Here is a 144,179-nt window from a genome sequence, read left to right as displayed (position 1 = left end):
CATTTGAAACAGCATGGATGAACCTGGATGACATTATATTAAGTGAAATAAACCAGGCTACAGAAAGACAAATGCCATATGACCTCACTCACGTCTAATGTAAGAAAAGTGTTGAACTCATAGAAACAGGAAGTGAAATGGGGTTACCAGAGACTAGGGACTGGGAGGATTGGGAAAATATTGGTCTAAGGACATGAAGTTTCAGTGAGACAGCAAGAACAAGTTGAAGAGATCTATTTTACAATACGGTGAGTATAGTTAATAGCAATATATTGTATATTTGAAAACTGCTGAAAGAGTAGATTTTAAGTGTTCTCACCACAAAAAGCAAGTGTGTGAGACAAAGCCTATGTTAAATAGCTTGACTTAGACATTCCACAATGTATACAAACACCAGAACATCATGCTATACATCATAAAGTTTACTTATCAATTAAAAAAATAAATTTAAAAAGGATTTCAATTCCTTGTATCTGTTGAATCCTCCAATAGGTCTACGAAGTATGGTGGGCTCTAGAATGTAGTTGTTTAAGCACCCAAGTGATGACGCCAGACTGAGTTTGAATCCCATCTCTCAGTAGCTATGAAACCCGGGGCCACCCACATAACCTCCCTGTGCCTTAGTTTTCTTTGCCCATAAGTGGGGTGATGATAGTACTTACCTCGGAGGGCTGCTATGATTAAATAAACTGCTGATATAAGTGATTGGAACAATGTCTAGCATGCAGCAAGTGATATGTAAACATTAGCAATTATCATTATCCTATTTTATAGGTGTGGGAAACTGAGGCTCAGAGAGGTGAAGTGACTTACTCCAGGTCACACCACCAGTTGATGGCAGAATGAAGATTTAACCTCTGCCATTTGGTCTTCCAACTTGAAGCCTGATGATCACAATGAGGAAAGCTCTCCCTCTTCTTCTACCCTCGCAAAGCAGTGATAATCATTGTGAAGACCCTTTCTTTTAAATATGACAAAAAAATTGCCTGGCAGAGAGGACTTAAAAAGCAGGTGATGAAGCCCCAAGGAGAAGGGAGAGCAATGCTTATTAACATTCTGCTATCTGCTGGACTATTAGATGATGAGTTGGAAAACCTTTTTCTGTAAATGGCCAAACAGTAAATATTTTAGTCTTTGTGGGCCATCTGGTCTCTGTCAAAACCACTCAATTCTGCCATTGTAGTTCACAAACAACCATGAGCAATATGTAAATCAATGGGCATGGCTATGTCCCAGTAACTCTTTATTATGGATACTGAATTAGGTAGAATTCTATTTCATGTATGGTGAAATATTTCTCTTCTTTTGATTCTTTCCAGCCATTTAAAAATGAAAAAGCAATTCTGTGCTTGAGGGGCGTACAAAAGCAAGCAGCAAGACAGATACCAGGGGGCTGTGGTTGGCTGACCCCTGATGCAGAGGCTGAGATTAACTTACTCCTGCCAGCACTGCTGAGACTCATTTTGTGCATGAGTAAACTGAGGCTCAGGGGCTTCCATCACCAGCTTACAAGGTAGACTAGTGAGGAGCAGAGCTAGGATTCAGTTCCTCTTTCCATCTCCTCTGTGATGCCCTTGGACCTAGTTGTTCCTTCTGCGTTTGTCACCACTGTGTGAAGAGGTTGCAAGACCCTTTGTTATAGGACAGGGGAAACTGTCCTAATGGACATGCCTCTTCAATGTGTGATGATGGCATTTGCCATACTCAAGTCTTTTAAGGAAACAACGTCAATCAGTTGATGTTCAGGACATGTCGCTTCAGGAAATAGCAGATCCCAGCCACAGCATGGGGAAGGTGCCTAGTACTCATTTGGTATGTGGCATAGGGCAATGGTTCTGTCATTGCCCCAGCGCTGTGGTACTGGTGAAAAGACTCTTGATTCTCTGGCTTGTGGTGAGCAAGAAGAAGGTTGGGAGGTTCCCGCATGACAGATCACCTTCATGAGATAACACAGAAAGGTGCATTGGTCTCAAGGGCTTTGGATCATACTGGACAAGCAGCAGCAAAATAAGAAAGGTACATGTCTGAAAGATAAAACTGGGCTAGGATGTTTCCTGAAGGGTGTAGCCTGGGACTGGGAGATTTTCCGAGAGCCGACTAGGCTTTATCTCCCTCTTCCTCACATCCCGCATCTCAGACCTCAGACTTGGCCTCTTTCCCCACCTGCCAGACACACTCTCAGCTGAGCCAGCTGTGAGACTGGGGTCCAGCATCCAGCCTTTCCTCCCTGGTGCACATTGAAGACCCAGGAGTGCCTGCACTGAAGCTGCTGTTCCCAGACTGCAGCAAAACCACAGCTGTGGCTGCCTGCAGGTCTGAGCTTGTTTAGGCTTCACCGGAAAGAAAAATGCCCCCGCCTTGTGCAATGGGTGCAGTCTGTCCTGGGAGCTGTGGCAAGCCAAGCCTGTCTGAGTGAGGGCGACTGGGGACCCTGACACTTGCCTACTTACTTTATATCCTTTTAAAATTGTTGTTTCAGAAATAAACACTCTCGAAGTAGAAAATTTAGAAAATATGCATGACAAAAGAAAAAATGAAGATGACCCATAATCCTGCTTCCTAAAAGTAACTGTTTTTCTTCTCTTTCCAGTCTTTTTTTCTATGCATGTGTGCTCCCTATCCAAATGGAATCATAGGATAAATGCTGCTTGGGGAATTTGTTTCTTTTTTATTTAACACTGTAGAGTGAACATCTTTCCATGCCAAAGCGTACTTTTCTTTGCCGTTATTTTTGCCTATCATCTGTTTTTGGCAAGTCCTCTTCCAAAGGTGTGTGGAACTTGGAGAGGATTTCTGTGTATTGGGGTCCTAGGCTCCAACTGGATCACCAGATCCAGTCCTTTTTAGGATCACCGGATCCAGCCCTTTTTAGGTAAGAGTGCGGGGGCAGCTCTGTGGCTTTGAGTAATAAAAAAAAGCCCTAGGCTCATTGTTTGCACAAGAGTTCCTGCCCCAGCCCTGCTCTGACTCATGGTGCCATCTTAGACTTGTCACTTCATCCCTCTGGGCCTCAGTTTCTTTACCTATAAAATGGGATGGTTGGATTGAGGGCTTTGCCAGCTCTAATGTCCATGACTAAGCACTTGTATACTGAGGAAGATTCCAGAAGCCTCTGGGAGCATTGGCTGCTGGGAGGAAGTTGTCTCTTCCCAGTCAGTAAGCTGGCATCCAGCTCAAGGCTAACCAAGGAGATAGGGCTCTTGGCCTGGATGATCTGAAACCTCTCTGGGGTAGCCAGCACCCTATGCTGTGATCCCCAGGGCTTCACAAATCACTGGGTTCTCCCTACCTTCCTGTTCCCTGCCTCTGGAGAAAGGGAAGCAATTGTCCTGTGCCAGCACTGAGCTCACAACTCCACTGCTTCTTGGTCATGGTATTAACAGTCAGAACCTGCAGCAGCCAATAGCTACTGGTCACTCTCTGAAATGCAAACCAGGTGACTGGGCAGAGAGTGCCATCTCAGGCAGTGCCAGGGCCAGTGTCTGGGGGGCTGGGCATGTGGTAGAGCTGGGGCTTCTGGGAGCTGCAAAGGGCTTAGGAAAAGGGCCTTGGGTGGACAGGCTTTCCTCACCTCTGTTTTCCCTTCCTCCTGTGGTCCAGGAACAGCAGCTGGCTTTTCTTAATCTGATGTGAAGAGTCCTGCCAAGAAACTTGGAGGCTGAGGCAGCTGCTGTGTGAAGGTTTTGAGGAATGGGAGCATCACAAAATATAAACAACAGAATCTTTTTTTTTGTGGCACTTGGGTTGTTTGTCTTCCATACTCTTTTATAGAAATTACAACAACAACAACAACAAAAACAGCAACAACAATAATAGCAATACAGCTACCATGTAATAAGCTTTTGCTGTCTTCTAGGCAATGAGCCCAATGCTTTACTTTCTTCACCTTATTTGAGATGAGCTGTTGCTGGTATTATCTCTATTTTACAGCTGGGGAAATAAAGGTTCCAAGAGGTTAAGCTGTTTGCCTAAGGCTCCCCAGCAATGAGTTGCTAGGCTACAATTTGGACTCAGAACGTCTGTTCTTAAGCTTGGCCTCTTACCCACCTGGCCCTGCTACCTCCTCAAAGTTTCATGCTTCAGTTGGGCAGGAACCTCCCACTGTAGTTTCAGTTTTTACTTATATGCAGAGATTGCCAGAGGCTTAGAAATTCTATCAGTTCCAGGCATCTGTGTGCTAGGTCCCATACTCATCAACAGCGTACCCAAAATGTGTAAGCTTTGGTCTTCAAGTGCTGGCAGTTTAACATTTCATTGATGAGGTGAGTGATAACAGATCCTGAGGTCCTAGGGGGCATTTATATTTTTCATGGCATCGTGGAGTATGTGTTTTGAGCTATGCCTTCTGCAGTGTGAATCCCAGCTCTGCCACTTACCTGTGACTCTGGGCAAGTCTCTTATCCTCTCTGTGCCTCAGAATCCTCCTCTCTTAAACAGGGGGAATGCTATACACTTTATAGAGATGACTCTTAAGGATTAAAGAGAAGGTATATAAAGTACCGTCACTTAGTAGGTGCTTTATGAATGTTAGCTCTTATTATAAAGACTAAAAGAATGGTATCCTGAGTCAGATACCTGAGTTTTATTCTAACTTAACTACTTAGCAGTTGGGTGACTTTGGATAGCTCACTTTTGTCACTCTGTGCCTCAGTTAATAGGATTGTTGTAAGGAGTAAATGTGTATCTTCTATGTATATAAGTATACAAATACACACACATACCTCAGAGCAACACATGTTTACTAAGTATCTATTATGTCCCTGGCACATACTAACTGTTCTGGTTTTTATTTTCCATTATTATTATTCCTCTACTATCAGCATAATTTTATATTTATTACCATGACTATTAGTCATGCATCTGATTTATGGATTCAAAACCACCTCACTCACTCCTCTAGATGACCATATTCGTATTCATGGCATTGCACATTTAAGTCATCAAAATTTGTAACTTTGGAATTATTTAAAATTTTCCTTTCCCCCTCCACAATCACCCTGTCAGTACTGTCTGGGACTGTTTCTTCCATCAACACCCTCCTCTCCATTCCCACTGGCAGTCATTTAGAGTTGGTGTAGGTGAGTGTTGCAGCTCCTTCCCTGCGAGCCACTTTTGATGAGAAGAAGCCAGGAAGGGAGGGGGTACGTGGTTCTTCCACATCCACTCTCCTATGGTTGGTCGTTTCTCATCAAGGCATCCAAAGAATTATTCCTTGAACTCAATTCTGTTTACTTCTCTCCTGAAAAACAATCAATACCCCTCCCACGCCCCCCCCCCCCCCCCCCCCCCCCCCGCCCCACCGCCCCGCCTTCTATTTTTCACAAAGATTCTTGAGTCTGGGATTCAAGGCTTTCCACAGTCTGGTCCAAGCATTTTACAGGAATCACCATGGATGATGCCTGACCTTGCATTTCGCTCATGTAGTTTGTTTGTACCATTCATGGTAGGTCGCTAGTCAGTGATGGGTTCAGGAATGGGCAGTCCTAAGCTACTTCATGTCCGTGGGATCTGAGGAGAAGTTTGCTTGGGGCTTCTGGGAATGATAAACTATTTTCTTTTTCCCTCTCTGCTTTTCAATGCAAACACCTTTTGCCCCAGGTGCAGCTGACAGCCAGCTTGCAACCACAAGGATGGCCACCATGAAGTCAAAGGAGAACTGAGAGAAGAACCAAGAAACAGACCAGGAACCCTGACTGAACTGCTCTGAAAAGCCGCTGCTTCTGGACTCCAGTGTGTAAAATACATTTCCTTATTGCCTAAGCCTGGTCAAGACATACTTTTGTTACTTGCAGCTCGAAGAATCCCAATGGATACACTCATCTTTCCAGCTTTATCTCCAGCCATACAGGATAACTTGTTTGTCTTGAAATTTCCCCTCGGAGTCCTACCTTGGTGTCTTCTCTCATTCTTGTCTTCACCTGGAATGCTCTGCCCAAATTATATTGTTAAGGTCTTATACACTCTTCAAAGTCCAGATTCAAAGGCACCAACCTATCCTCTCATTCAGAAGGACTCTCTGCCCTCCTGAGTCTCCAAGATGCTTTGTGTACACCTGATAGCACTAAAACATCCAGCTCTACAGCACGCTCCTCTGCCTCCTTCACGGGATGGCATATTCCAGGGAGGCTGTTTCTCTTTATCATTTTGAATCCCCTAGCTTGGAACAAAGTGTGCTTAGGAGATACGTGTTGCATTAAGATGTGGAATTCAATACAAATGATAACCAAATGTCAAATGATGGTAACAAAAACAATCAGTGTTAAGTAAGACAGAAAGGGATGGGATCTCTCTGGGCTGGAGCAGTGAAGAAATGATACTTATGTCTTGAAGGTGGGAACTGTGGCTCATGTCTTGTAATCCCAGCACTTCGAGAGGCTGAGGTTGAAGGATTGCTTGAGCCCAGGAGTTTGACACCAGACTGGGCAACACAGCAAGACCCTGCCGCTGCAAAAAAATTAAAAAATTAGCTAGGTATGGTAGCATGCAACTGTAGTCCCAGCTACTCAGGAGGTTGAGGTGGGAGAGTCACTTGGGGCCAGAAGTCTGAGGCTGTACTCCAGCCTGGGTAACAGAGTGAGACTCTGTCAAAAAGAAAAAAAAATAAGAAGAAAGAAAGGAAGTAAAGAAGAAATAAGTGCTACTTATGTCTTGGGATGTGCTCCAACTAGCAGGTAGAATTTGGATAGGTTGACTTGGGGGGAATTCCTCCGTGGAGAGGACTAAGCAGATGCAGGGATCTGTTTCTCATTCCTCTACTCATTGTAGTATGTTTGAAGGGTTCTTTGTAATTGTTGGGAAATGTGGTCTCCGTAATAAAATTCTGGTGGGTGGAAGAGGAGAAAAGTTGATTTCGTCCAAGTGGAAATGAATTCTTCATTTTTTCTATGATTATAAAATGAATAAAACACAAGTGGTAGTTGGGGATGGGCTGGGAGCATCTCAGGATGGTTTTTATAATCCCAACAAAGTATGACTGTGAGACAGAGGGGATGTTGAACTCATCACCGTGTTCCTCCAGGTATCCAGAGATTCCTTCCGTTTCAGGGGCTTATGTGTTCAGGCTGTTATAAAGAGTGTTGTCCATCCATATAAGGTACTATGGTGGACACATTATGTGTTCTTATTATCTCATTTTCTTCATGATCTCACGAGAAGACTACAAGTGCTGCCATGTGACTGGGTCTTTCCAGTGGAATATAGGTGGTAATAATGTACTACTCTACTTCCAAGTCTAGCCCCTAAAATGGCCCATGCAATCTTTCATGGTCTCTCTCTCTCTCTCTCATTGTCTGGTTGAATCTACAGGTTCCAATGGAAGACTCTGAGGAGGACTTAGACAAGGCAAACCCACCAGATGAAGGAAGGCTGAATCCCAGAGTTTCACTGCTTGGAGAAAAACAGCTCAAGAGAGCTGCTTGACCAAGAACACCTGCATTGAACCTCGTATGAGAAAGAAATAAAATTCTACTACTACATTAACACCTAAAATGTTGAGTCTGTTTGTTAGCTAGCCTACCCCGATTAATATGGATGTCAAAGAGATGGCTTAGCAACATCTGAGGGCATGCGTAAATGCAGTCCTATGAAGATGATCAGCACGTGATAGGTAGGAGCCTTTTACCTGATGGTCATGAGAAGGAGAGGTAATACAGACCCTCAGTACTGGAAAGATTCAGTGTTTGCTCCACTGGCAAGGGATAGTTTGCTTTAAACTTCCTAATGCTGGCTGCAAACGGCACCTGCGGGGCAGAGGCTGGGCAGTCTCTGGACACTGATTTCAGTGCTGTTCATGAGGTCCTGCCTGCTCCTATTATTTGACAGCTCTTCTTTTAAGCCCTGTGGACTTCCTCTTCGATAACACTCCTCTGATTTTCCTCCTTCCTCTACCTTTAATTTTGAGAGATATTGCCAAACCACTATCCACAAAGAAAGCCCATTTAAAGTGCCATTATATGTTTGTGGGGTGGACATGAATGCCTGTTTCCCTACTTACTATCCAGTACTGCATGTTATCAAACTTTTAAAAGTTTATTTCATTACAAAGAAATTATTGTGGTAAAAACATGACACAGAATTTACCGTCTTAAGCATTTTAAGAGTACAGTTCAGTAGTGTTACGTGTGTCCACATTGCTGTACAAGCAATCTCCAGAAGTTTTTAATCTTGCAAAACTTCGACTCTATGTCCATTAAACAACAACGCCTCATTTCCTCCTCCCCCATCCCCTGGAAACCACCATTCTACTTTCTGTTCCGATGAATTTGACTACTCTAGATACCTCATGTAAATAGAATCTTGCAGTATTTGTCTTTTTGGATTGACTTATTTCCTTTAGCATATTGTCCTCAAAATTCCTCCATGTTGCAACATGTGTTAGAATTTCCTTCCTTTTTAAGGCTAATATTCCATTGTGTGTGTGTGTATATATTTTGTTTACAACACAAATTTTGTTTATCCATTCATCCATTGATGGGCACTTGCACCTCTTGGCTATTATGAATAGCGCTGTTATGAACATGGATATACAAATATCTTTTTGAGATTCTGTTTTCGTTCCTTTGGGAGATAAATATACTCAGAAATGGAATTTTTAAATCACGTGGTACCTCTATTTTTAATTTTTTGGGAACCTCCACACTGTTTTCCATAGTGACTATACCATTTCATATTCCCACCAGCAATGCACAGGGTTCCAATTTCCCCACATCCTCGCCAACAGGTATTACTTTCTGCTTTGTTTCAGGGTTTTCTTGACAGTAGACAGCCTAATGGTTGTGAGATGGTATCTCCTTGTGGTTTTAATCATTTTTGCATGTTCACCTAACATGCTTTAAATTTTAATTCACATTTTTTGTTATATATAGAGGTCAGAAGAACCCATCCTAGTGATGAGATGTTTCTGGTTTCCAGTCTTATAAGAACTACACCAACTTTGCAAACAACAACTAGTGTCTGGAGTGAGTTATGCCTTGGCAGTAGTAGAGAAACTCATATTCCTCAGATGCAAGGTTTACACAGCACTTTGTAGTTTATACACATTATCTCACTTGATTATCACAGCAGCCTGACAAGGTGCAGAAGGCAGATGAGGAAATTGAGGTTCAGAGATGAGAAAAGAGAGAAAGAAGGAGACCGGCTCTTTAAAATCATAACCACAGAAGCAAATGCCTAGTGATGCGCAACAGATACTGCTTTCTGCCTGTCCAACATCGGTTCTCCCCTTTTCCTTTCGTCAGGGTCCCAGTTTTGTTAGAGTATCCACCCTATGTATTCATAACTCCCATAATGGTAGTTCTATCTCCTTGCTTAGAGATTGGTTTACCAGTGGTCAGTACAGTGTGAAAGGGATTTTATGAAAGATTTCTTCATTTTTTTTTTTTAAAAACAACTTTAGAAAAAAGGTGGAATTTTCTCCCTTCCTCTGGATGATGTGGTTCCCGGATGGGATGCCAGGAATTGTAGCATCTATCTTAGGACCACAGGGGGAACCAGTCTTAGGATGAAGCCAGGGGCATATGACAGAACAGAGTAATAGAAAGCACCTGGGTCCAATATCACAGAGTTGTCAATAATAACACACTATGTTTTTTTCTTACTTCTTGTGGTGTGAAATAGTACATTTCTTTCCTGATTGAGCCAATCTGAATTGAGATTTTTTAGGGGTGTTTGGCAGCTGAAATAATCCTATTAAATGGTGGATGAAATTATAAAGTGACAAGAAAGTGGTGTGAAAACATGATTCAAGCACGTAAATGTCACATCCCTGCATCCCCATGTTGGGTAGTAGGTCAATACCGTTCCAGAGGTGTAATGAGGAAAGCCAGGAGAGAGGGAAAGACAGTGGGTCTAACCATGGCTGCCAGAAACCGCCAAAGGTCCAAATGGTGAGAATGAACCTGTTGTCATCATATCCAGCAGGTCAGCACGAGATCAAATATTGGGTCCCAAAAGCAACCTGTTGTACACCGGCCTGATATTCTCATTTTGAGGAACTTCAGCTGCAAACGCTCCTGGTCTCTCTGACCATCCTTTGCTCCCTTCTCCCCACAAAAGGAGGAGGAAATTCTCTCTGTTGGTGAGTTTGGAGATAAACTGGACATTTTCCACCTGGCACCTCCGTTTCCCTCTCAGATATGCCACCCGCAGTGAGGATCCATTCTCGGCTGCTATCCACTCTGTGGCAAGTGAGGAAAGCTAGAAATTTTATGAGATGTGCTGCAAGTTCATTTCAGGGGACAGGATTAGGGACTCTGCTGTGGCTACATATTTAAGCTGTATTCTTTTCTTCAGCTTTTCCTGGTCATAAAGCTCAGATTCTGATCTCCATCTATCTGATTCCTATATAATTCCTTCCATATCTCTTCCTGAGTTCAGAACCAAATAAGAAAAATATTTGGAAGGCATTATTCACTGGACCCTTAGACTCTAACTCAAACCATGAAATCAAAATTGGTTAGTTTTAATAAAACTAAAAATAAAGGTATGAATAACGGTGTGAGGGTAAAACCTCACATCCCATCTACTAGCATACTGCTTTTATGTGGTCTGTTGCTCCAATGTAACTATATTTTCTGCAGAATGTGAGGGATATTTTCATATCCTGGTGAGAGCTGGGATGTTGTTTCCAAAATTTAAAAAGCTGGGATTCTAAAAGGCCTTTAAAAAACCTTAGAAGGGATGATAAAAGAACTGAGTTCGGAATAGAGTTTCTGAGCTAGGATGGGTGGGATGAGTGAGTGGCGTAAGTGGCTCTAAAATCATTTGACCTGTTGGATTATTGCAAATCAGGCTGCGTTTGGCTCTAGGAAACATTCTGGGTTTCAGCCGCATAGTGTTGAGCCAGCTGAAGGTAAAAGAATAGAAATACAGTGTTAGTAGTAGTCATAGCAGCAGTAGTATTAGCACCAACTAAAGTATGCTGGATATGTGCTATTTTATTTTATCATTTTATTAAGTCCTCACTATGACTCTTTGAATTAAGTATTACATTAGCCTTGTTTTACATTTGAGAAAATTGAGGCTTAGAAAGATTAAGTAGTTTGTCTAAGGTCACACAGCTAGAAGTACCAAACCTGGATTTTAACCTGGCCACTGGGACTCCACTCTAGATACTAACTCCATATTGCAATCAAACTGTTTATAACCATTCCAATTTCCGATCAGTTTTCTGAAGGGATAATGCCACAGAAGCAAAAAGCTACATGTGTAAAATTTTCCATTAGAATGTTTTATATCACTGTGATCCAAGGAAGTGACTTGAATGCACACCAGCATGGAACTATATTAATAAATTATGTTACATCCAATCAATAGAATGCTAGATGTAATTTTAAAATAGTAATTCCAGAATTTACATTAAAAATGAGCATTATATTCTATAAAGACACATGCACATGTATATTTATTGCAGCACAATTTATGATAGCAAAGACATGGAACGAACTCAAATGCCCATCAATGATAGACTGGATAAAGAAAATGTGGTACATATACACCATGGAATACTATGAAGCCATGAAAAGGAATGAGGTCACGTCCTTTGCAGGGACATGGATGAAGCTGGAAGGCATCATCCTCAGCAAGCTAACACAAGAACAGAAAACCAAACACCAATGTTCTCACTCATAAGTGGGAGTTGAACAATGAGAACACCTGGACACAGGGAGGGGAACAACACACATCAAGGCCTGTTGGAGGGTAGGGGGTGAGGGGAGGAGGAGCATCAGGACAAATACCTAAGGCATGCAGGGCTTAAAATTATATGATGGTCACTTGGACATAGGAAGGGGAACATCACACACCGGGGGCTATTGTCAGGGGGAAGGGGGGAGGAATAGCATTAGGAGATATACCTAATGTAAATGATGAGTTAATGGGTGCAGCACCACCATATACATAACCGCCAATACATAACTGCCAATACATAACACTGGTGTTATATATATGCCAATATACATAACACCAATACATAGCTGCCATATGTATTACATATGGCACATGTATACATATGTAACAAACCTGCACGTTGTGCACATGTACCCTAGAACTTAAAGTAAAATTAAAAAAAAAAAAAGAAAACTGAGAAAAAAACATTATATGATGGGTTGATAGGTGCAGCAAACTACCATGGCACATGTGTACCTACATAACTAACCTTTATGTATGGTGTATACTTTATGTATGTATGTACACTTTCTCTACGTGTATCCCGGAACTTAAAGTAAAATTTAAAAATAAAGTTTTTGAATTTGTCCAGTAAATAATAAATAAGTATAAAGCTGAAAATAAATGAGTTCCTTAGTAAGGCTAAGGAACAAAGCTGAGGAGAAAATGGCATGTATGCCCAGATGGCAACAGTCTAAAAAAAGCAGGCCCACCTGCGATCCAAAACTGAAAGGAAATATGCACAAACAAAAATAACAACGTTTAATAAGAAGTGGGATCTAGGTGAATATTTTTCTTTTAGCTAAAGTTGTTTCTAACATTGCAGAGGCCCTATTTTGTAGAGAAAAGCAGAACATATCGGTAGGGGATACTGCAGGCAGAATCACGTGTATGTGTGTACACTGGCTAGTTCATTGGTGGGGAGCAGGGCCACTGGGCACACTTGCAGAGGGCTTTCTCCCTGCTGAAATGTGGCTCAGCCTCATCTGACCTGCAGATATTAGCCTGACCTTCAAGAAGGCTGCAGCCAGGTGAGATTCTTCTCCTCTCGAGTCTCTTTAAACTTTCAGCAGACGCTGAAGTCATAAGTGCAGTTTCCTATAATCATCCCACAGAAAAGGAAAACTCTGTCTCCAGACAGCTTGTATCCTGAGGTATTCAGGAGCCTACCCAAGATGCTGGTGACACCACTGAGACGTGGGAGAGAAGCACATGGGGCAGGACAGGGCAGAGGGAAAGACAACACAGCAAAAACTTTTCTAGAGGAAATAAGATGCAAATGAGCAAAGGGCATGAAGAGAGAAACACATGTTAAGGCGTTGGATGGTAAGTGACTTTCTCAGAAGGTTAAGACAGAAAAAGGTAATATGATTGATTAGTCGGTTTCCTCCATCTACAGAGGCCCTTACTGCAATGCAATGAAAGGGGCTTTGGTGTGAGACCAGGTTCCATCTGCTTCCTGGCTGTGTGAGTGTGGGCAAATGGCTTAACCTCTCTGATCCTCAGATTCTTTAAGTGGTAATAGCCATTTCTCCAGCACAGCAGTGAGTGAGATGTTCTGAGAAAGCCCTTCTCCCAGTGCCTGTCTGATGACATAGGTGGCACTTCAGTTATTGTCTACTTCTTTCCCCTTGGAGATGGGGCTTTCTGAAACCATCCACAGTACAGGCATAGACCCAGGCTCTGCCCCAGACAGCAAAGCATTTCCTGTGCCCTCCAAGTCCATCCCATGGGACAGCTCCCTGGCATTCTCCCTTCCTCTCCAACTGGGTACTAGAAAAGCCTGCCACTGCTTACCAGAGGGAAGGGACAGGTGACCTGAGGGCTGCCCCCGAGCATCTGCTCTGCTCTGCAAGTGAGTTTCCTGATTGCGTGTGATGAGAACGGAAACAAAAGCTGCAATCACTTTTGCACCAACCTAATATAAAAGGTCTGAATCAGGCCACCAGGAGCTGATACTCTGTGGGTGGGGGAAGAAAAAGGGACAAACCCAGGCTGAGGAAGTGGCAGGCTGTAGCAAGACCAAGGTGGGTTGAAGAAAGAGTGAAATTAAACCAAAAAACTCCCCAAAACAGTCATATATGTGACTGGTGGGAGGGGAACCAGGGCAAGAGATAGGAATGAAGGGAAAATAAGGAGAGGATGCAAAATGAGAAAGTGAGGGAGACAGGGAAAAAGAGAAGGGGAGAAAAAGCGGGAGTGGGAGAAAAACAGAAATTAAAAGAAGACAAAAAGAATGGGGAGCTTGAGAAAGGTTAAAAATGTCTGGGAAATTGGTAGAATCGCCATCATTCCTCTGCAACCTGGAGAAAGCAAGAGGCACCTACTGAATGCGATGATTTATGGAGCAGGTAATGTTCACTGGATGAGGAGTGGCTTCTCCGTGGGGTGAAGCAATGGAAATGTTGTTGTTGGTTCGTCTGTGGAGACATGACTACCCCATGCTGGATGTCCCCTGACCCACAACACCAGGTGAGAATAGAGGAAGTTTTCCATCCATGAAAACGGCAAGCAATGACTTGGACAGTACTAACAACCACCATTGGTACAGCTCCATCTGGACTGGGACAGAGGACATTGGTTACTTCTGAGAAAGTCAGACTTAGGCGTAACTTGGGCTAAAGTCCAAGCCAAGGGAGTTTCTGGGTTTTCCCTTGTTTTTTTCTGAGTGCTCAGAGTTCTCATGCCCTCACCCACATCTACGACCCTGGGTCAAACACCCTGATGAGGAAAGATCATCTAAACTCATTGACCCAAAGGCAAAAGGGACTGATAAGACTTTAAATGCTCAGATGGTAGACTTTGGGGCATCTGCTGGCTGGCAGACGAGGGGCCAGAAGGATCTTCTCTGAAGGACACCATAGGGTGCTTTGCCTCCTGCTTTCTCATCTTTGTCAGTGTCACTCAGAGGTCCCCCGATGGGACTATTCACTACACTTGTGCTGTGGGCTGGATGTAAGATTGGGCCAGATCCCCAGCTCCCATTTCCCACAGAATTGGTGTGAGCATGGGAGGCTTCCTTTTCACTTCCACTGCAGACAGATCAAGTCCACCTAGCATGTGATGGAGACTGTCCTCAAGACAAGGGTGTTTCCATAGAGGTGATGTCAGAGTCACTCAATGTGTGTGTGTGTGTGTGTGTGTGTGTGTGATGTTTACTGAATCTTAATATGTTTTTAGAATAATATTGCTCGATTCAAAAGTAATATACATATTTTTATACTACATGTACAAAATCACTAGTAGAAAGAGTTTAAAATTACCAATAATGTAATAATAGTATTGTGGTTAGATAAGGGTTTAAAAGTCCTTATCTTTTGTGGATACATACTGAATATTTACAGACAAGTGTATGATGTTTGGAATTTGTTTCAAAATAATCCAGCAGTTGGGAAGGAGGTAGGAGGTACAGACAGATAACATGGGCTATGAGTGGGTAATTGTAGAAGCTGGGTAATGGCTGTGTGGAAATTCATTATAATTTTGTCTTTACCTGTATATATTTATGATTGAAATTTTCCATAATTAAAGGTTGTTTTTGGCCGTACGCAGTTGCTCACGCCTGTAATCCCAGCACTTTGGGAAGCCGGGGCGGGAGGATCTCCTGAGGTTGGGAGTTTGAGACCAGCCTGACCAAAATGGAGAAACCCCATCTCTATTAAAAATACAAAAAATTAGCCAGGTGTGGTGGTGTATGTCTGTAATCTCAGCTACTCAGGAGACTGAGGCAGGAAAATCGCTTGAACCCAGGAGGTGGAGGTTGCGGTGAGCCAAGATCATGCCATTGCACTCCAGCCTGGGCAACAAGACCGAAACTCCAACTCAAAAAAAAAAAGAATTTTATCTTCCTTTTGTGCCAAATGTATCTTTCCATTAAACTTTCACTTATTTGAGAAAAAAAATCACCAATGGTCCCACCTCACGTCAGTCCTTTTCCTATTCATAGGTAAACACAGAGATGTTGAAAACAAGACCTTATTGATTTGGTCAGTTTTAATGTTTTGCACAGTCTATTTCAGAGTACAATGAACACGAACTCTTCGAAGGTGGAGGCATGCTCAGTGAGTGAGGCTCACCCAGGTGTCTCCATTCTTATCATTGTGGCATGGTAGGTGTCGTGGACCTAGGAAATAAGTGAAGAAATGAGTACAGACCAAGACATCAACAAGCATAACCCCCCATTAGAAGAAGAAACAGGAGAAAAGACTCAGAGGAGGAGCAAGGGATGGAGAGAGAAATGTAGCAAAGACAACAGCTTCCTGGACTCCACGTTCTTCTCTTTCCTCTGGACTCACAGCTGGACCACAAAACCTTTCCAGCTTTCCTTGCAGTTAGGTGAGGCTACACGACCGGGTTCTGGCCAATGGAATGAGGGTGGAAGTGAAGGTCCCACTATCAGATCTAGCCCATAAAAACCTCACAAACAATTCTCCTCCATACTCTTTTTCCTTCCACCAACTGAATGGACATGACCTCAGTGAACTTGGAAGTCATGTATTGAAAACTGCTGAGTCTCTAACAGCCTGAATTGTTTATCCCTCTTCACCATCCTATCTACCCAGAAACCCTTACAAGTATTAGGTAACCGCAGGATAAATGTGTATGTGTTTAAGCCATTCTACCTCATAGCTGAAATTGGACCAAAAACACAGAACGATAAATTCATCTGAAAGGTAGAATGAAAGATAGGCTATAGCCGTATCTATAAAGACAAGGGAAAATAAAATTTTAAGGAAGGTGAGTCAATAATAACAAAGACTGTTTTTTAGACCCTGCTATATTCTAAACTCTTGATAAGTTGAATAGATGCATGATTACATTATATATTTTAAGTTTCATAATAATTATATCAAGCATTAAATGAGGATCTTAAGCTCAAAGAGGTTGAGTACATTGCCCAAAATTCCACAGCAAATAAATAATGCTCTTCAACACCATATGATCTTACATCCAAAATAATAAGTCTAAAGAGCCAGTTAAAGTGACTTGCAGAATAGTGGACAGGATTGAGCCAGGGAAAGGAAGGGGGGCGTTTATTGGGCATGGGATGGTGAGGATTGAGTAACAGGACACTGCTCATCCATCAAGATCTGGTTCAGGCACCCTTCTTCTCTATAGAGCCTTTTTGAGCTACACTTGTCAGTATCACCACTCTGAATTTCTTTCTTTTCTTTCTTTCTTTTTTTATTTTTTGAGACAGAGTCTGACACTGTTGCCCAGCCTGGAGTGCAGTAGTGTGATCTCCGCTCACTGCAAGCTCCGCCTCACAGGTTTATGCCATTCTCCTGCCTCAGCCTCCGAAGTAGCTGGGACTACATGGACTCACCACCATGCCCGGCTAAGTTTTTTTGTATTTTTAGTAGAGATGGGGTTTCATCGTGTTAGCCAGGATAGTCTCAATCTCCTGACCTCGTGATCTGTCCGCCTTGGCCTCCCAAAGTGCTGAGATTACAGGCGTGAGCCACCATGCCCGGCCTCTGAATTTCTTTATTATTTACTACTCCTTATGCAGTGCATTACAAACTTCCTTAGAGTATTACTGGACTTGCTCTCAGGTCAATTTATATGCTAGATTTTTACTGCTTACTCACATTAGGTTCTTCTCTACCTTTAGGCAAATGAAAGGATTACCCTTTCCCAGTCGTCTTGCACTTAAGTGGGATCATGTGACTAGCTCTAGCTAATGGGCTGGGAAAAGAAGTGACATCTATTATTTCTGAGACAAAGCATTTAATCACTGGCATGAGACCTTCTACTATTCTTTTTCCCTGCTGCAGCAATTGTGTTATGAGACAGAGGTAGCACAAGATCAGTGAGCAACTGCACGGAAGACGGTTGTTTTTAGAGAGTTTCCTGAACCCACAGCCAACTTAGCATGGCAAGAAGTCACCTGGGTAATTGTGTTAAACCAATGAGACTTTGCTGATGTTGTTACTGCAGCACAACTCAGAGTATTTTGACAAATACAATTTAATCTTCCATCACGATCAGAGATGTCAAATATTAATCATCAGTGTTACCACTGCCTCATGCTACAGACATGATGTATATTATTAATCCATCAATGGACTTTTATCCATTGAACTGTAAAACCTTAGAATCTTTCTCATCATGGTAAACTAAGCAGTCATTATTAATTGATTACTTGTGAAAATTAGGGGAAACCCACTAAAGTCATTCCATTCCATTCGGCATAAAATCCAAACTTCTTACTGGGGCCTGAAAAGGGGCACAAGAGCTAGCCTTACCTTCCTCTTCAATCTCATTTCCTACTATTTGCTTCCTCATCACTCTGCTCCATCCACATTAACCTTTTTGGTTCCTCAAACACACTAAGAACACTCCCATCTCAAAGCCTTTACATTTGCTATGCACTTTTTTTTTTTTTTTTTTTGGTGCAAATTTGCCTGAAATGTCACCTCTTTGCCCAGACCTTCCTAGTCTCCCTTATTAAAATTGCCTGCACCCTCCACCCACTTCCTCAATGATAATAAAATGCCAGTCGTCTTTTTGTGCTGTTGTATTCTTGGTATTTAGAGTAGTGCCTGGAATATAGAGGTACATACAAAATAGTTCTTAAACTAATGAAGGCAACTGATCCACCAACCCTGATCTAGATCATAATCTCTGAAGAGAGAGGGCAGGTCCTTCTTATCTGTGGCTTGTCCTCTGTGGTGAATCCATGTAGTGCATACAGAAGGTGTCCATTAAATCCCCATTGGATGATTAGAAGACTTTTATTTTCCATTGCATCATCATGGAGTCACATCTGTGTCTTTTTGCCTCTTTCACCTTCATAGGCTCTCTCAAGACGTCTCTTCCTTTCTCTCTGCCTAGCCTGCTCTCCCCACATCCTCTCCCATTAAAGTTCAGTTCAATAAGTCTCTTTCTCACCCACACCATGCCTTCTAGAGCAGCATTCTTCTGTGGCTGGGAAACAGTAGCCAGCAATAAAATGCGTTTTGGCCTGGACTCACATCCATGTTCTGTACCTATTCCTTTTCTACAGGATTTGATGCTAAGCCCAGTCAGGAGTTGGCAGGAGCCTTATGCCTGTACATTACAGCCCAGAATTTCTACCCTTTGGGTGTTTTAAAGAGAAGCAGCTGTTACCATCTGCCAGATGAAAGGCTTTGCCTTTGAAAATAGACTGTGAGGCATGTTCAGGCAGAAAGGGACTCTCTGGAGATCTGAGAGGATAGGACTCAGAAGACCTGCCACTCATTTGGATTGCCATACAACTGTAGGCAAAGTATCAGAGATGTCTAGTTTCTATCACAGTGAAGGAGAGAGAATTATGTTCTTTGGGTAGGATGGAATGATGTGGGGAGGGATTGTAGGTGAGGCCAAGTGGTGAAAAGGGCACAGACCTCAGAATCGGAAGACTTGAGGTTTAGAGTCAAAGTCCTGAATTCAAGACCCAATGGTAGCGGCATCCGCCAGCCACCTGAGCCGCTATTTACCCTTTTGTAAAATGGTGTGATGCTCTCCTACATTCATCAAGTCTTTTTGGTTGCATGAAACAGAAACCAGCTTATGCTAATGTAAACAGAATAAAAGGAATTTATTGGCAGGATCTGACTGCATTCTTGCCATTGGTTTCTGTAAGGCACGTGTGTCAAGAATGGACTAGAAAAAGAAACCCGAAAAGTGTTAGACCTCAAGAAGTATTTCCTGCATTTCTGTGAGCTTCTGCTTTATTCTTATTTCCCCTGCTTCTCTGTCCTCATGGAGGTGTACTGCTGCCCCACAGCTTCCAAGTTTGCATCTTAAACCTTCAGCCATGCTCTAATCCCAAATGTCAGGAACAAAGACTGATTGATTGGGATTGCTTTAGATGTCTACTATGGGGTCGAATCAGTCCTGGGCATGGGAAGTGAGAGTCACATAGTAAAACTGTGGCTGCCAGAAGCTGCTTTTCACACTCTGGATGAAATATTTAGAGAAGGAACTATAACTTGTGGGTTGGGCCAACAATCCAAAAAGGGTCTTGTGGGTATAATCATTATTGAATAAACTCTCAGGTGCTGTAAAGAGAAAATGGTGTTATTTCTAGTCAGAATATACAACCATCCCACAACGATACTATAAGGAATCAAGGCATAGTCCTGTGCAAATCTAAAATTTTCCATTGACTAGCCAAGGTCTGAGTCTACACATTTAAAGTTGTCTTATTCTAGGATTCTAGTGTTTCAGAGGGCTGTGAGAGTCAGCATTCTCCATCCTCTACCTTAGCAATACTCTTTTCACCTCCTCCACTTCAACAAAAGCTTCCAAAGGAAATCTTTCTTCTTAAAAAAAAAAAAAAAAAAAAACTGACTTCCATGATTCAGAATAAAATTTGGTAAAGACTAATGAATTAGGACTCCATTAATTTAGCATTTTTGCTACGTCAAGAATCAGAAAGGGATTAAACTGCTGTATCCCCATATCTCTTAAAGCCAGGAAAGATTTGCTAAGTGAAATAAAAATGTGACTTTGGACAAGTTTTGTAACCTTTCTAAGACTTTGTTTCCTTATCCATAAAATAGAAATTAACTTTTCATAGGATTGTTGTGACAATTAAATGACATTAGGCTTGACATGTAGAAAGTACTGGCTATTAGCTACGATGTTGAAGATAATGGTGGTTGTAGTGATGGTAGTGATAACTCTAGTGGTGATGGTGGATAATGGTAGTGGTGGTGGTGATGGTGGTGGTTATGATAGTGGCAGTGGTGATGGTGGAGGTGGTGTTAGTCTTCAAGGTAGTCATGGTGGTTGTGGTAGTGTGATGATGGCAATAGTGGCAGTGAAGGAGTGGTGATGATTAATTATGACAACTAAGAATGTATAAATTGTTCTCAGCACATAGTAGTCATATACTGAATGAGTGCAGAGAACAAGCCTTTTTCAGACAATTACAAGGCTCTTAGTTACCATTTACATATCAACCATGGATATGTCCAAAACAAATCATGCTTAAATGTTCATTAAAACAGATTCCTAAAGCCTTCCAATAGATGTTTAACCACTTTGTATGAAGTGAAGAGGAATAAATATGAATTTTAGTTACTACATGAACATAAAAGAAATATAATTAAAAATAAATATAATTACATTTCCCTTAAATAGTAGTGCATAAAATATAGACTGTTTCACTCGTCTTTCTTCCAGACAGCTTGCTACATAAAGTCACATACCATTAATTCAAATCTCATCCTCAAAAACTCACATTTCTAAATTTATTATCATCCAAGTCTAGGATTTGTCCTATCTGCATACTATTTTAACCTCCAAAGGTCTGTGTAAAACCTATTTTGTGGCTAACATGGACCTATCTAAAAAAATCCAGATGCATCTGTCCCCTTGGCACTTCCAGGGTGCAGCAACTACACCAATTTCTTTATCTGCCATAATTTGAAAGCCTTATTAATCCCAAAGGCTCAGCTCTGTAATCAGACTTGGTTAGCTTGAGACTAATCCTTGGAGGTCATTTATTTTTCATGAAGTTTGCTTCCCAGCTACTGGTTTATTTAGACTTTACTAATAATTATTTCACAAGAGCTTTTTTCACCACTGCTCATTTGTATATGTAGAATTCACACTGTGAATATGAACTAAGTATGAATTTTTTTAACAGTTAAAGTTCAACTGGAATGTCACTTTTTCTTTACTGTGCCAGATCATTCCTTTTCTGGGAAGCAATCCCATGAAATAATTAAATATTGTTCCTTTAAAAGTCTGTGACCTGCTGCATTTGTAATCCTTGAATTCCACGATTCGGTCCAAGGTCTCCCAGCTTTGCATTTCACACTCCTGCTCACATTTGGTTTAGATTTGGTTTTTCGTTGCTTGAGAGGAGCAGGATTTATTACTACCAGTCAGAAGCCATCAGGCCCCAATATTTCAGCAAAGAACACTAGTCTGCCAGAGTGAGTAATGCTCTGGCTACACTCAAGTGTCCCTGAACCAGTCACCCCAAATAGGATGTCATTGCTTGCATTTATTTAGAAACTGTCAAGTTGTCTACGTGTTTCCACCCACTAGTTCATGTGATTCCTGAAACACCCCTATGTGCTTTGATGGGAGGAAAAAAAATAACAGTCCCTCATGCATTTATGTAATGCTTATTTATGGAGCACAGTGTATATGTTAGGGACTGAGAGCTGAGTATGTGCTAGTGCCCCAGAAGGACATGTCCCTGTTCTCAGGTATCTTAGAGGTCACTGAGTCGCACCACGTGGCAGGCACCCCAGGAAATGGTCTTGATGTCTTCTTTCACTGACTACTCATAATAAACTATGGGAAAGGTCTGATTACCCTTGTTTTGTGGCTGGGATTGCCGAAACTCCCAGAGGTTAAGTCATCCTCTGATAAGGGGGAAAGACAATGCTCAGACCTGGGCTTTCTCAGTCCAAGGCTGCTGATTGCATTCTGGATTTTTTCCAAATAGTGCGACCTCATGTCAACTCAAATCAATTCAAGTTTCCTTTCCAGTTTCCCACATCCCATGGTTTGGCTTAGAAAGAAAGGTGGTGCAACACACAATAGGTATCAAGCATCTAAGAGTTTGGAAGGATTTGTGTGACCACTGAAGTAGGCAAGGTGTATTTGGAATGGAAAGTGGATGACAGGGGAGCTCAAAGAGGTGATCCAGGAATTCCCAAAGGTGGGCCTTGACTCAGTAAGTCACCGGGTCTGTTATTTGAAATGAGTCATTTGTGGTATGGGGGCAAATGACTTCAGTCCCTCACCAAACTATCGGGAAGAAGGCAAACAAAATACTCCCCGCTGCTGGGGAGAAGAATCCTAATTACAGCCCCTAGAATTTGCATGCCCTTCTACAGTTTGCAAAGCACTTTCAGACCTGTTTATTCCTTGGTGGAATTGTTTACTGCACTAATGGAGAAGGGACCAGGACTTGATATGGCCTAGTTTGGTAGATTTATATATTTTTAAAGAATAATCCTCTGTCAAAATGTAATTTCATGCAGTAGTCTGGTATATAAAACTGACGCAGGTGGAACTTCTGTGGTTGGGATGGGGCCTGGGGAGGGAGAGGCACAGCTTACTCTTAAGCTTTTACTCTGACCACTATGTCTGCTTCTGAGGGGTCTCTAAAGAACCTCCAGTTTCCATGAAACACAGTAAGACAGACATTGCTCCTAGTGACTCCCCATGTCACTTCACTTTCTTCCTCCAAGAAAAGGAAGCTGAAATCCCTGGAGGTTGCATGAGGTGAGCAAAGCTGCTCATTGTCCTGTATTCTTGTGCATGGAACCTCCCAGGGCTGGTTTCTCACACCGGTAGGGCCTGAAGTCTTATCTGGGAGTCAGTTTGCCCCCAGTTGTTTCAAGAAATAAAGTGTCCTCTTGGTCGCAGACAGCAGCAGCAACAACTTTTTCCTGCGGACTGGCAGCATTTTCCAAGCACCGGCTCTTCAGGTGGGAGTTTCGGGGCACTGTCTTCATTCCAGACTGGCAGCTCTTTGAGTCCTGGCATGCCAGCTTCTGAGTGGCTGAGGACTAGATCCAGACAAGGATTTTTCAGTCCCAAACACTCTTCCTGAAAATGCAAGAGGAGTAGTCTTTAGTCAAACAGAAAAGTTTGCACTGGACTAGACAATGGTGGTGGTTGCACAATACTGTTAAGGTACTACATGCCACGGATATATACGCTTCTAAAAGGGGGAAACGGTAAATTTTATCTTATGCATATTTTAACATAATAATGATAATAATTTTAACTATGTACACTGGCTCCTTATTTCCTACAGGATCAAGTTCAAACTCCCTGGCATAGCTTACACCCTGTACTCCCCACACCTGTAACCTCATGTCTGCTATCTTCCCCCAGCCCCTTCATCTGATCTATGTTCAGATCAGCTGACATTGTTCTGCATTCTCTGGACAAGCCATGTTCTTTCACTTTTCTATGCTCAAACATAATTTTGCTTTTAGTAATGACAGCAAACACTTATTTAAAGTGCTTACTGCATGCATATATAGACATAAATCTAGTGCTTAATACATGCAGGGCTTTTGAGTCATTTAATCCTCATCAATTCTATGGAGTACATAGATACTATTATTAAGCCCATTTTATACTTGAGAAAATTGAGCTAATTGCGTTAGTCAATGTCACACGACTAAGAAGCAGTCAAAATACGGTTTGGATCTAGGTGTTCTGACTCCTGAATCCAGGCTGTTCATCATTACACAGTACCACCTATGAATGACTTGTCCCTGTAGTTTCATCTGAAGAATTCCTCCTCCTCCTTTGAGGTCTGCCTCAAATATCACTTCCCCTGTGAAGACTGGTGTTCTCCAGGAGACAGGTGACTCCCTTCTCTAGGAACGGTAGCACCCTGAACACACATATTTTGCAACATATTTCACCTTGCATGGTAAAGGCCTGCTTGTGAGTTAGTTTCCCTACCAGAGGGTAAAGGCCCTGGAGATAGCGCCAGGTCTCGTTTACCTTGATACCCCACAACACTCATTACATGTTTGACGAATGAATGCATAGGTGGATAGTTGGGTGCATTTCTCTCAACTTTTCAATTTCTTGAAATAAATAACAAAATCTTACCTTCCCTCAGAAGTTCTGGCATGGTTCCTTCAGTCTTGCCACAGCCACTGATAATGACTTTCATTTTCTGTGCAACTCACCAGGCAAGAAGTCCTTGCAGATTTACTTTTAGTAGTTCACATGAAAAATAAATACTGTGTTTGATTTCCAAACATTAAACCATAGTGTATTATAGGTAGATATAGAGTTATCATTCAAAGTATGATATTTCAATCTCAAAAGGCTTCCCCTGAAGAATATTACAATCTCTTCCTCTCTTTAAGATCTGCTGGGTAGAAGAGGTGGGAGAAAATGAATTAATGTTTACACAGAAAGGAGGATAATGGGGGCAAAAAATAATAGATGAATGTATGGGTGGATGAGAGAATGGATAAAATGACAGGTGGATATGTTGATCATGGACAGATGGGAAATGAGTGGATATATCAATAAACAGATATGTGGGTGGATGGGTGGAGAAGAGGATGGTGGATGGTTGTGGGTTTATGAAGAGATGTGAAAAAGGAAGTGTGGAATGATGATTGAGAAGTTGTATGGGAAGATGAATAGAAGAATAGGTGTATGAACAAATTAAAAGATGTGTGGCTGGAAGAATTAATGAATGAATGGGATGATGGATGGACCTAAGTGGTTAGTGGATGGACAAGAGGATGCATGGATGCGAGAGTCCTGGAAAGACATAAGGAAAGATGGGTGGATAGATGGATGGGTGGATGGAAGGGTATTTAGGAAGATGAATGAGCATGTGTGTGGAGAGAGGTGCCCACACCCACTGGCTTGAACACATGGGTTAGCCGAGCCAAATGCCAGCCCTATGACCGGCCATCAGTAGCTTTCCCTGAGCCGTTCTGCCAAGAAGCAAAAACTTATTCAAGCCATGTGGACTTCACTTGTTTTTGAGGGGGAAAAGAATGAGCTCTCCCTCTTTCCACCTGGAAGATTCACCAACTCCCCACCCCTCACTCCCCACTGTGGGCATGGAGGCACTGCGCCACCCAGGGCAAGACCTCGCCCTGTCTCCAGCTCCTCTCCCAGGATATCCAACTACCTGTGTAACACAGAGATCTTTCTCCAGCCGGATTCAAGAGAAATTTAGCGGGAAAAGAGAGGCTAAAGGCTGAACCCAACGGTGCAAGCTTTTATAATGCAGTCATCCTCTGTCCTGATGTCCCGGGGCCAGCGGGAGAAGAAAGCCAGTGCGTCCCGGGTCGCAGGGGCCGGTGGGGTTCGGAGGCACAAGCACCCCGCGACACTCCAGGTTCCCCGACCCACGTCCACGGAAGCCCCGATTATTTACAACCTCAGCAGAGCACGGGGCGGAGGCAGAGGGGCCCGCCCAGGAGGGCTGCTACTTCTTTAAACCTCTGCCGGCTGCTTAGTCACAGCCCCCCTCGCTTGGGTGTGTCCTTCGCTCGCTCCCTCCCTCCGTCTTAGGTCACTGTTTAAACCTCGAATAAAAACTGCAGCCAACTTCCGAGGCAGCCTCATTGCCCAGCGGACCCCAGCCTCTGCCAGGTTCGGTCCGCCATCCTCGTCCCGTCCTCCACCGGCCCCTGCCCCGCGCTCAGGGATCCTCCAGCCCCTTTCCCTCGCGCCCTCCGTTCTCTCTGGACACCATGGACAAGTTTTGGTGGCACGCAGCCCGGGTACTCTGCCTCTTGCAGCTGAGCCTGGCGCAGATCGGTGAGTGCCCGCCGCATCCTGGGCAGCAAGATGGGTGCGGGGTGCGCAGCGCGGACCCGGAGGTAGCCCCTCCGGCTGAGTCGGCCCTGGGGGACTGGAGTCAAGTGAGTTGCCTGCGAAGTGCATTGGGCTCCGGAAAGCAGGGCTGGGATTGCGCTAAACCGTTGGAGAATGTGTCTGTGGAAGCACCGTTTGGTTGAAAGAAAAAGAGAAAGAGAAGAAAGTTTGTTGGGCAGGCTGCCGGCACGCAGTTTTGGGCGAGGTCGCTAGAGCTGGAGCACATGGCAGAAAGTAACCGTTCTCCTGGATGCGCGCAGTCAGTGTCTGGACTAACAGGCTCCTGTGCCCAAGGGCTCGTCAAGCCCCACCGGGCTGTGTCTAGGCAGGGCAGAGCTAGGCGGGGCAGGAACTGGGGCTAGAAAAGGGCGAATGGCTGTTACCAAGGTGGTCACAGAAGGGGTCACAATTGCAAGTGTGAGACTGGCTGGCAGTGGGTTTTCCAGAAAGGGGTCCTAGGTTCTCCCAACTACCCACTGAGCATTGTTCCAAAGCTTACAGTCCGCACTGCCACTGCCACCTTAGCGCTGTGGAAGCCTGAACCAGCTCTGCGGTGAAGTCTTGGGTCTCCATGAGATTCCAGCCTGGGACAGGGAGCATGAATAGGAGAGGCAACCACTGGACCAGCTGCTTGGTCCTTGCTACCTCCTGCTTCTGCCAATCAGTGTGGGGGAAATCTCAACAGTAAGGTGGCTCATATTCCCTGCCTGGCAGCCTCAGAGCAGAGAGAAGAGCCTTGATACCAGGGCGACATCAGGGACACTGGGGCTAGGACTCCAATATCTCATCCCAACAGGGTCAGTGCTACGAAGGGGAGGGGCTGCGTGTAAGGTATATTCTAGCACGGCTCAATTCCAAGCATTCTCTTTCTTTGTCTATATATGTACAGATAATTACACGGCCAATTCGCTTATCGCTGGCCAAAATTAATTTTTCTCTTAAGAAGTGCCAGCTGGGTCATTAAGACAGCTCAACCTGCATGCAGTAAATTCTACTCAGCAAATATTTATTAACCCAGTTCCACGGGGGTACTGAGAAAGTGAAACGCAGTCCCACCTGGTTACTTTAGATTGAGTACCCAGTATAACTTATCTTGAATTACTTTCTGCTTTCTGTATCTTCCTACTTTCGGCGGTAGGAAGAAAGTGACCCTAGGTAGAGGCTAGGCAGGATGAGTTCTTTGTGCACATGCATCTCCCTTTCTGTGTGAGTAGGAGGTCATTACTAGGTGGGGATTTGGGGATCTAGGATTTATACTGCTGAAGCTGAAATAGTAATAATAATGACAGCAATAACACAGCTGGTCATAGTGGCTCATGCCTCTAATTCCGGGACTTTGGGAGGCTGAGGCAGCAAATTTCCTGAGGTCAGGAGTTCGAGACCAGCCTTGGCCAACATGGTGAAACCCCATCTTACAAAAAATACAAAAATTAGCAGGGTGTGGTGGTGCAAACCTGTAGTCCCAGCTCCTTGGGACGCTGAGGCAGGAGAATTGCTTGAACCCAGGAGGCTAAGGTTGCAGTGAGCCAAGATTATGCCATTGCACTCCAGCCTGGGTGACAGAGCATGACTCTGTTAAAAAAAGCAATACAGCACTAGCTACCATGTACTGTATATTTTCACTGTGCCAGGCATTATGTTAAATCCTTTCCATGTGTTATCTCATTCTCCCCTCACAATGGCCTAGTAAGAAGTTTCCTGTTATCAGGCCTGTTTGACAGGAGGAAAACTGATGCTTAGAGAGGTTAAGTGACTTGCTGGCATTCACATAGCCAGGAGCAGTGCTGGATGGAAACCCAGCTCCACTGAGCTCCAAAGCCTAGGCTTAGAATATGTTAGACTGTATAAGATGGACAAACTTGGAAAAGATTCAAGGAGGAAAGGATTTTGGTGGACTCTAGGCCTTAGGGAAAGTTCCAAAAGGGACTGGAGTTCAAATAAGCCCTTGAAAAGTGGAAACACTCAGGATGGGAGAGAAGAGTCAAGTTGGAGATCAGGGAGAGCCCTGGGCCTGGCCTCAGAGAAGAGGGCCCTGGTGGTTTCCCTATGGCCTCTAGGGAAGTTTATTTGTATGTTACCTACCAGTGCCATCTTCTGCTTTGTCTTTGGGCATTCTGACTCCTGACTCCTTCCAACTTGTCTCCCTGATTCTTCTAAAGGGCCCCACCTCCAAATATTTGGCACATCCTAACCCTTGAGGTTCTCCCAGAGACCGGCAGGCTCCCTCCTGCCCCGAGTTTCCACGGCCCCTTTGTGCAGCATCATTTAGAGGAAGCACAATGAAGTGCCAGTAGCAATAACTGCCCCGGCCCTCACTTTCATGTGCTTGTAAAGTTGTTTGGCAGGAACTGAGACTTGGAAAGGAGACATGACTTTGTCACAGGGCTTGGGGCTGGGCATGGGGTGGGTGGCGGGAGGGAGAAGGAGGAAGGGGGAAGGAAAGGAGCTTTTGTTGCCCCATTCTGGGGAGTGGTGGACTCTGGACAACCAAGAGGAAACTTTGGAAAGGAGCAAGGCTTTCGGGAAGAGAAGGGGATCCAGTCTTTGTATGGGAAAGCAAAAAGTGGAGAAATGGCCAAATGTAGTTAAGTGACATTGGACCCAGAAACTCTGAGTTGGGGAACAGATATCTTGAATTAGGGGTCCTGTGTAGGAGGAAGAAAGTGACCCTTGGTGGAGGCCAGCAGGGATGAGTCCTTCATTCACACGCATCTCCTTTTCTCTGTGGGCGAGGGGCTCTTTGCTTGGGAATTGCATGCCTGGTGTTGAGAAAGAGGTGAACGTCTGAGAGTCCTGGGGCTTGGGGCTGGCACATACCTTTCTGCTCTTTTCTCTCTAATTGAGCATTAGAGACTCCGCCCCTTGCGGGGAGTTAGAACTTTGGCTGTGTTTTCCCATGTGAAGAAGCAAAGAGGCAAAGCTTCATCTCTGTTGCGGCTAGCATTGATTAATTGAGGTATTCCCCATTCACACATTGGACATCTACTTCCTGCAAAGGCATGGTGACAAGTCCATGTGTGGGAGGCTGGCAGCCAGAAGGAAAATGTTCTGTTTGTTTTTTCCCAAATTGCCCCACAAAGGAGGGGATGCTGGACAGCATGGAATTCTTAGTTTATGACAGATTCCCTTCCATTCATTCAGGAACTATTTCCTGACTCATTGTCATAGACTCAGAGATGGGAACTCTAAGGATCATTTAGAAAACCTGAAAGAGAGGGACTAGTGACTTTCCCTCTCTGAGACTTGTTAAGATATTAGGGCAGGGCATTTTTCACTGGTCTCTCATATATCTCTATCATGAGGACTGTGGGAGCCTCAACCCCAACCCCTGCACTGGGCGGGGAGGGTGTGATCTACTGGGGTAACAACATTTGTTTCACGCCTTAAATACTACCTTACACAGTCATTACAATTTTATATATTACTCTACAATATACCCAATTTGAATTTAATGCAATAATCATGACATATATTTTTGACCATATAGCAGCGTTGGTGTTTGAGAAAGATTCTCTGTATTGTCCTGGGGCTTCTAGCACCTCCTGGAACATCACTAGATGGTTAGGAGCACCGAAGTTTCAAAAGCCTGACACTCTGCTATGGTACCATATGGTCCTATGTAAACCAGGGACCTAAGTCCTGAGTCCCTAGGAAATACCACTCAGGGAGCACTGACTCTATGCTAGACATGAAGCCAGGGGGTAGCACAGGATATCTTATCTAAGCCTCCCAACAGCCCTATACACCTAGCACTCTCTTAACTACATTTTCTAGATAAAGAGATCGAGACTTGTGGAGATGGCATGACTTGCCCCAGGGTCCAGTGGTGGAGTTGGGATTTCCCTGCCATCTAACATCCTCCTATGTTAGACTCCAGTGCTTATGCTCCTTCAATTCATTACGTGTCTGGAGGACTTTGAAAACTGTGCGTGGCTCTCCCACACTCCCTGTCTCCTGTGGCTAGCATAAGTAAAGCGTTGCATGGGTGGCTTCTCTCTCCACCCCCGGCAGGCTGTGGACTCTTGGCGGTCCTGCCCTGGCCTGTCTCCCCAGGTTTGGCCACAGATATCAGAGATGCCAACCAAGTTATTTGTAACTAAAATAAGTCATTTCCCTTATCAGAGTCCAGCTGCCCTCCCAGACATGCTCTCATTTGCAGGCTTGGAATAAAGGGAGAGGTGGTTGCTTGTCTACGAGACAAGTTAGGGCAATGCCCTCTGCCTGAATATTAGGAAAGCAGCACTACAGGAGCTCTCACTCTGACCTGGCAAGCATTTCACATGCACTGACCCAGAGACCCACTCCTCACATCTCATTAGTAGGTTGTGTGACCCCTGGCAGGAAGCTGACATGGGTCTTGAACTGAAACCCAGTGTGTGGCTCTAGGTGACACATGGCCACCCAAGTGAGGTTTTGGATCCACCTGCAGTGTCAGATGCTTCAAGACTGGGGTCCACTGATGGAGAGGAGGTGGTTGGAGATCACCTGGGCCTCCCCAGCACTGCCTCCTGGCTGGGGCTGGGGCTGGGGCTGGGGATAAGAGAGTAACTGCACTTGTGTTTCCCCAGCACCTTCACTTTAGCTCACTCCAGCCAAGAGCCTGAAAGGGAAGTGGTTCTTGTGAAAGAATGAGCTGAAGCACGTGGCAGATGCTACCAGGCACTGTGTAGTTTTCAAAGGGGATCTTTTTCTGCCTCAGAGAGAAATTCTGGGGTTTGAACAGCAAGAAGCCGATGACTCAACTTCCTTTGTGTCCCTGCTTTAATGGGAAGGTTGCAGGCATTCTTTAGAATGGCAGGGTAGGTTGATACCTTCTACCTTAAATTTGAATCCCACTTTTCACTCACTTAGCAGGTTGAATTTTTTTAAGTGTAGCCCCCATGACTGCCCAGCTGGGTTTGGAAGGCAAGCCCAATTTGCCAGAGTAAACCAGAAGGGGTGCTTTCTAAAGTCTGTGGTTCTGGAGTCTGGTCTGGCATGGATACAGTCATTGTGTGTTCCAGATTTTCCAGGAGAGTCAGGATCTCAAATATGCAAACACTCTACCAATTGATGTATAGTGTATATTTTGACTAAATGTTTATATATTTTTCCACAAATAAATACATGACTTCATGTAATTGAAAGTCAAACACTTTTAAAAAAAATGCTTTTTGCATAAAGAAATTCACATCTTTACAACTCCTTAACTAGGATGGTGTCAATTAAATTAATGTTTGATCCAGGACATGTGTACTTTGGAGATAAGTCTTTCATATTCCTCCTCTCTCCATTGCTCAGTCACCCCACTGTGTGACGTACCAAGATAAGCCACATGTTTGATTCTTGTTTGCTGGATGTGGACATATATACATCACAGGTGTGCCTGTAAGTACGTGCCTGATGGATCTATGTGTGTGGTGGGAATTGGTGATGCCAAAGAATGCTAAAGACTTTCATGCCCCTTAAAGGGGAAAATAACCACAAGAAAACAAATTCCAATGTATCTTCTCCTGTCCGTCTTCTGCAGCACTGGGGGAGTCCCCAGATAACAAGGATCATGTCACATTCATTTTTGTGGGCCCAGATCCCAGTAGTATTGACACATAACTGTTGAACTTCAATGAATGTCTAGAATATAAGTCATGCTATCTATATATATGGAAGCATGCTGTCAGTATGGCTAAGGTGCAAATACATTTATGTGTAAGTGAGAACCGTAGTGACGGCTGTGTTGCTTGGGACAGGGCTGAGGAGGGCGCTTGGCTGACTGACTGCCCACCACAGGCCTCATGTTTGGTCTACCCCAAACAGTGAGCTCACTCATCTGTTTGTTTGTGGCTTTGGTGGCTGCCTGCTGTGACCGCTGGGGACATCTGGCTAAAGACAGGGTTACTAGATAGTTGGACTGAGAAGGGAGTGGGAGCCAATGAGATGAAGACACCAACCCCAAATTTAAGCCTCAAAACAAGAACACACCCCAGCAGCAGCCAGATTGGAGTTCTAGTTATTTTGGAGATACTGATATGAGGTTAAGATCCTTGGGTGAGAGGCCCACACTCCTCCAGCCCCAACACCTGCTTCTGGAAGGTGGTGGCAGAGGACAGAAGTAGAAGTACTACACAGGAGATTCTTGCCTTCTCTGTTGGTCTCTTTGGGCAATTATCAAGCTGTTGTCTGGCTGGATACTACTGTAGCTTCTTCAGGGGCAAATCCATAGGGAATCCTGACATCCAACAGGGAGCCACTTTGGCAATGGCAAACCATGTCTCCTCTCTACAGAGCTTGTGATGTCAGAAATTACCCATAACTGGGGCAGGTTTTGTTTTCCTGAAGATTGTCTGCCCAACTAGACTTGAGAGACAGGGAGACAAACACAGAATGAGGGGGTGGGTCTTGTGGGGGTGGGGAACAATGGAAACTCGCAGAGCCAGATCTCCCCGAGTTTGAGGTGCACTGGCTGCCTGGGTGTGTCCTCCTGAGGCAAGTGTCCCTGCTAAGTGCAAGTGTGGGCAGACAGATCTCAGGTGGGTGGGGAGGGACTGAGTCACCAAGGAGGTGATTTGCAAAACTCAGGTCCCAAAAACTTTCAGGTCTTCAGCTTTTAAAAGTAAAGGTTAATTGCAAAACTCTGGAGTTTAGGGAAGAGATTATTCATATACACCAGTCATTTTGAGCATCTGCTGTTGTGGCATTGCAAGTCTCCTTTGGCAGTGCCTGAAAATTCATTTGTTTTTGAGAGCTCTTATGCTTTTTCTGCTTGCATCTTTGCATAAGTTCTATGTTTCTGAGAACTCTCACCACTATTAGTAATAATAGCAAACACAGAGTGTTGATCATGTACCAGCGCCATTCTAATTGTTTCCTATATACTGCCTTGTTTAATCCAAACACTGATCTCATGAAGTTGGTGCTGATATTATCTTTTACATATCAGGAAACTGAGGCACAGATAATTGAAGTAACTTGCCCAAGGCCGTGCAGCTGATAAGTGATGGCGCTGGGATTCAAACTCACGTCTGGCTACAGAGTTTATGCTCTTTGTCACTACATTAGAGTGCTTCTCTTCGTATATTAAGATGTCGAGGCACCCCAGAAATCCAGACGATTGTACCTGGAAGTACTGTAGTTGTTTTCAAAAACTTCATTTGGGAATCTAGTTGTGGGTGAGGTCATAACATCCACAGAGCTTTTAAATATGATGTCAGAGAAAGGCGCTAGAACTGCAAAAATGAAGGAGGAGGAAGTTGTAACGGAAATTTCTTCCAATGCATATTCTGAGTTGACTCATTCATTCCGATCTCTGAACAGAAGCTCCACTCACTTCTATGTGATGGAAAGTTGAGGATAGGGTAGGACTGACAGGGATGTGAATTCAGTTGTTTGTTCATTAGGATAAGGTAGGGCTGAAAGGGATGTGAATTGAGTTGTTTGTTCATTATCACTTCATTATTTGTCACCTGGATGAAAGGTGAAGGTGGCTGATTAGTGGTTCTCCATCATCTAGAACTTTGACTGGGAAATGAGCTAATCAAATAGCAGCAAAATATTTGCCCTCAGCCTACAGGCCCTTGGTTCCAGGGTCTTCTCTCTACTGGCTAGAATGGATGAGGGAGGGAGGGAAACTCTGAGAAAAGAGACTGTTAAGAGTAGGGTTGTACATATCCAGGGCACAAGGAATTTGGCAAAAGCTGGAAGTGTGCTATAGCCCTTCTCTCCAGCCCTAGCCTAAACCAGACAACCAGGCTTCTATTTGGCCCAGCATGTGACCATCCCATCAGGGAGCAAGAGAGTTTCCTCCGGGTACCCCTCACTGAGAAAAAAGCCACCCAGGAAGGGAGGAGGCAAGGCCCCCTGGGAACATCTAGTTCAGTCCACTGGAAGGGACGCAGGCCTTTTCCTGGGAATGGGGACTCATCCCAGATTCCAGTCCCCTTCCCCCAACTTTTGAATTTTTTTTTTTTTCAATTTTAATGTATCTCTTTACACTTAAACAGGCCTGCAGTGACTTCTCGGAGGACCCACACACCAATCATGGGACTAGGCAGCATCTTTTTCCACTTCCTTTCCAAGATAGTAGCACGGTAACAGTAAAGCCCCTTTGTAAGTGTTCACCATTATGCACATTAAGATGCCAGGGAGAGGGCCAGGCATGGTGGCTCATGCCTGTAACCCCAGCACTTTGGGAGGCTGAGGCGGGCTGATCACCTGAGGTCGGGAGTTTGAGACCAGCCTGACCATCAAGGAGAAACCCCATCTCTACTAAAAATACAAAAAAATTAACTGGGCATGGTGGCACATGCCTGTAATCTCAGCTACTCGGGAGGCTGAGGCAGGAGAATCACTTGAACCCAGGAGGCGGAGGTTGCGGTGAGCCAAGATCACGCCGTTGCACTCCAGCCTGGGCAACAAGAGCGAAATTCAGTCTAAAAAGAAAAGAAAAAAAAAGATGGCAGGGAAATAAACAATTCCATGCATCCAACACCTGGTCTGCTGCCTGTGGCTTAGAAGGGCATTTCTGCCCAAGCCTCTAGCCCCAGTCTTTGCACGCTCTAAATGAGTACCTACTATATGCCAATCAGAGATGTTGCCTCTGCTGAATGTGTACAGTCCAAAAACCAGAATCCAACAGAGCTAACTAAGCACCATCTTGCAGGAAACCAGCTGATGTCAGCTCAGCAGCCACCAGTGAGTTGCTGGGCCCACATTAGCCTGCAAGAGGGGGAGGGGAATTCAGGTAACCCACAAGAGTGCTGCTCACACAGAGGGGATAAAAGTTTGGGGAATAAATCTCCTGTTAAGGAGTTTGTTTTTGCAGTGGATCCTCTGTGGTGAGACTAGTTGTCTTTACAATATCATTAGAGGTCAGGTACATTCCTGTAGACTCCCTTAAGTGACTTACTTTCTCCTATTGTTCCCCCTGAAAATTCATTAAAACCTCACAAACACATCTCCATTTAAAAAGAGAAAGTTTAAGGGATGGCTATAATGGCTATCTCTTCTCTTTTGTCAGTGAGCATAAAAGCTCCTTAGGGAAAAGCCCAAACGCTCTACACATTTTCATATTCATAATAGCCCTGAGCAGTCAGCACAGTTCCCCAATTATAGTGAGTACTCAGTAAACACTTGGATGGCTTACTGAATTAATAACGTTTCTAGACTTGGCTAGCAAAGCCATCTCTGTTACTTATTTTCCGTGATTTTTATAGCTTCTGTCTAATTCTTTTTCTTCATTTTTTTTTCTTTCTGGTCTATACAAATCTTCTTTCATTTTTCTCCATTGCTGCTTGTAGCAATCCTCAACCCCCTTCCTCCCTTGAAATTTCTGTTCTCTGCACTCTCTTCAGTCTAAAGAGTTCTTTCTTGAGGTTTGAAATGTAACACAAGGCAGGGAAAGTTTACAGCTCATTGTATTTTGTCCAGTAGAATAGGGATCTGGATTTCCTATAGGTCTGACTGCCTCTTTGTCTACACCTTTACTTCCAAATCTGGCCTCGTGTATAAAAAGACCCCAAACCTTAAAGTCATGTTCTCAACAGTCCTCAGAGAAAAAAAATTGTTGACTTTTTGGTCACCATGCCAGAGGAATAAAAGGGCAGTTGTTTCTTTCAGTCAATGGTTTGTAAACCTCCCAGACTAAAAATCACCTCCATATAATCAGATGCTTGGTGTGGTATAATGAAAATGAGGAGGTCTGGCTTTGAGGAGAGTCATTTAGAAGGTATAAAGACAATGGAACAAGACAGGGGGACTCACACACCAGTTGATTCCACTCTTGCCACTTAACAGCAGCATGAGCTTGGGCAGTTGCACTTGTTAAGTGTCTGGAACAATACTTAGCACATAATGTCTAAAGCTAAATGTTTATTTCATAGAAGGTACCCCAAGAATAGAAATGATTATTATATCTTAGCTTCTTTTTATTACTGATTCACTATGTGCTGCTAAGCAAAGTATTTCACTCCTATTTACCTCTATTTTTCCACGTGTAAAATGAGAGTTGGATTTTAGTTGATCTGTGAAGTCCTTTCCAGACTCATGTTCTATAAATTCGTCACTCTGTGGGCTTACTAACACCTAAGCCTCATAAAACCTAATGGAAAGAGTAACATAAAACCACCATAATGCAGTGTCAAAAAAAAATTGATGCCTGATTTGTATTAAATGTCAAAAGTGAATTATTAATCCATGCCAGAAATAAACATATGGACCCAATTACACTTTAACTCCAATCGGCAAGAGTGACTCGTAGGGAGAAAGTGCTTTGCCCATAGTACTCTATAGAATCCTCTAGACCATGTGGAAGGCGAGCAGATGAAGAAGCTCTGGCCAGAGAAGTTAGCAACATGTCCCAGTCACACAACTGAAACTGCAGGAAGTCAGTCCTGGGATTACCTGCAGGATCTGAACACTGTACTCTTTATATTGTACTTTAAAAAACATTGCTTCACATGGCCAGAAAAACCAACCTCCAAAGGAGAGAAAAATTGTTCCCTTCACTCTCAGAGTTTCATGAGCACCTTGGACTTGCCAGCTTTCCGCAAGCAATCCCTGCAACTTGTTGGTACAAAATTAATCACAATATTCAGACAAAGCAGTACTTACAGGGTGAGCACTAGTATCCTATGCAACTAGGGTAGCCTGAGAATCTAGGGGAAAAAAAGCAAGACAAAACAAAAGATTATATATAATCTTCTCCCAAATCAAGGCACTGAGCAAGGTAGGCCTGTGAGATGGTGAATTTCTGCTTCTTCTGAGAGTCCTCCAGACCCCAGTAAAAATTTCTTTTCATCTTAAAACCAGATAAATTCTTGGTCAGGAAAAAGAAAGAAAAAATGGAAATCATAGAGATTGCATGACTTAGGAGTTTGTCAAAGTGTGTCAGAGGCTATCATATAAGGCTAGTTTCTGGCATTCTATCTGTCACTGAATGTCCTTGGTCAGATCATAGCTCCTTCTTCTTGTGCTCACTTTATACCCATCTGGAATCTACTGACCATTAGTTGAAATAAAATCACAGATGTGCTCAGTTCTCACATCCTGTGCAATGCCCTCGATTATTGCAGATACGGTTCAGTCATCTGTCTCTCCAGCTAATCATACAGACACAGTATTCTAGAAGTGAGAATCCACTCATAGCCAGGAGAGGTTCTCCCTCTTAGTCACAGGGTGACTGTGGGCAAGGTCCTTCCCTTGTTAGTTGCCTCTGTCTCTCCAGTTATAAGATGGTGACAAACTGACCAATTTAAAATTTCCTTAAAATGTATTAGCACTGTGGACAGAAATGAGGAAAGCGGAACACCTAGTTTCTGTCCTCAGGGAGCTTACCGTTTGGTGGAAGTAAAGTTAATCAGGTGAAAGAATTATGCAAGAGAGCATAACCAAGTGTCAGAAGATCAGGAAAAACAGACGTCTCGACTGTATGTGAAGGCTTCAAGGAATTTGAGGATGAGTTGAACGTGGAAAAGAAGATGGACAGAGAGAGGGGAGAAGAGAGAAACCCAGAAAAGAGCAAAACATGAGCCAGGAGTTTTAAGTGGGGAGTAAGAATGGCTTGACTGGGGCCGGGGGAGGGGTCAGCCTGCTTGGATAAGAGAATTCATGTTAAGAACAGTGAGAGATGAGGTTGGACAGATTCCAGGCAATCAAGTAACAGTGGCACTGTCCACTGGCAGAAGACCCAATTTTTCTGCCCCAGAAACTCAGAAGTTCTCATCAATCACCCTCTCAGACAGTGCTAGACAGAGTTCAGAAGCAGGCCAGCTCCAACAGTGAGAAAGAACTTTGGCAACTTTGCCTGGGTTAGAGAGTGGCAATTTAAATGAATGCCAAACAAGACCTACTGTGGCAATAACAAATAGATTTTAGCTCAAGGAACATTTCTCATTGACTGCCTAGAGGCCTCCTAAAATGCTGTGCTAAGAAGTCAAACCTTGGCTCAGGTATAGAGAGTGCTGTGATCCATTAGTGATGTCTGCTATGGGCACAGTATGAAGGATTTGACCCCCATGCATCACATGGACATCACCGTAGAAGAACAGCAGACTTTCTTTGTTAATGTTTCTGAGAGTTGTGCGTATAGTCCTCTGGGAGTTTAGCCATTCTAGAATCTGGCCAGCTAGCCATACTATAGACTCTATCTCCTTCTAGAACAGTAGAAAAGCAGTCTATTGCCCAGAGGGCAGAGTTTAGTCACTTGAGCCTTTTGTTAGCATTCATTCCCATTCTGTCTTCCCATTTACCCACTTTAAGTTAGATGCTGGGATCCAGATATCTCCTGTGTTTGAACAAGGGCCAGACTTCCTGGCAAAGGGTCCCTTCTCCCCATCAGTTTCTTCAGCTGCAGACTGAGAAGACAAAAGTGATGCCTCACTCGTGGTGGCGACAGGAGGAATAACTAGCTAATGTGAAGAAAGCCTTTGAAGATGAAAGGGTGGTATGTGCACGTTAATTACAACGTTTATCAGCCCTGGAGCCTCTGCATTCTCAGCTGCCACTGGAAGCTCTTCTGTGCCTCCCAAATGCAAACAGCAGCCGCATTCCACGAACTGACCTCACTGAGTCCTGCTTAGAGCATCCAAATCAAGAAGGCTGGATTTTGAGCTCAGGCTGGCCAGCTAGCTCACTCTGGGCCACTCAAGTTTCCCACTACTCATCCCCAAGGGAAAAAGTAGGCTAGCTACCTGGGCAGGTAAGATAAGATAGAACCAAGGTATAAACAAAAGGCTCCATCAAAAGTCTACCAGAAATAGCCCCCGGGTAAGATTAGGACACTCTGCTCTAATTCCCACCCTGTGAAAGCCTAATTGTTTGACCTTGGGCTATTGGCTTTATCTGTCTAATGGTTCAATATACTGTGTGAACCATTTGGGGATAATAATCCCTCTGCCTCCCCTAGACCTCTCCACCTTTGCCTGCTGGTGTGAAAGTGTTTTGTGCTAGTAGGCAGAAGCACGTGATACAAAACTACAAGGTCCTATTATTACCTAGGATAACTTTCGCCTGTATCGACGTCTCCTGTTGCTGGTTGACCCCAATCATTGAAACTGTATTCTTTGGAATGCTCAGCAGTCTCCTCCAAGCTGCCATCCCCTCCTTATCTAGGTGGGCCCAGTATTGGCTCAGGGTTCTTGGTTGTGCCATTTCCTAAAGCTTGCAAATTCATTCAGCCTGCCAGGGTGGCTCTCAGTGCCCTTGCTGGGATAATTCAATAAAGGGCTAGAGGTGGGAATGGGATAATCATCAGATGCTTTGCTAAGGCTGATGGGACAGCTTAGAAGGTACAAGCCGAGCTGAGCCCATGCAGCAGCACCAAAATATGGGTTCCAAGAGGAAGAAGAGGAGAAAGAGAGAAAGGACCCTACATGGGAAGTTATCATGGGCTGATGACAAAAAAGCCAAAGATGACGGCATGTCAGAATGGGAAAGGGTGCCAAGAATTTTGTAGCCCACTTGTTTGATTGGAAAGATAAGGAAGGCTCAAGGGCTGCAAGTGACTTTCCCAAGGTCACAAAACTAGTTAGTGGCAAAACCATGGTCTTCTGACTTGTCCAGTTTCCTTTTCATTTTATCCTTTGAGATGCTAAAAGAGAGGACACTAACAAAACAAGCAGACAATGATCTGATCAGGACAATAAGACTTGGAATGCAAAACAAGAAGAAGATAAAAGTGTAATGGATGTTTTAGTGCCACAATGGGAAATGGAGTAGGTGTTTGCACTGCACTGGGGCCCTCACTGGGCTTGGAACTGGTTCCTTGCGCACTGTCTTGCGCATCCATATTTGGTATACTTTTTATCCTTTTTGACTTAATGAGCATTTGGAAACCATAAGGCCCAGAGCAACCTGACCTTTGCCTTGCCCAGACTCTCTGAGCAATTTTGTGAGTTGAGTCAATAATCAATGGTTTTCAAATTATTCAATTGTTCACTCAATGCACACTAGTTGAACACCAATATCTGTGCTCTGCTAGGCACTGGGGATACCACTGTAGACAACAGAGGCATAGTCTCTTCTCTCCTGGAACTTACGGTCTATCTGGAAGACAGACAGTAAACAAGTAATGATACTTTTGTTTAATTACACTTGTGGTAAGTGCTATGAAGGAGAAACACTGGATCTTGTGAGAGCATAATAGAGAGATATCATCTGATTTAAAGCACCAGGGAAAGCCTCCCAAGACCTGTTGGATCTATAGCAGTAACTGTGTCTCCAGGATCCCCACAATTCCTTGAGGAACCCCCTTGCCAGACTTCGCAGAGCTGCACCAACCCTCTCACTGTCTCACCATTGGGTCTTCTGAGTAAGAGAACAAGAAAAAAAAATTTTACTCCTCAAAATTCTGAAAGCAAGTGGTTTATCTTGTCTGCCCTGTAATAGACAGTGGTGAGAAAATCATGGGAACCTCTAATCTGACTCAGGATTTTAGAAGCACACATTTGAGGAGAAGGGAAACAAAAATTCTGAAGAAGCAAAAAGTGCCATATGGTATAGATGTTATTTTAAGCTACTGGGAAAAAGTCATAATTTACTTAGGGATCTTGAGTGACAAGCATTGGTTTAGAGTCAAATCTTATCCATTTCATTGGAAGTTCCTTGATCTTGTGGCTGAAGCTTGGGCCTAGGGTTTTATTAGTGTGTATGTAGGGGATGGTTTACAGGGTGTCTTCCAAGGTCATTCAGGTGCCTCTTTTGGGGTCATGCGGGAGGAATAGAACAAATTCTGGGATATGGATGTACGACCATTTGGCTCCTAGGGCCTCACTCCTTTAGCTCCTTGCTGGTGACTTCTTGGAGATGACAAGAGTAGACTCTTTCAGAGCAGTGAGATAGTTGTGCTGACAAAACAAAAACAAAAACATCATTTAAGATGCCTTCAGATGCAAGCACATGTAATAACAGAAATATTTAAAAATTAGTAGAGTATAGGTACTAGCTAATTCAAATACTTTGTTGTGAACAACTATGTCTTGTAAATGAGAATAGATCAAAGTTTATTCTCCCAATGACGATGATAATATCTTTCTCACTCATTTTTACTCAAATTGGCTTTATTGGGCAGGAGAGACAGGGATGGAGTTATAGCTATCATGACTGAACTTAAGCTACAACCCATCTATGCATCAAACCATCACGTGTCTCATGTGTGATTGTTACCTGTTGTGTATCCCTATCCGTACATACCAGCTGAATATTTCTGTAAATAACAGGACAATCAACCCTCATAAAATATTACCTCCCAGGGCAAGAAGTCTGGGATGATTCCAGAAAGTCAATGATATTATCAAGACTCAGGTTTATTTTTTGCAACTTTCAATTCTGCCACTCCCAGTGTCTTCCTGCAATTTAGCACCCCTCATATTCCTAAACTAAATCCCACAGTTCCAGGCATTCTATGAAAAAAAAAATCAATATTTAGCAGCAGAAGAAAGAGTGCATATTAACAAACATCTCTTCTTAAATTGGAGGAATGGCTTTTCGGGAAGTCTGTAATTGACTTCTCCTTATTTTTCATTGGATAAATGGGGTCACATGCCCACACCTAACCAATCACTGGCAAGGAGAGCTTGGACCACAGTGTTTGACTTAGACCAATCATGATCCACCCACTGGAGCTGGGATTTGAGGTCTCACCTCTCCTGTAGCACAAGTTCAGGGTTTCTGAATAAAATTGCACTTCAGGTAGAATAATTCTTTTTCATTGGTAACAATGTGGGCTACAATGAGTGAGGGAGTCCATCTACCTTCTAGAGTTGTGGTTTGAGACTCTATTTGGGCTAAGGAAAGAAGGCAAAACTAAGTTTTTGTGTTTCTATGCCACACCCTCAACCTTTTTCTAAGAAGCCATGCCTCATGGGTAGAGCTCACATGGGGAACACACTGCAGTTTGAGGCTTAGATGGTCTGTGGCTTATACTCAATAATAGCTATAACTTTATCCTTTCCTCTCTTCCACAAAAGAGAATTATGTTAGGGAATAATCTTAAATCTGTTATAATTTACAAGAAATAGCCAGTCTTTTGCACACTTGAGTACTTTATTATTAGAAACTCATTACTTGCAACCCACCTCAGCACTGCTGGAGCTACACCATGTGTGAGGACCACTGCTCTAGAGTGATCCATTAAAAAAGAATTACTACGGCCTTGAGTGAGCATCTCTTTCTCTAAATTATGAGATGATGACCCTCAAAGGAAATGCCCGTCTTCCCTTTTCTACTGCACTCTTAGCGTGTATTAATGTGTGTGAAGTGTTTTCAGTTCCATTATCTAAAGCAGTCCTCATATTAAAGTCGTGGTTGGCATTATTGTCCTCCTGTATGGGATGAAAGTTTAATGACTTCTGCAAGGTTATGAAAGGTCAAGGTCACAGCTAATTGGTGCAAATTCAGGATCTGAATCCTAGTTTCTACTCCAGAGCTGATGTCCATGTCACCATGGACTTCATTTGCTCCCATTATACCTGATTTACTTTCAAGGGGTCTGGAATCGACTATTGGATTTTATATTAAAAATTGCTCTTTCATAGGCAGGAAAAGTCCTTCCTAATAATTTGAGTCCAAAGCTTAAGGGTCTAGCATCTCAACCTTTTAATAAACCCAAAAATGAACAGGAGGGCTTTCTGAGCCAGTTCCCTGCCTCCACAGAGTTAGCTCGTGAATCCAACATCATGGGAGAAGTCTTCAGGATTTTGTTTACCTTTCCTTTTGTATCACCTAATATAGTTAAAGGATTTGTGAAGACTGCATCCAGAGATGTTTAAAGATGGACCTGAAGGATGTGATTGTGTCTTAGGCAGAGAGGGGGCTGGTTCTTTTCAGTATCTAATGATGAATGATCTAAAAGAAATGGATTCTAAACCATTTGATTCTAAACCAAAATGGTGTATGCTTTCTTTTGAGGGTGAATTTCCTGATCTTGAGCCTTGTTGAGCATTAGACTGGCCAGCTGGTTCCTAATCCATCCTTCAGTTCTCAGCTGCAATGACATTTCCTCAGAGAGACAGATCTCCTTTGGGTACAGCACAGTCCTTCTTAGAGGAAAGGCTTCCCTTTCCACTGAGCTTGGCTCCTACTACACCTTATGTGTGTGTTACGTTTATTGTGCTGTGTTGTCAACTTGTTTAATGTCTGTCAGTGGCTCATGCCTGTAATCCAGCACCTTGGGAGCCTGAGGCAAAAGACTTACTTTGACAGCAGAGGTTTGCAGCCAGCCTGGGCAACATAGTGAGACCCTGTCTCTACAAAAATATATTTTTAATTGGCTGTGCATGGTGGCACACACTTGTAGTCCCAGCTGCTCAGGAGGCTGAGGTGGGAGTAGTGCTTGGGCCCAAGAGTTTGAGGTTACAGTGAGCTAGGATTGTGCTACTGCACTCCAGCCTGGGTGACAGAGCCAGACCCTGTGTCCATTAAAATTAAAAAAAATAATAAATAACCTGTCTACTCTATTGGTCCATAACCTCTATCGAGACAGTGACTTTGTCTGCTTTATTCAATGCCTGGATCTTTCCTGGCTCCTAGCACAGTGCCCAGCACATGGAGACACTGAATTGGGGTTCTCGTTTTTGAAGGCCCCATATCCACTTCAGTATTGGGGTGATTTTGGTGGGATTGTGGCTTACCATGGTGGATGCAGCCTGTGAGTTCCAAATTCAACTTCTTAAAAAACCTTGTTTATCTATCAGCTATCCATCTATCTATCTGTCTGTCTGTCTGTCTGTCTATCTATCTATCTATCTATCTATCTATCTATCTATCTATCTTCTATCTATGCTCCATCTATCATCTGTCATATATCTATCTCTATTATCTCTATCTTTATGTCTATCATCTATCTGCCATATATCTATCTCTATCTCTTAATTATCTCTATCTTTACCTATTTATATCTATCATCTATCTATATCTATCATCTTTTAACCTACCTATTTCTATTGGAATAAGAGACAAGTGCTTGGAAAGCAGAGGAGAGTCGATACGCAGGCCACATCTTCTCTCACTCCTTCCTTCCTCCTCATGGCTGTGAGTCACCCCAGTCCCTGTACCCACCTATTTGGCTGGCATCATCTAAGAGATCATCTCTTCCACAGTTTCCTGCACGGTTATCACCCCAAGGGAAGCTGAACACATGCAACATTTGCCCACTCAGGATGAGTGTGAGGGATAAGGAGGAAACATTTTTCCTCTAGAGACAGGGCAGTTGGGGCAAGGGATGGGGAAGCAAGACATGGATACTCCAGGCTAGTTCTTGCTGGGGCTGAGGGGTCTGCTCAGTGTGGCTCCCCTCTGGGACATGTTTGGGGCGGCTCTCTCGCCTCTGAAACAAGCCTCATCAGATCATCCCCAGGCTTCCTTCCGCATAGTTTCTGATGATATAGGAAAGGAGCCTGATTATCTATTTGAACTTCCTGTTCTTTGTATTGTTTGGAAGGCTAAAGTCAACAGCCACTTCTATATTCTGCATTGTTTGCATTGTTAAAAACTCTGGAAAACTCATCTGGTTTCTTCTCCAAAAGTAGCTTCCCAGAGCCCTGGGAGACATTCAGAAATAAGATCCTTTTCAAATAGTCCAGCAGGGACCAGGGTCTCTCAGAACCAGCTCTCCTATCTTCTTCCAAAGGCCGGAATTGAGAAGGCTTACTCCAGCCCACATAATTGAGTCTCTGGGCTGTCAAGGATGCATTAGGGGGATTTGCCTCTGGTGTGCTGGGTGCTCAGAAAACTGTGTGAGTTGCAGAGATAGAGCTGGGTTCCAGTTCTGCCAGTCACCAATTATGTGGCCTTAAGCAGTTTACTTAACTTTTCTGAGCCTCGATTTTCTCTTCTCTAAAATAGAGTTGTAATATAACCATGGCTTAGAGTTGTGTAAGGACTGATGCGATCACAGACTTGAAACCCTTGATAGAACAACTGGCATGGAGTAAGCATTCAACAGTTATAATTAAGATCATTGTGATGATTGCACTTGGGGCCTCTCCATCCACCATTCTGCCCCAACTGTGTTCCTGCTGCACTTGAAAATGATCCAGCTGCCTCTGGAAGATTTTCATCCCGTTTCTGGGCAAAACATTAGCCAATAAACTCTCATTGAATTTGGCAGGGCAGGCACACCAGCGAGCTGACACTATGTGCATACGGGCTTCCTGGAACAACTGTTGCTGAGCCAATGAAGCAGCATGGAACGTTCCGGGAAGCAGGGGTATTGCTGTAGCTGGTAAAAGTGAACTGGGAAATGCACTCCAGGTCCTGTCTTTACTTGCACAATTACAGTCAGTCTCCCAGGCTGCTTGTCTCAGCAGGATCAGCCTCTTCCTGCCTTCTGTCCCGGCAGTGGCAGTGGGTGGTGGGGCTGGAGGAAGAAATGGTACTTTCCTCTCTCTCAAATGCAATTGTTTCTTTACAGTGTTGTTCTCTGGCCTCAGAGAACAGAAGGGCCTTTTCTAGAGGCAGTTTACCAGAGTAGCTTCCTTTTCACTCCGAGAAGTTTGGAGTTTCCCAGAGCCCACTTCCTCCCCAGAAGCGCAAGCTTGGAATTTCTTGGTTGCTGATGAGGGGCCAGCTTCTGAGTGCATAAAGTGTGTCCATCGTTTTTAATCAATTCTCTCATCTCCAAAAATATCTTTAATTGCCTTTAGCTGCTTAGTTCTGCTCTCCTCTAAAGAAAGGAAGATCTGGCCCCTCCCAGCCACACCTTAGAAGTGAGTAAGGCTTTTGCACCTTTTAATGGGAGTATTTACATGTGTGTCAGTTTCTCATCCGCTTTTAATTTCGTGAGAGTGTGATTTTGGACTGTTGCTTGAGATGAAAGAGCAGATTATCAAAGTGCAAATGATTTTTTCATGGTGCAAACACATCATAAATTAGAACCTACGAGACCCCTTTGCAGTGGGGAAGACTGGGGCCAGTCATCCAGGGTTTCCTCTTCCTGTAGGAGCAGGGAAAAAAACGGACATTTATTAAGCATCTGGTATGATCCAGACTCTCTACTGGTGCTTTTTGTATATTTATTCTCTAACTCCCATCAGCCTCTCTTTGAGAGAGGCAGCAAATGACAACTGAATAAATGAATGGCTGAATTTCATCAGAGCCAGTTTACAGGCAGAGAAACTGAGGCTCATAAAGCTGACGTAACCCGCCAGAGATGTCTCAGCTCTTATGCGGTGGGGCTGGAATTCAATTCAGAGCTCCTTCTCCCGTTTAACACTACACTGCAAGTTTCCGTTCAGCTTCATGGGATTAATCCTGTTCTTCTGTCCCTAGAATGGAGCCTTGAAAGTTCAACACATCTCCTTTTCCTAAGAAATTGGATTTTTCTGGCTCCTTGAGAATTAAGGAGCTCAAAACAATTCAGAACTCTTGGGAGGCATCGTCAGGAAAGGAGGTGGTGGAAACTTCCCTCTCCCCACTCTCCCCAGGAGCAATGGGGCCCCCAAGACCACCAAAGATCAGGGCGCCAGGTGGGGGATGCCTCTCGGCTCCCCATTCATTGTTCAACTGGGGGCCACTCAGCAGCTCCTAAGGCACGGATTGTCTCAGAACTGAAGAATGGTTCAAATTGGCCCAAGATGCTGAAATTTATTGCAGGGAATATTGGGCCAGTGTGTAGCAATTTAGGAGCCTTCTCTGTGAGGGAATCGGTAACTGCTGCATTTCTGTTAATTGAGACCTTTCCCTCCAGCTTCCATGGGGCAGGTTCTCATATCTGTGTGCTGAAAGGCATTTGTTTGGTGTAATCTGAGAGCAGGATGCTGGCAACACTTTCTTTTGTGTTTTGCCAATTGTTTCTTTTTTACTGGCCAGTCCACCCTGTCTGACGCATTCGTTATACCATAACCACCTTGACACCAGAGTGAAATGCCATTTCTCTGCAGGCAGGAGGGAGTCACGCAGATTCCTTGAGTGTTTGTAGAGTAAGTGAGAAAGATATGTAGCCTTCTCCTAGAGGCAGAGGGGTGGGTTGGCTAGGACCTAGAGATTTTCAAATCCAACTCCATCCTTGTCTGATAAAGTAAACGAGGGCTCAGAAGGTAAAGTGACTTCTCTAAGTTCTCACAGCTTATCAGTGAGAAGCCTGATATTAAAACTCCAGGTCACTAGACCTTCAACCTAATGTTCTTTCCACTAAACCAAGTTAACGTTTATTGTGCCCTATACTAAATGGCAGACACTGGGGACACAAAGATGAATAAGCCATGGTCCCAGTGGAATCCACTTTGGTTATATGGGTTAGGACACTTAGGATCCTCCTTAGAATGGTGTTTTATAAAGTCTCTCTCTCTCTCTCATCTATCTCCAATCTATCCTGTCTATCAAGAGAAAACCATATAATGTAGAGTAAGAGCCCATGTACTGGATAATTAGGCTTCTGGCTCCTAATTATCAGGAAGCCTGGAGGTCTTGAGAGGTTGTAACCAAGGATACTGAAAGTGGTTGACCAATCAATGAAGAATTAAGTTAGAGTAAGAGGCACTTTACTTTTAAGCTGCCTTTTATACACTTTAATCTTTGAGATGATTGGCTAATATCTGTTAAGTACCAGGCTCTTTGCAGAGAGTCAGGTTCTTTGCTAAATGATTTAGGTATATTTCTTCATCTAATACTCAAAAAGCACCCCATAAGGAAGGTATTACTTTTACTTTACTGATGAAGAAACTGAGGCTTAAAGGTTAAGAAAACACAGCATGCATAACATCCCACAAGAACTCAAGTCAGGACTTGGACCCAAGTCTTTCTTGGATCTTTCTGATCCAAGCCACATTTGGAGTATGGTTACTACAATCTTACAATACAATGAGGGTAAATCCCTGCAATCACCAGTCACCAGCAACTGTGAAATAATGGATGGCATAGATGTCAGGGGGTCAGGAGAGCCTTGTAAGCATTCAGAGGGCTTGGGAGTGGACACATCACAGTTGCACTCTGCTGGGCCGCTCTGTAAATCTCTGGTTGGATCTTGCCTTGAATTTTTTCTGGTCAAGACTCAGAAAGGATAGATGTAGCTTCACTAACACCAATTCTACCCAGCTTGTGACCCAAATGGAACTCTTATCCCTTAAGCCAGGTCATTCAGTTGTTGTAGCCTTTGCCTTCCAAGTTTCCCTTGTCTACCCTACTGAGTTTGAATTCTAAGGACATCTCCTTATGGACTGTGGAAGGCAAAGATGAATTCCAAATCTTATTTAATCTGTGTGTTGGGGGGAGGAGGAATGTATTTCCTTTTGCCAGGTATCTGAGCCTACAAAAAGGCCTGTAATAAATAAGTAAAATATGTCCATGAGTCCATTAAAGAGTGAGCCTTAGACATACAGACCACCTGTCAAAAGAGGCCTGTCATTCTCTATTATGATATCCTCTTTTATTTTCCGTGTAACACTATCAGTATCTGAAATTACCATATCCATGTATTAATCATTTACCTGTATACTATCTCCTCACTCTAGAGGTAAGTTCTTTGAGGGCACAGATTGTGTCTGACTCTCCGGCACCCAAGATTATATCTGGCTCGTATCATCCATATCATAGGGAAGGTGCTGTGAATTGACACCTTGCACCATGCCTTATGGGAACTAATGGTGCTCTGAGAGGCACAGATTTCATAGAAAGAGGCCCACTTGTTCCCATCCTGATGGTTCTAGAGTTGCTCTCCAATGTCTATGGTGAAAGAATGTGTTTTTGCTAGGTATGGTCTCATGTCACGTTTGAGGGTCATTTATTTAAGGGAAAACCAAGACCTTATTTTCTTTGACAACTGCACACAAGGGTCATTTGTAAAGTCCTTCATTTCCAAGCCTCTGGATCTTTGCATGGATCATGCTCCTTAAAAGAAGGAAGTTACGTTTGGCCTGCTTCAACTGAGCATGGAATGGTAAAGATTTTGGTCCAAACCCTGTGGCTTGAGTTGGATTTAAAAGCTTGTCAGAAATGAGTTCTCTGGAGCTTGGCATTTGAGACTGGCATCTGTTTTTCCAGATGAGATTTCACAGATTGAAACCTCAGGAAGAGGTGTGAATTACAAGCAATTAGTTCACAGGGCAGTTGGAACTGTAGTAATCCTGGAAATCTTTTGGCCCGGATTTTAAAAATATCCCCACAATACAGCTTCTCCCTCTGTAGCGCTTCTGCTTGGAGAGGTTTATGTAACTCCCCAAAACATCTAAAGAGTGACTAGCAGTAGGGTTCTTGGACTGCAACGGAGACCCTGCTTCTTGTGTGCATGCTCTTGTGTGCACAGACAGAAACAGACACACACGTGCACACACACACACAGACACATACACCCATGTTCGCTTTAGCATCCGATAGAAAAAGAAGAGCATGAGGAAAGACAGAGATTGAGTCATTAACATGTGACCAGGTGATTTCTGAGTCCTCTGACTTTGCAATCAGTGGAAACCTAGAGCTCTACTTTGTCACTTGTAATGCTTTGTTGTTGCAAATAAATATTTTTGCAACTGCATCACTTCATTGCTAATATATTTGAAGAAGGCAAGATAACTTAAAGGCATGAATCTTGTTCTGTCTTAATCCACCTATAGGTCAGTGTTGGTTGCAAGGTAAATTGTAAGTAAGGGCTATTGGCCACTAAGTGCCAGGGTTATGAATGATTTACCTTTTTATTTTTTTCTAAACTGAAACAAACTCATGGTTGTTCTTAGAAAAGCATGCACCCTCGCTTGCATTTGGATAAGCTTCTTTGAGTAACAGAGAAGAGGCCACTGGGATTACAAGGCACTTAGTGCCCATTGCAGTGTGACTGGCATTGTGCACCCTGTGAATTATAGTGGTGGTATGGGGAAAGGAGTTAAAAAGCATCAATCTATGGAGTATGCAAACCGGATGGCATCTGTCCTGGGAAGAACAGACGTCCCTCATAGGAGAGTTAGAGGACTATACCAGTCAGGCAGAAATCCAGTCCATTCGTCAAGCTTTTCCTCTTGCTGTGGTCCCTACAGGGTCAGCCCTGTTTAGGCTCGGGCCTCCAAAATCCCAGTGCAAGACCAATTTCTCTATGAAATTCTCCCTATCTCCTTTAGTCTCATAGCTACTTCCTGGGAGGAGAAAGTAGTAATCGGCTCCCACCCCCCAGCTAAATTTGCATGGTATTAGCAAATTCTAACCCAAGATGTTAAAACTATCTGAGAAGAGGCATGACTCTGCTCTTGTCTGTACTCTCCTAAAGATGCAGCAAGGAGAGAAACATTTGCATGTGGCCCCTGAGAAAGAAGAGATTTGTCTGTCTCACCCCCTACTGGTGCAAACTTGCACCTCTCTCAGCCTCAGTTTTATTATGTGTATAAAGTTTCAATGATCGAAATAGTACTTATCTCATGTGACTATTATGGAATGGAAACGAGATAGTTCATGTGAGGAACCGAGCACAGAGCCTGGCACACAGTAGGTGCTCTATTAGTATTAATATCACTGGAAAGCCCAGCTGGGGCTCAGCAGTAGAAGCTACCGGAGCCTTAGTGTTACAGCCACATCCTTTACCCCACCATTCACATGCATTTCATGCCCCAGCGTGAGAATCCACATATTCCAAGCAGAGAACCACAGCTTTGATAAACTGAGTCTTAGCTCACTCGTGTTAGAGACCAGGTGTTATCCTGGGGTTTGACTCCTGGCTCTTGCCACATTCATAGCAGGATGCTGAGTGGATTGTACTCTGAGCTTCACTTGTTGCATCTGTAAAATGGGGGTGATTATTTGACTTCTCAAAGTATAGCATCTGTTAAGGCACATAGACTACAATCTGACACAAAGTAGCAGCTCCATACATTGCAGAATCTTTTCTTTTTCACTTAAGGAGATGTTAAAAGAGGCAAGAGGAAAGAAAATCAAATTTGGAGATGCCCTGGGTGGTGTGTTGAAGTTGGGCTCTGGTGGAATTAGTGGTGGCCTTTTTCTTCTCTCCACTTGGATGGCTGCATCTTCAAGGACAAGTCTTACTGCAGTTTTTGATAGTATAAATCTGGCCAAGTCCACTACTTACCCAGCCCCAGTCTCCTTAGAGTAGGATTGGAAACTTGGACTTTGCTATCTCTTCTGCAGAGTGAACTAGAGACAATCTTTATGAAAAATTTTAAGTTGCAAGATACTTGTATTCTTGTTACTGAGGGGAAAAATACAAAAATGATAATACTAAGCCTGGCTGATGGATAGCATTTTTGTACAATGTATTTCATTTGGGCTGCACCTTTGAGCTGTGCTAATTGCTCTGAGCATCTGTTTTTATGTCTGTTGCACGGGGTGATTTACCCTCCTAGATTTCCAAATGCTTTGGAGCCCCTGGTTCATTGCAGGACTTACTAAGTGGTGGCCATCAGCATTTTGATTGGCCCCTACCACAGTATTTTCCAGACTTTTCCACTGAGGCCCCTAGGGCTTTGTGGCAGGTGCCAGGACAATTGATGGGGTAGGGTGGGTGCTGGATGAGAATGAGCAGCTGGTAGGTTGAGTCTCTGGGTCTGCCCTTCCACCCTCACTCCAGTCCCCATTAGCTCAGCTCGATTTTTAACCACTTGAAATATTGTGGTTGTGCCCAAGACATCATGGCAGGGAGAGGAAGAAACGTCTGAAAACCATCAATCTTTTCTCTGTGTGCTGCCACTGGTCCCATGGGCCTGTTGACAACCCAAGTTGAAAAAGCAGCACCACTGGGGAATGGGGAAAATTAACAGAACTGGAAAATCTGAGTTGAGATCTGGGTTTACCAAACTCTCCGTAAGACTTTGAGTCTGTGAAACTTATGTCCATTAGTTTCCTCATCTTTTAAATGGGTCTGTAGTACCTACCCTCTGGGCCTCACAAGGCTGCTTTTGGATGTGAAAATGCTTTATAATTGGTGAAGGAAACTCCTACATGGCAAGAATAGCAAAGCCTGATGTACTTTAATCCATTCTGTTCTGCTGAGGGTGGAACCCCAATGTGTCTTAATTCATATGAGGTTTTTGAGAAGCTTTCTGAGATTTTAATACTGTCCCAGGTATGCACATCAACTCTCTCACTTTTATCCCCCAAGCTCCAAAAGTTTCATAACTTTTTATTTCATCTTGGGTGGTAGGAAGGCAAGGTGTGCCTGGGGGAGCTACAGTGAGTTATTCAAGGTCACATAATTAGCTTATAATTAACAGAGTTTAAGCTAGAACCAGTGCATCCTACTCCCAGATGGGGGCCCCTGGCTCATCTCAACATGTCAGCAACCATTAATCACCCCTGAAATACAGATATTACCTGTTAGTAACAGTTTTTCAGCCTACCTCAACTGTTGTGAGAGTCTTCCCTCAAACTAAAGCTAAGCAGTTCCACAAAATGCCAGCTGTAGACATTAGCAGAAACTGTCTACTGATTAGGTGATGTATCAGTCATTGTAACTACGCATAAAAATAAAATCCAATGACAAAACCAAGTGGACCAACCTTATTTTCTACTTGCAAGAGGAAAAACCCTATCTGGGCCCCAAGATGCTTTTTAAATTTCATTTACCACATCCTGGGTTTGTGCTAGTCAATCTGCTAAATCAATAAGATCTGAAAAAGCAGAAAACAAAGATCGTGAGGCCAGAGGATTTCCTGATCACCATGGCAACACACAGGGGTAGGCACTGTGGTTTCTCTCCCTGAAGACGCACTCGTCAAAGACTACTTGGTGTTACAGAATTCTAGTGCAGTGAAGCAACAGTTCTGGGACACATACTTTCTTTTGCCAGAAAGACTCTGTCGGATCCAGGATCAGGAGTTGGGGGTTAAACAGTTCTCCATACTCTCACCTCCAAGTCCCCATCATCCCATCAGGAGGCAGGGACAGGACTGCTCTCCAAACTCTCAAAACAACCCCAGAGCTTTCTAGACTGTGCATTGGGTTGGTCATTTGGTGGCTTTGGCTGAAGGGCCAGGGTAACAGCTAAGAGAAGCCTGGAGATTCTTCTCCAATGTGACAGGACCCTGTGGGTTCTGCATTGGCTGCCATGACAGGCTCCATGCTCCACAGAAAAAAGGCAGAGAAATCAGGGGGTCCAGCCAGGCACCAAGACGCTGGGGTGCCGTGCCTTTCTAAGTGCCAAGTGATGAATAGCTCAGTTGAAAGCAACCCAGGGCACATTCTGGAGGAAATTCTCTGGGTATGATTGTGCATGACTGTTTTCTCTGCTCATTAAACCCTCATCTGCCTCCAGGGCAATTCCGGGAGAGACTGAGTCACTCAAGACTCATGGTCTGCACTGGGCAGCCAAAGGCGATTCGGCCCCTAAGTGTGATTCTGGCCTCTTTCAGAAGTGGATGCTAAACAATACACCCTTTCACAAGGAGCCCATCACATGGGCGTCAGGAGATGGGGGCGAGTGATGTGGGGGCAGAGGGAAGGCTGTCGGCCCTCTAGACTGGCAGGCCTGCGGGGCAGCAGAGGGCATAATAGCTAGAAAGACTCCCAGATGAAAAACTTCTGGGCTTTGAAACCTTTGAACAAATGAAGAAGAAAATGACTTCTTCGTGTCCTATTAAGACAGTGAGTTGTGGCTTTTTTGAGAACAGCTTGCTTGGACCTCTTATGAAAGATAGATCAGTAGCAAGAGCACTAGTGTAGGAGTCAGGAATCTGCAATTATGAACCCCTGAGGGTTTTTTTTTGTTTTTTGTTTGTTTGTTTGTTTGTTTTTTGACGTGCTGGAGGACCATGCTCGGCTATTCTTGATTTTACTTTCTCCTGTGTCACAAGAGAAATTGATTAGAAGCTTCCCATTGTGCCTCCTGGCTTTAAAAGTAGATAATCCAATTAGCAATAATGCTTTAAAACAACAAAACATTGTCCTTTTCCCTTCCTACTTCTGATCAGAACCAGCTCAGTAAGATTTATTAGTTGTGCAATCTGTTTTGGACATGAGCTCAGCAAATCAGAGGACAGAAATAGAATCCTGGCTTTTTAATGATAAACACTGTAAAAATAAAAAATTTGGAGAGCTTACCAGTGCTTCTGACTGCGCAAGTGGTTTGTGTGTGGCTGACTCCCAGGAGCTCAATAACTTTGGGTACAGTCCACCCAAAGAGTCATGTTCCAGCTACATCAACCTGGAGCCTTAGCTTGGTCAGTCTAGATTTTTAGGTTTGACTGCAGACATCTCCAGATGTCACAAGGACAGCCTATGTCCTTGGTGACCCAACCCTGGGCCAACCCTGAGTCCTGGAGTCCTCTCCTAAGAGCCCTGCCTAATTGTAGAGAGAGCATTCAGGCTGTAAAGGGCAGGAGGCCTGGGAGTTATGACTAGGTTTGGGCTTTCTAAATTCCCAAGGCTGTGAAGACCAACAGGTAGAATCAGAGAAAGCAGTCAACCCACTGTTGGGGAAAGCCAGTCAAGGTCAAGACTTCAGAATCTCCTCTCTGGGGAGAGAGTGAAAATTCCATTAGTGAAGTTTATTCCACTGAAGCCTAATCAGGCCTTGGTAAAGGCCCCTATCTTGTGGTCCAGAATCAAGGGATTTCTGATCTTAAAATAATATTCAATAAGCTCAAATTCTTCTCTCTAGGGCTCTCTTCATGATAACCTCTCTACACTTTATTAAAAAAATCACATGAAGGGTAAGTGGGCCTCCTGTCATTTCAGTGTCTGACCTGTGCATAAGTTGGAATTTAACACTGGAAAATGATCAGCCAGATTGCCCAGTCTGAAACCCAGGTCCCACAGTGACTCGCACAAGTTACTTACATCTTCTCAATGAATCAGTTCCTCTTGTGTAAAATGGGGATAATAAAAATGCCTACCACATAAGATTGTTAGGAAAATTAAGTGAAATATTAGGTGTAAAGTTCTGAATACCTTGAACCCAGACTAGGCACTCAGTGTGCACTCACTGTGGTTATCACGGACCACGAGCTGCAGGAATTGAGTAGTAGGAACCGGTTTTATTCTCATCTTCATGATGAAGCAACTTCTCCTTACATATAGCTTAATCTGGAACTAAAAATCTAATTCTGTCTCATCCCTCCTGAGGAGATGACAAATAGGGATCAGGCACAACTGGGTGGCTCAAGTTAGAAAACAAATTAACTCATTTTGCAGAATCTGGAGACGTCTGGTCTGGAGAACTAACAGTGCCCTCTCTTTGGGCATAGTACAATTGTAAGTTGTCTTCGGGTGGTCTTCATATGGAACGTACTGTGTTTGCCATGTTCCCTAGGAGATTTGGCCTCAGAAATGGCCCTGTGATGGTATGTGAACATACTGTTCTGTTACTGAGATGATGGCTTGCACATTCAGACAGATAAAGCCAGTTACAAAACTAAAAGTTGGTCTCTGAAACATTTGCTTTCTGGGAAAATAGCAAATGTTCACAGAAGCAGAGTTCTGGGTTAAAGACATTTTAGGTGTCCAATAAGGAATTCTCAGCAAACACCAGCTGGTGATTCTTCAGATATGATGTGGGAAAGGAACCTGATAGGTGATCTTTTTGCACTCTATAAGACTGAAGCCTGTCGGGGGTTGGGGGCAGAAAGAGAGCATTTATTAATTCAATATTTCATTCAAAATTTGCCTACCATGGGTGGCTGTACTAGGTACTGGGGATATAATTGTGAAGAAGGGAGACACCATTTCTGTTGTCACGAAGCCCACAGGGAAGTTCCAAAATTTCAGAATGCTGGAATTTCTGGTTACTGAAGCGACCTTGGAGATAATAATTTCTTGCAATTCTTTACCTGGTTGTGTCACAGACTTTAAGAACCAATGAAAACCAGAGATGTTGCCCCACCTAAACACACACACACACACACACACACACACACACACACGCATCCATACACACAATCTTGCATATAATCTCACAGGTCCATGGACGTGTTGAAGACCAGCTCCTGGATCCCATATTGAAAATCCCTTGCAGCCTAGCTCCAACACTAGCTACTGCATGAACCAGCCCACTCACCTCTCAGGAAAGTTTGGGAAGATGTAGATAATGGCAATGTGGGTGAAAATTACACAGTGCTGTCTTCCCAGCACATGTTGTGATTTTCTACAACTTCAGAAATAACTGGGCTGGACCAAGAAGCTATTATTCCTTGCAGGCCCTACAATCTAGGCAAAGCTTTGAAATGTGCTGGGACAATTTTATTAGAGATCTATTTTCCTTGATCTGAGGCTTAGGGGACAGTATAGATGAGATTAACGGCATTTGGGGTCAGCGATGGTTTATCCAGGAGAGAATGCATAGTACCGGTAACCAGGAGCCTGGATAGTAGGCAAGACAGCACAGAGGTTAGAACTCTGACTCTCCTGCTTGGATGACATTGGGCAAAGGACTTCACCACTTTGTTCCTCAGTTTCCTCATCTGTAAAATGGGTTTACATAGCATTTTTATGAGAGTTAAATTAGCTGAAGGACATAAGGCACCTAATAAGTGTGCAATGCTCATTGGCTCTGATTATTAAGTGTCAAACACCATATCAAGTGTTTGACATACCTTATTTCATTTAATAGTCCCATAAACCCTGACAGATTAGCATTGTCATCCCATCAAGGAGGAGGTGGAGAGTCAAAGAGGTTAAGTAACTAACAACCTGTGTCACCTGAAGCGAGTGGCAGGGTCAGGAATTAAAGCAGGTTTGAGGAGGTCCTAACTAGGTTGAACTACCAACCTTCACAAAAGTTTGGCACTAGAGACTAGCTTTATAGGACAAAGAAACCTTCTTTCAGAGCTCCTTTGTCTCACTTTCCTGACAGCCCCCTAGCAGACCTCTTCCCATGTAGGTGGGGAGATAGGGTTCCTAGACACTGAGACACTGGTCTCCATGACCCCTCTGTGCTGCCCACAGCCCTGTAGTAATGAGCATTCTAAAGGCCTGGTGGCATTTCTCCCATGGGAAGTCTCCTCTCTGAATCCAAAAGTGGCCTCAAACAGTCAGTGTTTTCTGTTGAGCCCATTTATCTCTCAGAGGGAGCCACTTGGGACACTTTATTCATTACATGATACAGGAGATTTATTGGAGACCAGAGGGCTCAACGGAAAACATTCTTGATTTATTTCCAGCCGGAAAGGCTTGTTTGAGAGATGCAATCAGCCATTTAGTATTAGCCTCTTGAGTCAAAGTGGATCCTGAATCACAGAGGTCTCTGTTTCTCAGGAGAGACACACAGACATCTGAGGAGTCTTGCCTCTCTATAGTGGTTGCAGCATGGCTAGCACCATTGCCAGAGACACTGGCGCTCTGTCAAGCAATATTCTGTGGTCCATGACTATTCACGTCTTAACTTTACCTTAACTCTACTTCATTGTGAATTTGGGCATGTTTCTTTATTTCTTCCCCTCTCTGTGTATTAGTTTCTCCATCTGGAAAATGAGGATACTAATATTAACCCACTTCATAGGGATGTTTTAAGGATAAAATAAGTAAATAATTCTAAAGTGCCTAAAAGAGAGCCTGGTATATACATAATGAATGCACAATAAATATTAGCCACTGCTCTTGCTGTTGGCATTATTAATATCCTGCAGGGTAATAATTTGGGTTTGCATTTGTATCAAGGAAACCTATTGAAATGTCTTCATAAATTATCAGGGTATGAATGACACACAGCCTTGAAAATGTTGTCTCCTTTTAAGTCAAGAGGGACCTTGAGGAGAAGGATTGTGAACACTCACAGGATAGTTGACCAGAAGTGAAGTATTGACACCATTCTTGCAACTCCTAAGTGGCTAAATAGCATCAGGGTTAGGAGTTGGACTTTCTCATGAGATCAAGATAAATGTAAGCTGTGGAATTTTTACTTTGCATAGCATTTCTTCATCCAATCAGTAGCCCTTTGCAAATACCTACAATGTTTCAGGACCTGCTTAAACCTTCACATCAAAGAAGGCTAAAGGTTGAGTTTATCTGTTTCATCCTGTCTTGGCTCATCACATGCACATACAACCACACACTCACTTGCATACACACTTATGAGTATGAGGAGAATTCAAAATGTTCATGGAAAAATGAGATTAAAAGAGAAAAGTTTAAAGATGTAAGTTTTTCTTATCACCATAAGTGCCATCACGTTCAAGATACTGTTATAAGCTATGATAGCAGCCATTTAGTCCATCCCTTAAGAACTGAGGGTCCTGGGAATTTAATCATGTTAATGCAGTCTTTCTTACATTGTTAACTAAAGAAAAATGGGTGCCCTTTAAAGATTTTTAAAGATTAAGTAACAAAAAAAAGTCAGAAGGAGTCAAATTTGGAGTGTAAGGTGGATGTCTAATGGCTTCTCCTTAGGAATTCTCAAAAAATTGCCTTTGTTTGATGAGAGTAATGAGCAGAAGCATTGTCATGGTGGAGGACGACTCTCTAGTAAAGCTTTTTCATACATTTTTTTTCTTCAAAAGCTTTGGCTAACTTTCTGAAAACACTCTCATAATTACCAGATGTTATCATTCTTTGACCTTCCAGAAAGTTAACAAACAAAATGCCTTGAGCATCTCAGACAACCGCTGTCATGACCTTAGCTCTGGACTGGTCCACCTGCTTTGACTGGTACACTTTTGCTTTGACTGGACCACTTCCACCTCTTGGTAGCTATTCCTTTGATTGTGCTTTGTCTTCAGGATCACACTCGTAAGGCCATGTTTCATCTCCTGTTAACAGTTCTCAAAGAAATGCTACAGGATCTTGATCCCACTTGTTTAAAATTTCCATTGAAAGCTCAGCTCTTGGCTGCAGCTGCTGATCTGGGCGCAATGGTTTTGGCAACCACTGAGTGGAAAGTTTGCTCAACTTTAAATTTTCAGTCAGATTTGTGTAAGCTGAACCAGTTGAGATGCCTATGATGTTGGCCATTGTTTCTGCTGTTAATCATTGGTCCTCTTCATTTAAGTCACAAATAAGATTAATTTTGTTCTCCCAAATTGATGTGGATGGTATATCACTGCAGGCTTCATCTTCAGCAACATCTTGTCCCTTCTTCAAACAAGTTATCTGTTTGTAAGCTGCTGATTTCTTTGGGGCATTGTCCTGATGAACTTTTCATAAAGCATCAATGATTTTGCCATTCTTCCACCTAAGCTTCACCAAAAATTTTGGTGTGTGGTTCTTGCTTCAATTTTAACAGAATTCATGTTGCTCTGAGAGAGCATCTTTTCAAATATGTCTTATCCTTGTTAGTGCCTCAAACTAGTTCCTGTTCAGACATATCAAGTTAGTGAGAGTTGATTTTGGTACAAAAAAATTGAAATCCATGTATAATTTTTTTCATAACACATATTTTTTATGAACTTTTGGAAGACCCGTCATACAGACACACTCACACAATGCATGCATATATTGTCAATGAAGTTATGTTGGCTTCTGAAACTCAAGGGATTTTACTGAAACTCATGAAACTCAAAGGATTTTACTGAAAAGTCTCAGCCTTAATTGGTTCCTCTTACATTTGCATATTCTGTCTGTCAGGTGGCAAGGTAGAATTGACTGTAATAAGAAAGAAACTACCATTTAGCTCCAATTATTGTCCATGCCTCAGAGTTGATTTTTAACCTGAGAGTGACAGCAGCCACCTGGGCCAGGGGCAGACAGGTAGTTTGCCTTTCCTGGAATCAGAGGCTCCCCTATTAGCCTTATCTTCAAGAAGCTGATAGGAATGCTTTGTTTTCCTTTTGTGTGCTGGAGAAGGAGAGGTCCCGGAAGATCTGTCATGCAGATTGACAGTTTCCCTTTGTAAGACTGGCCAACTGAGGCCAAAGTTGAAAATGTCAGTAAAAACAAATAGTATTGCAAAAGGGCCTTATGCATTTCCTTCTCTATCCTTTCATTGCCCCATCAGCCAAGTGTTGCATGAGTGGCTTAAGAGAACACCACTAGGCTTGAAAAAGAGTGAACTGCAAAAACACATTTTCTCCATTTCACCTAGTTGGTATTTTCCCCCCATGTGCCAATGACGCAAACAAAAGAAAATGAAAATAATAGACATTGGCTTATGTATTTTCAAGTTCCATTTCTTGTTTCTTCTTTTACTATTTTCAGAATCAAGGAAGATAATATAGAATTTTAACAGTTTTCTTATCTCATTTTCATGTGTTAGACATTGTTTCCTAGTGGTTGAGACCTGCTTCCTGCTCAGGAAAGAGAAAGCAGTGGTTGCCCATACAATTCAATAATAATGACTCTATCTTTGTCATTATTTAACGATTGTTTAGGTGTGCCCATAAATAATACATACATACACAAAACTCACCTTTCAGGGTTCTGGTGAAGATGATACAACACAGAATCTCAAAGGTACTGGGTACCCAGGGACACTGCAGTAATAGGTCCCTTCTCCCATTGCTGTCAGCTCAGAAATACAGAACAGAGCACCTGGGATTCAGGAAGGAGACTACAGGCTCTAGATAGAAGTAATCACTCACTTCCTTGGGCAACTCACTTCCCTGAGCCTCAACTTTCTTGTTGGTAAATAAGTGGAATCTTCCTACCCACCTCTAGACCTGTGTAAGAAAGGGATGGAGCTGGTTAATGCCAGTTCTGTCTGATTCCAGACTGGGTTCTTATCTAACAACAAGGAGTAGTGCCTGGCCAGGCACCTGGGTCATTGTCCCAAGATGATGTCAACATGTCTCCTTAGAGAAGGACTATCATTGAGGCCTAAGGAAGTGTTCAGGAGGAATCAAGCTTCACCAGGAGAGTTTCAATGTCTTAACCCTTTGCATGCAGTTTCCTCAAGTATAAACTGGGGATCATATAGTCCCAGGAGTTTTCAATTACAGCCTTTGAAGTCTTTTGAGATTGTTACACAGGATCAAGAAGAATAGGATGATTTCTAGCTCTCTATTGGAATTTCAGATTAATGTCTACAAATTTCACTAAAGTCCTTGTATTGAATAATTCTTTACCCAATTGATAGCAGTTAGGCTTCATTTTCAATGCCATTAACTCCGAGAGCAAACGACAGGCTTTGAGTCTGCCAAAATATTAAAAGTGTATTTCTGAGGAAATTTCAGTGAGTCATTCGTTTATATAACAAATACTTGTTGAGCGTCTATTTTCTATTGGGTACTGTTGTAGGGGTTAGAGATAACAGCTGCAAGCAAGTAAAAGGCCCTTGCTTTCTCAGAGCTTTCATTCCAGGAAGGAGAGAAAGAGAGTAACCACACACAACAATAGATGACCATGCTGTTGTGAAGACACAAAAGCCAAATGAGTTGAGGGAGAGACTGGGGGTTAGATGAGGGTGTTTAGGGAAGCACTCTAAAGTGAGGTGATGTGGAGTTAAAATTCTGAATGACAAAATAATGAACCACCTATGTGACCATTAATGAACCACCTATGTGACCATTTGAGGATGGAACATTCCAGACAGAGAAGATGGCAGATATAAATGTTCTAGGATGCGAAGGAGCTCAGAGTGTCTGAGAGAATTGAAGAGAAGATTTGTGTTTAGAGCAGAGCAAGCTACTTTGAGGTTAGAGAGGGAGCCAGGAGCCAGATTATGTTGGTTTTAGCCATAATAAGAACACATATACTGGGTGTGAACATAAACTGTCGGAGGTTGTAAGCCAGGGAGAGAGATCACTTGATTGTGGAAAAATGCTCATAAGATTAAGTGGAAAATTGACTCTCAAATCTAGAACTGTATGTACAGTACCATTTCAATTATGCAAGCATAAGTGTATGTATATGTGTGTATGTGTATATAGATACATACTTTATGTATATATGCATAAAGTACGTGTGTGCGTGTGTGCACGTGTGAATGTGTGTATTCAGTAAACAAACTGGAAGAAGATAAAGAAAAGTGTTTGCTGTACTTTTTGTAGTGGTGGATTTATTTTCCTTCATTGCTTTCCTGTGTTTTGTAAGTTTTCCGTAAGTTTATATGACATCAGTAATCAAAATTAAATCATTTGCTTTTTAAAAACTTCGTTGCAGAGCAATCAACGGAGAGAATGTAAGAGTGACACTATTTTACTGTGTCTTACCTCAGATTTGAGCTTAATATCATGGTGCTTTGGAATGCTGGAGTGAATTTTGAAGGCTCTGGCTAGCAGAGAAGTTTATTTGGCTTTGGCTTTTGGTTTGTTCTTTTTTTTTTTTTTTTTTTTGAGATGGAGTCTCGCTCTATCACCCGGGCTGGAACGTAGTGGCATGATCTCAGCTCACTGTAACCTCTGCCTCCTGGGTTCAAGTGATTCTCCTGCCTCAGCCTCCCGAGTAACTGGGATTATAGGTGTGTGCCACCACACCCAGCTAAATTTTGTATTTTTTGGAGAGACGGGGTTTCGCCATGTTGACTAAGCTGGTCTCAAACTCCTGTCCTCAGATGATCCACCTCCCTCGGCCTCCCAAAGTGTTGGTATTACAGGCGTGAGCCACTGCACCCGGCCTTATTTGGCTTTTTAAGGAGTCTGTCCTAAAGTGAACTTCTTACTGTCTCCAAATTATGCAAAAGAATCTAACATTTCTATTTCTTCTCATAGATTTGAATATAACCTGCCGCTTTGCGGGTGTATTCCACGTGGAGAAAAATGGTCGCTACAGCATCTCTCGGACGGAGGCTGCTGACCTCTGCAAGGCTTTCAATAGCACCTTGCCCACAATGGCCCAGATGGAGAAAGCTCTGAGCATCGGATTTGAGACCTGCAGGTAACATACCAGCACCCGACCACTGGCGAAAGCTGGCGGCCTGGGACCAGGGAGCTAGGCTTAGAACTGGAAGGCTCCTCTTCCACAGCTGAATGGACTATTGCCTAAAGAGTCAACCCCACCTATTAATTTGGCCAAGTCAATTTGGAACCTGTATGACAACTGGAGTTTAAAGTCAGCTAAAGACACCTTTGTGAATCATAGAGCGGGAACCCAGAGGAAGCCATTAGAGCTCTCCTGGCTTTGAAGAAGCTGCAATATCATTGTCAGAACCACAAGGAAACATAAACCAAATAACAGTGTTTAAAATAAATATGTGGCTGGTAGAGTCTTGGCCCTGCAGACTTGGCTCAAAGCAGACTTTTCAAATTACTCTACCTTGCTCTCTCTTCAAAAAAAATTTTGTTGGTTTCTCTTCTATGTTTCTCTGGTTTGAAAAAGTAAATAAAAAGGCATGAAAGCTATTAAGCTATATTATATCAAGTTATATTATTATTGGGAGCCCTGAGAGGGCTCCTACCAGGTATTCTAGAGCTCCATAGAGCCTTCCTCAAACTATGGCTCCAAGCAAGATAATCACAACAAGCAAGGACTTTATTTTTTGAATTTCCAATGGTCTTGTGTTAAGCAGTGCACAAGAAGAGCAAGCCATGATGGCAATCACAGTGAATTGTTTTGGTTCGGTTTGTTTTCTTTAGAAGAGGACTGAGTAACCTCTACAACTGCTCTAAGCTTCTACCCCAGCCTGCAGGTGTGCTTTTGCAGTGTCTTTAGGTGATACGATTTCCCTTTCTCTGCAACACACACTCACATGCACACAGACTGCTTTTGAAAAGTCAAGCTGCAGAACTCTTTATGGAAACCATGAAGTTTAAGTTAAGTGCTTCTATCCTCCCACACTGATTATAGTCATGCACCCACATTATGAGTGATGGCTGAGACTGTTGCTGAAAGGGAAAAGGAAAATCTTTTGCCTAAAATTGCCCTGTCTGATATGGTAGCCACTAGCCACATGTGGTGACTTACACTTAAATTAATTAAAATACTAAAATTAAAAACTTTAGTTCTTCACTAGCACTAATGACATTTTAAGGGCTCGGTTAGCCACCAATGGCCAGTGGCTACTGTACTGGATGACCCAGGTTAGAGAACATTTCCATCGTTGTAGAAAGTTCTATTGAGCAGCACCACTCTAAAATAAAGAGCAGATGTACATAGACATCTGTATGTGTTCAGAGCTAGGTCTGGGAGAATATGAAAGGAGCAGAGAGAGGGAGAAGCTCTGGTGGCTACTGAACTTATCCTGTAGGATGCAATAAGGAAAGGCCAGTTAGCAAATCCATTATTCTATTCCCAAGGCTAATTGTTTAATTATGGCCCTGACTAGGCCACTGGCCTAAAAAAGTGACTTTAGTAAGCTGAACTTCGATTGTGAAATACAAACAAGGCATACTTGCAAAATATAGAAATGCTCCCATATGCTGAGGACCAGGGGAGTTCTTACAACTGCCACTGGCCAATCATCAAGCACTTAGATGCTGGGAGCCCTACTGCCCACCTGGCCAAACCCTCACTTAATTCTCAAACTGCACTGTTGATCAATATTATCACCTCATTTTATGGATGAAGCAACTGAGGCTTAGAGAAGTTACACACACAGTCTGCCCAAAGAGGAGCTGGGATTCTGGTTCTGCTTAGCCTGAGCCCAGGACAGGAGTTTAATGACCAAGCCCTCCTCAGGGGCTTAAAAGGGGAGGAAAGTATGCTGTCTGGATTTGCTAAATATTCTTTCCTCCTTGTGAACAGTCACTTACTCGTGCCACATACACACATACAAACTTTAATATCCCCAATTTACAGTTAGCATGACACATAAAACCGGCAGGCAACATGAGGTGGCAAAAACTCAGTATTAGCTTACAAAGAGAATGCAATAGATTCTAGAATGTCGTTGTTATCCATACTTGATGGCATGATGTGATGGGGGTGAGTTGGCAGGTAGGTTCACCAAGAAGTATTATTTAGAAAAAGAAAAACTGTGCCAAAGAAATCTATCATTTCACCCATAACTGGTATTAAGGATTGCAAAACTTATTTCCATAATTTCACTCCAGTAGCTATGAATCAGCGTTCTGCCATAGGACAGATGGCAGAGTCTCATGGGTTAGGAAAAAACCTTAGCAGCTACTCTCTTTTGTCTACCCCACCCTGATTGGTAGCAACTCTTAGATATATGAAAACTCATTTTGATTTAATTGTGCCTGTATCCCCTGCCAAGCTAAAGAGGCTTTGGGGAAACCAGTTTGTCTGTTTAGATGAGAAATTAGTCATGCGAGCTACAATTGCCACATAGATAGGAGTTCTGTGTGCTTGGGAACTGCAGACTCAGAGACATTTCCATGGGTCTTGCAGGGTGATGCACTCCATGCTGTTGCCCCTGGCAGGAAAGATGAAAAGCAACAATGTGCATTTTAGCCAGAATTGAATTTTGAAAAACCTGCTGGATTTAGCTTCCTCCTCTCTGCCCTCCTGCTGCACCACAGCTTCTCTTGCACATGGCATTTTCTCAGCCCACATCTCATTTTTTTGAGGCATTTTATATTCAGAAAAATTTGTGTTTTTAGCACAATTAAAAAGTAAGCAACTTTTTAGCCATCAGGATGCTGCTAGAAGAGGCTGGGCTGTGTATGTTGTATCTGAAAGGGCCTCCAGCTGTAACACACTCTCAGAGATACCTTGGCGGAGAGAGAGGGGCTATGCGTTTCTCTGGCTGTGCTGCTTCTGGAAAGTTCCTGAGCTACATGAGCCATTGCTATCTGCTTACTTAATTGCTATGACTCCTATTGTAATGATGGTTAATTTATTCCCACTGGCAATAGAATTATGCCTGCAATGCTCAGGAGGCCATGTGCTGTGCTGTGTACTTGGCATATGAACAAGGCTTTGTGTTTAGGATAATGGAGTATGCAGTCAGGGGACTCGCAAGAAAAGTTGTGGCTGAGAAAGAAGCAGGGGAATGGGACATGAGACAGGTTTGAAATATGTGCACTGAAATGAAGAAGCACCCCTTCCTATCTATGGAAGCTGGCCATTTTGTGTATTTTCTGGAAAACATGAAAGTAATCCAGAGCCAGGATGAATTTCACATCAAAACTTCTCTCTTCTGTGACTCACGCTTCCTTCTGTTTGTTCAGATAGACTCAACACTGCTGAACACAAATTTTATTTGAAACTAATTATTCCTTTCATGATTTTTTTTTTAAAGCTCTTTATAGGTCTCTAAATAAAATCACTTTGTTTCTATTAGTCTTGTTGATCTCTTTCCCTCTCTATGCTGTTATTTTTGGATTTCACATAACTCAGTTGTTGAAACCTCCGATACCCCTAGAGGTGAATTGAGTGAAGAGTTGCACGGCATTAAATGTCATTCAATGGGATATTATGAAATTCCCATCTTAACCTTTTAGGTCAATATCCTCTTGTTTTTCTCTTACAGGTACGGGTTCATAGAAGGGCACGTGGTGATTCCCCGGATTCAGCCCAACTCCATCTGCGCAGCAAACCACACAGGGGTGTACATCCTCACGTCCAACACCTCCCAGTATGACACATACTGCTTCAATGCTTCAGGTTGGTTCTCGGGGGGGTGTCTGTTGGCATGAGAGGCTTTGGGAGCCTGGTCTTTGGAGCTCAGCTCAAGTGGGGATTCTCATAGCCTCCATTTACATAACAAATGCTCACTCAATATCTGTACAGCAGAGTCAACACTCCTGTCTCCATGGAACTTACATGCTAAACTGGGGAGGCAAACAATAAACAAATAAATATTAGATACCCTTCAGGGGTGTCCAGTCTTTTGACTTCCCTGGGCCACACTGGGAGAAGAATTGTCTTGGGCCCCACATAAATTACACTAAAACTAACAGTAGCTGATAAGCTAAAAAACAAACAAAAATCACACACAAAAAAATCTCATAATGTTTTAAGAAAGTTTACGGATTTGTGTTGGACCACATTCAAAGTCATCCTGGAACACCCATGGCCTGTGAGCCGCTGGTTGGACAAGCTTGCCATGTATGAAGTCAGAAAGTGATACAAGTGTTGTAAAAAAGAGAGCAGAGTACAAGGCTAACTAGTGTCAGGGATGCTTTTATTTTCTGAGAAGGTGGTCAGGAAAAGTGCCCCCTGGCCTGTTGTGAGAATATCAGTGCTCAGAGGGGAGAATGCCGAGGAACAACATCAGAGAGCTAAGCAAGGGCCCGCTAACAGGGGGTGATTCATTCTCAGTGTGATGGGAAGTCATTACAGGTTTTGAATAAGGGAGTGACATGAATCTAATGATAGCTTTGGGGTGTAAGTCAAATGTCTTAGCTGAGAGCTATTTATTATATGAGAGGGCTGGAAAAAATTCTTGGAGAGCATATGGTATGCCTTTGACCTTCTTAAATATCCCTTACCCAACAGTTGAGAGAACCAGAGGAGAAGAAACCTAAGTTAAGATGTAGATGCTAGGACACAGGCCAGCCTTTCTCTATGTCTTTGTGACTTTCTCCCAACCATTAACCTAGAAACTCAGGCTTATGAGCCTTATTCAAGTCCTAGCAAAATTAAATAGTTCTATGCATCATGAATTTTCAGAATTTTTTGAGAAGAATCAAAATTATAAATGTCAAATATCTGGATGCCACCTGTCAAAAGTCTTACCTCTTAAACTGGGTCTTCTGTTCCCATGGAAAGTTTGAAGTTGTGTGAAGGGAAAGATGAAGCCTTGAGGTAAACTTGGTATATCTTGTTGGAGTGTCAGTTTTCCTCAAAGATGGGAAGGAGATGTTAAATTAGCTGGAAAGGGACTTAAGGCATTAACAGCCTGAGACAAACACATATAAATATATGTATAAAATCAAGATATCACAGATATATATATATACCATATATATCACGTATACCATATATATACCATATAGATCACATATACCATATATATACCATATATATTTATGGTAGTAAAATATAAAAATCTGCATGGATTTTTAAGCTATAAAAAGAACATCAACTTAATTATGAGATCTTCTACCTACTAATAAAAAAAACAAAAATTAAAATTAATTGTGAAATGACATCAGTGGCTTTAATCTACACCACCCACCCTTTGTTGTGTGAACAGTAGGTATCAGAGTGGAAATTCAGAGAAGAAATCTAGAGTTTAGGACAAAGTATCAGGGCTGGCTAGTTGAAATGGAGTGTGTGAAGCCAGTAGATTTTGACAAAAATTTACAGGTCATTAAACCTATGGAGAGACACACAAAACAGGAACAGAAAACTGTATAATGTTGACTCCTCCCTGTTATATGAGTGAAGAACACAAACGGAGTTTGATAAAGGGAAGGGAGTCCACTTAACGCTAAATAGTACACGACTCATACATACTAAGTTCCCATACCCATGTCTAGCATGTCACTCTAATGATATTATAATGAGAAAACCACATATAAAAAAGCAAGAAATAGACATAGAGCAACATGTGGTCTAGCTAGCTCCATCTCGGTGCAACAGGTCAGAGGGAGACGTTGGGAAAAGTTTGTGTTTTAGACGAAGAGGTTGGCTCAGTGGGAAAGGGCTGGCCTGAAGTTGTACACTCCTGAGTCTCTGGGCACTGCTTATTGCATCTCCCATTGAGTCTTACTGAATGAATGCATGCAATAAGTTATGTAGTTGCATACCCACATTGTCTTACCTGTTTTGCAAGTTGGTTTCACTTGCCAAAAGGAACCTCAACTCAAATAGGTAGAAGCTCACACTGTTTTATTGCCTGGCATCGAAGCCATCTAAGCAGGCTGCTACTGAGACTTGTTTCTATTCTTAATTTTGTTCATGAGGTTGGGTCCATCCCTGGAGTTGGGAGCAAGAGCATTGATTAATTTTCTTCTCCTTGGAGGGTTAGTTCAGTTGAAAAGTTTGAGAAGTACAGGGGGTATGTTCCTTACTAAAATGGATGAATTAAATAATAAAGCTAGAAGTACTGTTTTTCCTTTTGTCTATTTTCCAAATTGACTCAATATTGATAGCTACTTTTGTAAGTTTTTATTTAAGTTTAAAGGGAATATATATTGATCACCTCTATGTGCTCAGTACTGCACTAGGCACGGATGGGGTAAGAAGGAACTGGAGGCTACATTTCTTGTCTTAAAGGAGTTAACAATCTCGTTGAAGCAATGAGACAAAAAAAAAATAAAGAAACTGGAGAAGAGGATAAATGTGTTTAAGGATACATAAATTCTAAATGTCTTGAATTAGAGTCAGATGATAGGGGTATTAAGTGAGCTAAAGATTTTGATAAACTGCTGTATGCAAAGGATTTCATTGCAAGGATCCCTGAATCTAATTTAGCCTGAAAGCTGCTAGTAGGTGGTCCTGTCCCAGTGCTGTGATCCCCCCATAAAACAGCTATAGGGACAAAAGTCAGCTTGATCTTAGTAGATAGCTTCCATAAGCTTAAAGTTTTAGCAATATTTTTAGAAAACATGGCCTGTGGCTAACAAATGAAAATAAGGCAGAACTTGAAAAGACCTTTGTGGTTTTTTTCCCCTCATTCTCAGTGGCTGAGGACCAATGTGAGCCTGGTGACTTCTGTGTGAACACAGAACTGACTTGAATTGATTCATTTAAGCTTGCTTTCAGTCAAGTGCCTCATTTTATTCTGAAGGTAGAATTAAAGGGAAGATTCTACATGTATTTGTTTATTCATTTCCTCCTTTATTCAACAACTATTTGAGAATATTTCTGAGATAACTAAAATGTATCCAGCATTGAAGAGGGTGCTTTTCTATCTGGAGATTAGTGGCTAGACTGAATAATTAATGTTTCTCTTGGTTATTTTGGTGTGTTGAAGCCAAGGTTTATGAGAATACCCACCTCAGAGAATTTCTAACAAGTCCTCAGATTCAGGAATACCTCACCAGGTCTAGCTTTCCAAGCAGTACAGAGCTCATTAAATGGAAAGAAAGGCTATCTAATGAGGCCCTGGAATCCGACATGAGAGCATGAGTGTGTTAATTGCACATTTGGGTCACCATCCACTAAGCGTATTTGCCAGATTTGATGTTCTTTATAAAAGTTAAGGTGAATTGGAGCATGAAGGGGGTCCATGTGAACGAATGCTCTAACAATTTACAAAACTGTCTTAGGGTTTTTGACATCATGCTCCATTCTATTACAACTTGCTGCCTGGAAATTCCCAGTGTACTGTTACTTGCAGTTATATTTGAAGTTGGGGGAGGTTGCTGCATCCCTGGCGTTAAGAAGCCATAATCCAAAGCCTGGTTCCAGGTATGCACAACATACAAATATCAGAAACATCTCATAGGTTGGGTCAGTTTCTGCTGATATTTCCATGAGAAACAAGATAGATACTCCACCAAATCTCCCAGGTTGGTTATATGCCCTTATTTTCAAGTGCAATAATTTTGGAAAATATTTTTGAAAACTGTAAAAAGCTAAATTAGTATTAATTATTACTGTCCCCGATGACCTTGTGAATTTCTCACAAGCAGGGACAGAAGCATGCTCATCTTCTTTTCTCCTTTTATATGGTCTGGCATATAAGTGTTGAGTAGATGCTTAAAAGTAATAAATGAAGAGTTATAGATGTAACTTCCTTTAATTATTTCTTATGGCATTATCATTTAGGGATAATCTAAATGCTTGACCTGTACATATTTGGAGACCCATTTTGGGGGGTTAACATCTTAGGTGCGTTTACTGGAAGAATAGACCCTTGGGAAATTATATTGGTACTTTTTTCTTTTTTCATCTATTTAACACATTTTTATTGCATGTTTATCTGTCCCCATCACACATAAACGTTCTGGCCAAGACAGATAAAGTTATTACTCATCTGTGGAACTTATATATTTCTAGGGAGGGAGGCAGGTAGCAGGAAGCAGTGATTGAGAGATGTGCCATTAACAGCCATCAAGTAAGATGAACAAGATAAGTTTATATAGTGGTAAACATCAAGAAGAAATGAGAGCAAGATGCTATGTGATGGTGACAGGTGTGGGGGAGTGATGAAGCAGTTTAGATTGGATGGTAAGGAATGGCCTCGCCAAGGAGGTGATATTTCTTTTTTAAAAAATCTGAGAAATCTTTTAGAACAGCTTTGCAAGAATGGCTTTTCCTAAAACTTTGTTTTTTCCAATCGAATGTATAAAACTGACAGTTAGTTTCACTATGAGGCCAAAGAAATGGGCAGGTTAAGGTTATCCTCTTTTATCTGTGGGAAAAGATGCTCGCATGTATAGGAAGCAAACAAAACCTGTTTTGTTCAACTTGTGTTTCTATTCACTTTTATGCGCATGCAAAAATTATAGCAGGACACTTAAAATACTTGTGATAGCAGTCTGTCTGCCTGCCTCTCTTCCTCCCTCCCTCTCTCTATCCATCTATCCGTCTCCACCCATCCATCTCCTTCTTCCTCTTTGCCAGGAGCAATTCTGGGAGAAACTAACCTAACAAATAAATTTCCATTTTACATTTACATATGCACACACACAGTACAAAAACTGTAATGCACAAATGGACTTAACCTTTCTACAGCAGCAAAACCAGTTTAAAGCTCTCTGAGGCTTTAGAACTCAATTCAAGGTCTAGTCACAGAATAAAGCACTTTGGCATGAATGGAAGGTTGCTTCAGCTACTCTGCAGTCTGCTTTTAAGACACAAGGAATGAAATGCAGGGTGGAAGTTTCAGGGCCTGTTGTCAGGGGGCTTGAGACAGTGCTGCTCAGAGGGCTACCAGTAACATCTGTGGATGATCAGTCAGGTCCAAGATTCAGGCAGAAATCTTTATTCCTAAAGAAAGGGATGAAAGAGCAGAGGATAAATGGAGAACAAGAGGAAAAAATCCAGAAATACCAATAATGAGATATGCCAAAACAGTAACCTTGAAAAATATTGTGGGCACCTAGGCCAAAGGTGGTCAACCTCAGAAGCAACATGCTGAGAAGCTGTCTATACAGAGTAAGCACTTCAAAAGATCAGCTAAATTAATAAATACATTACTACATTAATGAAAGACTAGAGATTCATTTGGTTTTTAATATTTCAACTGAGTAAATTCTTTGTTATGATTATGTTATTTTAACCTTCAGATTGTCAGGCTGTTCATGTTGATAAACATTTGATTGTGTGTCTGTCATGTTTTCTCATCATTTCTGTGGATTGCCCAGATTATAAATGATTTTCTCATGATAGTTCATACTTTACTTTTAAATTTTTTACAATGTTCCTGCATTACCTTTATAATCACAAACTTAAAAAATCCTCCCTAATGTGTTTGCATTAGAGAAGGAGCCATGTCTATCTCAGGCTTCCACAGTGCCTGATATAGAATGTACAATTATTAATGAATGAATCCATGGGGGTGGGGAAATTTCTGGAAATTTCATAAGTTCCAGAAATTTATGAAATCAAGTAAAAATGGAAAACGCATCACAGAAGACAGAGAAATTCCTAGCCAACTTACGGAGTTTTGGAAAAAGAAAATTATTTGGGACAAGTTATAATAAAACTCCATCCTAACTGACTAATAAAAATGAGAATAGATTTTCCTCATATTTTTAAAGTGTTCTCATCCTTTTTTTTTTCCTACCCCATAGCTCCACCTAAAGAAGATTGTACATCAGTCACAGACCTGCCCAATGCCTTTGATGGACCAATTACCATAAGTATGTCTCTCTTCTAATTTTAATTGAATTTTCCTATTTTGGGGAAGGGGCTCAGGTGGGTTCTCTATGGTATATTTGAATAGAACATTAGGCCAGGTGTGGTGGCTTACTTCTGTAATCCAGCACTTTGGGAGGCTGAGGTGGTTGGAGCACTTGAGGTCAGAAGTTTGAGACCAGCCTGACCAATATGGCGAAACCTTATCTCTACTAAAAATACAAAAAATTAGCTGGGTGTAGTGACAGGCACCTGTAATCCCAGCTACTCGGGAGGCTGAGGCAGGAGAATGGCTTGAACCCAGGAGGCAGAGGTTGTAATGAGCTGAGATTGCGCCACTGCACTCCAGCCTGGGCAACAGAGTGAGACTCCATTTCAAAATAAATAAATAAATAAATAAAAAGAATATTAGTCATTTCCCTAAGACTAAGGACAGTTGGCTTTAATTCAGTGTCCCTTCCCTTTTTTCTGCAATGACTTGAAACTGCTCTCTGGTTTACACTCATGCGTCGTTCCTCAAACTTCAGTCATTCGAAACCCACTTTCACATGTTTTTGGTATCTCTATATATACAATGCTATCATTTACTTGATTTTTTTATTTAATTGACCCATTGTTTTCTACTTAAAATGCATTTATTTTTAAAAAGAAATTGCACATGGAAAACCAACACCACATCATCAATAGAAGGCAACCTTAATAACATATTAAAATGTAAGAAAAATTAAATAATGTTCTTAATTTGTAGCTGCTGAAAACTCTGGGTCTGAGTCATGTTCTCTCTTATAAAGGGGGATTAATAAGTGTCGGGCATAGGGGCATTTTGGCCCCAATTAGCAATTTCATGTTTGATATAACTGAAGTATTGAAAGATAATCATGAAGGATATAAACTTCCTGATATGAGTTTTGACATTATTTATACCACATCCATCTTAAATCATCCTGATATTTGATTATCCACAGATGTATATATTCATGCATTTTTTAAAAATAGACATGGGGGTCTCACTATGTTGTCCAGGCTGGTCTTGAACTCCTGGGCTCAAGCAATCCTCCCTCCTCAACCTCCCAAGTGCCAGGGTTACGGGCATGAGCCACCATGCCTGGCCTATTCCAGCATTTTAGAAATCAGAAAATCTGAACCAGAACTTTCAAATAGGCTAGTCTGCTAACCCTGATCTTACTGCCTCTGAGCCTCATTTAATGGGAAACAGTACAGTGTTGAGGAGGTCTGATTTCTGCTTCCTCACAGCTGGACACTGACAGTGCTCATGGGCATGATGTTGCAGTGGCAGACGGATGAGAATCTTTGTAGACCATACAAACCCAGCCCCACATTGTTGTGTAAGGAATTGTCCCTGACCTGTGCCTTGCAATAGGAAGGGGAGGCTTCACACCATGATGGCTATGACATGAGATGTGCTGTCTCGGTCAGGCCCGGTTTGAAATCCCAGTTCCTCACCATGTGTGAGATTTTAGAGGAGTGACATAGTTTTTCTGATCCTCAGTTTTCTCATACGTATAATGGAACAACCTATGAGAATTTTCAGGAAATTTGTAAAAGACACTATGTCTAATGTATGCCCAGCCCATAGTAGATGTTTAGTAAATGCCCTGTTTCTTTGATACCCACAGTTCTCTTTTGAAGTCCAGACCTGTAAGAGTTTGGTCAACAATATTTCCTTGTCAAATCCTCACCTGCAGAGATTACCAGGGTGATTGACACGTTGATTTTTTTTTCATTTATGTATTATTAATAGTTCCACTTGAGGCTTGGCACAGTGGCTCACTCCTGTAATCCCAGGCCGAGGCAGGCAGATTACCTGAGGTCAAGAGTTCAAGACCAGCCTGGCCAACATGGTGAAACCCCATGTCAACTAAAAATACAAAAATTAGCTGGGTGTGGTGGCGTGCACTTGTAGTCCCAGCTACTTGGGAGGCTGAGGCAGGAGAGCTGCTTGAACCTGGGAGGCAGAGGTTGCAGCACGCCGAGATTATACCACTGTACCCCAGCCTGGGCAACAGAGTGAGATTCCATCTCAAAAAAAAAAAAAAAGTTCCATTTGAGCAAGCTAAATAGGTGGCCAAAAAGAACCTTTAGTCCCATCAATGCAATACAGCAGAAAACAATTTCATCTCACTTGCGTAGTGAGTGGCCCAGACTTGAGAGCAGCAAATACTTTTAGGGAAGAATAATGAATGAATCCATTCAGGCTTTTTCTTCTCCAGTTCATTCTAGTCATGTGCTTGTTGCAACCACAGATGTTGATCTTCGTGTATATCTGTGCTTGTTAATTTCCAGGTTGAATTTCACAGAGAACTGCAAAGGCTCTGTCTGTATTTAGACCTGTTGATTTCCTAGCCAGAAGTGGGTGTTTGCACAAGCAGACAAAATTTGCCCCTTAAAAAAGAAAATCTAAATCTTCATCAATTTTCAGATGTATCTGCCCTGCTGAGGCTATTAGTCTGCTACTTCAAATCCTTTTTGGAGGAATATATGGAATTAATAGCAACACATTTTATATGTACTTCAGAAGGGACAGTAGGGAACCAAGTGGGAGGATGATCATTTATTGAGCACCCACTGTATTTTGAATACTGTGCTGAGCACTTTACTTACAATGTATCACTTAATCCCCATTTTACAAATGAGGAAACTGAAGCTCAGAGTTGCCTTGTCCAGAGCTCTATGAAGCTGGGATTCAAACATGGGGATGGGACTCCCCAGTACTTCCTTGTTTCCTGCCTCATCCCCAGGGTGTGTGGGGGGATGGGAGGCTGCACTTTCTAAGTGCATCTGCCACTCTGTCCCATCACTGGATAGATAGGTGTTTTTCATTGCAGAGGAAAATAGCTTTGAAGTCATTATGTTAAATGCTAATCCACAAACTCAAAATATGAGCTGTGAAGTTCTGTAAGAACCTTTTCTCTCTCCCAGCTATTGTTAACCCCGATGGCACTCGCTATGTCAAGAAAGGAGAATATAGAACGAATCCTGAAGACATCTACCCCAGCAACCCTACTGACGATGACGTGAGCAGCGGATCCTCCAGTGAAAGGAGCAGCACTTCGGGAGGTTACATCTTTCACACCTTTTCTACTGCACACCCCATCCCAGACGAAGACGGTCCCTGGATCACCGACAGCACAGACAGAATCCCTGCTACCAGTAAGGAAAATAAATCACTGTGCTTCCCAATAGCAATTCCTTGGCAAAATGTCTCTGACCTTCCTGAGCATTGCACACTCACATGCTGATTTTCTCATCTCTAGACAGCTGGAAGCTGGTGATGCCATTTGGGGAGGTGGGCTCTTGTGGTTGTCAGTGAACTGGATGCACTGACTACTACTGCCTACCTTTTTTTCCTCATCTATAACTGTTTTTCTTACCTTGGCATAAGAAGTGCCACATAGGAAGTTTTATTTTGGGGAGAGCCCTCCTTATTCTCTTATCCCCAGAGATACAGTGACAATTCAAGCCTGGTATGAAAACCATTTTCATTTTTTCATGTTTCCTTCTTGTTCTTATCCACCTATGGATAAGATTGTTTTCATAAAGTCGGGATCCATAGAGTTTGCGTACCACTCCACTATCACCTTTTTAAAAACCCGTTTATGCCTGAGGTTGCAATTTTTTGAATTTTTGCAATCAGAACTTGGTGATGACCTTGAGCAGTAGGATATAAATAACTCCCACATGCTTAGCGTTCCAATAATGGAACTGTAGGCATACATGGGTCAACTGTGGCTTTTTATGTTTTAACTTGATTTACACTTAAACTATTGATAGTGTAATATTCAGTGATTTTCATCAACCATGATTTACTCAACAATTCCTTCATTTTTGGTCCAAGGAAGCATATCTGGATGAGTTTTCTGGTGGAATCAAATCAGCTTAAGAGCTCTATATTCCAGCCTGTTGGGGAATGTTCTCAATACTGACTTGGTATGTGGGGGTAATTCGTTACTCAGAGCTGCAAGAGTGGAAGTATGTAAACATTGCGTTCGATTTCTTTGGAGTTTGCCCCTCGCGCTTCAGCTTCACTGGAAAGTGTTTACATATCTCTTGTCTCCTCTGTTTCCCTCTTTGCTTTTCTTCTACAGTTTGTTTTGAAATGGGCTCCCAGATGGGCCATGTTCCTCCAGTGGAGGATTAATCAAACTCAAATAGGGCATCTGCATCTGGAGCAGTTTTCCTAGTATGGTGTAGATTTTCTCTTTTCCTGGCTATAGCTCCTGAGGGGTGAAACTTGGGCCCCAAAGAGTGTGGCAGAAATGCGCTAGCTTGTGAATACTCAAGACAGGGCCCTTCTCTATTCCTCGCCACCCAGAAACCAGGGAAACCCCCACAGCACTGTGATTTCATTTATAAGGTCACTTGTGCAATAGTGTTTTAAATTTCTGTCAGTCTCTGGCTGAGGGCATGATATAAATAGGCTTGGGGTTCCCATCACTCCCTGCACATTCTTTGAAGCCTTTTAAAAAGCAGCTTTTTCAAGCTGTCCATGCTTTCTTGGGTGATTGGCCCTCTTGAGTTTGCATCAGCTTATTGTTGGTAGCCCTTCTTGAGAGAGGCTTCTGCAAACCAAGCAGGCAGTGCTGCTAGCCACTCACTGCTTCTTGGGTTCCTATCTTTTTAAAGTAACCATGTCAAAGGTGCTTATCATTATGGCATGCAATTTTGTCAGATGCTGGCAAACACAATAATTAGTGGTCTCAGCAGGAAGCAGAATAGGTCTACCCTAAAGTACCGCTTCCCACCAAAGAAGAAAATCCTGATAAAACATAACTTGTGGGGACCATACATAGCTAACATTCAAGCCACTAATAGCCTATACAAAATAGTATTTCATGTGTGTTTTAAAAAGGCAATTAGCACATTTTATTAACCCCCATAGAATATCTCTTAAGAACTGTGTCTTCCCTTCCTAAGTTAGTCAGCAAATGTATTTTGAGAACCTACTATGTACCAGGCCTATTAGAATGCTTGTGATCCAAGGATAAACATGGGTAGGAAGTAACATTGAAGAGAAGCAAAGATTACTGAGATATTTGTTCATTGAATCAATATTTGGGGTCTTCTGTATGCCAGACATGGCTCTAGGATGCTAGGAATTCAGAGTTGGACTTACCTTCATGGAGACCATATACTATTACTTTAGAAACCAGGGAAAAGGAGTGTTTATGAGACTTAACTAAAACATAGTTCAGGATTTGGGCTGAGAAATGAATTGTGCCTTTCTCCTCCCAGAGAAATTAGTTAAGTTTCCTTCAGCAGCTAAAAAAGAAAGAGACTAATGAGTCTACCAGATGAGTCCAAGGCTAACCTGAGAGTCACTGAAGTACTGTAGGACCCAATGGGACCAGTAGCAGCTCCAAGTGGATCGCTTCATGCAAAGAAAGGTACCAAAGCAAACAACCTGGTGGAAACTTGAACGTAGCATAATGGCATGACAGGAAAACTCAACACCGATAGGCTTCCGAATAGAATTGTATCTCTAAAGTCCAGTGAGGAGATTTGCAAAACCTTATCACTGTTGGACTGAGAGCTGGGACAGAGTGAGAGGGAGTGATTGCAAAACCTCCCTCATGCATCATGCATTGCAGGAGGGCAGGGGTCAAGAGGAGTGCTGGCTAAGAGCATAGAAGAAGGCTGTCTTTGGCTTGGCTGGCTCATTCCTTCCTGAAGGGCCTGTAGTGGGTGGCAATAGGGACAGCTAGTAAGAATAACCATCTGGGTAGCTTTAGGCTTCCAGCAGGCTGTTTACCTTGAGTGTCATTAGCCTCTTCCTATTGGTGACCTGGAGCTCTCTGGGATCAAGAAACCTAAACTAATTCAGGAAACTGACTCTTGCTTTGGAACACTGTATTTCCTTGTCTTCTGGGTGTCAAAGGAATACTTTCTTTTTTTTTTTTTTTTCAGATCTGGTATGGCCTATTTAGGTGGGGAAAATTAGAAATTCTGCTGGCTAGGCAGTAGCTTTTTCTATTTTTCCCCCTCATACCACTCCTTTCAGGAAAACAAAAATAACACCTACTTCTATCTTGTTCTTGTAGGTTTGTTTCCTCTGGTACTATTTTTTCCTGGTGTACTATTGGGTGAGGGTGGTGGGAACTATGCATCTTTAATAAAGTTTCTGAGATGAGAATGTGGTGTCTGTGGATTTTCCAGGGGATGCTCAGGTTTGTCGGGAAGCTTCATGGGTAAAATTGGCTCCTATTTCTCTACTCTCTGTTCTAAACTAATGTGTCCTTTACAGCAGGGGTGTCCAGTCTTTTGGCTTCTCTGGGCCACATTGGAAGAAGCAGAATTGTCCTGGGCCAAACATAAAATGCACTAACACTAACCATAGCTGATGGGATAACACACACACAAAAAATCTCATAATGTTTTAAGAAAGTTTATGAATTTTTGTTGGGCCACATTCAAAGCCATCCTGGATCGCATGTGGCCCGCAGGGTGTGGGTTGGACAAGCCTGATTTAGAGGACAGAACGTACTGTGCCAGTGGGGCACAAATGCCTGTTGGCATTTGATATAGGTAGAGTCAAAGTTTTTAACATAGGGTTCATGGACTTTCAGTAGGTTCAATGATAGACCATAAGGCATTCTAGAACCATCTGAAATAATATGCAAAATTTTGAGTGTGTGTATACGTAGCATCTCTTTTTTGAGGAAGGAAGGCATAACATAGATTTTCAAAGGGATATATAATTTAAAGTGGTCTTTGAAAATCTCAACTGGCTTAAATTAGATATTTATCCTGATGGTTTTTGCCATTCCACTTCAACAAGGAAATATGCTGGACTCAAGTCAAACTTGAGAGTCAAATGAGAGATTTTAAATTGCAAAATGTTACTGATGATATTTTCTCTAATCTGAGAAAAATGTGGAATTTCTCTAACTTTGGCTACTCTGGTTTTTGGTAGAAACACATATTGAATTAGAATAAAAAGTAACAGAAATGGTAGATGGATACCTGAGGAAGCTTTATCTGATTTCTATACTTTGAACACATTTTCTTTGCAAAGTTCCTGCTCAAGTATGAAGTTTGACCTGAGGCTGATGCATGTGGGTGGAGCTTTGAAATGCCAGTTGTCATTACAAGCTACTTGGGTACAATGTTAGACAGATGTGAAAAATACATGCTAGCAACTCGAAGATAATCCAAAGATAAATGAATGAAAGCAATCGTTCGAAATTCTGCTTGGAAAACCTCCAGTTCATGGCTCAGTCGCCCAATCAAGAAAATAGAAAATTTCTTTCCTTCACAGGTCATTAAGTTGCTGCTTGATTTTGCTTTGATCATGAATTCAGGAGGTTCAGTTTGAAGAATGAATAGCATGAAATTTATACCCATGTGGAATTTGCATTTCTGATGTTGTCCTAAGATAGTGGGAGATGTTAGGAGTCTGGAAAGATAAAACAAGGCCTAGATTTTTCTTTTCTAATTATCATTCAATAATAGATACAGACATCATATATAGACAGAACTGAAAGTGAAGATTTATAGAGGGAATATCACTAAGCGATATTTTCATAATTGATCCAGTTACTTCAACTGTGCACTCAAACAGCCACGCAACAGCACAGAAGCAAAATAACTGGATTTGGTCCTGGTTTGGTAATTCATAGCCTAAGAGTCAGGATCTCACAACAACAGCAATGACAGGTAAACTGCTTCGTCTTTTGCTTATCGGCACTCCTGAATGTCAGATCTTTTAGTGTTAGGGGAGAGGACATCCATCATCACGTCAAATCTCCTTCACCATTCTTAGTGAGAACAGGGTATTGTACCACTTGGTATATCAGAAAGGCCTGTGGATCTGGGAATATGACTGATATTCTTAAATGTCCTGTATGTTTTCCTTTTGGCAATGTGTATGTAGAATCAGAATGAATTTTCCATAAGAGGAAGGAAAAACTATGAATGAATACTTCTGAATGAATGAATGAAATTATGAAAAACTACAAATGAATGAATTGACTGTGTGATTCAATGAGAAAATGTCCTTTAGAAAGAAGTCTGTCGGAAAGTGCAAGCTTCTCCTTTCTGCTGTTCTGATTCTCACAACCAATAATAAGAGAAGGAAATGCAGATTTCTCTCATCAAAGTGTAGGCTCTGAACCCTTCTTTGAACACTTAAAATCTCAGCTGTAAAATGTAGGAAATGACCTATTGCTCCATATCAGAATCTAGGCCTCTAACTAGCTCCCTGGGTGTGTGGCTCTTAGCTCTATATACCTGCAAAGTGTATTGATAAAGGAGCTTTGGAGAAGAACGATTCAAAGCCTGTAAAAATGGGAGATTGCAAGGACACCTTCATTTATTAACTTTCATTGATGGAGGTAATGGCCATACTCCAAAATAACTAGGCATTCTTTCTGCAGAGGGGAGTAATAAACATGGAAAAATGATTCTTTGCATTTGTTTGCCTTATATGACATTGGATAAATTATATTCTTTACTTCTATAAATAATCATGAGGAAAATAGTGCTCATGTTATGTTATTGTTGCCATATCACAATGTCTAAGATCATGCAGGGGTGGGGAGGAGGGATAGAGAAATTGCAGAATAAAGAAAATGCTATTTTTAAATGTTGACAATGTTTATCTTCATAGGACAAAGAATGTGAAGGAAAAGGTCTTTTTGGCAGTATTTCATCTTAGGTCATTTTTGGGCTTTCTTGATAGCTGAAAAAAAAAATCTAACTCACCTTACTTTTGTGTTTGGGGATGATGGTTTCAGCCTCTCTGCTTGAACTTGTTCTCAGTTTTTTGTCTACTGTTAGCTCATATTCTTCTGATACACATTTTTGTGCATTATTGGTTGCAGAAATGGCAGTCCTTGGAGATTTTTAAATCAAGACTCTTGCTTCTGGTCTTATTAGCAAGATCATTGGGGTCACCTCATCTCTGTCTGTCTTTCCTGATTGATTATCCTATTTTCAAAGAATGAGACTCAAAATGTCCTATTCTGCTTTGCAAAATATAGTTTGACATAAGAAATTACCTTGGGCAAGGTTGTGAGAGGATTTGGAATCTAAATGGAAAAAAGTGGAGAGGCATATTTTTCAATCTTCTACTTCTATGTCATTTTCCCTGTGTGTTGGATTGTTAAGATTATGTATCTATTGCTGGCAGAAATATCATATTCTAAATTCTTGGAGAATGGTATTGGTTGCCCAAGATTGTATAGAAGATTAAGGAGCTAGGACTCTGAAGAGCTGGGTTTTAGAATCATAAACTCTCAGATTTGGAAAGGATGTTAAATGGTCTGGTTCAATCAACACTTCTAATAATTTAATCTCTTACACAACTTTCCTGCCAAGTGATCTTCCTGACTATGGGAAACATAATACTTTATGAAGAAGTTCATTGTTGGATAGTTCAGATTATTGCTTTTTTCAATCCAACATTTGGAAGAATATTCATCTCCCTGAAATTTTCACCACAGATCCTAATTTGGCCTCCTGGATCCAGAGACAAAAAATTTAATCCCTCTTTTACATTATATAGACTTTCAAAATTTGAAGATGGCTCTCATGTGTTCCTGGAGCCCTCACTCTTGCTAATTAGGCTTCTGACTTCAGATAGGTCAGAAGCTCTGTCCAGCACAATTTTTAAATCTTTAAGATAAGGAGCATGAACCAGATGACATTTAAGATCCTTCCCTCTCTGACATTCTATAAACTTCAGTTTGAGCCTCTGAAAAAAAAATGGAACTCTTTTGCTTTTTCCCATTCTTTTCACCATCTATATCAAATATAGATGATTCTCTTGAATAGTAAAAGAGTACAAGCATATTCAATGCTATTTCTTAGGAACTGTTAATTAATCTTTCAACAATCAATTCAATCATGATTACAACAGCTTTGATGAGCACTAGTGCTACAGCAACTGAGACAGCAACCAAGAGGCAAGAAACCCAGGATTGGTTTTCATGGTTGTTTCTACCATCAGAGTCCAAGAATCATCTTCACACAACAACACAAATGGCTGGTAATGAGTTATTATTGTCTCATAGCATATGTTTTCTTGATAGCCTTGAATAATTTTGATTGACCTCTGGGATGTTATTAAAGCCTAAAGTTCCTTCTATTCTCACAAATGTTCATTATGACTTTAGAAGGATCATGAACTCTGGTATCTGTTTGTTTGCTTGTATGGCACCAATAAGCAGATTTCTTCTTTCTAATATGTGGATTAGTATAGCCCAGGAGAAGGTTAATATAGAGACTATAAAACGGGAATAAGCTTTTTTTAATGATGTAGCAAAATTGTGACTCTGAAAGATTATTCATGTATATTCTAAAATTACCACAGTCATAAAAAGTCTTGGACTTTCATGAGGAAATACCATAGCTAGATCTGAAAAAATATAGAAAATCTTCATCAATGGAACTATTCTTGGGGTAGACACTAATCATACGAAAAGACAAATGCTCATTCCCTAAGATAGCCTGAATCTCATTTAAAATGTAGAAAACCCCGTTTTAGTAAAAAGACATTGTTTACAGTAACCACTGAGAAGAAGATGAAGCTTTTCATCTCCTTTTTTTATTCAAAAAGAAAAAGAATTTCTCAATATCTCAACCACAGTTCACTTTAGTTAACCCCTTTGATTGCCTAATAATGCCAAAAATGATTTCTCTGTTAATTGGCTCCACATTTTTGCTCTATGCTGAAGTAGTGTTGGGAACTGCAGTGTAGCTTCCATCTCTGAAGACAAAAAATGAATTAGCAAATTGTGAACACAATGAAATGACTGACACAGGTGTAGATTCCAAATTTTTCTGAAGGTGTCTTGACAAAATAAATAAATAAATAAATAAAGGCACGTATGAAACCTTTCCATTCTGTTCTTGACAGCTTGGCTTTAATGGCATATGCTTAATGAGTTAATAATAAACACATCTGAAAGCGTGGGGGAGTTTTCATTGGCCTTTGAAGACCTATTTTAGCTTTCTTAAAGAGAATATTCAGTTTTAAAGATCACAGTCACTTGTTTTGAGATTTATGTATTAGCTTCGGAGACCAGAACATAAGAATTTGGGGTATGCAAATCAACTCCCTCACTTTCTTTTAAAAATTCGGGAAATCCATTATACCTTCTGTGCCTGATTTTCTTCCTTTGCAAGTGGGTTGCCTGGCATCCAGCTCAGCCACTAATGCAAGTCACCACAACAGGTACGTCTTCAAATACCATCTCAGCAGGCTGGGAGCCAAATGAAGAAAATGAAGATGAAAGAGACAGACACCTCAGTTTTTCTGGATCAGGCATTGATGATGATGAAGATTTTATCTCCAGCACCAGTAAGAATAATCAATTACAGTACAGCCATTTATGCAAGGCTTATTGATTAATCTGAGTGATACCTAATTGTATCTCTCTTGAGAAGTAGTTAATGTGAAAAATAGGTGAACCTGTGATCATACCTTAGTTATATCTTGATGAGATTATGGAAGAAGAAATAGAATGTTTTGAGAAGTGGGGAAAATATCTCATAAAATTTCTAATGTCTCAGGTTCTTACTGTTTTATTTATCAATGAAGTCTACTGCTACAGATTGTCTTTGAATGATCAGGCTTTGTCAGAGGATGACATTAAAACAGTCCAAAAAATATTCATTGTGTACTTACTGTGCTAGGTGCTGGAAACACAAAGATGAAAAAAGCCAGAGCCTTTGCCTTTCAGAATCTCATGGTCTGTTGGAGCAATAGACTTGAAGAATGTGATTAGGAGGGTATTAATTAAAATTTGTAGGCCAGGCGCAGTGGCTCACGCCTGTAATACCAAAACTCTGGGAGGCCGAGGCGGGCAGATCATGAGGTCAGGAAATCGAGACCATCCTGGCTAACACAGTGAAACCCCGTCTCTACTAAGAAATACAAAAAATTAGCCCGGCGTGGTGGCAGGCGCCTGTAGTCCCAGCTACTTGGGAGGCTGAGGCAGGAGAATGGCGTGAATCAGGGAGGAGATAGCGCCACTGCATTCCAGCACTCTAGCCTGGGCAACAGAGCGAGACTCCATCTCAAAAAAAAAAAAAAAAAGTTGTAGAAGATCCTAAATTGAAGGCCCTTAAGGCTTAAATGATGGGAGCTGGAACTCAAGAATTATCTTAATCAAAACCCGACTAAGGTCAAAGGAACAAATCCAGAGTTTTAACAAATGAGCTGGACACCAAAGACCTTGAAGGGAAGGGCAAATGTCAGGTTAGCTTTAACAAGACATTACCACTTATTAAAAGCAAATAATGAAACCACTATTGGTACATAATAGTATCCAAATTTTTGACAATTATAAAACTTTTTGAGAACAAAGAGATGGAAATTGAGCTTTAAAGATGTCCTTAAAAAGTTAAAAACATGCAAAGGTTGGTCTAATAGTCTGCCAGATTACTGAGTTTTCCACACATACCTGTAATGACTTAAGATTTTGCTGAATAGAGCTGAGAATCCTGAACCTGACTCCATCACAGTTTTGCTTTTCCTTAGAAAAAAGGCTTTTGGGGTGCTATGTGAGCTCCCCCAATTCACTGAAGTTCTATCCATTCCATTAAAACCTGACAATTTAATCCTCAAACGGACAGCACACAGAGAAGAAAGGGTCCAGAAAAAAAAAAAAATAGCTTAGGCCTTGAAGGCATCTGAATATATAACATTGATATAACAAATACTCAAAAGGAACTAGAATTTTCTATCTAAACTTTTAAGTGATTTTTTTAGACCCAGCACCCCTCCAGAGCTTCTATGGAATAAGAAAATTCTTTTTGGTAACTTCAGAACAAAAACCAAATAATCAAAAACACTGGAGTTTTACATTACACTGTCTCCTGTGTTCAGGATGTGGCCCAGCTTTGCAGGTAGGCCCATTAGTAAAGACGTGGTCTTGATATTGAAGAAATTAAATTCCCTTGGGGAGTAACCCAAAGATATCTACCTGCAAATGAATTGTATGGTCAGGCTTCAGGGAAAAACTTCCCATGGTGTTTTGTTGTTGTTGTTGTTGTTGTTGTTTTTAATTTTTAAAATCTCTATGGCATATTTTCCAATTTCAGTTTACTTTTCTGCTTAGCACCTATGGACATAATTCAACATGATGCCCTCTTTCTTCTGGAGGGGTGCGATAACTGCTTGATAATAAGCACCTTTTCATGCTTGTTGAGAATGTGGTTAATGATTCTAAACTCAATTTTCATAACTTGTAAAATAGAGCTGACAGTATTATAGTTCTGAAAACAGTTTTGTGTTATTTGGGTATCAAAATAAAATTTGAAACAATTAGGATGGATTTGCAAATAACCTTTCCACAAAACACATTGATTCAGATTTTGTCATGATCTTTCTGTTAGGTGCATCTCCTATTCCAGCCCTAACAGATTGGGTGACAATATCAGGGTGCTGGTGGATGTACGCCTCTTTCTTTCCAGTGTGCTTCTGTGATGGTGGCTGGTTACCTGTGGTGTCTTATTTTCTTTCATTGGCTATGAATGGCTTGCTCGTGACATATTTTGTATTTGATGAGAATACCATAGTGTTTGATAAATATTCAGAAATGGACAGCTAAAACATATGGCTATTCTAGGTAGGTAATATTTTTCGGAATCATCTATAGGAAAGCTCTGGCTGCTCAGACATTTCTTTCCCCACTGAAATTACTAACAACATAAAGTGATTATCATGGTATAACTTTCAGTTATCTGCCTCTTCACCCTGAGGATCTACAAATAGCACACAGTGACTAAGTCCCTGGGCTTTCAAGTGCAGAGGGATACTACAGACTGCATGGATGGGCAAAATGGCGCCTTTGGTTATCCTCGGTGAAGGGCTGGTGTTTTCAAAGCTGTCCTTCCTACTGCTGCAGCTTCTTTGACTGTTTTATCTGGAAGATCTCATGTTCTGAACCCCAAGGTATTCTATGACAGAATGCAAAGGACACTGAGATGCTTACCAATATGGCTGAATTAAGCTGAAGGCATCCTCCGCTTTCCCTCCATTTCCATGCCGCCATCTATACAACCTGGTATAGATGATTCATTGCATAGTCTACAGAAACAAGACTATATGCGAGACAAGTGGCGAAGGCTCAAGAAATAACATTTTTCTAATTGCTTCAATCATCGTTATCACAGTTTCAACCACACCACGGGTTTTTGACCACACAAAACAGAACAAGGATTGGACCCAGTGGAACCCAAGCCATTCAAATCCGGAAGTGCTACTTCAGACAACCGCAAGGATAACTGGTAATGGGTTATGCATATTTAATGAAAGGTTTTTTTCCCCTCAAAGCCTATGATGCTGCAAAGGTCAATCGTCGGGACACAGTGGGAAATTTAGCTAGTATCTCATCAAGAAATTCTTAGTGGACTTTCATGAGGATACTTAATTCCATTTAGGAGTCATTTATCAATTATACCATGTGGGTATATTTTTATGTTGCTTCATTATAAAAATGAATATGTTTGAAGGATTTATGGTGCTGCCTTTGACAAACTGATCATAGTGGAATAATAAGGGAACATGAAGAAATTCCAAGCCCATTGATTTTCTCTTGAGACCAATTAGGTAAAGTCACTCAAAATTTTTGAGAGTGGATGCTCAGAGATAATACTTTGGCATAGAATTGTTAAATAGCATGCACTTTAATGGAAGAACAGAATCATTAAAGCTTGATTGATAACAAGTCACAGTGTATTTAACCATCATCACAGCAGATGTAGACAGAAATGGCACCACTGCTCATGAAGGAAACTGGAACCCGGAAGCACATCCTCCCCTCATTCACCATGAGCATCATGAGGAAGAAGAGACCCCACATTCTACAAGCACAAGTAAGCAAGATGGCGGTCGGCAGTTCTGGGTTAGATGAGTTAGTGAAGACATTCCAGCAATAGGGAAGATTTTGTTTAGAAATTGGCCACATCTTCTATTTCCACTTAGTAATTTATTTTATTCTCAGAGCCTGAAAATCTGCCAAACTTGCACACAAATTTTAAAAATTGGAAGGAAAATGATAACACTTCAGGTTGCCCAAAGACCAAAATGTTTTAAGAAGTAGATCTAGATACAATTTTTGTGTTAAAAGTTCCTAGAGGTTCCATTTGGGTAACTTGTGTGTGTTTATGGAAATGTGTGGCAAAGTGTGTTCTTTTGGTGCTTAATAGTGAAATCTGGAAAGAAAGCTTGTCAAGTGAATTGATCTTTGGAATCCTTATTTTCTATGAAGATCTTTGATGAATATAGTTTCTTTTTTGCATTCTGTCCTTGACTGTTCTATAGTCCCTTGTACTCTTTAGAACAAAGTTGGTAGCTTGTATGGTCTGCATTTGAATTCTACCACTGCTTCTTTTTCTGTTTTTAAGCCCAAGGTAACTTGGGGAAGGCTTTGATGCTCTTACTGTTATTTCTACTATTATGAAAACTTGTCAGTTTTTCTAAAACAATCTCAAGTTGCAGCACTGGACTGTGAGAATAGTGGGGGACCCCCTCACTCCCCAAACATAAGAAGTAAGTGCTTTTCTTCTTTTATCTGTCCCACTGAGATATGTCTATCTTATTTGGAATAAGAGTATTTATTTTGGAAAACAGCTTTTTAGCATTTTTAAAATGATGATTTGACTGTCATTCTCACAGCCCTAAATACACCTAATGCGGAAATGTGAGCTATAGCCACTTAAAAACCAAAGGGCTTTGGGAATCTATAGCTTGAGGTGTGTCTTCAGACAACAAAAGAAAAGTTTCAGGTACCAGCTAGGATAGAGGTTAGACGTTGTACTGAATATATCCAGCAGACCTTACATTCCATTACAAACCCCAGCAGATCTGATGTATGCATAAGGCTTACGGACTAAGTTAACAAAGAAGTCTAGGAAAGGAAAATACAGAGGAAGCATAAATCTCTTTGGAATAGGATTTTGTTCCAGTCCCTTAGAGCCCTAACAGTATATCTTAGAAATTGTTTTAGACAGTTTGTACTTAAAGACCAGAAAGCTACTTTAGAGACTTGGAAATAATGAGCCTATTGTCAAAAGGTGGTGCTTGGGGGGCATTAGGACTAGAGGGTAGGTGAAAATTCAGACAGAATGTAACTTGACAAAGAGAAGACAGCGACAACTGTAACAAGTTCTCTTATGAATATTTGCGAAACTCAAAGGGATCTGATTGGTGACCTCTGGTCTTTATCAAATTAACATCACAACTTCTAGAAGAAAGTCAACCTTCATCTTTTACAATAGAAATCATATGTTTTGTGAACTCATTCCTATTTAGGCTGAAAACAATAAAGAGTTATGGGTACTTTAAAAACTCATTAAAGTAGTGATAGAAGGAGTATAGAGTCCTTCTATGCAGTCACACACATACACTTCCTTATTTCTTTTATTTAAACTTTGAGTAACATGGCAGTCTATGTTTGGGTCAATATTCCTTTTTATGTAATTACATTCAGTGGTTTTTCTAACTTCATTATTGGTTGGGAATTAGTGATTTAGTCAGTGGTAGGTAAAACTTAAGATTCTGGCTTTTTTCCCCTCCCCCTGGATAACCAGTTAACCCAATAATGGCTTGGCCAATGTAAGGGTAAAATGAGGACTGTTTTATTTTTTAAATGTCATTGCCGTCACCAAATCACACATATCATTTTCTAAGATAATGAAATACAACCATTTTACAAGTTACAAAAAAATACTCTGGCTTGGCAAGTTAATAGGCTCTCATTTTCTTGATAAAACAAAATTGCTTTAAGTTGCTATAGTTAAAAATGTTGGTGGCTTTCTGACTTTTCCTGAAGGCACCTTGATGGAATTTTATTCTGTTGATTTTGTCCTTTTTAAAATAATGGTTGAAATTTTAAGCCTGTCACACACTATTATTTATATAATGCCTCAAACTGGCTTGGATAGTTTTTGTCAACTGAATTAATTTTGTTAAAAAGTGATTTTAGCAATTTTAGGCGCCATATGAACATTGCCACATAATGTGTTAGTGAAATAGCATTCAAGCCATCCCAACACCTTTCCTGCTGGGCAAATCCACTGCTGGTGCATTTCCAGTGTGTGCAATTATGGGTTACATGACCACCATTTGAGACGGTCTCCTAACGCGCTGATCTTGTCAGTTGTTATACAGTATTTTCCTTTCATCAGAATGACTGGAGCGAAGAGGTTATTCTTTGAATGGTTTTCTAAGACAGGGTATGTGACGCCATACACTACAGTAAAATAAAAATAATGATAACTCATAGAACTCTGAGAATTCATCAGCTATGGTCTGCTTAGTCCTATGGTTTTGAACAAATCAAAACCTCTTTGGACCACAATGTTCCCATCTGAAAAATTAAATGTTTGGATCATTTTATTTCTAATATCCCTTTCAGAATATCAGTGGCCTGTTTCCTTGCTGCTTTTCTTTTCTACCTTCTGTTCCCATGTGTATCTGCCCTTAAAGTAGAAAGATACGTTGACAGCTATTGGCAAGGAAAATAGACAATTATGTCTCCCAACTGATATTCTTCTCACAGTCCAGGCAATTCCTAGTAGTACAACTGAAGAAACAGCTACCCAGAAGGAACAGTGGTTTGGCAACAGATGGCATGAGGGATATCTCCAAACACCCAGAGAAGACTCCCATTCGACAACAGGGACAGCTGGTAATGGGTGGTTTAACAAGTAAATTTGGATGGCAACTTCCTTTTGGGTTAAATGGTAGACATTGAGGACACTGAACAAAAGGACATTGGAGGAATTGTCACAAGATGTTAGGTTACTTAATAAATTATGCTGCAGTTAACACAGAGCCAAACCTTAAAGGCTCATAACAAGTCACCTGAACAGGAATGGATACAAGCCAGTTACGAATAAGAACAGGAAACACAGAGAACATGCCCTTGAACATGTCTCTTTCACACCAAGTTCTGGGCATTATCTAGTGAGATTGTAGCGGAGGCCCTGATAAAATATCCCCTTTTGTCGTATAAAGGAATCTACTCTAGAATATGGGTCCAGACTTTACAATGTGATCCTGCAAAGTGTGACTTGTGAGAAAGCATTTTGCCAGAACTCCAGTGTTTGAAGAAATAGAGCCAGACATTATGTGAAAAATGACACCTGTCTGATGTCATTTGGCCTTTTGGCCATGCCTGTTTGGTAATTTGTCCTTGAGTATAAACAAGCCATCTTCTCTATTCTTGAACTGTGAGATTGTGGAAATTGGAATCAAGTCTTATCATCATCTCTAAGTGATACCAGATGACTTGGCTCTGCAAGCTCCCATGCAGGATTTTTTGGCTGTGTGACATAAGTATTGAAATGTGTCCTGCCTTATCAAGAATGTGAATTCCATATTCTCACTTGGTATCAGTGAGAAATATTCCCATATTTCTATTTGCAATATAGAAGATAATGCGTCATGTACTTCTGGGGCATGGCAAGTTCTGAATGAATTCCTGGCAGAGCAATGGATTCTGTGACTGTCTATGTGGTGTGGTTGTTGCTAAGAGAATGCTGTTGCAATCTTTTCTACCTATACTTCTTCATTGGCTCAGAATGAAGTAAGGCATGTGCTGCTTTCTAATATGTCATTTATGCCATAAATCCCGTTGTCAGGTAATGCTTCTAACGGATTCCATTCATGCTTTTGAGATAAATGGCATTGACTTTCATATTGATCACATGGAAAGCTGTTACCTGATTCCTTTCCTGAGATCACTTCCAGCCTAATGTGCATTCGGCTGGAATATGGTTGTCTCAGAATAACATAATGCACTCGGGCTTTTATACTTCTGCCGTTAGGGTACGGTGGCAGCATGGCACAGGTCAAGAACTACTCCTTCATCTTCCTATGATGTCTGTAACTCATCCTCTCTGCACTGCAGGAGTCGTTAATGCTTTTGTGTCCTCCAGTTCACATGCTGATTGTTAAGAAGAAAATGAGCATGAGTGAACCCAAACCTGCTGAAACATTTTGCATTTATGCAACTTCCTTGCCCTCTATACAAGGAAGATGGTTTCATTGTCTTGTCTAGAGAATAAAGTCTTTTTAAACAATAAAATCAGTGTATTCCTGACCAAGCATCCATTAACACTTTGACAATTGCTCCAACTGCATGGTCTCAGCAGCCTCAGCTCTTACCAGCCATCCAATGCAAGGAAGGACAACACCAAGCCCAGAGGACAGTTCCTGGACTGATTTCTTTGACCCAATCTCACATCCCATGGGACGAGGTCATCAAGCAGGAAGAAGGATGGGTAATAGCCTCTGAGATTTTTATATATTCTGTTTTTTGAAATCCACTGACTGCTGACTATTTTTCTAGAAATATGCCCTAGGTTTAGACCAAACTACTTTCCTGAAGGACTTGAGATTCTTCAAAAATTAGTTTTCTTGGTAGGAGTGATACACATATTCACCTGAATATGAAATTCTGAGCTGAAAGTAAAGAATTTAGCAGGAGAGTTGGCAAAAGAAAACATTTATTGTCAAAATATATCTGTGTGAGGCAGTAAGTAATAGATGTGAAATGAATGTTACCAACAATAAACGCTAAAGAAATTCTGAGGACCCCTGCCCGCCCACCACAGCATCACAGAAAGGTGATTTGGATCTGGTTTATGAAAAATTTAAAAACCCTGGATAGTCAGAGAAAGGAAGTGGGTGGGGGGGGGGGTGGGGGGCAGTTTTCCTAAGAAGGAGACTCATTTAAGGAGAAATGTGAAGGAAGAAAAGCCAAGGAATGTATATGTCAAGTGAGTAGATCCATTTTTCACAAAGGAAGATGTGTTTGAATGGCTAGGGAGGGGCCATTATGTTGAGTGACTGAAGTACCACAGGCAGACCCAGCACACATGAGTCTGCACATGGCGGCTGGAGCTCTGAGGAGCTGGAGCTCTGAGATATGGGGGAAAACCAAGTCAGGCAAAGATCTTCAGAATCAATATTAAGTCTATGTACTGATGAAGAGAAAGAGATTCCATTAAATTAATGAACATGTCAAGGACAATACAATTGGCTTCAACTACACAATGGTATGATAACTCTTGAAGGACTCTACTTCTAAGAGGGAAGACGAACAAGAGTCTAGATCCCATCATCAAGTGGGACTTTTTCTGGGAGAATGTCCATTTGTAGTTTTGATTCAGGTTAGCACTTGCTCTTGTTTGAAATCTGGGATAGTAGAGTCACCACATTTTTGTCCTACAAAGATCTTGAATATTTTAGTGTTGAATATTTAGTGTTGAATCTTGAATATTTAGTGTTGAAAGCTGCAGTGCACGAGTAGGTACCCAGTATTCTGGTGCTTCGCTGGAACTGATTAAATCTCCCCAGAGGCAGTGGTGTGGATAGACTTTGACTGAATTGGAGAGCCAGCAATATAGATGGGGTTTATAAATTGTTTGGCCTCTGTTTCACTCAAGACTTCTTATTTCAGCAGAATAGATCTGTGATAACTATTAAAAACAACATTTACAAGTATCTCAGTGAAATTTCTGCACTACTCAACATTGTACAAGTTAAATTTTAAAGACCGCTTATACTTGGGTTTTGGGGAAGAATAATTCAATGACATCTACTGCTTCTTATTTCTTGCCCCTGTATACTTTCTGTAACTCCACCTAGGTGTTACTGAATGCTGATTTTGTGTTTGTTTGCATTTTCACTCTGTGAAGAGAAAAAGACTAAAGGGGGGAAGAGGGCTATTTTTACAAGTCCCTTTGGTTGGTAAGGAGAAGGGGATAAAATGGTGCCTGAGCCAGCACACTTTATCTTTTCTCCATGTGTCAGATTGCATGTTTCTATAAAAAAGGCAATGTTTCTGTCTCTCTGCAAGCTTTGGGTGTTCCATCATGTGCCCATGTAGAGTCCTTCCAGACTCAGCAAAAACAAACACGAATCATAGCTTTCATATAACTCGGCCCTTCAAGGAAAGTCAGTTACTTGTTGTGGTGCTCTTGATGAAACAATAATCTATCTCAGTTCTGGAGATATAGTCAGTATGTGCTTTCTTTCCTCTTGGCCAGATGTGAATATTTTAAAAAATCAGTTGTAGACCATAAGCCACCTTCGGGTAGTGGGTTTGGGAAATCAAGCATTAACACTAACATTGATTCCTTCAGACATGGACTCCAGTCATAGTACAACGCTTCAGCCTACTGCAGATCCAAACACAGGTTTGGTGGAAGACTTGGACAGGACAGGACCTTTTTCAATGACAACGAGTAAGAATAACGATGCTCAGCCTCTTTATTGACTTGTATTCCTGCTTCATCTCTTACACCCTATTGGCCAAGATGCAGAACTTTGGTGGTGGAATGGTGCTATGAGGCTCACCTCAGCCCAGAGTGTGAAACTGTCTTCATTGTCTATATTTCTTGTGGAGGTCTCTCAAGCTGATTTTCCCTTCATTTCTTGGTGCCTTCCAGATTCAATGACTTTGTGTTTTTAAAAAAGTAGAACTCCATTCAACTCCATTTTCATTCTCTAAGTAGTTATGTCAGTGAAACACAAGCCCACTTCCAGGATATCTCTGTGTTTTAACTGACCATTTCCTTTCAATATCCATCTTTCCTCCAGCCAGTGCAGAAGACGGGTAGGATTGCTTGCATGGTTGTAAAAAGACATTTTTGGGGCCAGATAATCCTAGAGATCACATCAGTTCTTAGAGGAGAGGCAAGGCATGTTATTGACAATCAACAAAGGTGACGGGATCCCTGGAACAACAACAAAAACAACAAAAATTGCTAGTATCTCTTTCTGTCACTAAGAAATGTTCAACTTCTAGTAGCCTTAATTTCTACTATATGTGCGGGGATGTCCTAGAGATCAGCCTAAAGTCATTCATAATTTCTTTGAAGAATACAAAAGAAATCTAGAATTAAGAAGGTCCCATTTTATTGCTTGCCACACACAATGGGCAGAGTCCTTCATATGAGCCCTTTAGGCAAAGGAAAAAAATCAGCAAGCATGTATTGATTGTCAGCAATGTAAATAGCACAGCGTTAAGCATCAAAGGAGATGCAAATAAGCCTATGAATGGCCCTTGCCAAAGAAGGACTTTTATTTCCATTTTATGTCACTGTTGGCTTTTGTTCTGACATTGGGCTTGGGATTTGGTGACTGTCTCTCTCCTGGGTTGTAATATTTGTTTGGTGGTGGGCATGGCTTATGGGTGTGCTTTATGAAGTTTTTGTACCTGCAACTCAGAGGTCAGTACCTTTCTTGAAAGAACACAAAAATAAACTTGAAACAGTCCAAGTGATTTTAGATATGGGCAATGGTTCAACCTCAAATTGGTATATGTCACTGAGGGCCCTGTGTTTGCCCAGGCAAGCGTTTCCTTGGTGCAGTGATGAGAATCCCTATACACAGGTGAAATTAAAAAAAAAAAAAAACAACTTAATAATGGAGTAAAATGGTAACTTTAATTTGATGACCTTTACAAGGTAGCTAAGTATTTCCTTGTATAAATTTGATCTGTGTTACTCGAGTAGGCTATTCTAGATAGGCTTCTTTTTCTTTTGTGGTTACAAGTAGACTGCAGGCTATCATAGTGTTCATTTTCCCTACAGTCACATGTCTTAACACACAGTTAGGTGCTCTTGATTACTGATAGGAGCATTGGGATTCAAATATTCTTTTTTCCATGTCTCTGTGTTCTCTGGTTTTCCTGAGTGACTGGGAGCAATGCTACAATTGCGCCAGGACAATCCAGGGTAGGCAAAGTTTTGGCTCATTCTTCACCTTGCCACATTACCTTTGATGATTATACTGAGAAATAAAGGATTTTTGGAACCAACTAGGGGCAAAATAGAATTCTGTATATTTCTATCAATCAGAGGAGAATGGTGTGCACAAACCTTGGTCTTCCTGTGCACCTATCCATCTGACTCTACTCTAGCCAGATCTTCCCTGCTAGCAGATAACAGGATTTGTACCATAGCTTCAAATTAACACTGGATTCATCCCTCATTGAAACAGAGCAGAGTAATTCTCAGAGCTTCTCTACATCACATGAAGGCTTGGAAGAAGACAAAGACCATCCAACAACTTCTACTCTGACATCAAGCAGTAAGAATTATAAAATCTAGTTGGCTTCAGTTATTGATAAGAATCAATCAATTATGGGTACTTTTGCAGTGTCTTTGGTGGAGGTGCATCGATTAGCTGCTGTTACGCTGTTACTTTTAATCAAAAGGTGCATCTGGTGGTGGTTTTCTGATTTTCCTGTTTTATATACTCTTTGAACATTAAGTGGAAACTACATTTCTTAGTCTTAAAGGTTGGATTTCTTTCACTCTAGGGTTAGTGCTTTGTTTTAACCATAATGGATTGCTTATATATGATTGATTTTATTTATTTATTTTTGTTAACTTGAGATCTTTCTAACTTTTTTATGTGGGCATTTAAATTTAGTGCTATAAATTTCTCTCTTACTACTGCCTTAGCTGTGTCCCAGAGATTTTGGTATGTTGTATCTTTGTTCTTACTAGTTTCAAAGAACTTCTTGATTTCTGCATTAATTTTATCATTTACCCAAAAGTCATTCAGGAGCAGGTTATTCAATTTCCATGTAATTATATGGTTTTGAGTGAGTTTCTTAGTCTTGATTTCAAATTTGATTGTGCTGTGGTCCAAGAAACTGTTTATTATTTCAGTTCTTTTGCATTATAATTTATAATTGGCATAAATGTCTGATTATATCACTTTATATTCCTCACAATAATATTATTTTGCCTTTTGTCCTCTGGACCTACATGGTGCTGATGACTAAAAAGCAGTCCCTTCTGGAAAAGAAAAGAATAATTAATTTAGTAGCCTCGGGCCCTTGAAACCATGCATTTGCTATTCTAATTGCAAGCAGCAAAATTTTATCTTTCAATCCAATGGTATGTTCCCTCCACTTCATCAAAGATGAATCCAATTGAGAAAGAACTCAAGATTATCTATGACCTCAGCTGACTTCAAGGTCACAGTTTTAGTGACATAGCCTTACCTAATAACCCAAGCAGATGTTGCAACAAATGCCAATTCTGGGTATTAAGATCACCAAAATCTCTTCTGTTGAGTGATGTCCAAGTGGTGTCTATTGCAAAATATTTATTCTGTTCAATAGTGTGACAGACTTCACTCTATTGCTCCCTATTTATGGATAACAAGTGGAAAGCTTTTGCAGCAGTTGTGTGTTCTGGAGACAAGCACATGGTGGGTGGTAATCTTACAAATATGGGTTCATCACTGATTCCACCTCCACACAGATAGGAATGATGTCACAGGTGGAAGAAGAGACCCAAATCATTCTGAAGGCTCAACCACTTTACTAGAAGGTTATACCTCTCATTACCCAGACACGAAGGAAAGCAGGACCTTCATCCCAGTGACCTCAGCTAAGACTGGGTCCTTTGGAGTTACTGAAGTTACTGTTGGAGATTCCAACTCTAATGTCAATCACTCCTTATCAGGTAATTTGGCATTTATTATCTAGTTTGCTTTCTCTATACAGAGAAACAGTATACAGTTTCATATTACAGAGGACATTTTCTGTGTTGTCTGGAATTGGACTAGTTTGTGATATAGAAATGTCTTTCATTATTGGTTATCAATTCTAGTGCAAATAAACTTGGGTATACTTTAGATAAAAGAATACTTCCTTTTGCCAGTGTTTTTTCCATTTGTGTGTGTTTGTGTGTGTGTGTGTGTGTGTGTGTGTGTGTGTGTACAACTTGGCTGTTATGATGGAATTGCTTTCTTTGTCTTATCTTGTGATATATGAAGTTGAACCACATGAAACTGATATTTTTGCAGGTCAAAATAGTCGAATTTTAGCAATTCCATTTAATTTGACTAATATATGCTACTTATTTGGTAAGGTTTTATCCTACAGGTGAATAATTTCTATATACTAGTATCTTTGCTCTGAAATTATTATCTGGTTTTGGTGATAGATTGATCAGTTTTACTTTTGGTGTTGGATAAACCTCTTCTAGTTCTGATGCATACTTAAAATGTTCATGATTTAATCTAGTATTAATGAATAGGGACCACTTCTCTGATTGTAATAGTGAAGAGAGGACTGAAGATAATTTATTCAATTAAGTTTGACATGAACCTAGAGTAAGTCTTTTTTTTTCCTCAAATAAGTAGTCATCTCTGCTTCTGCTTTTCTTTGCTTCTCCATTTGTATTAAGAAATTAACACTGAAGAAAGGGGAACTGGAAAACACCCACTTGAGTGAAGAAATAAAAAACAGATTCTGTCTTCCTAGTACTAGTTTTTCAATTGCTTTGTAACACAGTCACTAAGGCATATTCAAGATTAGAGACTTTAGATATATAATTTTGGAGCAGAGATCTTCTCTCCTCCCCCTAAAAAGAAAAATAAGAATTTATATATATATATATATATATATATATATATATATATATATATATTTTTTTTTTTTTTTTTTTGAGATGGAGTTTTGCTCTTGTTGCCCAGGCTGGAGTCCAGTGGTGCGATCTTGGCTCACCGCAACCTTCGCCTCCTGAGTTCAAGCAATTCTTCTGCCTCAGCCTCCATGAGAATCCAATATGTAAAACAGATGAGAGTTGCGAGGCAGGGACAGAAAATTCAGAATGCCACACGCTAGGCCTCAGTTCTCTGGGTGGCCTACCCCAGAGCTTCAAGAAAAACAGTTTAAGAAAATGCTAACTTCAGCAATATTGGCAAGACAAAGCCCCTTACACTCCTTAGTTCTTTATTCAGCATTGTTCTGCTCTCACTTATTAAAATTTCCAAGTACCATTGTCAGTATTCTTCAGAAAATCTTACAGTGCTGTCTCATTGCTCTTGGTAAAAGAAAGCCTGTTGTGCAACCTAATGAATTTATTTATTTATTTATTTTTTGGAGACAGAGTCTTGCCCTGTTACCCAGGCTGTAGTACAGTGGCGCGACCTCGGCTTACTGCAACCTCTGCCTCCCAAGTTCAAGCAATTCTCTTGCCTCAGCCTCCTGAGTAGCAGGGATTACAGATGTGTGCCACCATGCCTGGCTAACTTTTTTTATTTTTAGTAGAAATGAGGTTTCACCATGTTAGCCAGGCTGGTCTCAAACTCCTGACCTCAAGTGATCCACCTGCCTCAGCCTCCCAAAGTGCTGGGATTACAGACGTGAGTCACCGCGCCCAGCCATGAATTTAAATTTTAAATGGCAATTTTAATAGTCACAGTACCCTAGAAGGCTTATAGCCTAATGTTAGTATATCAAATGCTTTTTACAAGACTGATATTCACAGACACTGATTCCTTCTAATTTCCACAGTGGTAAGGAGAGATTTTCCATGATTCTCCATGGATTAGACAATTAAGTCACCCAATTCTCATCCTTGGTTTTCTTCAAAAATACTCACCCATATAAATCTCATTTATGTCCATACATTTTTCTCAGTCTTTAGGCTTAATGTTAAGAACTAAAGCATTTGTTGAAGCAAGCGGATCACTTGAGGTCAGGAGTCTGAGACTAGCCAGGCCAACATGGTGAAACCCCGTCTCTACTAAAAATACAAAAAATTAGCCAGGCATGGTGGCAGATGCCTGTAGTCTCAACCAGTCAGGAGACTAAGGCATGAGAATCACTTGAACCCAGGAATTGGAGGTTGCAGTGAGCCAAAATCATGCCACCACACTCCAGCCTGGGCGACAGAACGAGGCTCTGTTCCCCAAAAAAGAACTAAAGCATTTAGAATCATAGTGGCAGTGGTGGTGGTGGTGATGGTGATGGTGATGGTGATAATGATGGTGATGGGATGGTGACGGTAATGGTGATTTTGGTAGTGGGTGTATTGGTGTGGCATTTCAGCAAATGTTGTTTTCATTTGTTTTAACCATCAGCCAAGGAACAAAGCAATCTGTCTCTTCAACATAATTACACAGGTGACTAAGTGTTACCCACTTCCACCTTCTCTAATCAAGGAAATGGTGATGATCAGGTTACTATAGACTCCCTATAAGGTGCCTTCATAATGGATAACTGCAGCCATTTTATGTAAGCATTGTCCTGTGGTCAAAAAAAAAAAAAGATTCCAGTATATTTTTGAAAAATGGGGGTGGGGGAGGGAGTTTTAATATGCTGCATTCAAGATTTGACCTGTGGATTTAGATTTTAGCAATTAATGAGGCTGACTTAATCTAAAGCTTTCTGGTGATAGATGTTTGAGAAGTTAGGATTATATTAATTCGTCATGTTGAAACCACAGATTTAACTTTAAAAAATATTATTTTAAACTTATTATAATACCCATATTCCAATACACATTATTCATGTTAGCTATCATCTCACCATTTCCTTTTTTACTTATTTTTAATTTTTTTTTGAAAATAAGTAGTTGACTTTTCTCTTTGAATCTTTACATCATTCAATCCCAAGATTCCTTATTGCATACTCATTTCCTGCCGCCAAGAAATCTGTTTCATGCCCTAAGCCAGCGTACGCCCATTTCCAGTGATTACATTTCTCATAATCCAATTCATATTGTCCTTATTTAAAATATACAATGTCTAGTCTCAACCTCAGACCTGCAAAGGTATCACAATATTTTTGTTAGCATGTTCCTTACCACAGTTCTTGGATTTCTACCAAAACCAAGTTTCTACAAAACTTCCTGTGGTCATCCTTCTCAGCCTTTGCTGCCCTAGTTTCCTTAATTCTGATTAAAGCTCTAGCTCATTTATCCGTGGATTAAGCAATGAACAGTAATTAATATTATGCACCCATTCAAGGCTGTTTTGCCATCATTTTTTGGAATACCTTAAAAAGACTAAACTTTGGGATAGGCTGTATAGGAATGCAAATGTAAGGAAATGCAGACGGGAGTGTAAGTGAAAACATGCAGTACTGACCTTCCTGATTGCTCATTACAGGAGACCAAGATGCATTCTACCCCAGTGGGGGGTCCCATACCACTCATGGATCTGAATCAGCTGGTGAGTTCAAAACCGCTTCAGTCATGTACTGTTATAATCGTTGAGCCTGACGATGACGATTAATGAAGTATGAGTCAGTGTCTCCAGAGAAGTGGTTCTCAAACCTTCTTAGCATACATCACAATTACAGGGAGGGCTTATTAAATCACAGTGCTGGACCCCACCCTTAAGGCTCCTGATTCAGTAGGTCAGGGGTGGAGCCCAAGTATTTGCATTTCTAATCAGATCCCTGGTAATGCTGACGCTGCTGGGACAGGGATTGCACTTTGAGAACTACTGCTCTGGAGAAAAGCCTTGCACTGAAAACCTCAGGAAGAATTCAGGCAGTGTCCCAATTTAACATTGCACTACACCAGAGTGAGTAAGAGCATGAGTTTTGTAGCAAAAATGGCCTGAGAACGATTCCAGCTCTCTACATATTAACTGAGCAAGATGCTTTAAAGGGTCTGAGACAAAATTTCTCAAGTAATAAACTTAGAATAATAATAATTGTCACAGGACATTGTTTCAAAGACTAAACGATAGAATACATGCAAAGCATTTAGCATCATCCTGGCCCATGATATCATCACTGGTATTTGTTGGGAATTTGCTGTGTGCCAACAGTATCTTTCTAAACACTTTACATGTATTAAGTTGGGCCAAATGGAACTGCCATTATTGTAGGTCAAGAACAGGTCAGTATCAGCGAGGCGCAGTGGCTCACAGCTGTAATCCCAGCACTTTGGGAGGCCGAGGCGGGTGGATCACGAGCTCAGGAGTTCGAGACCAGCCTGACCAACATGGTGAAACCCTGTCTCTACTAGAAATACAAAAATTAGCCGGGTGTGGTGGCACGCACCTATAATCCCAGCTACTCGGGAGGCTGAGGCGGGAGAATTGCTTGGACCTGGAAAGCAGAGGTTGCAGCAAGTCAAGATCGCACTGCTGCACTCCAGTCTGGGTGACAGAGCAATGCTCTGCCTCAAAAAAAAAAAAGAAAAAGAAAAAGAAAAGGAAAAGAAAAGAAAAGTTGATATCAGCAAATGTATAGAGTTTATCTAGTATGAACTCATTCAGTCATCCTACAAACTCTGTGACATAGGTAAGTACTGTTATTATCCCCATGTTACAGATGAGGAAACTAAGGCTCAGAGGGGGTAAGTCACTTGTCAGAGTTGACAGGGCCAGGGAGTGACAGAGCCACCTTTCAAGCCTGGAGGGTCTCATATTACTTCTCATAGCACACTCTGGAGAAAGCATTCCATAATGACCATAATTACTGCCAGGCGTGAATTCTTAAATAGACTCCTGTTTGTTGTGATTTAGATCACATCCCTGCAAACCTTACCCCAGACTGCAAAAGTCTGGCATGAGGTAGGTTTACTAATGACTTCTACTGCTGGGCTACTGGGAGGTTCTGCCAGTGCTGCTTTACTGTGGTCTCCCTGAACATCATAAATCCAGGTACCCCATGTAAATGATTTAAGCCGTATCAATTACTGCCTTCCCTTTTTATGCCCAAGTTTGAGTGAGGCTCACCAACAGGTTTAAATGTTTACACATTGAAAACAAATATGAAGATGGATATTTACATGGTGGCTTCCACAATAACTCTCTATGGAGGAGCACTAGGAGGTAGGGATTCATTAGAGATGCCTCTGAATTAGAGACAGAAGTCACAGGTTCACTGGGGACCTTAGGCAGGGCACTTAACCTTGTCCAGACTCAGTTTCCTTGTTAGGAAAAAGGAGATCAGATCATCTGCCTCAGTTGCTTCCTAGAGTTCTTGTGAGGAAGACAGGGTACCAGAAGTGTGAAAGTACTCTGAAACAGTGGGGAGTTGTTAAGGGGCATGATCTCTAAAACCAAGAGACCCCAGCCACTCTGTAAGTGTGATTCTTTAACCATCAGTGCAGACATCACCTAGGAACTTGTTGGAAATGCAGAATCCCTGGCCAACCCAGACCTACTGAATCAGGATCTGCATTTTAACTATACTCTCCCACCCAGGTGGTTTACACGCACATTAAAGTTTGGCGACTTAGACTGTGCTAGACTGGTTTTCTCACCATTAAAGCCAATTGAACGATCTCTGTGCACATGTCTCAGATTACATGTCATCTCCCAACAGGAATATCAAGTGCTCCTCTCTGTGGAACTTGCTATTGTGGCCAGTCCTACCCTGGCTGGATTTGTAGACATCTAGGGCACAAGGCAAGCCCTGCTGTCTCACATCCATCCTCTGTGGCTTTTGCTTGAAGTGAGAATCAGGCGGACAGGAGCCAGTCTCTTTTGTTTGGCTTCTGAGCAGGTGTCTATTGTTCAAACAGGAGGTTTCATCTTGTTGCACACACACCCAGATCTTTTCTTGCTGGGAGCACTTCTTTTTTTTTTTTGAAAATGAAAATAAAGAGATTATGATCCATTAATGGCCTCTTTTTTAAATATCAAAGGCTTATGTGAGTCAGAAAAAATAAAATAAAATAACAGTGAGAGTGACTATACCTCCTGGGGAGTTTTCAAGGCCAAAGATCTTTAGTTTAAGTGGCCAATGTCCCATGACTTGGGCAGGTGAAAACCTGCCAACCACCAAGGACACTGGAAAGCATGTAGGGAAAGGGCCTTGGATTGTTTTGGAGGTTTGTAAAGTCAGAGGCCGCTGTCAACATAGGATGGGGGATGTTGAAACACCTAGATGTCTGGTAGGAACTTGTTTTGCTCCCTTTTAAGTTTTAACAAAAGCATCAAATTGCATAAACAAGAGCTATCATGTCCCCATATAACCATCGTAATCAAGATTTCATTGTGCACAGCCTAAAGTTTGGCTCCATGAGGAAAGCTCTCATTTAAGACCCCACCATCTTCATCCATTGATCAGCCTTCAGGATTCTACAATGGGCTTCCCTTTGGTAGGAAAAAAAAGTTCATTTTGGTGGGACATTTTCACATTTTGTTTTGAAGCAATGGAGGAAGAATTTTTTAAAATCTATGAACCTTTCATTTTGATGAGTCTCTTCACAAGATGTCTTAGAAGTTTCTTTTTGAAAAAAAGTATTTATTTATTTATTTATTTATTTATTATTTTTATTTTTAATAGGGACAGGATCTCCCTATGTTTCCCAGGCTGGTCTCAAACTCCTGGGCTCAAGTGATCCTCCTGTCTCCGCCTCCCAAAGTGCTGGGATTACAGGTGTGAGCCACCGTGCCCAGCTTCTTAGAAGTTTCTTTTAGAACCATTGTGTCTCCCTCATTTGGATAGGCCTCCATTTCTGACTTGAGGATTGTCTGTCTTGTGATGCTTCCTCCCAGTTTAAGGCATTTTGTTCATTTCCTTATTTTGCTTTTTAGCAGTAGAAAATGTTGATTCTTCTAACAAGGTGTGTTTCAGTAATATATTAGCAGGGACTCTAATAGGGTGATTTTTCATAGTCAGAAAGGGCCGCTGCTGCCAAACTCCTTATTTATTTATTTATTTAGAGATGGCGTCTCGCTCTGTCATCAGGCTGGAGTGCAGTGGCACAATCTCAGCTCACTGCAATCTCTGCCTCCCGAGTTCAGGCAATTCCCCTGCCTCAGCCTCCCAAGTAGCTGGGACTACAGGTGCCCGCCACCACGCCTGGCTAATTTTTGTATTTCTAGTAGAGACAGGGTTTAACTGTGTTGGCCAGGCTGGTCTCTATCTCTTGACCTCGTGATCGACTCGCTTCGGTCTCCCAAAGTTCTGGGATTACAGGTGTGAGCAAACTCCTTATTTTATAGCGTTTATGTTGGCTCCTGTGATGCTATTGGATGGGATTTTCAGGTTCCCTTTGGGCTTTCTGGAGTGTGTGAGTCCCCTGGGGGTCTTGTTAAAATGAAGATTCTGATTTGGTAGCTTTGAGATGAGGCGTAAGATTCTGCGTGTCTAGCGATCTCCTCAGGTATGCCTGTCCTGACGGTCCGAGAGCCACACTTTGAGTAGCAAGGTCCTAAATTAAAAATAGAAATAACAACCACACACAACTACCAATACCATGTACTTCTTTAAATGTCTGTAAAATTATGATGAACAGGATTCTATTATCACCATCTTACGAGTGCGAAAAGAGAGACTTGGAGAAGGTAAATTGACCCATTACACATGGCTAGTTAGCAAGAGACAGCGGTGAGACTCAAATCCAGGGTTATCCAGCTCTAGACCCCAAAGTCCTGAACACTGTACAACACTGCTGCGGAGAATTCTCATGTTCCTTGATACAAAATAACATTACCAAGCCTTAGCCTTAATCAAACCAGGGTGGCGAGGGGGGATATCTTTTGTGTAATGCTTTATAAACATCTGCAGCTTGAATCCATAAATGGCTTCTCAGTGATTAAGAATGTGGAGAGCTGCCCTTTCTGCAGCTCCACAAGGAACTCATGGTTACTCATTGCAAACTTTGGTTGAGAGATGTTGTTTTTCCCCGTAGGACACTCACATGGGAGTCAAGAAGGTGGGGCAAACACAACCTCTGGTCCTGTAAGGACACCCCAAATTCCAGGTGAGTTTCCAACTGTGAGGCAGAAAAACACGCTGAAAGTAGCTTTCTCAGAATGTCCCAGCAAGGAAGAAGAGACCCGTTTGAAAGCGCATTCTCTGCAATGCCCAACATATGAATCTGATTGCTCCTCTTTACAAGTTAAAGGATGAGTGAGAGTACTGCAGCCTCTTGGTAGGAAAAGATGGAAGAGTCTTCTCTTCCTGGGTTCTGCAAACTAGCTGAGCTCGTACTCAGATCTGTCCCTGGCCTGTCCCAGAGAAGTGTCATGTTAGTTACTAAAGCTTCCTTCCTAAGTGAATGATCGCCAAGAGGACCCCATGTCATTCCTAGGTCCTTTCTATCCCAATCCAATTTTCCCTTATTTCTGGGGTCCAAGGTGAAGCATGTAATGTTCCTCTTACAATTACAGACAGGGAGGAGCTACAAGAGCATTTATGTTAGATGGAGTGAAAACTTTCTTTTGGTTCCCCCAACTAATTTTTTTTGGTCGAGGGACCGCCTGCTGATGTGGACAGAATAAACTTTTCAGAAAGTATGACGTGCAGTGAGGAGGCTGGGACACCTGGTTCTCCTGAGCATCAAGACAAGGCATTTGTTGCAAATTCTTTATTTGACTTGGAATCAAAATTGATTTGTCAAGGAGAATTACTAAAGGGAATCATCTCCTAAGGTTGTTAAATTACCTTTTTAATTCTCTACTCTTCAGAGGTCTCCAAACTGAGTCTCCCTTGGGGAAAGAGAAGAATGTGTCTTTACCTTTCTCCTTTGTCCCAGCTTGCCTAAGCACACCTGAAGACAGACCAGACAGAGAGAGGGGTGGGCTGCCCTGGGGGAGAGGGGAGGGGAAGCCTTAGCTGTCATCAGGCAGCAAGATTCTTCCCAGCTCCAGGGATAGTGCAGGTGGGACATCTCAGGCTGGAGACCAGGGCCACTGTGGGCAGGAGTAGACAGGAAGAACAGAAATGGGGCCCTCCTGTCAGTCTCCTCCACTTCTGACTCTACCTCCCTCTCCAAACTCATCTAAACCAGGAAAAGGTGAGGCAAAGGTAGTGCTGAGCAGGAAATCAGAGGTAAACCAAGATTTCCAAGAAGAAAACAGATGATGAGACTTTCCATGTCTCTTCTTTCTCAAGCCCTGGTTCATGGCACACATATACAACCCACTTTGCAACTGAATTTAGGAGAGTTGTCAAGTCATATTTTAGTCCTACAAGAGCCTGATTTCAAAATGTGTAGAATATTAATCCACAAGTGATATGTAATTATTGAAGACATTTGAAAAAATACAACTAGATAAAATAATGGAAATATAAATCACTTATTATCGATCTCACCATCCAGAAATACCACGGTTACCATTTTAATATACGTCTTTAATTTTATTTTATTTTATTTTATTTTTGAGATGGAGTCTTGCTCTGTCACCCAGGCTGGAATGCAGTGGCACAACCTCGGCTCACTGCAACCTCCTCTTCCTGAGTTCAAGCGATTCTCCTGCCTCAGCCTCCTGAGTAGCTGAGAATACAGCATGCCACCACGCCCACCTAATTTTTGTAATTTTAGAGATGGGGGTTTCTCCATGTTGGTCAGGCTGGTCTCGAACTCCTGACCTCATGATTCACCCACCTCAGCCTCCCAAAGTGCTGGAATTACAGGCGTGAGCCAGCGCGCCTGGCCTTTCCTGTCATTTTAAAATGTAAAATATATACCAAAATGTGATTATGCCTTACATGGTGTTTAGCAAACATTGCCTACTGGTTAACCATGGCTTCCATGTCATTGAATATTTCCTCCTTGTATTGTAGTGCGTAATGCAATAGATGTACCCTAATTTATTTAACCAATCCTTTATTGTCTCCATTTTTGTTTTTTAATACAATGTAAGGTGGATAGGTTGGTGCTCTTATACAGGAAAAAATGTTCCTTTCAAAAGAAGACTACATTTCCTTTTATCTGTTTAATAATATTATACCAAAGGCATCTACAAGATTCAACAAGTCATCCTGTCCTTTTTTAGAAACATAGTTCTCCTGAAGGGACTTAAAAATCCTGACTGATGATAAAAGATTAAAGCAAGAAGGCTGTTGGACAAATACTTATAGCAAATTGCTCTTCCAGAATTACCTGCCTATTGGCTGGACCTGTTGACCAGATCTCCCCCTGCAGCACTGACTGTGGTGCTTGTTTGAACTAGGTCAATTATAAAGTGCATTTTTGTTTTTACAAAGTGTGTCTCTGAAGCTCATACATGTCATTTAATTTACTCACACCAGAATGGCTGATCATCTTGGCATCCCTCTTGGCCTTGGCTTTGATTCTTGCAGTTTGCATTGCAGTCAACAGTCGAAGAAGGTAAGGGGCTGTCCTGGGGGCCTTCACCTTGGAAAGGGCATCATTTAAACTTGGGCTTTATATCCTTGCTGCTCAGAGTGTAGTCCCTGGAACCAGCAGCCTGGGCACGCTGGGAGTTTGTTGGAAATACACAATCTCAAACCCAACCCCAGACCTCCTATGGCAGAGTCTGCATCCTAACAAGATTCCAGCGATTCATGTGCATGGCGCAGCTTAAGACATTTTTCTCTGCCCCGGTTTTTAAAGACAGGAGATACCTGTGATTGTTTGGCTCATCACTTTTAAATAGTGGTTGAATGCCTTGTGATTTTACATGTTTTTTAGGGTTAAACCTCATGCAGACTCTATCTGATAAAAGTTATGAAGTATCTCACCAGGAAGGCATACAAAAGTATATACTTATTCATTGATTTGTGAAATATTGATTACATACATTCACGATGCACAAATATTGTATAAAGATTCAGTGATTCATCATCCCCTGTAGCCTCTCTGAGGTCCAGGGAATGTTTAAGAACTTTTACCAGAAGGAGGTATTGGCCTTGTGCTTTTGTTTGTTGTTTGCTGTTTGTAATGATATCATTTTTTATTTCTGGGAACTGTAGTTGAAGAGATTCAGGTATACACACAATAGTAATTCTAGCAACAGAGGAAATGAACTTTAACAGGGGCATAAATCTAAATTTATAAAAGTATAAATCTAAATTTCTTACCCAAGACACTTTAAAGATACATTATTTTATCTCCGGGACATAATTCATAGGAATATTAAATCTTTTGTAAATGTCCCTTTAGATGGTTTCTCATAAGGTAAAAGAACCTTATTTCCAAGCAGGGCCACATTTATTGTGTCCCCAGATCACCTCACAGGGCAGAAAAATGCCCCTCAGTCTGGGAGAAGACCTAGAGAGAATTATGGACTCCTTACTGGCTTTTGGAAAGCAACCAACAGCTAATTCCAACACCATGGGCAGCCCATACAGTCTCTAATTATCTGAGAAAATCAAATGATGCTGTTATATAATTATGCTGGTACAAGTTAATAAAAGTGCCATATTACAGTTAAATAGCTATGTTGCTATCTATACCATTCAGGGCATAATTTTAAAAAGTAGTTATGATAGCTGATTGTATAAGGAACAAAACTGAGAGAAAAAATCTAAAAGGCTGCCTATGATTGAATGGAAAGATTTTTTTTTTAGTTGAATTTAAATAATGTGACTTGGGGGAGTCTTTACAAAGAGTCTTTATACTTCCCTTCAGCTTCCTTGTTTTTCCTTGGATTACTTTTGCTCAATTAAATATGAATTTCCTATTGTGTGCAATCAGCCCGTTATTGCCAAGCCCTAGCATGCACCACTTTTGCTCACATACACAGTCCATAAGCTTTGCACATGTCACCATAGAAACGCTGGCACGGATGCTGTCAACATTCAGGGAGATCTCAGAGAAGCATCTCAGCTGTCCCCAAGAGCAGCTGGAGTCCATACATTGGAGCTGGGTATCTCCCCCATCGTCTGTGTCTTGTCAGCAGCAGACAGCAGAGAAGGGGCCTCACTCCTGCCCTCTCCCTCCTCCCAAGACCACAGTCACGCTGGTAACCGGCAAACAGGGACACACAGGGTCCGGCACAGCGAGTATCTCACCAGGAAAGTAGCTGCTTGGACGCCATAGATCACTATGTCCTGATTTGATAATTGAAAACAGATTTGCCACGCAGCTAAAGGGTGGTTAACAGCTGCACAGGCCCCTTAATGGGCTCTGTGATTCTGAAGCTGTCAACCCATTTCTAATCCCCTTCAAAGGCTGGGGCTTTTCTGCTTTGAGTGTCACATTTAAGAGAAAGAGATACAGAATCCTATTTTCATCAGAGAAAGGTTGGTTGAAAATGGGGCCTCCAATGAGTGTTCATTTATTCAGCAAACATCTTTTGAGTGGCTCCTGTGACTACCAGCCCTGGCAAGGAGAAAGAGAAGGTAAAAAACAAAAAGAGTACCATCCCTTTTTTAAAAGAATCTTGATGTTTAGTGGCAGTATTGGCCTCTTGAATTTGAATTGGCTAATATTTATTGAGAACATTCCCTGTGCCAGACACTGTTATATAAATTATGGTTAAAAGACAAAAGTGGAAAATCATTAATCTCTGAAGCTGACATACAAGGATGGCTCATGGGCTTGCATGATGAAGTGATCTGTGAGTCACGTTGTCTTAAAGATGCTGGCTTGGGGGTTCTATTACTTCTTTAGCTTTTTCCACTGCTGCCATCATCCACAACAGCTTTCCTTGCTGTTCCTCATGTCACCTGACTCCTTGAATTACAGCTCTCCACGGGAAATCATGCTTTATTCCCTCTCCGTGAGAGCACATAATTATTTTAGGAGTCAACTGGGTTGATAGATACTGGGTGAGGCTCCAGAGAAGATTTTCCTTTAAAGAATGTATCTGGGCCAGGTGCAGTGGCTTACGCAATGGCTTACACCAGGTGCAGTGGCTCACTTTGGGAGGCCGAGGCAGTGGATTACTTGAGCCTAGGAGTTCAAGACCAGCCCGGGCAACATGGTGAAACACCGTCTCTACAAAAAAGACAAAAATTAGCTGAGCGTAATGGCGCATGCCTGTGGTCTCAGCTACTTGGGAGGTTGAGGTGGAAGAATCGCTTGAGCCCCAGGAGGTAGAGGCAGCAGTGAGCCACGATAGTGCCACTACAGCCTGGGCAACAGAGTGAGACCCTGTCTCAAACAAACAAACAAACAAAAACCCATCTGAATTGTCTGAAGAGGAGAAAAAAACATGAGGACTTTACTATGCACTGCTTGTACATAAAAACTGTTCACCAGCCTTCACTTTAATGAGAATAATCGTGTTTTCTACAAACCCCAGCAGGCAGTCACCCATACTCCAATCAGTAGGTCTTCTCTATGCATCGCCATAATTTAGAAATATTTTCATTCTCTTATGCTCCACAGGAGCTCCCGTAATCTGAGCTCACCCAACTTCCTCCTGCTGTCTAGAACAGTGCTATGCAATAGAACTTTCTGTGATGATGGAAATGTTCTATATCCCCACTGTCCAATATATAACTACTAGCCAATTGTGGCTACTGAGCACTTGAACTGTGGCTAGTTTGACTGAAGAAGTGAATTTTTAATTTCATTTCATTGTAATTAGTTTAAATTCAAATAGCCACATGTGGCTGGTGGCTACTATATTGGATGGCACAGCTCTAAAACAGTGCAAAATAAATCCCTAAATATCTTTAAGGATTGTCAGGTAGAAGAGTCATGAGATCAGTTGCCAAGTTACCCACCTAAATCTTTTGAGATAAATTCTGCCATGCCATAAAACTATGTTACCTGGCGTCTAAACCCCAGCCAGCCTACCCTCCCTTTCCTGGTGAGGTCCCAGTCTGCCTCCTTCACACACTGTGTGATTGCTGTGTGCTCAGCTAATGCCTGAGATTTAAGGGAAGAGGAGAAAAAGGTAAGACACAGATCCACGAGGATCTCTGATCTTCAGAGTCAGAAAATCCAAGCTGTGGCTGGGCACAGTGGCTCACACGTGTAATCCCAGCACTTTGGGAGGCCAAGGCAGGCAGATCACTTGAAGTCAGGAGTTTGAGACCAGCGTGGCCAACATGGAGAAATCCTATCTCTACTAAAAATACAAAAAGTAGCCAGGTGTGGTGGCGGGTGCCTGTAATCCCAGCTACTCGGGTGTCTGAGGCAGAAGAATTGCTTGAACCCAGGAGGTGGAGGTTGCAGTGAGCCGAGATGGTGCCATTGCACCCCAGCCTGGTTGATGAAGTGAGACTTTATAAAACAAACAAAAAAACAGAAAATCCAAGCTGTGATTCTTGCAGTGCCATAACTAGCTGTGAATTTGGACAATACCCTTGACTTCTTGGACTTGGTGTCCAGTTCATATAATGAAGAAGCTGGGCTAGCTCATCTCTGAAGCTCCTTCAGGTCTAGTGCTCCTTCTTAAATTCTTATAACTAAGAAGAACTTAAAAATTAGAATTTGTCTTTTAAAAGTACTTATTAGATGCCTAGAGCACTGAATATTGGAATGAGTTATTTATGAGAATCATCCTACCCTCCTGAGAGTACTCAGACAGATAGAAACACATAAATCCAAAGGGAAATGCTGGCCAGCCAAAACCTAAGCACAATATTCCTGTGTTCTATAGGTCAAATGTTATCCACTGTCAAGATCAGCTTCATTTAGATTAACAAAATTAATCCCCACCCACTCCCATGCACAGACACATTTTTTATGCTCATAAATCACTTTCCCACAATATTTCATTCCATCCCTCAACCACCCATTGGTTAGGCAAATGGGAATGACTTTAACTAGACAACTTTCCTCCAAAGAACACAGGGACCAGAGAATTGGAAGTAACACGAGCAGCATTCTACCTTGAGCCTTTTAAATCCTCTTCATAGTAAATAATAACGAGGTAGGTGGAGGAAGCCAGGAGAAACAAACAAAATTCATTTCATATGGCTTTTGTTATATTAACAATTATAGACAGTACTTGAAAGCTTATTGTGCTCCAGATACTGTTTTAAGTGTTATCCCAAACCTTAGTTTCCTTACCCTGCATAAAAGCAAGAAAAACAATTATTTCCTCATCCTTCATAAGAGCAAGAATAATAACAATAGACTCATTTATTTAGTGACAGTCTCTGTTTCAAGGGCTTTTCACAATCCTATGATATTGCTACTCTTAATAACCTGGTATTATTGATGCAAAACTGAGGCTCGGAGAGGTTAAATGAGTTGCCCCAGGTCACACAGCAGTAAGTTCTCAAAACCAGGCCTTCCAAGCCCCTTTTCTTTTCTTTCTTTCTTTTTTTTTCTTTTTCTTTTTCTTTTTTTTTTTTTGAGATGGAGTCTTACTGTGTCACCCACCTGCACCTGGCCTCCAAGGCCCTTTTTTTGACCATGCATCCTGCTGGACTCCATCTGTATTCCTGGTTCCCATGAATCTGTTTCACGGTTCAAGCATCCTTCCCCCAACTCCTCATCAAGCCTCATGCCAGAGGAGACAGGATCTACCTCCTGTTGAGGAGGTATAATTTCTATTTCCCCAAACAAGAACTTAAAGTTTATGGCCTTGGCAGTCCTACAGAGAATGGTCCATGATCATGAATAATAGAGGCTTTGTCTCTATTACCCCAAATATCCAGAGGCAAAGTGAACAATTCTGACTTCATACAGTTTCCAAATCTCCAGAGGGCTGGCAGCATTGACAGAGCCAGGCAGAGTCCAGACTTTGGTCATAAAGGCCTGGATTTTAATATTGGCTCTGTCATTCTTACTCTCTATGTGACCTCGAGCAAGTTATTAAACCTCTTTTGGCCTCAGTTTCCACTGCTGTATTATGGGAACAATAGCTGCTTTGAAAGAGTCTTGTAAGAATTATAGAAAATTACATGTAAAGTGTCTGGCATTCAGGAGGTAATCTGCTTCCCTGCATCCCCATCTTGCTTGTAGTTGTGAAACTGTGCAACTTTGCTTCCTCTAAGCATAGTCTGACTTGTATATGTGTAGCAGTGATGTGTTACACGAAAGAGGAAGCATTGTGTCAGGCTGGGTGGGGTGAAGCAATGGACAGTAACCAGGGAAAAGATCAAGGTCGTGCTCTTCCATGGCAATTTTCTTTTGCGTTTGAGTCTTAAGTCATGTTAAAGTAATGAGAATAATTCGTCTTATGTTATTAAACTTCCTATATCAGGGTTATGTGGGGGGTAACCAATGTTAGGAAAACATCATGATGGCCTTACACCTCTAGAAAAATGTTTTATTCTTCTCAGCACATTCAGCAATAACGCTGACAAGGCCAACAAAGTGTTGACTGGGAGAGGAAGTTATCGGACTTTCTTGAATATACAAATCAGAATGATTTACAATCATCATGTTGATGGTTTATCTAAATCTGCAGAAACTGCTAACATGCTGAAAAGAGGCAAACATTTCCATTCTAAAGTATGATAGAAGGGGAATCAGAACTTGAGAGACAGACCAGGGTTTGAATCCTCTTTTCTTACTTGCTGAGTTACTTGGGGGAAGTTACTGAATTTTCTGATCCCCAAGGTTTCTTCTCTTGGAATAGGGGGATAATAATAATGACGCCAGCTTCCTGGAGTTGTAGTTGCTGATTGGCAAACTTGACTGTGCAGAGAAGCCCCCTGAGGAGTTGTGAACCACAGATACTGGGCTCCAACCCTAGAGTTTTCTGATTCAGTAGGTTTGGGGTGGGGCTGAGAATTTGTATTTCTAACAGGTTTCAAGAGGATGCTCTTGCTGCTGGTCCAGGGACCTCGCTTTGAGGAGTGCTGGTTGTTAAGAGTCTGGTCATTAAGTGCTGGCTGTTAGTTGTTAAAGTAGAGAAGCCACCTAGTACAGTGCTTGGCACACACTAAAGCCATCATAAACCATAGTGATCCTCATGATGGTGCTCAGTGATGATGACGATCTGATGCCTGAGTCACTGCACTCTTTCTCATATGGTACATTTTTTAAATTATTAGGTGTGGGCAGAAGAAAAAGCTAGTGATCAACAGTGGCAATGGAGCTGTGGATGATAGAAAGCCAAGTGGACTCAATGGAGAGGCCAGCAAGTCTCAGGAAATGGTGCATTTGGTGAACAAGGAGCCATCAGAAACTCCAGACCAGTTTATGACAGCTGATGAGACAAGGAACCTGCAGAACGTGGACATGAAGATTGGGGTGTAACACCTACACCGTTATCTTGCAAAGAAACAACCATTGGAAACATAACCATTACAGGGAGCTGGGACACTTAACAGATGCAATGTGCTACTGATTGTTTCATTGGGAATCTTTTTTAGCAGAAAATTTTCACTCTTTTTGTTTTTTGTGTTTTGTTCTTTAAAGTCAGGTCCAATTTGTAAAAACAGCATTGCTCTCTGAAATTAAGGCCCAATTAATAATCAGCAAGAATTTGATTGTTCCAGTTCCCAAGTGGAGGACTTTCATCCCTCAGGTGTGCTGTGGATGACTTCTAACAAATACATATTCCTGATTGCCAACCTTTCCCCCACCAGCTAAGGACATTCCCCAGGGCTAATAGGGCCTGGTCCCTGGGAGGAAATTTGAATGGGTCCATGTTGCCCTTCCAGTATCCTAATCCCTCGGCATTGATTTCCAGTGAGGTTGGAGGTTGTCGTGTACTAGTTACACATCTCCTTCAACAGACCCCCCTAGAAATTTTTCAGATGCTTCGGGGAGACACACAAAGGGTGAAGCTATTTATCTGTAGTAAACTATTTATCTGTGTTTTCAAAATATTAAACCCTGGAGGTCCTTTGATCAGTATAATTTTTTAAAGTTACTTTGTCAGAAGCACAAAAGGGTTTAAACTGATTCATAATAAACATCTGTACTTCTTCCATCTTCACTTTTTGTGCTGTGATTTTTCAGTTTCTAAACCAGCACTGTCTGGGTCCCTACAATGTATCAGGAAGAGCTGAGGATGGTAAGAAGACTCTTCTAAGTCTTCATCTCAGAGACCCTGAGTTCCCACTCAGACCCTCTCAGCCATATCTCATGGAAGATCAAGGAAGGCAGCACTGTTTAGTTTTTGACACTTTCCGAAGGTTTTCTGTCCTGTCCTGGAATCGGAGTTGGATGCTGAGGAGCTTCGGACTCTGTTATGGTTTAATGGCCAACTGTTCTCTCCTGTGAAAGGTTTTGCAAAGTCACGTTAAGTTTGCATGACTTGTTATCCCTGGGGCCCTATTTCATAGAGGCTGGCCCTATTAGTGATTTACAAAAACAATATGGAAGTGCCTTTTGATGTCTTACAATAGGAGAAGAAGCCAGTGGAAATGAAAGAGATTGGCAAGGGGGAAGGATGATGCGGTGTAGATCCTGTTTGACATTTTTATGGCTGTATTTGTAAACTTAAACTTTGACACATCAGTGTCTGCTCTTGATGCAGTTGCTATTTAGGTTGAGTTAAGTGCCTGGGGAGTCCCTCTAAAGGTTACAGGGATTCCCATCATTGGAATCTTATTACCAGATAGGCAAGTTTATGACCAAACAAGTGAGTACTGACTTTATCCTCTAATCCCATATTATCTCCCACTTGGCAAGTCCTTTGTGGCATTTATCCATCAAGCAGGGTGTCCGATTGGTCCTAGAACTTCCAAAGGCTGCTTGTAATAGAAGCCATTGCATCTATAAAGCAACAGCTCCTATTAAATGGTATCTCCTTTCTGAGGCTCCCACTAAAACTCATTTGTTACCTAAATTTATATGCTTAACGGGCAATGCTTCTCAGACCACAAAGCAGAAAGAAGAAGAAAAGCTCCCAACTAAATCAGGGCTGGGCTTAGAGTTGATCTGAAGAATATCTTTAAAGGAGAGATGCCAACTTTCTGCACTATTCCCAGCCTCTGCTCCTCCCTGTCTACTCTCTCCCCTCCCTCCTTCCCTCCACTTTGCCCCATAATCTTCAAAAACTTCCCTTCTTTTCTGTGAACATCATTGGCCAGTTCCATATTCAGTGGTCTGGGTTTCTTTTTATTTTCAATTTGAAAGAAACTGGACATTAGGTCACTATGTGTGGTTCCTGCCACTAGTGTGCAAGTGCCCCTTGTTTTCCCAGAGATTTACTGGGTCTGCCAGAGGCCCAGACAGGCTCACTCAAGCTCTTTAACCGAAATGCAACAAGTCACTCTGGGACAAGGTTCAAAATGGTTACACCAGCCTCTACCTGTCCCCCCAGGAAGAGAGGGGTAGTGATACAAGTCTCGTAGCCAGAGATGGTTTTCCACCCCTTCTAGATATTCCCAACAAAGAGGCTGAGACAGGAGATTATTTTCAATTTTATTTTGGAATTAAATACTTTTTTCCTTTATTACTGTTGTAGTCCCTCACTTGGATATACCTCTGTTTTCACGATAGACATAAGAGAGGTCTAGAGCTTCTATTCCTTGGCCATTGTCAATGGAGAGCTGCCCAAGTCTTTACAAACCCTTGTAACATAAACATAGCCTGAAGTTTATGGAGTAAGATGTATTCTCACTCTCTTGATCTCAAGGGCATAACTCTGGAAGCACAGCTTGACTACATGTCATTTTTACCAATGATTTTCCAGGTGACCTGGGCTAAGTCATTAAACTGGGTCTTGTTTATAAAAGTAAAAGGCCAACATTTAGTTATTTTGCAAAGCAACCTAAGAGCTTAAGATGTAATTTTTCCTGCAGTTGTAAATCTTTTATGTCTCCTGAGGACTTCCCTTAAAATTAGCTCTGAGTGAAAAATCAAATGAGACAAAAGACATCTTCAAATCCATATTTCAAGCCTGGTAGAATTGGCTTTTCTAGCAGAACCTTTCAAAAAGTTCTATATTGAGATTCATAACAACACCAAGAATAGATTTTGTAACCAACATTCATTCAATACTGTTATATCAGGAGCAGGAGAGAGGAAACATTTGACTTATCTGGAAAAGCAAAATGTACTTAAGAACAAGAATAACATGGTCCATTTACCTTTATGTTATAGGTATGTCTTTGTGTAAATCATTTGTTTTGAGTTTTCAAAGAATAGCTCATTGTTCATTCTTGTACTGTACAAAGACCACTGTTATTGTTACTTTGACTTTTCAGAGCACACCCTTCCTCTGGTTTTTGTATATTTATTGATGGATCAATAATAATGAGGAAAGCATGATATGTATATTGCTGAGTTGAAAGCACTTATTGGAAAATATTAAAAGGCTAACATTAAAAGACTAAAGGAAACAGATTCAGAAGTCTCTAATTTAAAAGAATGGGAGGCTGAGAAGGACAGAACTATGCTTATCTGGCACTCTCTGGGTAATTTAGAGGAACAAAGTCAAAGGTATCTGAGGTGGCTGAAGCCTCACACTCATTTTATTTTTTAAAAAAGCAAAAACAAAATGGGTTTCTATCAACTTGAAAGTCTTCTTTTGGAGAAAATTTGGTTTTCTATGATTGACCTGTGGTTCACATGTTTCAAACTAAATGAGATATAGTAAAGTGTTCATTCTTTTAAAGCCAAGAACTACTCCTGGACTTCCAGTTAAAGAGAGGAGAGTGTACATACCTTCATTCCCTCATGTAAGCCTCTAAAAAGAAAATAAAGAGATATTTCCAGATGGATTCAACCAATGGAGTTCAAAAGATCGGAAGAAGAGACAAGAGCAACAAAAAATTGAAGTTGAAAAGTGATAGCTGATTGGTAACTGAATGAACAGATCTGGAAAAGCTGACTCCTAAGCCTGCAGTGTGGAAAATTGAGAAACAACCAGATTTATGTGACAGAACCATCAAAAGGCTCAGTAGCTACTCTGGAAATGAATGGGAAGATGAGGCTAAGATTAGGAGGACAAGCTTAAAGTCTATGTAAGAAGCAGTTAGAATTCCAGGTCCCCTTCCTTACTCTGTGTAACTGAATACCATCCTTTCCCAATCTCAGCAAAAGATCAGAAGTTTATTTTCTGGAGACAGGGAAAAAGAGAGTCTCTGGTTGAAGTCCAACAGCACGTACACAGTTGACATTAGAAATACCACACGGTGATACATGCCTGTAATCCCAGCACTTTGGGAAGTTGAGGAGGGCAGATTGCTTGATCTCAGGAGTTAGAAAACAGCCTGGGCAACATGGCAAACCCTGTCTCTGTAAAAAATATAAAAATTAGCTGGGCATGGTGGTGTGTACCTGTGGTCCCAGCTACTCGGGAGGCTGAGTTGGGAGGATCATGTTTGAGCCTGGGAGGTCAAGGCTGCAGTGAGTTGAGATTGTTCCACTGCACAGCAGCCTGGGTGAAGACTGACACCCTGAATAAGAAAAGAAAGATAAGAAAAGAAAAGAAATAAAAAAGAAAAGAAAGGCCATGCTGAAAAAGTGAAACCATGCTTAAAGAGTGTTGAGATTCCCTATCCTTCTCTCCCAGCTTGGCTCTCGGAATACTGGCAGCTAGGCATATGTTCTCCAGGCAGAAGCTCAGTGTTTCTGGGGAATCTTATAAGCCTGAGACAAAATTCTAAAAATATTAACATGGTAGTTCCCCAAAGAAATGGCCCAACAAAGCAATCTGCAATGAAGATGGCATCTCAAGCCACACCAGGCACCCAGAAAGCTCAGTCAGCTTTCTGTAGCTTACTCTCACACATGAGCGGTTACCAAGGAGCACCAGACTTTTGGAGCAAACATCTAATATTAAAGTCAGGGACTACAAAAAACAGGAAAAAGTACCTTGACAGAAAAGAAACTGCTTAGAGAAGGAAACTTTCTCTAATAAGGGTCACCAATACCCACAGTAAGGTAAGAGGAGATGGTGTATCTATAAAGCAAGAACACAATGCCAGGATAAAAAGGAACATATAGAGAACACCTGAAAAAACAGCTTTTAAAAATGTAAACGTGAGAGCACAAATTTAAAAATAAACCTCACAGAAGGTTTGCAAAATAAAGTTAAAGAAATACCCTCAGAAATAGAGCAAAAGCAAAGAAATGGAAACAGAGGGGGAATACATTGGGAAGACTGGCACCTGGTCCAGCATATTTAACATGCAAATGCTGTAATAAAAGTCACAGGGAGAGAAAACAAATAGGAAGAAATCATCCAAGAAAAAAAATCAAGAAAATTTCTCAGAACTTTAAAACATGAATATCTTGACTAAAGACAAGGTGAGTACTTAGTAAAATGAATAAAAACAGACCCACACAAATGCATATTATCTTAAAAATTCATGACACCTGGGGCAAAGAAATGATCCTATGAATATCTAGAAAGGAAAAATACATATATGGCGGATCAACAATCAGAATAGAATCAGATTTCTCAACAGCCACATTGGAAGATAGAAGACTATGAAACAGTGCCTCGAAATTCTGAAAGAATTATTTCCAAGCTAGAATTCTAACTTGTTAAACTGCAAATTAAGTATAATGATGGAATAAAGACATTTTAGGTAATCATAGTCTCCAAACCTGCTCACCCATTCACAGGCAACTCCCAAAGGATGTACTCCATCAAAACAAGGGAGTTACCAAGAGAGGAGAGGACATGAGTTTCAGAAAACAAAGTAGAAGGAGTTCTTAAGGTGATGACATAGGGAGATCCCAAGATGACAGCTGTACAGCAGGTTTAGAGAACAATTAAAGTTGGAGTACTGACTAATAATTAAAACAATCAATGTTTTGCTTTTATTGACTACTAATTAAAAAGAAAATTATTTTTTGTTATACTCATTAACTCCTGATGCATTAAAAACTGTTCCAAAATTAGTCGCTTAAAATAAAAAGCATGTATTTATTTCTTACCCATCCACCAGTTAACTGAGTGCTTCTGCTGATCTTGGCAAGACTCACTTGAGCATGATGGGACTCATGCATTTGTGTGTGTGATTAACAAACAGGTCAGCTGGAAGCTGTCTGATCTCGGATGGCTTCATCTGGGATGATTGGGGCCTTTTTCCATCTGACTCTCACCTGCCTCCAGCTGGCTGGTCCAGGCCTGGCAGGGTTCCAAGTAAGAGCACATGCTCACAGGTCCTCTTGAGGCCTAGGCTCAGAACTGGTGCTCTGTCATTCCACCATATTCTATTGACCAATCAAATTACAAGAGCAGCCCAGATTTTAAAAGAAGGGAAATAGATTCTATCCCCTAATGGGAGAAGCTGCAAAGTCACATTGAAAAGAGTGTGGTTACCAAAAAGCCAACTATCAGGGCCATTAGTGCAATCAAGATCTGTGATAGACATGTTGAAAGATTCTTGTGCTCAAGGGCACCTCTCATGTTTATGCTTAAAATACACTGACCATGTGAGCCATATTGGCAATAGCATTAACTTAGAAAACCATAAACAACTTTATAAACCCCATGCTTTTAGAAAAGGAAGGAGCACAGTCATGTGTAAATGTGTTTGGGAGATTGCTTGGTATGGTAGAAACAACATGAGCTTTGAGATCAGACAAATTTTGAGTTTTAATACTGATTCTACCGCTTACTTAACTATGCAACCCTGTTCACACATCTTAAATATTTTGAGTCAGTAAAGAGACAGTAAAACCTTCATAGGGTGGCTATGAGGATTAAATTTAATAAGTACCTGGCAGTGCTTACAGTATATTAGGTCCTCAAAAATATTAATTTCTACCTGCCATTGCCCACATATGCACAGTAGGTACTTAACTTCTTCCTTCACCATTTCCTCCAATGTTCTGAACTCTAACCAGCTTTTAAGTGTGAGTTGCTATTAACTTACAGTGGCTGGAGACAGATTATTTCAGCATCTGAAGCTCCCCATGAAGAAAGCCCTTCAATTTTAGTCGAAAGGTTTTTGCTTTCAAAGCAAGACTAACAAGCAGGGAGTCCTGGAAAAAAATAGCTGACATTCGTTGATCAAATCTTGGCTATCCAAGTTGTGGCTGCAGGTTAACCAAAGTTGGGCATCCACCCATGGCTTTGATTGTCACCTCCAAGAAGTTGTCTTGCCCCACCCCTACCCAGGATGAGCTCATTTCCCCCTTTGTGGGTATATATCTTACCTTGTCCATATGTCATTGTAGTTCTTACTCTGCAATTTCATTAATCTGCCCATGAACCTGTCTCTTCTACTATATGATGAGCCTCTTAATAGCAGGATCTGCTTTGTGTATCCTATGTGCAACAGAAAACTCATCTCAATAATAGCCTCAAAAGTTACTGAGCACTTAATGAATGTCCGGGTTTACACATCTTTGAATTTCCCTTACAACCAATGAGGAAGAAATTCTCACCTGTTTTTAACAGGAGGGTCATCTGAGGGTACAGAGAAATTCATTATGGTCCCCCAAACCAAGTAAGCAGAAAGTGGTGGAACCAGGAATAGACCTCAGCTGTTTCCAAAGTCTCTGGCTTAATATGCCTGAATTGTCTATTGTCAGAAGTTTGGTAAACTGAATTTGCTGAAGTTAAGACATCATCTCCAAATGTTGCAAACCAGGTCTGTATTCCGGAGCTCTCTGTGCCTGGTGGAGCCAAAGAAGGCTTTCAGAAACCACTGAAAAGATTTCGGGATAAGTACACTCACGATTTAGACCATATTAGCAATGGAATTAATTTAGGAAACCATAAACAACTTCATAGATGCTGTGTTTATTGGAAAGGGAAGAATCAGTCATGTGTAAATGTGATTTTTGCTGTGATGCCCTGGGCAAAGAAGGCTCAGTGGAGAAGAAAGTCTGGCTGGGCATCCTGGCCTCAAGCCCCATTTCGTGCCTGTGTTGACACCCGGTCTTGAACACCAGTAGTTTGCCTGTAAGGGCCGCCCAAAACCTGCCTCCTCAATCCTGCCGCATTAGGCTTCTAGACTGCTGATCTCATTACGTGGTGACTACTATTTTCCAGAAGTCTTGTTTAAACCACTTCCTCCTTCCTCTCTCCCTAAAGAGGAATAATAACCACCTCAGAAAAGGAGGCTAAGGTTTAGCTTTTAAAAGGTGATTTTTAAAATAAGACTCTCAGTTCAAATTCAACCTCTGCCATTTACTTATGTATAATCTTACACAAATTATTGAACAGTTCTGTGCCTCAGTTTCCTCATCTGTAAAGTGGGAATAATAATCTCTACCAGAAAGAATGCTGGGAGGTTAAATGAGATAATATCTGTAAAATGATGGAATATAGTAGACGTACATAGGTTTCCCTCCCTCATTTCTGCTATCTTCAACACTTTCCTTGTGTGAATACACAGTAGGGACATAGATAGAATATGAATCATGATTTGGGAGAAATCAGAGGTGTTCCAAAAATTTCTGAACCTCTCCCAAACGCTTTTAAGCATTGGGGTCTGAAAAGCCTACCCTCTCCCACCCTAAGATTTCCAAATAGCATCAGAAAGAAAAAGAGATTCCCCCTCCTGTTTTCTGGGGAAGGGTGGGATATCCAGGTTTATTATTGCCAACATCTATAACACAAAGGCTCTGCCAGAGCCAGCCTTCAAGGTGGCCCCTTGATAGGGAGAGAGAAGAAATGAGATTGAAATTCCAAGGGCCTAGCTCTGGAGATTCTGAAGATCCTATACCTTGGGAACTCACCCACGCAGAAGTGGAGAGACAGGTTTTCAATAATAAAGGCTTAAGGGCTTCAAATTTCAGCTTGGGTTGCTAGAGTTCAGTAAGAGCTTTACTTTTTATTTTCTCCTCCTCCAGGATTCTTTAAATCTCATTAAGAAATGAAGAGAGAAAGATGAAGAAAAGCTGTCAGAGGGGTAAACATTGTCAGAGGGATGCAAAGAAGAGTAAGATTTCAAACAATTGTTCTGAAAGAAAGTTAGTAGCTATTTAATAAGGACTGTCTATGCATATAGCAGATATTTAAATCACAATAGGTATAAAGTAACCTCAAAAGCGTCTCAATAAGGACAGCATCTCTCTTCCAAACCTCAGTGGGTTTTGTTGGCTGCATTTCCAGGGCAAGTTGTCTTGGCCACACTTGACTTCTCTTCCACTCTCTGAACCCCTTTCACTGGGCTTGGAGGCACAGCAGCTCAGAAGTACAAAGTCTGGCCCGGGCAGCAGAGTCATTGGCCGCGCTGTACTCTCCCTCAGGTCAGGTAGAGCCGGGATCTTTCTCAACAGGCGAGGGACCTCCGACTCCCTGTTTTAGATCACTTCCCCCTTAGACAAAATTTAGACCTTTGTGCAAAAGCTGACTGAGAAAAGTGCAATGTGTTCATCTGTCAAGCTAAGGATGAGAGTAATGGAAATTTTCCCATCAACGTTCACGTCCCTTGCAGAACCTTCGTTTTCACCCATCTTGTTGGCCTTCTCCGGCCTGTTGATAATGCGCCCCCTAGTGGATGCTTTACAACATCCCCTTTGTCTCTGTAGAAATTGAGTCCTTCCGGCTGACTTCAGTCCTGGAATCCTCATGGTAAAACCAGAAAGAAGAGGGTAAAGGTGGGTATCCTTGCACTCAAGGCTTACTGGGGAGTGGGAATGGGAGTGGAACTGGGTTGCCTGAGTTGGAACAAAGGGTTGGGGAACAACTGAGGGTCCACGTTTTCTTTTTAATCAACATTTTGTGTTTTGAAAAGGATTTATAGATCATGAAGAAAGGGAAACGTTCATTAGTTGCAATTTAAACATCATTTACTGATTATCTACTATATGCCAGACATTGCACCATTGCTGCGCTACAGATACTTGTCTGAAGGACACTGATAATTGTAGCCAAGAACCTGCTATGACAGAGGGATAGGTAGAGTATTGATCTATAATGGCTGAAACTGAGCATTTGCTATCTACTCAGGTGCTGTCTTAAGCATGTTGCATGTGTTAACTAAATTATTTAACCTCTCTGTGGTTTAACAGGTAATCGTAGAACACAGCTTACAGAGTTATCAGAACTAAACAAGATAATATCTGAAAGATCTTAAACAGTGCCTGGTACAGACATGCTAAAATAAGAAAACGAAAATGATACTCTGCACAACCTTGTGAGATAAAGTACCATATTATCTTGCATCTACAGATGGGGAAACTAAGGCAGAGGAAGCATAGTCACTCTGCTAGTAACTGGCAGAGCAGTCTGCCAATGTGAACAGCCCAGAGCTAGAACATGCTGTCTTAACTCCTATGCCACACTGCTTCTGCCTGAACATACTGACTCTTTAAACAGGAATAGTTTTCATTTCAGTTCTTAAAGAAGGCTGGCATCAACATTGGTGAGCTATTAAACAAGTGTCAAAATTATTGGGGACTCTAAATCACTTTATGTCTATTAGTTGATTCTAAGTGTGGCACAGATTACTTGTTCATTTGGTGTTTGAGGAAAAGTTCAATAATATGCCAAACCTTGGTTCTCAGTTTTCACTTATGATGAAGCTCTTGGCTAACTAAATTTCCTGAAAGAATCTAGGACTACTCAAAGAAGAGACTGGCTTATTTTCTGCCTTTTATTGCTCCTTAAAAAGAATTCAACATTAAAAATACGAAAGCAATGGTCTACTTCATTTCTATAGAAAGGTAGACAACAAGACATCTGCTTTCTAGAAAATTCTTTATTCCCAGAAATTTTATACTGGAAGTGTTTTCTGTTCCAAAAAATATCATCTAATCTTGTTAACAAACCACACAAAGGGATTACATTTTAAGTCTTATCGTTGTGACTGAATGAACTGAGACTTCCCCTCAGCCTCCAGGGTTTAGGGAGATGCAACTTGGACATTTTTTATTGTCAAATAACAATGAGGTGTCTGATAAATTATCTCAAAGGCAAGGTGGAAGTGAATGCTCTTTTAGCATAATAAGTCCAGGGTATTTAATTCTGCTAGTAAGATTGTCAAAATGAGTAGGAGAAAATGGTATATGTCATACAGGTTAGAACAGAGAGTTTCTGAAAGAAATTAATCCTGGAGGTGGTGAGATGTGCTTGATTTTAGGTAACCCAGGGGAAAGCCAGTACAACCCAGGGTGGTAGTATCTTTTTGATGCAGCACCCCGCCCCCTGCCCCCAGTTCCCAGAGACAAACTCTCACCCTTGTGGACTCAAGTTATCTCTTCTCCCTGTAGAGTGACTATCACTTGAAGGAGGAGAAAAGCAGTTGGCATCCAATGTGGAAGGCTGGGAAAGCTGAGGGGACCGAAAAAGCTGAGACAGGCATGAGCTGGTTATAGAGTCTCCTGGACTTACAATGGGGCCATATTCCTATAACACGTCATAAGAAGTCAAGAATGCATTTAATACTGGCATAAACCCATCCTAAAGTCAAAAAAAATTAAGTAAAACCATCATTAAGTTGGGGACTATCTGTATTTCTGTGGGAAGGGGTCGTGGGTATAAGGAGAAAGGGAGGGTTGTAGGGATACCAGAGATAGAAGAGATTAAAGGAAGAAAGATGAGGGTCAAGAATTAAAAGGAGAAGGATCGGACACGGTGGCTCACACCTGTAATCCCAACACTTTGGGAGGCCGAGGCAGGTGGATCACTTGAGGCGAGGAGTTTGAGATGAGCCTGGCAAACGTGGTGAAACACCATCTCCACTAAAAATATAAAAATTAGCTAGGTATGGTGGTGCACATCTGTAATTCCAGCTACATGGGAGGCTGAGGCATGAGAATTACTTGAAGCTGGGATATGGAGCTTGCAGTGAGCCAAGATTGCGCCACTTAACTTCAGCCTGGGCAACGGAGCAGGAGCAAGGCTGTCTGAAAAAAAAAAAAAAAGGAGAGGAATACCTCCTGGAAAGGTATGCACACACACACACACACACCAGCTTGTGTGACTCAGGGGTAAGAAAACCTCGTCCCTTCCCCCTATTTCACCATTACTGTCATTATGCAAGGCTTTACAAAATCAGTAACTGAGTCTATAATTTTCACCTTCCCTGTAATGACCTCTGCATCTGGAAGAGCACCTGGCACATGGATGCTCAGTCATGTATGTTGAGCAAATGCACAAATAATAATAGTAAGAGATCTCGTACGTGATCAAAAAAAGGAATTAACTCACTGGCTGTATCCCAGGGGCTCTTCCAGGGTATTTGAATGGAGATAAAATGTCTGCTTACTTCCTGTCTAAGTCATAGCCTAGAACTAGAGCTGATAATATATTCCTCAAGCCAGCTGCTAAATAGCTAGTAGAATGGTACCAAGGTGCCAACATGGACCGAGCCAGGGTGTATATGAGTTTCTTCTAATGAGAGGGGGTTACTGGAGGCAGTTAAGCATTGGCCTGGAGCTGCTTGCTGGGAAGCAGCGTGAAGTGTTGCTTCCAGTTGAGAATGAATATTCCATCACAGAATTCCAGTTAAAGTCAACAGATTGAATATACTCATTATGTATTTTCCTTCCTAACACTCAAACGATCACAAATGCATCAAAAGAATGTAGACTCATGAAGAGATTGGAAGAAGGGACCTTAGCAGAAAAAGATACCAAGAGATTTTGGAAAACAGTAAATGGCAGAGGAATTCATGATCTAGCAGGTGTAGGAAGATGTCACCTAAGTATAAGCAGAGTGACAGCCTCTGAGTAGAGAGCCAGTTGCTCCAGCAGAACCTTGGAGATGCTTATGCCTTGGAGGCACCAAGCAGGCAGAGATGGGGATGAGGAACACAAAGGATTCTCCTGTCCAGGACTTTGAATCTTGAGCAAATCACACACAGACAAGTGAGAGATGAAGAGAGATTCACAGCGGTAGTGACACAATGACTGTGTCCAGTGGCATAGCTACTGAATGGCAACTGTGGTGGCTACATCCTGGCAAAACTAATCTGCCTCCTAACCTCTACATATCTAAGAAAAATAGAGGCAGGCCGGCCTTACTTACTTACTGGACGCTATGCCTGAGGGCATTGTACTTGATATATTTAGACCTCAGTTTCTTCACTTGTAGAAATATGTATAAAGATGTGTAAATATATATAAAAATACACATAGACCAGTGCCTGGCACCTAATACATGTTCAATAACTGTTGAACAAGAGCGTCCTCAACTAGGCATTTCCCCGTTGCAAGAACCCAGCTGGACAATGGAGATTTCCATCTCTTCAGGGGATAGCTAGAGATCCATCCCATGGGGGTGGAAATAAACACGTAACATTAGTTTTTGGTCATTTCTAATCAACCAGTCCATTGTTTAACTTCCAACAACATAGCTATTTAAAAACCTCACTTTTAATTTGAAATTGGTGCCAAAAAAAAGTTTTGCGATTCTGAAACTCTCTAGCCTCACTCTTAAGGAAACTATCATAACATTCTATCTTCAGAGATTGACTTTACGTATTCTGTCATTTCCTTCATCCTGCCTTTGGAAGTCTTCTTTAATGATCAAAGTCTTCACTCTTCAGGACAGTTAAGCATCATTTTCATAGGTACAATTTGTTACTAGCATATATGAAGGGTTTTATTTTGTTCCCAACTGAGGTTACACCAGAGAAGAAATATCTAAGCTGAAACACCAGAGCAGGACATAAATTTGCTTAATGTTTTCAGGCAGTTGTTTGCAGTACAAACAACTGCAAACTCTCAGTGGCCTAAAATAATAAAAGTTTATTGCTCATTCAGGCTATATGCTCCTCACAGGCCACAGACAGGTTCTATCATCATAGTCACTCAGAGACCCTGACTAACGGCACAACTGTGATCTAAAAATGTCTCTATTACCTGCCAGAGGGAAAGAGCGACTTAAGAAATATAAATAGTTGTAGAGCTGGAAGAGACAATTGCTTCTTAATCCCCAACAATACAAGATGAAATAGAGAGATGCTTTATGCAATAAAAGCCAACTCAACCTCAGAGGCAAAATCAACTCAAGTGCTTGGTCATTACATACATTGTTAAAGCCTCTGCATGAACTAATGTGGCATCCAGGATATTCTTTCATTTTAAAAAATGGCCAAGGGAAAAATAAATCTAGGAATACGTCTCTCTGCCTTAAGCCTGATTGACTCAAGGTACCCACAATTAAGAAAAAAGAACATGTTTTTAAAAGGGCTGTGGTTATGACTGTTGGCATATATGGCTAATTAGAGTCAAAAACATAAAGGCCAGCAGAGATGTTAAGAGTTGTGATGGCAAAAAACTATGGAACTTAATTAGAAAACTCTGTAACTGTTCAAGTCTGAAAATGAACCTTAACTTTCTGTGAGCATAAAGCAGAGGATGTTGCTGAAGAAGAGATTATTTCCTAGTCTTCTCTTTGGATGCATCAACAAAGTATAATGGAAAAAGAAGGACTTCCTAAAGGTAATATTAAGGGCCATGGGGGAAGACAGGGAGATGGACTGCGGAAGCCCTCCCAGGAGGCCAGATCAGAATCTAATAAAAGCATTTTCCTTATTGGCTGGGTGCAGTGGCTCACATTGTAATCCCAGCACTTTGGGAGGCTGAAGCAGTTGAAGGGATCACTTGAGGCCAGGAGTTCGAGACCAGCCAGGCCAACATGATGAAACACTGTCACTACTAAAAATACAAAAAATTAGCTGGGTGTGGTGGTGTACACCTGTAGTCTCAACTACTCGGGAGGCTGAGGCATGAGAATCACTTGAATCCAGGAGGTGGAAGTTGTAGTGATCTGAGATTGTGCCACTGCACTCCAGCCTGGGTGACAGTGAGACTCGGTCTCAAACAAGCAAAAGAATTCCTTATGTATAGTGTAAGGGTTCTGTAATGTCTGCCCATCAGGATTTCTGAAATGCTATGGCTCAGTGACTCATAAGTCTTCCAGGGGTCCCCTTTCCAGACAGGAGTATTTATGGTAACTGAACTCTTCCTGTTCCACCATTGGAGTGTGTGTACCAGGGAAAAGGAGGGAACGGGGCTGCAGAAAACATGTTATTTTCTGTTCATAAATTTTTGAGTCAATAGAAGCCACATCTGAACCATATGTGAAACCTTCTATTCATCTTGCCAAGTTCTTGGACTTTGACCTTGATGTCATGACTGGATGAAACTTTTATGTGGTGTCTTTGAAGAATTTTGCATGTGGGAAACAGTTACCGAATACTAGGTGATCAGAGAAGTAGACTGTGGTATCATATTTGTGCTGTTCACCAAATGTTTCTGGATCTCTCTCTCTCTACTCTCCAGTCCCTCAACATTCCCAATTCCCATTCTGAGAATGTGGTAGAATTGCATTTCACTATCCTTGAAGCTGGGTGGGATTATGTGGCTAGATTTGACGAGGCTAGTGGGTTGTAAGCTGAGGCGACATTTAACTGCTCAGGTAAGGACTTTACTAGAGCTCTTTTTCTCCACTGGCACATCAACAAAAGCCTGTTTAAAAATAGTAGTTGGTTGTCATCTAGGGTCCCTGAGTAACTACAGAGAGCAGAACCTTCTATTGACCTACAGTGGGACTGTGATGAGAGTCAATAATAAACTTATCTTGTTGAGACCATTGAGATTTTGATATTGTTTGTCACTGCAGCACAACTGAGCCCATCCTGACTGATATCTGCAAGGATGGCAGATATAAGACAAATATTAGTCACTCCCTCTTCCTTCTTCCTTTGCGGTCATTTATGATCATTTTGAATTCTTTCCTAATCTGCCCAAATAGTGTCTAAGAAACTTCCTCACTCCCAGTTAATTAGAGTTGACACTCAAGATGACACTCCTTGGCCTATTGACTTAGCAAATTCTTTAGGGAAAAGAATTTGTCCTAACTGGCTGGGGCCAACCAGTATGGGTACATCTATGGGTTCCAGTTATTTTTTTGAGATCTCCTCTTTACCATACATGGATTTCATGATTCTGGGAGTCAGGCAAGTAGATAATGCAGGACCCTATGGGATAACAAGCATGACCAATCTTCTTTGAATGCCCTAAAGCCCCACGCATAATTAGGACTCCAAAATTAGATATCAAGGGAAGTTGCACCCAGCACAGAGGTTCAACCAACATAAGAAACTGATAATGTGACAATATATACTCTCTGGGTCATTTGAGAAAACAGAGGGAGTATAGTAGGAAGCATTGAAACTAGAAAGACTTTCAGGTCAGCTTCTTCTTAGGTGTGCATGTTTCCTTCTCTGAATCTCAATTTCCTTATCTTCAAAATGGGGAGAGTAATAGTAACTACTTCACAGAGTTGTTTTGAAGACTAAAGAACCTACATAAGAGCCTGCCACATAGCAGGCATGTGGGGAATGGGATATTTAGGAGATGCTGTTGGTGCTCTGCCCAGACACCCTTCCTGTATTGGTGCACTCATGGCCTAACTGCTGTGTTGACAGCTAACAACTTGCAGCTGGCCCCTCTCCAGCAAACGGCTTTCTGCAGATGGGAGCTGCCTCACCCTGGAGGTTATGCCTCCTTCCCATAAGTAGCCCACAGCCAATGACTGACTGATAATGAGTGCTCAAAGATAAGCCTCGTTTCCTCAAGGGGACAACTCAAAGTTAGATTTTTCCTGAGACTGTCTTCCTGTACAGCTCTTTCCCTTCCCTGTCCTGCTCTCCTTGTGCCCTTACAGGCCCTCCTGAGAAATACTCCCTCAAGAAAATCTTGTGAATTTGAATTTTGTCACAGGGATCCCCACCTAAGACAATTAATAATTGCATTATTATTAATGTTATTATTAATTAATTATTTACTATTAATAGTAAATAGCAGAGTCTTAAGGTTGTGGTGATGCCTTGAGCTGCTGAAAACTACAGAAGGCACCATTTTGAGATGATTCTAGCATAGTCACAGAGAAGCTCCCTCAACCTAAAAGCTCCCAGAAGTTCCTCCTGAGATCTGCTCTTGGAAGAGCAAGAACATTTGTGAAAGAACACAGGACAAAGGATAAAGGGATGATGGGAAGGAGAGCTGCTGGGAATTGATCAGCTAAGGGCATTCTGGAGGGTCCTTCTGGGTGGGTACATTCCACAGAAATGGCCTTTCTCACGACATTTGTCTCAACGAGTCCATCCAAGGCTGTGAGCTGGGGACTCCCCGAGGGACTCCACCAGTGAGTAAAAGAATTGCTTCATTCCTGGATGTCCTGTTTCCCATTGGAAGGGTCAGCTCAGGCTCCCATCTCAGTGAGAGGCCACTTGGGCCAGGCTGAAACTCACTTCATTTCCCTGAAGAAATGCAGTGCCTTCTCTCACTGCTAAGCCTCAAAAACTTGGCAAGTAACTGAAGACATTTGGAACATCAGATAATGCAAAGTTGTAATGACCATGAAGCTCCTCTAGATGAAAGGTGGGGTTATCTCAGGCTAGATCAGGAAAGCTCATGGTCTACTAACAAAGCTCAGATTTGGGGGAGGGCAGCTGAACTATGGGTTACATGCTGGTGTCCATGATATGGTTGAGAAAAAGGCCAAATTGGGAGAGAGGAGGCATGACTTCTTCCAGCTTGGTCACAAAGAGGTGGTGATTGGTAATGTTAAGGATGAAAACAGTGATGATGAGGAGGATGATGAGGATGATGGTGGTAACTATCACTGACTGAGCCCTTATTATGTGCCAAGTACTGCACTAACTACTTTATGAATGTTCTCATATGAAAATCTCTATCTCATAGGCATGACTAGCCCCATTCCACAGATGAAGCAATTGAGGCTAAGTTAACAATCCAATCACCCACAGCTAGGAAAGGGATGGAACCAGGACTTAACCTTGGTTTGTAACTGAGTTACCTCTAGTTCATTTAAACTAAGATATCTGCTTCCTCATCTGCAAAAAAAAGCACAGGCTAACAATCTGGCTTTACAATCTGGAATGATCTCTGCTCTCATCACCATGATGAAAGGAAAGTTTGGGATCAGGTGGAGAAGGAAGATGGTGTTCTGATGGAACTGTTCATTCAGAGGAAGGCAGTTGGGAAATTCTGCGGCTCCTCCCTTTGTGAGCAGTGTGTTATTCAGGCCTGGAAAACATCTGAGAAGTGACAGAAGCTGTTCGAGAATTCCAGGGGAGTCAGGTCACTCAACAAAAGGAGTGAGGAACAGATGACTGCAATTCTAAATTTGTCTTTTTTTCCTTAACTGGAAGCCACTAGATTTTTCCAGACAATATTTGGAAGGCTAAATCTGATTACCCCAAATAACAGACATAAAAAGATGTTGAGATTTTACGTATTCATTCAGTTGGTAAAAAGGAAAGGGAGAACCGTGAAATAATGTTTTATTTATCTGCTTCATGGAATTCTTCAGAGTTTAATGTCGCTGCTTTTAAATGTTTGAGAGTAAAAACAGGATTTGCATTGGATGGCTTTATTCTTTTTATATTCTTTTTGGATAAGCTGTGTAGACCCAGTCTACCCTCTGGAATTTGAGCCTGACTCTGTGGCTCAGTTTTTCTTAGGACAACATGGGAATTAAATATGGTCTCTCACTGCCTCGGTGGAAGAATGAATTAATTGAACTTTGAAAACTACCAGGGGGAAGAATTATTGAGCTAAAAACATTTGTGTTGTTGCCAGGGACTCCACAGTCTTCTCTCCTTGCTCAACCCATGTCAAACGTGTGGGCATCTCCACCCACACCTTCCTGTCTGGGCTGAAATGTGACAAGTAGGGAAAGCTTCTGATGAAAGCTTTCCTGGAGGTGCCGGAACCCTCTGTCACCTGTGGTTCTTTGCTATACAGAACACTGGCATCCTGTTTACGTCATTGTGCCTGGAAGGAGATGTCCACACTGGGGCCAGTGCCTTAGCTGGCAGGCCTCATAGTTCACCCTCTTTACAGGTATTGCCCTTTGTGGTTCTATAGTCCTCCATCACAGGGCAGGGGGTTGCATTGGACTGAATGTTTGTTTTTACCCCAAAATTTATAAGTTGAAATCCAAACCCTCAAGGTGATAGTATTAAGAGGTGGGGCCTTTCGGAAGTGATTACGTCATGAGGATAGATTCCTCATGAATGGGATTAGAGCCCTTATAAAAATGACCTCAGATAGCTCCCCTGCCCTCTTTCTGCCATGTGAGGATATAAGGAGAAACTCAGAAGAGGGCCCTCCCCAGAAAACACCATGCTGCCACACTGAGCTCACACTGCAAGCCTCCTCAACTGCAAGGCATCAATTTCTGTACCTGATAAAGCACTCAGCCTATAGGGTTCTCACAGCCAGAACTAAGTTGGGGATGTGGCTGAAGGGGGTCCTGGTGGTTCTTGCGATAGGTAGAGAGACTTTTTTGTGACTTCCTGTAACTTCCTCTGTTAACTGACAATTCACATCAAAGCAAATAGCCTGCTGATGTCAGGTAGAGGCTGCTGGGCCTCACACATTATCGGTCAAAGAAGAGGTCAAAGATGAAGTGGGCCCTGTTTTGCTCCCATTAGATTTGTGCTCAAAGGCCTCACCATTTGAGCCTGAGGAAAGAAGGCTTCAGCCTTGCAACTTACACTCCCCTCCTAAAAATGGTCTGGTTTTGCTTGTCTCAGTATCCATGTTGGGAAGATGGACCCATAATACAGCCAGTAATGTATGGATCACTAGGAGATTACTAGCAATGCATGGATCACTAGGGGACTACTAGCGGTGCATGAATCACCAGGGTACTACTAGCAGTGCATGAATCACCAGGGGATTACTAGCAGTGCATGGATTATTAAGGGATTATTAGCAGTGCATGGATCAACAGGGGATTACTAGCAGTGCATGGATTACTAGCGGATTACTAGCAGTGCATGGATCAACAGGGAATTATTAGCAGTGCGTGGCTCACTTGGGGAATACTAGCAGTGCACGAATTATTAGGAGTGTCAAATGGTTCACAAGTGGACTCACTGATGGGGCTAAGGACAAATGGGCAGAAGATTTGAACAGGAACTTTTCAGTCACATACACATACTTTTTAAAAATTAGGACCACATGCACTAAAGCCTCCTGGGTCATACACACAGGAGACACAGATGACAATGTTCATAGCAGCCCTGCTCGACATAGAAAAACACCTGGAAAAGAGCACACACCCACTGTCCAAAAAAAATGAATAAACAAAACATGACATATTCCACATGCTATCATATTATTACACAACCGTGTAATGAACAAACCACAGTTACTTGAAACAACATGGATGGACTGAGAAACAATGTTAAATAGAAAAAGAGCAGTTCAAAAAGACTACATGTGGTATTGCACTCTTTTAAAAAAAGCTCAAAAATAAGCAAAGCTGGTTTGGGTACACCTATGTCGGGGGTAGAACTATTTAAAAAAAAAAAAAAAATCAACAGGGGAATGATAAACACAAAATTGCAAGTAGCAGCTTCCTCCGGGGAGTAAAGCACAAGAACAAGGTAAGGGAGGAGCATGGGGTGAAGGAAGGCTCTATAGCTCTTGCACTGGGTAGTGGGCTTTTGGGCTAGTATCTCATGTGGCATAAGACCCAGATACAGGTTACAGAGATTCTTTTGTAGGTATGAGATGTTATATTAAGACAGTAAGATTAGAAAATAAAAGTAAATCTGTAGCCATGATGACTTACCTAGGTAAGATCATTCAAATTTCACAGTCCAAAAGCTTAGAAGTAATCTACATGAAACCCCTAATTTTATGTACGCCAAGATGACTTCCAAACTGCAAAGACATTTGGCCACATTCGTATGACCCTTCAGTGACTGAGTGGAGACCGGAATTCCTGGGTCATAACTCTCAGTCCACAATTACACTTTCCCTACTTACCCCTGTAAATTCTTTTTTTTATTTTTCCTTTTCACGCAGTGGTAATTAAAAGCAACACTTAGCGGGCCCTCACAAAAGGATGGATTAAACACCTCTGATCCAGAAGAGCAGGGAAATCACATTCCCTAAGCAAGCAAAGTCAAGTCTCTCTCTGGCTGTGTTGCCTTTGGCAGGAGTGGCTGGTTTGGACCTAAGAGTATACATACTAAAGCATTAAGAAGTTTACCTTAACTCTGATTTGTGGCTATTTGCTATCTTAAAATAAAATGGCAGCTCAGATATTTACTAATGAGCATATTTTCCGTAATTAAGATCTTAAAAACATTTTGAATGTGGATAGGATGTAGACCTGGCTCCAAGGGAAGAATAAAACATGTCTTTTCAAATGAAGAGTCCATTTTCAATATTTTAAGAAATTACCAACAGTGGTGAAAAAAATTGTGATGTGTTACATCTATGTACTTTACTTACTTAAAATAAAATATTTGCCTTCTTTTCCCCCAAAATAGAATAAGAGAAAACAATTCAACTAATCCAAGCCGTCTACCAGTGGGTGTCCTAGAGTGTGACACAAGAGTCTGCCACTCTTTCTGTGGGTCTCTGTTCCTGGACATATACCTTTCAGTGCATCAGAATCTCACCATGCTGAGTGTGTCCCTACTGTTGAAGAGCATGCATTTTATTTCTACAGCATCACCACTTAAGGCTTGCCCCTTACTTCCATGGTCATTATTTTCCCAATACTGGAGGAAAAACTTGCTATGTTGAACTTGTTGAGAAATGATATGTTTGTATACTATCCTTTACGAATGATTTAAGGGATTTCCATGGTCTGATAGTCATTAGAGCTATTCACCAACTAGTTCCAGTTTTCTTCCTGTGAATCTGGTGAGGTTACACCTCCTTCATTTCTTGAAGTTAGATGGAGCTGTGTGAATTGCTTTGGCCCTTGAAATATGAGCAGAAGTGAGGTACATACATTCAGGGGAAGCTGTAAGAGCCCACGTAAGATTTGTTATGTTCCTCTTCCTGCACTGGCAGCTGCAAAAGCATGGAGATGGAGCCTCCCACATACATCCTGAGTGAGGACAGAACACAGCAGAGTCTCCCAGCCAACTGGTAACAGACATGTCACATGAATAAGAAATACACTTTGGTTGTTTTAAGGCCCTGAGATTTGGGGGCTACCCCATGTTGACTGATTCATTGACAATATACCATTTTGTTCAGCTTACTAATTTAGATTGCAAGATGTAACTCCAATATATATTTAGGCTTCCTAGAAAATATTCATTTTAACATTGTAGCCATCAATTCATAAGTTTCTGCAAAAGGAACACTACTATGTAACCAACAATTAGTCTAAAATGGGAATTAAAGAAGAGGCAACAACCAAAATAAATTGAAATCCACATTTATTGATGAGAGATATATACACGAAAGTTAAAACACTTAGTGAAATATTGGATTCACAGGTTATTTCCAGTATATAAAGAATATCCAGTTATTTTACACATGAAATGTTACAGTAATCAGTCCACATTGTAAGAAAGCTTAGAAAGCTAAAGGCGAAAACAAAAGACCTCAACTACCCAAAATGTGCTTCATCAACAAGGCATTTTTCTAGTACCATATATGAGAAACAATTCAAAAATTAGCTGAAGAATTTATCTTTTTGCATTCATTAGTCTTTAAACACTATGTGCTATAGATGCTCTGTGCTACATGACTTCAGACCAATGGGGATTGTGAATGTGAGGAATACAATTATTTTTATCTTTCATTCTGGACATACAAGAATTTTCAAAGAGAATCCTGCATAAAGCCCAGTTTTATTTCAGGAAGTATTCCATCCTAAATTTGAAAGGAGTTGAAAAAGTCACATTTTCAAGGAAAAATTAGCCTGTCCACCATATCTCTTCATATGAAGAAGCCACTGCAAATTAATGTGCTTCATGCCCCCTGATGATATTGTAGGCTTTACCCTTCTTGGGAAAAGAGTAGGGCACTCAGGGTTCCCTATAGCAATGACTAGTTCTTTTCTATCCTTGGGGAGGAGAAAGGGGTTACAGAAATTATAGACCTCACAGCATTGTATTTAGTGACAATTATACAGAATGTATGTTTTAGGAGGCAAGTATATTTGCAACAGTTAATACCATCTTCAATCATTCAAAACATGCACACAGAACGTATTAGGTAGAGGAGGTCATACTCCCTCATATATGTGGGACCTGTGCTTCATCAGTTGCTCCTCTACAACCCCCTAAGCTGTACACTGACTATTCCTGTGCTTCTAGTGTTCTACATTGTTTTACAGAGAACTGTGAAGTTTATAGCCAGAACTGTGCTTTTGTGGGGTTTCACCTGCATGTTCGTTTGCAGTTAGTTAGTCAGCAATGTTTTTCCTGTACCCTGACTCAAAAATTCAAGGGCGACAAGGCTCTTCAGAACCTTTAAGTCATGAGCATCATGAGGAGTATTTGGCAACCAGAGAGACTGACCTTTCTCTAAAGACATGATGCTAATATGCACAGGGGCAGACTAACTTTTTGTCTCTCTGAGCCCAATCCACCAAGCAAAGGACTGTAGATGGACGTTCTCATTCTAAACCTACCTAAGTCTAGGTAACCAAAAGTTCCACAGTTGCATTCACCATGTATTATACAGACATGAGATGACCTTTCACTAAGAACCAGGACACACACCCAGCCCATCCCTGCTCTGAATTGTGTATTTACAAAGGTGCTGGACACACACAGACTTTCAAACAATTATCAGTACAAAGGATTCACAGATAAATTCTTCACTCATATATATTCCCAAACCACATTGAGAAAGAGGAGAAATGATTCACGACTAGTTATCTAAGAAGGAAAAGAAGGATTTGCAAAACACCGATCAACATGTCTACTGCATTTAGATGAATAGCCAAAAATAACATATACATTAAATTACAATACATCTATACACCATTTCACTGAAATTACACCTAGATCCCTACATTATAGCTACACAAAGTGCATAGGCACTGTTCTTCATGCGTGAACCAAGTGTCAGTGTGTATACACAAGAGCTTCATGCTTTGACAGCTAGCTGTAATTGAAAATAGATACAATTATTGCCAGTTGAGGGTACATCTAATCTGTTTGTTTAATGAAGAGCAGGTTCAAATACATACCAATACACTTTCTATGTAACTGACTACTTTTTAAACCATGGTAAAAATACTAGCCCTACCACCATCTCAGAAAGTGTATTTGGTGGAAGTAAGACACCTCGTCTTTGCAGTGGCTATTGTTTTACCTTTCAGGAAAGTTACATAGTCCGTTATTCACCTGAGGACAGAAACTACCTGGGCTTCTTCTTCAGTATGATTCTAAGCCCCTACTTCCAGCCCCCAGTGATACAGTATAGCCTCATAGCTGGTTCTAAAATTTTTTTCAAACTTTCTTTAAAAATATGTACTCAACTCACATAACAATGTGACATTTACCACCAATTTGCTTGACAAGAATTAACTGCAACAAATCTGTCCTGATTTCATCTCTAGCACTCATCCTCAGTCTCTGCTACTCCAAGTTTTCCTAAGCCAATTTTCACATAAACCTTCAGGAAGGTATGAAATATTCTGATCTAGAAATAATCCTACTATTAATACCTTGCCTTTGATAGTCTTAGAGAAAAGCAAAATTAGAATGCTCAGCTGGAAAAACAAGGCCTGGTGTCAAAAATTTTAAAAACCAGCACCATTCCTTGAGTTAAAAAGATGAATTATTTAGATGCATATCCTCACCAGCTAAGGGATTTGAGCAATTCCTTGTTCTTAATGGTTCATTTTGTTTATTGCATCACTAAGGACTGGATTCTTAAATTTGTCAAATGTGACTATATAGTCAAGAAACAATTGATCGCTCTAAATTGCTGAAGAAACTTCTTGTGCTCTAATTAGTTATAATTCTACATGTGTGGTTACATAGAAAATACTGTAAGAAAATATGTCTGCAAAATTACAGATACTAAATAGATTAATTCAGTCTACACTGAGTTCTTCATAATTTCTGAAGAATAGTTACAAACCTATAACATTATTAAAGGCTAAATTAATATTAAACATATAATATCCAGGTCTATAAATACATTTTCTAATGCTCTTTATAAATAATAGCAAACAAACTAGGGGATTCGTTTAAAAAAATGTAAGACTGGGCTGGAGGAATTTGTGGATTTAGGGTGCAATACTGATCAGAGGGCAATATATTGTCCCTGGTAACACAGACTCTTACCAGGAAGCCAAAATATATCTGCTGGCAACAAGATCAAGTTAGATTCACAGTTTGCCAGCTCTTTCCTCAAGCTGTAGAAAACAAATAGAAAAACAATATACAAAATCCTCAAAAAAGTAGTTTTTTTATATACAAATCTCTATAGTGACCAGATAATCTGATCTGTGTTGTGCAACATGGAGATGCAATGTTGAGGTTTTTCCAGGAGAAGGAGAAAGGGAGGGAGTTAAGGTGATTTGTAGAAAAATCTAGATGCCAAAGGATGAGTTTCTATAACGGAAGTAACTTATGGAGTATCAAACCACCAGACAGCCAACTTTCTGATTATATATCTCAGGGAATTCGCTCCATGGGTCCATGGGGGAGAAACCTCAGAGATGTGTTGGACCAACTTCCTTGGCTAGTGTGTGTATTTGCCCCCCACCAAAGGCAACAGGCTGTTTCCAGGCAAGGAAAATGGTTGCCGTGAGAAGAAATAGTGCCCCAGAAGGAGTGAGTTTCCGAAAACAACATCTCCATCTCCAGGGGAGATGATGACAAGGCTAACAGTCAGTTGTGAGGTTCCAACACTCACCCAAGGATTGGGGGTGTCTCCAGAGAAACTGAGGACCTGTTGCTACCCATTCTTTAGGTCAACTGCTGACTCTACAAAGCAGTGAGATCTGTTTCAATAGCAGGTTTTATTCTCAGCACAAAAGGGCCTTGTGTAAAAACCAGAAGGACTTTGTAAAATATCAGAATGAATATTTGGCCTGGAGGTTGGGAAGTGAAGCAAGGCTGGACATAGGGAAAAACTGATCAGTAGTTACTCAGGATATTATTTAGGATAAATGAAATAGGAACTTTGGGGCATCTCTCACTTTTCTACAGGTTCTTATATGGGTCAATGAAGAAATTGTGTATATCTTGCTGCCCTTGCATCAGGTTTTTTGCACTAATGGAATAAAGCCGGCCAACAAACAAAACCCTGTCCTTTCAGTCCTAGCTTTACATTTTGCCCCTGCAAACCTAAAGAGCTGAAGTCTTCTCTGGCAATAAAGGAGTTCACAACACAGTAAATACCAACACTATTCTATTTAGCAGAAGTTTGGACAAAGAGCAGAGGTGCCAGCCATGGGCCATTGCAGCAGTGCTGGAAAGTACAAGAGGGTGTTTAAAGATCATGGCTGGTGACATGCACCTTGTAGACCATGCATTGTATCCCATCCACCCTAGAAACTCATCAGGCCTTGAAGAGGGCAAAGATAGTCAGAAAATTCCATTCTTGTAAGTTAGAGCATCTCTTCCTGCAATGTGATGCCCATGATAAAAAGAAACCAAGAGGAAAATGTGAAAATGAATTTGCGGGCTTACTTGTGAGTGGATGTGCATGTCTACATGCTGGCAGAGAAGAGAAGATATTTACAAACAGTTGCCGTGATTGTGTAAGTGTTGCACCAAATTTCATAAGAGTGTTCAAGGTTATTTGCCAAAGGCTCTCAAATTCCCACACTGGGTTGGCAATTAGAATTGTTGGAGAAAATTGTGTTTTTTGGGTATTCAGAGTGGGCTCTGTTGCTACAGCAGGAATGATGCAAGAGCTTGAGTGAGGCTGTAGGTTCATCCAGTCCTCTCATGGTGACTCTGGAAACATTTTTTTGTGAGTCAAATCACTACTTCTATTAGGAAGGTGAGTTTAGGTAGAGAGAACTTTTATGAGAAAACGTGTATTGGTGTCTCAAAACATCCAACTGTGAATGAACATGGCCACCTTCCAAGCTTGTTGTAAAACATAAAATGAATAGAGGCTTGAATTTAATTTCTCCCAAAGGGGATGAGAAAAATCTAAACTGATAATTCATTATTGTGGGCTCCTTCAACTTAAAATGTAAATAGGTCACATTTTATAGTAGGAAGCCTCTTAAGAAGGAAACAAAGCAGAGATCATAATACGTTGGGATCACAGGGCTGGAAGGGGATTTTAATCATTTAATCCAACCCCTTCACTTTTCATATGGGAGAAAATGGGGCTTGGACACAAAATGACTTACGTAAGTCATACAGCTAAAGATGGGCAGAGTTGAAATCAAATGTTCCCTCTACCAAACCATGTTGTTTCTTATCATCTCTATGTCATTGCCTGAATTAGCTGTGTTACGCTACAAAGTTGGATATTATTTAATCAAGATTCTCTGTTATCTATTTTAAAACCAAGCCTCACACTAATTTGTGTGATGGCTTACTAAGCTGTCTGTTTGCAAAGCAGCAACAATAAGTGGAATGATAGGAAAGAAGGAGGAGGAGTAGAAAATTTGGTTTTCTTTTAGGGAAAATCATAAGCACATGTTTCATGAGCAACTGGAAACTCACTCTACACTAGGAGAACAATCTGCCTCTAGTGCCACCTGCCTGGGTTGGCACTCAGTGATCCTTCTAGGCTTAACCAGAAATTACTACAGATACTGAGACCATTTATCTTCTTTGACAACTAGACTTACAAAACTCTCACTCCAGAATTCCTTCAGGCTGTTTGCTTTAACTTAGTCTTCTTACACCTCCAGACTCTAGCATTCTTATTCAAGGAACAAGTATGATAATAACTGAAAATTTCATTTGGTCCTTTTTCTTGGCTTGGAATGAGTTCAGCTGGAGAATAAGTAAAACAAACCAGCAGCTCAGACAACTAGATAGCCGTAAGAGTTAGAGAGCAGTGAGGTGAGAAAAATCACTTCCACTAGGGTGTAACTGCTGTGCACTTTCAGTCATCAAACCAGGTGAGAGCTGATGAGACTTGTTTTTCAGGAGTCAGAACTATGGAGAATTTTCTCTGAGCATGGATATACCTACTTGGATTTATTGCTGCATTCCATGGGAAAATATTGCACCGGTGGCCGAAGCCTTGATTCTGACAAAAGTAAAACACTATAAGATAACTTTTGCTATTGAGAGCAAAGGGACGTGTAGTATTTGCAAAAACATGGCAGAATTGGGTTTCCTTTGGGGGACCCAGTAAATGAGTTTCCCAACCACTTTATTCCAAAAGGGCTTCTTGACTAGATACATTTGCAAATGACATATTTCTCCATGCACAAGTGGAAATGACCAGAGACTCTCTAATCAACAGGTCATTGGGATTCCTGGCATCACCTAGCAGGAATCTCCCCATGACTTGAATTTTTCCTAAGCCTTTCTCACATTCCATGAGTCTAAATCCAGAAGCTAGGCATTTTGGCACCCCTTCTTTCAGCTTTCATGAATATCCAGGCTGACTAGTGGTTCGAGAGGAGAAAGAAATATTTGTCTTTTACAGGGTATGGCAACTTCCGCAGGCAGCAAAACCATAGGCTGTGTCTCTACACACTCAATAGGTAGTAAAAACTGAATCTGATAGCTCTGTGGTTCAGATGTCATAAGCTAGAGTCCTATGTTGAAGATCTGTGAGATCTAGATGATTGCCCTGATTTTCTGATGCTCTTTGTATGGGAAGCATGCCCTCAAAGATCTAAGGTAAAGCATTACCTTGAAAGATAAGCCATTCTTCTCACCCATTGGATTTGATTGATTGAATTTGAGTAAGTAATTAACTGATGATTCCACTTGGGTTTCTCAAAGGACAAGAATGAGAAAGAGAAGAATTAAAGTCTACTTGGTTGGTTTTCTCCTGAAATGATTCTGATTCCTAAAAAAAGTGAATGAGTCTATAACAAAATGGCATTGCCAAAGCCCTGATTTACAGACCTTACAGGATGCAGTGTGTGTATGTTTCTGGCCTGCTGTAACTGTATATAAATATAACATTTATGCATTATCAAACACTAACAGACTATTACAAGCATTCATATACATGTTGAACCAATTAGGATAAATCTACACATATAATTGACAGGTTAAATGTATTCTATTCAGATAAAGGTTATTAGAGGTATACCTTGGATCCATTTGTTCTGTTTATGGCACATATGCTGGGCAAAGAAAATCCCAAATGGGCATGGCATGGGAGAAATAAATGAGGCTTTAAAAAAACCAAAAAAACCAACAAACAAAAAAAACAGAGGACATAGACATATGTCTACATACATTTTGGATTTTCAGGCTAGTTCTGAGTTCAAGAAATTGTTTATTTTTAATATGACTTATTGAATTTCCAGATAAGTATGATTTTCTAAGTATATTCTCATGAGACTTCCTGCAAACAGTAAGTCTCAAACCCGAAAAACTTGCTTTGTGAAGTTGTACACCATGTTTCTTCCAAACACATTGTCTACTGATATATTTACAGGCTAATAGGATAGCTAGGAAAAAGTTGAAGACAAAACACACCAGAAAGGTTTCAGGCAGAGTTTTGAGAAGACAATCCTGTGACCACTCCTTTGAGAAACATGCCCATATATACAAATCTCAAAGTTGGCCTTCCATAGCAAAAAACAACAAGCTCCTAAACACTTTGCCTAGAGCCTCCAACTTACCATAGAAAAGCTCTTGGGAACACCACTTAAAGAAAATCCTAAACAGTTTCACAGCTAAACCCAAGAACTGTCTCCTTAACCTACAACATTTGCTGTAAAGAATGCATTTTCTGACCAGGCGTGGTGGCTCATGCCTGTAATCCCAGCACTTTGGGAGGCCGTGGCAGGTGGATCACGAGGTCAGGAGATTGAGACCATCCTGGCTAACATGATGAAACCCATCTCTACTAAAAACACAAAAAATTAGCCAGGCGTGGTGGCATGCACCTGTAGTCCCAGCTACTTGGGAAGCTGACACAGGAGAATCGCTTGAACCAGAAAGGCAGAGGGTGCAGTGCAGTGAGCCGAGATCGTGCCACTGCACTCCAGCCTGGGCAACAGAGCGAGACTCCATCTAAAAAAAAAAAAAACAAAAATGAAAAGTTGCCTAATACTGTTCAGTAATGATCCGTATCCAAAAATAACTAGGGTTTAGGAGACAAAAACAACTGGAATCTCATGTTTCTTGTATGTTTCAAAGGTATCTGATTTAGAAGAGAGAAGTCACAAGGAGTAGATAAGAAAGGCTATTTGAGGTCTATAAGCACCCTCATCTCAGAGAATTTGGGTTCTATAAACCATGACTATCTCAGCATCCCTCTGCTGGTTTCATATAATACAGCCTACTCTCACCTATAAACAAGGTTCTACATACTTCTTAGAGTCAAATGTGCTTTATTTCTCAATGATTAAAGTCCCAAGCTTACTCCCAAACCCAGCAACATTAGGAAAATACTGTGCATTATTCAATAAAAAAAGGATAGTAGAGACATTAAAAATTTTAGCTTGCATAACCAATCATTAAGAACTTGTTGGCTGCCTACTGCATGCAAGGCACTGTGCTACACCAATTATATTATTTATTCCTTAACATTTCACAGCCTTAAACAAGATTCCATCCATGAAGTTGTACAGAGCCATCCTTGGTTGCCACGTCATGGTTCAAGGCTGCCTGGACTCTGCCATAGGAATGTCACTTTTATAGGGTTTTGCACAGATGTTTGTTTTCTGTTCCTCTCTACTGAGAAGATTGAGGAGGAGGACTGGCTCTGCTTCCAATTGTGTCCTATAACTGGTTTTATGTGCTTTGATAGAAGATAACAAAATGCTTTCTACATATTAGATAAATACCAGTATTTTTGTTTCATCAAGAGATGACATTAAAAGAGGCACAGCCAACACAAGTGTCTTCCATGTGTGAGGACAG

At 41.5% G+C, this 144,179-nt stretch overlaps 2 protein-coding genes across 8 annotated transcripts in view; one reads left to right on the top strand and one right to left on the bottom strand.

Annotated features, from left to right (window-relative positions):
* Positions 1-25,211: 25,211 nt before the first annotated feature.
* On the top strand, positions 25,212-116,874 carry CD44 (CD44 molecule (Indian blood group)). 7 transcript variants are annotated; one of them, XM_025356265.1, is made up of 18 exons: positions 25,212-25,920; positions 62,388-62,553; positions 66,050-66,183; positions 72,210-72,278; positions 75,214-75,444; positions 82,151-82,279; positions 83,468-83,593; positions 86,413-86,526; positions 86,995-87,114; positions 89,802-89,930; positions 91,396-91,527; positions 93,394-93,495; positions 95,255-95,344; positions 96,532-96,735; positions 100,172-100,234; positions 104,665-104,736; positions 107,010-107,088; positions 113,628-116,874. In XM_025356265.1, exons 1-18 carry the CDS (start codon positions 25,854-25,856, stop codon positions 113,830-113,832), a joined length of 2,232 nt encoding a protein of 743 aa, XP_025212050.1. In that variant the 5' UTR covers positions 25,212-25,853; the 3' UTR covers positions 113,833-116,874. The 7 variants fall into 7 exon arrangements, with proteins under 7 accessions (XP_025212050.1, XP_025212053.1, XP_025212054.1 ...); XM_025356266.1 differs by having other exon boundaries at positions 25,421-25,920; positions 86,998-87,114; XM_025356267.1 differs by lacking the exon at positions 82,151-82,279 and having other exon boundaries at positions 25,421-25,920; positions 86,998-87,114.
* Positions 116,875-143,630: 26,756 nt separating this feature from the next.
* The window catches only part of SLC1A2 (solute carrier family 1 member 2), a 164,306-nt gene continuing 163,757 nt past the window's right edge, over positions 143,631-144,179 (bottom strand). Inside the window, exon 12 of the mRNA XM_025355220.1 lies at positions 143,631-144,179. This exon is cut by the window's right edge and continues 1,064 nt beyond it. The gene's annotated coding sequence lies outside the window, so the exon portion shown is untranslated.

This window comes from Theropithecus gelada, chromosome 14 (assembly GCF_003255815.1).
Source record: "Theropithecus gelada isolate Dixy chromosome 14, Tgel_1.0, whole genome shotgun sequence".
Classification (NCBI taxonomy): Eukaryota; Metazoa; Chordata; class Mammalia; order Primates; family Cercopithecidae; genus Theropithecus; species Theropithecus gelada.
Note: the sequence above shows the minus strand (reverse complement) of the source record. Positions and strands in the feature narration are given on the sequence as shown.

What these genes read in the sequence shown, in the direction of transcription:
- CD44 (XM_025356265.1), top strand. Translation starts at nt 25,854, where the DNA reads ATGGACAAGTTTTGGTGGCACGCAGCCCGGGTACTCTGCCTCTTGCAG. An exon ending in TGATGGACCAATTACCATAA is followed by an intron (nt 72,279 to 75,213) that starts GTATGTCTCTCT and finishes TCTCTCTCCCAG; the next exon opens with CTATTGTTAACCCCGATGGC. An exon ending in GACAACCGCAAGGATAACTG is followed by an intron (nt 86,527 to 86,994) that starts GTAATGGGTTAT and finishes CCATCATCACAG; the next exon opens with CAGATGTAGACAGAAATGGC.